We start from the raw sequence: 144,179 nt of genomic DNA on the forward strand, positions 1-144,179 counted from the left end.
TCCCCCAAAGAATACAGTACTCTATAAGTAGCTCTTAATCTTTCCTTGCAACATCCATAAGACAAAAAAAAACCTTTTTACAGAAAGACATCAGGTTTAACTTCTCTACTGAGACTTGTACCACTTTGAAAGCTTCAAATGAGCTGAAGTCAGTCTGTAGCTTGCAGAGAGAGATCCTTACAGCTGCTTACTTTGCCTGCAGCTATCCAGCTCTCAAAACAAAACTAAAACACACCCTGTAGCTGCAAGTCCAAAGCAAAAGTAAACGCTGACAGACAGCCCAGCTCCACCCACACTCTGCATCACTGCAGCTGTCTAATAAACACCCATTTCTTAAAGGTACTCTCACATGACACAACTTTGAATTTCATAGATACTCTGCCAGTAACAGCCACACAGATTTGAGCGCAGAGAGATCCCACATTGTCGAAACTTCACATTATTTTGCATGGTGAATTACGGGGAACCCCTTGGCAGCCCTGCATTATGAAGCAACAGGAGCTGAGCGTGGAAGACGGCATCCTCCTGAGGGGAGCTCGTGTCCTGCAGGACCTCACAGTGGTCACCCAGGGACTTCAAAGATGCAGATGCTGGAAAGGTGGTGGCCAGGGATTGATGGTGGCAGTGAGAGAGTGGTGAAAAGATGCCAGGTGTGTCAAGAACAGCAGAAAGTCCCTCCTTCGGCCTTGCTGCACCCCTGGGAATGGCTGCGGCATCCTTTGGTGCGGTTACACATTGACTTCGCTGGACGTTACATGGAGTCCATTATTGTAGTCGTTGTAGACACCCATTCTAAGTGGCTAGATGGGCACCAGATGACCTCCGCTACCTTGAGAGTCACTATTGATGAATTGCAGTGCTAGTTTAGTACTCATGGTATACCAGAGGTACTGGTTGCAGATAATGCAAGGAATTCTGAGTGCCAACAGGGTAAGAAACCGGACCCCCCCCCCCCCCCCCCCCCCCCGTAGCACCCGTCCTCTAATGGCTTGACATAAGCTGGCGATACAAATATTTAAGTAAAGCATGAGGTAGCAGGCCATGGGCTCTCTGGATGCACAACTGGCAAGGTTCCTTTTTCATTACAGGACCATGCCGCATGTCACGATACAGGTAGCACCAGCAGAGCTGCTGATGGGCCGACACCTCTGAACTCACTTGTATCTGACTTTCCCCAAGTCCGCGCATTAAGATCGAATTAAAACAGAATAGTCAGAAGAAATATCAAGACCACATGGCGCCTGGCAGATGTTCCTAACGGGTGCGCTGTATATGTCCGGAATGCCCATTGACTCCCTGGGATCATGTTGGAGAAGACAGGCCCATATCGGAGACGGTCAGAACCCGAGGTAAGACTGTACATAAACATGTCGACCACCTGAAAGGCAGAGAGCATCTCGGAGGAAGCTGTGCCAGGAACGCTGATACCGCCACCGCCTATTGGACCACTCCATAGCCAAGGAGTGCAACCCACCATGGTCCAAGGTCCAGGCCGTCAGGACCATGATGACTCCGGCTCAGCGATGGACATCAAAGTATTCGTATTGATAGACGACTTTGTGTCTGGAGCTGAACTCCGTCGGTTATCTCGGTAAAGGCGATCGGCAAACTGCTAAACGCCACCCAACCACGATCCACAGCTGCCAGAAGTACAACCGCGTGCAAAGTGGCGAAGAAGGTTTCTTCAGGTGGTTACTGAAGGGGAGCATTTGAACTTGGGAAGGGGAGGGGTGTAATACCCCTCACGAGGTCGATGGGGATACCCTAATTGATCTCCCCATGGGACTTGTGCGTTATGAATTAGTGGGCGGAGGCCTGCCCAGCAGGGGCTTGTGTAAAGGCCGGCCTGGACAGGGACCGGCACATGGCTTGTCCCGAATGGGAGTAATATTGTGTGTGTATTTACTGCCTTAGGGCAGATTCTTCTGATGGTGAATAAACCAGTGTTCACCCTACTATTCAGCTTCCTGCGTCTTTATGGTTTACTGGTTCATAGTATCAGAATTGTAAAAGGTTATCTTTAATGATAGCTACTGAGTATGTGAGCCTAAGGATCTATGCCACAGTGAAGTCACCCATAGGTAGATGGGTGAGTAACATCTCAGAGTAGCTGGAGCTGAGTCTGCGAGCACGATTTTCCAGCCTATCCTGCTGGCAGGATTCTCCCATCTGGCCAGTCAATGCCCTGCGGCAGGTTCCCCAGCGGTGGGGTGGGCTGTTGGATAATCTATGCATGATGCTGTAGATTTCAGCAGGACCAGAAGACCAATGGCTGACTGCATCCGGTGTGGAAAAATCTGCTGGAGGAGGGAAGAGACTGGAAAGTCTCGGTCTTGGTCTTATTTAATCTGTGTAAATAGTTAACCCGTAAATAATTGTGTTTTGAACCAAGACTCCCGCAAGATCTCTTCTGGAGTAAGAAGCTAACAAATCCCAGGATCCAATCGCGATAACAGATGGTGCAGCAGTGACTACATCCACAGAGAAACAGAAGAAAATGGTGGGAAAGCCTCCAGTGAAACCCCTCAGCTGTGAACTGAGTGGGTGGAGACTTCGCCAACCCATCAGAAACACTATAACAAGGGTAACCCAGCGACTGGTTAGACAGAGCAGAGCAAGAAAAGACAACCTCAATTTCCGGGTGAGAAATGGCTACTACCTTGCCCTGACCAGAATCATTTCAAAATGTTCAGGGCCACAGACCAGCTGACCAATGTCAATTGGCAAAGATATTTTACCCAATATCACAACACCTCAGGCCTCATGAGTAAAGAAAACAATGATCATGTTCGCACTTTGTTATATGTTGTTCGGAGCACAGCAGGCAACATGTTCACCGGACATGGGGGATGAACAAAGAGACAGCCTCCTACAAAGGTGTCTTTGGAGAATTTGACTCATACTTCAGTCTTTGTAAAGTATTATCATTGGGAGGATAAACATAATAAACATAGTCAAAAACAGAGTGACAGGTTGACTCATTCGTCAAATTGGACCTCCTAGTCAAACATTAGCCAAACAGGGCAGCACGGTAGCATTGTGGATAGCACAATTGCTTCACAGCTCCAGGGTCCCAGGTTCGATTCCGGCTTGGGTCACTGTCTGTGCGGAGTCTGCACATCCTCCCCGTGTGTGCATGGGTTTCGTCCGGGTGCTCCGGTTTCCTCCCACAGTCCAAAGATGTGCAGGTTAGGTGGATTGGCTATGGTAAATTGCCCTTAGTGTCCAAAATTGCCCTTAGTGTTGAGTGAGGTTGCTGGGTTATGGGGATAGGGCGAAGGTGTTGACCTTGGGTAGCGTGCTCTTTCCAAGAGCTGGTGCAGACTCGATGGGCCGAATGGCCTCCTTCTGCACTGTAAATTCTATTAAAATGTTTTTTTTTAAAATTATGAGTATGAGAACAGTTGAAAATGACATCATCAGAGATGGAACAGTCAGTGGAGTTCTAGATGTGAATCTATCTGACTCCTTGCAATCTGAGGAAAATTTAAATTGAAGTAAAGTCATGCAGTTAGCCAGACAGACTAAAGAGAAGAGGCAGGATAAGGGTTTTGTCAGACATATGAGGGGAGACTTCTGGTGGCGGCCATGGAGTGAGTGGTCGCACATTTGGTGGCTCCCGCTCAAGGGGGATTTTTTCGGGCTGCTCCTGCCCGAAGGGCGTAGTACTTGAGGGCAAAAGGTAAAGGAGGGCCTGGGGAAGGTAATACTCCTCTGGTGTGGCTGGTGGATGGAATCATGGACTAGGAGTGGTGCTGGGAAGAAAGAGCAGCTGGAGCAGGAGAGGCTTTGTGGTACGCCACAGGAAAAGATGCCCGAGGATCAGGGAGGGCTGTGCTGCCCACCCAGTGGTCGACGGAGCGGTTGGTAGTGTTCCTGAACAATAGGTTCCTGCAGCAGAGGAAAGAGGCCCTGGAAGACTTAGACAAGATGGTGGGATCGAGCGGGTTGAGCAGAAGTTGGAGCCCCAGGGCCTGGCGATCAGAAAGTGGAAGAGGCAGTGGGGGAGCACAAGGAGCGGTTGGCCTTGTTGGTGGTGGAGGTAGGATTGATGCGGGAGAGCCAGAGAGGCTGAGGAAGAAGGTGGAGGATCGGGAGAATCGCTCCAGGAGGCAGAATGTAAAGATTGTTGGGATTTCTGAAGAGATTGAAAGTGCGAAGGCCACGGTGGATGTGGCAAGGATTCTAGAGAGATTGATGGGGGAGGGAGCCTTCGATCGGCCTCTGGAGGTGGACCGAGCACACGGCGCTGAGGTGGAGGCCGCATGTGGCCGAGCCGCCGAGGGGATGGAGCTGCGGTTGCACTGCTTTCTGGACGGGAGGAGATCCTTCGGTGGGCGAGGCAAACCAGGAAATGTACCTGGGAAGGGAACGAGCCGAGTGTGTATCTGGACCTGGGTGCGGAGCTGGCAAAGAGGAGAGCTGGGTTCAATCGGATTGAGGCTGCCCTGTTTGAGAAGGGAGTGAGATTTAGGGTGTTATACTCGGCCGGCCTGTGGGTGACTTTCCAGAAACGGGAGCTTTATTTTGACACGCCAGAGGAGGCGATGGAATTTATGAGGGACAATGGACTGGGAGGAGTGTGAGGACATTGAACTTTGGAGGAGTTTTGTGTGCTTTGTAAAGTGTTTAGGGATGGGTATTCTGGGGCAGGACTTGGCGAGGGAGCAGTGATGGTGAGTGCCTTTTGTTACTCTTCAGGGGTCGATGGTTCTGATGGTTGGGGGAGGGGAATTGGAGGGAGGAAGGGAGGGGCCACCATGCTAACTGGGTGAGCTAGTTAACAGGAGTGAAGTGGGGGTTGTCAGGAGGAAGGCGGGGAGGGGAATAGTTTTTTGTTTGAGAGTGGGGAGAGGAGGAGGGGAGATTTGCTGACATGGGTGTGGTTGGTGTGGCGCAATTGGGAAGGGACCGATGGCAGTGGACATCTGGGGGTGGGTCTGGAGGGTCACATGACTCGGGCTTGGGGCTGGCTCAAAAACGGATATGGCTGACCAATGACTGATTAACTACTTACTTACCTTGCAGGTCAGCTGTTTAGTTCGGGAGAGAGAGCCGGGACCTTAGAAACAGCGCGGGAATTTGAAAAAGCGCGGGAGCTGCGAGGCAGAGGGGACCGTTTAAAAGGTCGCTGCCTGGGTGAGTGTTTAAGGTGGGAACAGGAAGTCGACCCGCGGACGTCTGGGAAGACCCTCACCAATAAATTCTGGTGGAGAGGAAACCCGAGACACTACACGTGTAGTGTCTCCCACCCGCCCTCCTCCTCTAACCTAATAATAAAACCCATTGGTGTGAGGTAAGTACCATATTTTATTATTGTTATTAATATTTTTTTAATATAAAAAATTTAATTTAGTTGTTACCAGATCTTGGTAGAAAGTTAGAGGGATGGCAGGGAAGGGAGTGCAATGTTCCTCCTGCAGGATGTTTGAGGTGAGGGATGCCGTTAGTGTCCCTGCTGATTTTACCTGCAGGAAGTGCTGCCATCTCCATCTCCTCCAAGACCGAGTTAGGGAACTGGAGCTGGAGTTGGAAGAACTTCGGATCATTCGGGAGGCAGAGGGGGTCATAGATAACAGCTTCAGGGAATTAGTTACACCAAAGATTGGAGATAGATGGGTAACTGTAAGAGGGACTGGGAAAAAGCAGTCAGTGCAGGGATCCCCTGCGGTCGTTCCCCTGAGAAACAAGTATACCGCTTTGGATACTTGTGGGGGGGGTACTTACCAGGGGTAAGCCATGGGGTACGGGCCTCTGGCACGGAGTCTGTCCCTGTTGCTCAGAAGGGAAGGGGGAAGAGGAGCAGAGCATTAGTAATTGAGGACTCGATAGTCAGGGGCACAGATAGGAGATTTTGTGGGAGCGTGAGAGACTCACGTTTGGTATGTTGCCTCCCAGGTGCAAGGGTACGTGATATCTCGGATCGTGTTTTCCGGGTCCTTAAGGGGGAGGGGGAGCAGCCCCAAGTCGTGGTCCACATTGGCACTAACGACATAGGTAGGAAAGGGGACAAGGATGTCAGGCAGGCTTTCAGGGAGCTAGGATGGAAGCTCAGAACTAGAACAAACAGAGTTGTTATCTCTGGGTTGTTGCCCGTGCCACGTGATAGTGAGATGAGGAATAGGGAGAGAGAGCAATTAAACACGTGGCTACAGGGATGGTGCAGGCGGGAGGGATTCAGATTTCTGGATAACTGGGGCTCTTTCTGGGGAAGGTGGGACCTCTACAGACAGGATTGTCTACATCTGAACCTGAGGGGCACAAATAACCTGGGGGGGGAGATTTGTTAGTGCTCTTTGGGGGGGTTTAAACTAATGCAGCAGGGGCATGGGAACCTGGATTGTAGTTTTAGGGTAAGGGAGAATGAGCGTATAGAGGTCAGGAGCACAGATTTGACGTCGCAGGAGGGGGCCAGTGTTCAGGTAGGTGGTTTGAAGTGTGTCTACTTCAATGCCAGGAGTATACGAAATAAGGTAGGGGAACTGGCAGCATGGGTTGGTACCTGGGACTTCGATGTTGTGGCCATTTCGGAGACATGGATAGAGCAGAGACAGGAATGGATGTTGCAGGTTCCGGGGTTTAGGTGTTTTAGTAAGCTCAGAGAAGGAGGCAAAAGAGGGGGAGGTGTGGCGCTGCTAGTCAAGAGCAGTATTACGGTGGCGGAGAGGATGCTAGATGGGGACTCATCTTCCGAGGTAGTATGGGCTGAGGTTAGAAACATGAAAGGAGAGGTCACACTGTTGGGAGTCTTCTATAGGCCTCCAAATAGTTCTAGGGATGTAGAGGAAAGGATGGCGACGATGATCCTGGATATGAGCGAAAGTAACAGGGTAGTTATTATGGGAGACTTTAACTTTCCAAATATTGACTGGAAAAGATATAGTTCGAGTACATTTGATGGGTCGTTTTTTGTACAGTGTGTGCAGGAGGGTTTCCTGACACAGTTTGTTGACAGGCCAACAAGAGGCGAGGCCACATTGGATTTGGTTTTGGGTAATGAACCAGGCCAGGTGTTGGATTTGGAGGTAGGTGAGCACTTTGGGGACAGTGACCACAATTCGGTGACGTTTACGTTAAGGATGGAAAGGGATAAGTATACACCGCAGGGCAAGAGTTATAGCTGGGGGAAGGGAAATTATTATGCCATTAGACGTGACTTGGGGGGGATAAGGTGGAGAAGTAGGCTGCAAGTGTTGGACACACTGGATAAGTGGAGCTTGTTCAAGGATCAGCTACTGCGTGTTCTTGATAAGTATGTACCGGTCAGGCAGGGAGGAAGGTGCCGAGCGAGGGAACCGTGGTTTACCAAAGAAGTGGAATCTCTTGTTAAGAGGAAGAAGGAGGCCTATGTGAAGATGAGGTGTGAAGTTTCAGTTGGGGCGATGGATAGTTACAAGGTAGCGAGGAAGGATCTAAAGAGAGAGCTAAGACGAGCAAGGAGGGGACATGAGAAGTATTTGGCAGGAAGGATCAAGGAAAACCCAAAAGCTTTCTATAGGTATGTCAGGAATAAGCGAATGACTAGGGAAAGAGTAGGACCAGTCAAGGACAGGGATGGGAAGTTGTGTGTAGAGTCTGAAGAGATAGACGAGATACTAAATGAATATTTTTCGTCAGTATTCACTCAGGAAAAAGACAATGTTGTGGAGGAGAATGCTGAGCTCCAGGTAAATAGATTAGATGGCATTGAGGTACGTAGGGAAGAGGTGTTGGCAATTCTGGACAGGCTGAAAATGGATAAGTCCCCGGGACCTGATGGGATTTATCCTAGGATTCTCTGGGAGGCCAGGGAAGAGATTGCTGGACCATTGGCTTTGATTTTTATGTCATCATTGGCTACAGGAATAGTGCCAGAGGACTGGAGGATAGCAAATGTGGTCCCTTTGTTCAAAAAGGGGGGCAGAGACAACCCCGGCAACTATAGACCGGTGAGCCTCACGTCTGTAGTGGGTAAAGTCTTGGAGGGGATTATAAGAGACAAGATTTATAATCATCTAGATAGGAATAATATGATCAGGGATAGTCAGCATGGCTTTGTGAAGGGTAGGTCATGCCTCACAAATCTTATCGAGTTCTTTGAGAAGGTGACTGAACAGGTAGACAAGGGTAGAGCAGTTGATGTGGTGTATATGGATTTCAGCAAAGCGTTTGATAAGGTTCCCCACGGTAGGCTATTGCAGAAAATACGGAGGCTGGGGATTGAGGGTGATTTAGAGATGTGGATCAGAAATTGGCTAGCTGAAAGAAGACAGAGGGTGGTGGTTGATGGGAAATGTTCAGAATGGAGTTCAGTCACAAGTGGAGTACCACAAGGATCTGTTCTGGAGCCGTTGCTGTTTGTCATTTTTATCAATGACCTCGAGGAAGGCGCAGAAGGGTGGGTGAGTAAATTTGCAGACGATACCAAAGTCGGTGGTGTTGTCGATAGTGTGGAAGGATGTAGCAGGTTACAGAGGGATATAGATAAGCTGCAGAGCTGGGCTGAGAGGTGGCAAATGGAGTTTAATGTAGAGAAGTGTGAGGTGATTCACTTTGGAAGGAATAACAGGAATGTGGAATATTTGGCTCATGGTAAAGTACTTGAAAGTGTGGATGAGCAGAGGGATCTAGGTGTCCATGTACATAGATCCCTGAAAGTTGCCAGCCAGGTTGATAGGGTGGTGAAGAAGGCCTATGGAGTGTTGGCCTTTATTGGTAGAGGGATTGAGTTCCGGAGTCAGGAGGTCATGTTGCAGCTGTACAGAACTCTGGTACGGCCGCATTTGGAGTATTGCGTACAGTTCTGGTCACCGCATTATAGGAAGGACGTGGAGGCTTTGGAGCGGGTGCAGAGGAGATTTACCAGGATGTTGCCTGGTATGGAGGGAAAATCTCATGAGGAAAGGCTGATGGACTTGAGGTTGTTTTCGTTGGAGAGAAGAAGGTTAAGAGGAGACTTAATAGAGGCATACAAAATGATCAGGGGGTTGGATAGGGTGGACAGTGAGAGCCTTCTCCCGCGGATGGAAATGGCTGGCACGAGGGGACATAGCTTTAAACTGAGGGGTAATAGATATAGGACAGAGGTCAGAGGTAGGTTCTTTATGCAAAGAGTAGTGAGGCCGTGGAATGCCCTACCTGCTACAGTAGTGAACTCGCCAACATTGAGGGCATTTAAAAGTTTATTGGATAAACATATGGATGATAATGGTATAGTGTAGGTTAGATGGCTTTTGTTTCGGTGCAACATCGTGGGCTGAAGGGCCTGTACTGCGCTGTATTGTTCTATGTTCTATGTTCTATAACAGTGGGAGGGGGTGAGAGCCCCCCGACCAGGCTAGTCACGTGGAACGTAAGAGGGTTGAATGGGTCAGTTAAACGGTCGCATGTGTTCACCCAAGGAGTTTGAAGGCAGAAGTGACTTATTTGCAGGAAACGCACCTGACGTTGGGAGTTCAGATGAGGCTGAGAAAGGGATGGGTGGAGCAGGTGTTCCATTCGGGGCTGGACACGAAGGCGAGGGGGACGGTGTTTGTTAATAAGCGGGTTGTGTTCGAGGTAGGGAGCATTGTGTCCGATCCGGGGGATACGTGATGGTTTGTTGGAGGGGATGCCGATGGTTCCGTTAAATGTTTATGCCACGAATTGAGACAACATAGATTTTATGAGGCGGGTGTTGGGAAAGATTCCGGATTTGGATTTGAATTGGTTGATTATGGGGGGTGATTTCAATATGTTCATAGATCCGAGCTTGGACCAGTTGAGACCCAAGTCATCAAAGGTTTTGTCAGTGGCGAGCGAGCTGAGGGGGTTTAAGGAGCGCATGGGGGGGGGGGGGGGGGGGGTTCTTTTCTTCCGAGGTTTGGGAGGCCGAGGGCGAAGGAGTTTTCGTCCTTCTCCCCTGTGCACTGGGTGTACTCCCGGATTGATTTTTTTTGTGTTGGACAAGGCGTTGCTGGCGAGTGTGGCCGGCGCGCAGTATTCAACAATTGTTGTTCTGACCATGTGCCGCATTGGGCTGATTTGAGGGTGTCTCGTGGGGAGACCCAGCGGCCTCCCTGGAGGCTGGATGTGGGGCTGCTGGCGCATGAGGAGGTGTGTGAGGGGCGACGGCTGTCATTCGTGGCTTCGTGGGGCTAAACGACACGGGGGAGGTCACGGCCGCCACACTGTGGGAGGCTGTCGCTAGTGGGGGGGGGGGGGGAAGTTTACATCAATTTGGGCGCATAGGGAGAAGGTGGAGGGGGAGGAGAGGGCAAGGTTGGTGGATGAGGTTTTGAGGATGGTCAGGAGATACTCCGAGGTGCCGGAGGCAGAGTTGTTGAAGGAGAGGCAGAGGTTCCAGATGGAGTTTCTGTTAGTTTCTATGGGAAAGGCAGTGGGGCAGCTGCAGAGGGGCAGGGTATGAGTACTTTGCCCCTCTGACCCTCCACAGGATGTTGGCCCATCAGAGAAAGCAGACAGTGCCGAGGGAGATCGGCAGGGTGAGGGATGATAAGGGTAAGGTGGTGATGAACCCGGAGGGGGTGAATAGCGAGTTTGAGGCCTTTTAATAGGAGGCTCTACGAGTCGGAGCCCCCGACCGGGGAGAAGGGGGCGCTGCGGTGCCTGGATGGGTTGGAGTTTTCTAAAGTGGAGATGGGGCTGGTTCAGGGGCTAGGGGCCACAATTTGGCTGAGGGAGGTGATGGAGTATGGGGAAGGTGCAGGCAGGGAAGGCCTCAGGGCCGGACAGGTTCCCAGTCGAGTTTTATAAAATGTTTGGTGTGGACCAGGGGCCATTGCTGGTGAGGGTGTATAATGAAGCGAGGGAGAGGGTGTAACTCCCCATTACATTGTCGCAGTCTTCCACCTCCCTGATTTTGAAGAGGGATAAGTATCCAGAGCAGCATGAGTCATAACGCCTGATATCATTATTGAATGTGGATGCCAAGTTATTGGCGAAGATGTTGGCCTCATGCATTGAGGACTGTGTGCTGGGGGTGATAGGCCAGGATTAGGTTTTGTGAAGGGAAGGCAGCTGTCAGCGAATGTGAGGAGGCTACTCAATGTAATCATGATGCCGGAGGTTGTGATGGCGATGGAAGCGGAGAAGACATTTGACTGGGTGGAGTGGGCGTATCCGCTCGAGTTGTTGGGGCGGTTCGCGTTCGGACAGGGATTTATGGACAGGGACCAATTGCTGAACCAAGTGAGTTTGGGGTACTTCGGGCTACATCGTGGGACGGGGCAGTGGTGCCCGCTGTCCCCATTGCTGTTAGCCTTGGTAATGGAGCTGCTGGCAGTAGTGCTTAGGGCTTCGAGGGACTGGAGGGATTGAGGGGGGGAAGGGGGATTGGAGGGAGTGCCAAACACATGGTCTCGTCATATGCTGATGACCTGTTGTTAAATATTTTGGACCCGGTGGGCAGCATTGGAGGCATCATGGTGATCCTGGGGGAATTTAGCCGTTTTTTGTGATACAAATTGAATTGGGAAAGAGCGAGATGTTCCCGATTGAGGCCAGAGGGCAGGAAAGGAGGCTAGGGGAATTGCCGTTTCGGGTGGTGGGGGTGAGTTTCAGGTATTTGAGTATCCAGGTGGCGCAAAGTTGGGCGCAGTTGCATGAACTGAACTTGGCTCGGCTGATGGACTGAATGAAGGCCGACTTTAGGAGGTGGGATGTGCTGCCGCTGTCGCTGGCAGGGCAGGTGCAGACAGTGAAAATAACAGTGCTGCTGAAGTTTTTGTTTGTATTCCAGAACTTCCCAACCTTTATTCCCACTTTGTTTCTTGGGAAGGTATATGGGCTGATATCTGGGTTTGTGTGGGCGGGGAGGACCACACGGGGGAGAGGGGTGGTTGGGACTGGCATTGCTGAATATGATGAACTATTATTGGGCTGTGAACATTGCTATGGTGAGGAAATGGGCTGTGGGGGAGGGGTCAGTGTGGGGGCGGGTGAAGATGGCATCGTGTAGGGGCACATGTTTGACGGCTTTGTTGTTGGCGCCTTTACCTAGTCGGCCAGGTACTCCGTGAGGCCAGTGGTGGTGGCAGCGCAAAGTGTGTGGGGGCAGTGAAGGCAGCATTTGGGACTGGAGGGTGCCTCAGTGTGGACACCAGTTTGTAATAACCATAGGTTTGCGTCAGCGGGGCTGGATGCGAGATTTGGGGGTGGCGGCAGGCAAGGATTGTGCGCTCCAACGACTTGTTTATAGAGGGCAAATTTGCAGGGCTGTAGGAAGTGTATGAATTGCCCAGGGGGGATGGCTTCAGATACCTGCAGGTTTGGGACTTTGTAAGGAGAGAGGTGCTGTCCTTTCCTGGTCTGGCGTTCCAGAATCTCCGTGCATACAAGACAGAAGGACCAACCTGCTAAAGGAACCTCCATTCAAGAAATTCCAGCCTTTGATGAGCAGGAAAGTACCTTCCTGGGAGATATAAAGGAGTGCTGGCGAGATGTAAATGGGCACCTGACTGAATTGAAGCTGTCATGGGAGCTGGTGTCTCAGGTTATCTGATAGATCTTCATGGTTGTGTCAAGTGACACTGCATTAGTTCCCTATTCAAATCCAGAGCCAAAGGAGATGAAGTTAAATGTTCAGCTAGAGATGACACTAAAATATAATTCCCTGATATGTTGGACACAATCGAACAGAAAAGCTTCAAAGTGCCATGTGACAGATTTTGCTGGGAGTTCCTCCCCGGCTCTGTCGGCGAGTTCCCGCTATCTAATCACACTTAGTCACTTTTGTGGGCCCTGGGAAGTTTCTCACAGGTCAAGCCGACACTGAGAATTATTTTCAACACTGGGGAGCTGACCGGCTCCTCAGAGATCAGACTGCCATTTTGAAAGGGTGCCCCAATCTCTAAGTGGGCTTGAGAGTCCCCAACACACCCCACTCATGGGCAGTTACCCGCCCCCGCCCCCCCCCCCCTCACACACACACACATTGGCATTACCCCACATGTGATGCCGCTCTGCTATTGGGTCAATGTGGACCCTTCCTTTTCAGGTCTTCCCACGCCCCCTTTCATGTCACCCAACCAACCCTCCGGAGACCCCCATCCTTCATACACTCCCTCCAACTTCCTTTCATGGGCATGGTCTCCCTCAGCCCTCTCCATTGGCAGTGGCATCATGGCACCTAGACACTGGCACCCTGGCAGTACTCCAGCCAGCTTGGCAGTACCACCCAGACACCTTGGCAGTACTAGGTGACAGTGCCCATGTGCCAGTGGGAGGGCCACTGAGCCACCTTGCCTGTCCCTGACTACCCAAAGGCCACAGACAGCATTGGAGACGCCCACTTTCCACTCCGCTTGGTACACCTTTGAGTGGACCAGTACTAAACAGCACCCGGCTGGGGTCTCCTTGGGGAGGCCGGTAAATGCCGGGAGCCAGATCGTGACGCCTCATGATTTCTGTGTATTTCTCACAAGGCATACGGGCTGTCAGGGAGCCCGGGGGAGGCCTCTCCCGGCAGCTACTGGCCACATCCTTCTCCTGTTCAGGCGCGTTGCCCAATTGAACTTCCTTGAGCAGAAAGGCTGTACAACTCAAAACCTGTTTCTGAATATTGGTGAGGTCATTGCAAAAACACGAAAATGAATTTAGAAAGGAATTCCCCACACTTTTCACAGGCTTAGTTAAGCTGTAGCACTGGAAAGGCCCTGGGGATTTCCAGTGAATGTCTCCGTATCACAGAGTGAGGATTTCATGCTGATCTTTCTCACCATGTCTCATTTCCCAGTTTGAACTCCCTCTCCTTCCCTGTTCTCTCTCTGTCCCTGACCTGCCCCCACTTTCTGCTTATTCTCCACCTCTCTCCTCTTCCTGACTAATATTCCCTGGAATTTTCCCTGTGTTAAACAGATTTGATTTTCTCTCCCATTCTCCACATTCAAACACACAAACTTTACCAAACAGAATATTTCAAACACACCAATCAGGCTGCCCTGTGTCATTTCATCATGTGTTACTGGGTAGATTAGATTGGAACAGGTTAGTTTTCTGGGACTCTGAGCACACAACCTGCTTCACAATGTCAGTGTGAGAGCGGAGAAAAAAAGTTACATTTCTGTAACGCCTTGCTCATCCACAGTATATTCCAAAATAGCTTTACAGCCAATTTAAATACTGTTAAAGTTGTAATGTTAGAGGCCTCACACCCTGCTTGCGCTCAACAAGGTCCCACAGACCGGTGTGATAACTATAGCCTGTTTCTGTGCTGGGACACTGGGAAACATCCACCACGCTTTGAATAATCGAATGGGATTTCTGATGTCCACCTGACAGGGTGCGGAAAGGTTGGTTTGGAGTTCAATCAAAAGTCTGCATTTTCAGCAATGCAGTGCTGCCCTGGTACAGTACTGGCAGCTCATTACATGATGTGCTCAAAGTCCTGGAAACATGTACAATCCACTGACTCAAACACAAGATGGGCGACACGGTGGCACAGTGGTTCGCACTGCTGCGTCACAGCTCCAGGGACCTGTGTTCAAGTCGGGACTGGGGTGATTGTATGGAGTTTGCAGTTTCTCCCCGTGTCTTCGTGGGTTTCCTCCGGGTGCTCCGGTTTCCTCCCACAGTCCAAAGATGTGCAGGTGGGCTGGCCATGCTAAATTGCCCTTTGTGTCCAAAAAAAAGGTTAGGTGGGGTTCTGTGTTATGGGGATAGGGTGGAAGGGTGTGCTTAAGTAAGGTGCTCTTTCCAAGGGCCGGTGCAGACTCGATGGGCTGAATGGCCACCTGCACTGTAAATTCTATGATTGTAAAAAACCCTCCCTCTGATCCCCACAGGTTCTGTACATTTGCGGGGATCACCCCCGCTCCAGTCTCTCTCAGGGTTTGGAGTTACCACGTACAGGAAACTGAACTGGGCTATCCATATAAATGCTCGGCAAGAGCAAGTCAAAGGTTAGGAATTATGCAGTAAGTAACTTGCATCCTTTTCAAAAATTAATTCCTGGAATGAGACTGTCGTTGGCCGGGCAAACATTTATTGCCCATCCTTAACTGAACTGAGTGATTTGGTTGTCCATTTCAGAGGACATTGTCGTGGGTCTGGAGACACATTAAGGCCAGACCACATCAGGATGGCAGATTTAATTCCTAAAGGGCATGAGTGAACCAGATGGGTTTTTACAACAATCGACAATAATTCCAGACTTTTATAAAATTGAATTCAACTTCCACCATTTGCTGTGGTGGGTTTCAAACCCAGGACCCTGAACATTTCTGGATTATCAATCCAGTGACAATATCACTAAGCCACTGCCTCCCCAAAGCCTGTCCACCACCTGCAAAGCACAAGTCAGGAGTGTGATGGAATACTCTCCACTTGCCTGCATGAGTGTAGCTCCAACAACACTCAAGAAGCTCAACATCATCCAAGACAAAGAACCCACTTAATTGACACCTCATTCACTCTTCCCAACATCAGCGAACAGTAGCAGCCGTGTCTACCACACTAGATGCACTGCAGGAACTGACTAAGTCTCCTTCAATAGCATTTTCCAAACTCGTGACGTCTACCACCTAAAGAGGGACAAGGGCAGCAGATACATGGGAACACTATCCCCTGGAAGTTCCCTTCCAAGCCAGTCACCATCCTGATTTGGAAATATATTGGCTGTTCCTTCATTGTCACTGGGTCAAACTGACGGGGCAGCAATTTGCTTGATTGGATTTGGCTTGTTCCTTGTGTACAGGACATACCTGGGCAATTTTCCACATTGCCGGGTAGATGCCAGTGTTGTAGCTGTACTGGAACAGCTTGGCTAAGCGTCAGTACTATTGCCAGAATATTGTCAGGGCCCATCAGTCGACTCTCCATCATCAGCAAAGTGATGGAAGGAGTCTCCAACAGTGCTAACAAGCGGCACTTACTTAGCAATAACTTGTTCACTGATGCTAGGTTTGGGTTCTGCCAGGGTCACTCAGGTATTTTTTCTTATTTATTTGTAGCCTTTGCAGTATCCAGTGCCTTCACCATTTCTTGATATCACATGGAGTGAATTGAATCAGCTGAAGACAGACATCTATGATTCTGGGAACCTCTGGAGGAAACTGAGATGGATCATCCACTCAGCACTCCTGGCTGAAGATTGTTGTGAATGCCTCACAGCCTCAGCCGTATCTTTTGCACTGATATGCTGGGTGCCTCTGGCATTGAGAATGGGAATATTTGTGGAGCCTCTGTAGGAATCTATAATTGATGGGATCTTAACCTGTCGATCTACGCCAAGTTTGGGGGAAGCTTAGTTGATGAATCAAAGTCCTGGCGAAATACGACAAGTTGTAAGATTTGTAATATTTCTGGACTTTGCCAAGTTGTTCGATTCCTTGTATTATTCGACTGTGTAAAGTTGAAGGAATTTATATTATCTCTACTATTCGGTTATCAGTAGCACTTTGCGAATACTGGAACTCAGCAGAAATTTCAGGTAAAATTTCTCAGGTGCCAAAAAGAATTGTTTTATTTGTAGTCGCTTGATTACAATTTGAAAGTCATTTAAAAGGCAATTCGTAGACAATTCAAAACTTTCAGAGAATTACAGACATTGGGCGTCATTCTCCGACCCCCCGCCGGGTCGAAGAATGGCCGTTGGCCGCCGTGAATCCCGCTCCCGCCGGTTGCCGAAGTCTCCGGTACCGGAGATTGGGCGGGGGCGGAATTCGGGCCGCGCCGGTTGGCGGGTCCCCGCTCGATTCTCCGGCCCGGATTGGCCGAAGTCCCGCCAATAAAATGCCTGTCCTGCCGGCGTAAATTAGAGTAGCTATTTACCGGCGGGACAAGGCGGCATGGGCGGGCTCCGGGGGGGGGGGGGGCGCGGGGCGATCTGACCCCGGGGGGTGCCCCCACGGTGGCCTGGCCCGCGATCGGGGCCCACCGATCCGCGGGCGGGCCTGTGCCATGGGGGCAATCTTTCGCTTCCGCCTCCGCAACGGTCTCCACCATGGCGGAGGCGAAAGAGACTCTCCCCACTGCGCATGTGCGGGAAACTGTCAGCGGCCGCTGACGCTCCCACGCATGCGCCGCCCCGAGATGTCATTTCCGCGCCAGCTGGCGGGGCAACAAAGGCCGTTTCCGCCAGCTGGCGGGGCAGAAATCCCTCCGGCGCGGGCCTAGCCCCTCAATGTTGGGGCTCGGCCCCCAAAGATGCGGAGCATTCCACACCTTTGGGGCGGCGCGATGCCTGTCTGATTGGCGCCGTTTTGGGCGCCAGTCGGCGGACATCGCGCCGTTTGGGGAGAATTTCGCCCACTATCTTTTTTGCTTAGGCAGACAGCTCGAAAGTAACTTTTAAACGGTCAAAGTCTGGCAATGAAACATGAAAAGAGAGAGAGAGAGCTAATCTTCAGCTAAACTCAAAGTCAAAAGTGCACTCCATCACTGACACAGACTGACAGAACCCCCAAAAGACATATCTAAAATGGAGACTAATGAGGACAAAACTGACTAACTAACAGAAAGACAACATAACACAAAGACACTACAGAAAGACTCACTGACAGAATCAAAGACAGAAATTAAGGACAGACAATACACAAGACAACACCCCAAAGACAACACCCTAAAATGGCAGGCGGAAACTTTTCATTTGTACACTTTCATATCTGTCCTAAGTCATCTAATCACACCCCAATATAATCCTAATTGGTTTGGGTTAGACTCAAACACATTTGATTTGATGGCAAGCCGTCCATCTTCAATGTGCAACATCAGCTTTTTAATTGTTTCATGTCTACATGTTATGGAATGTGATATTCTGCTAATCTTTACCAGCAATAGACTGGTTGTAAGCTGGCTTGGCTAATGTAACAATTGAGACTTCATATCGAGAAAGATTGAGTGAAATATATATGATTCAATGCTCTTACAAACTGCATTGGACTCCTGCCACCTCGTTGCCATGGAACTCAGTCCTTGTCCTTGACAATTAGCACAAGCAGTGTCAAATTGTCTTGCAACTGTGCTGTTATAATCTGTAATGGAATTTTATGCTGTTTCATGTATCATATTGAAGTCCTGAATTTATGTGTGCTGAAATTCTCATTTTTAAAATGAGTACTAAAACAGCTATCTTTTACCTCTACTAGTTGTATTCGAAATACCTGGCTTCTACAGTCGGCCCTTTGATAATCGAAAAATTAAGTGAGATATATCAGAAAAGGTTAAATACATCATTAATGCGATAGGATAGGTAAAAGCGCAAAGAATCATTGCAGTTTTAAACAATAAAATGGACACTTAAAATACAACAGGCATTTCAAAATATTTATTATAATTAATAAATTAATCAAATTTGACCCTACTGATTCAGTATTAATAAATTATACAATGTTAATAATACAGTCAAAATAATTATTATAATTAATAAATTAATCAAATTTGATCACATTGGTATGTTACGTAATGATGAATACAGCTACACAGGAGAATAGGATTATTCTTATTGTGGACATTTCAGTGTGTCCAAACCACCCACAAATTTTATCCCAGAGAGAGATAAATTGGGGTGGATCAAGTTTTTGATTTCTTTTTGGATAAGTAATGCCAAATCTTTAACTTCTTTCGAGTTATCTGGAATGAAAGTGCAACACTCTGCACCAATCAGGGCGCAGGTGCCACCTTTTTCAGCTAGCACATAGTCAAGTGCCATTCGATTTTGTAATACTACAGTTAACATTTTACAGATCTTAACATTGATATACTGATTGAAAATTGATATCATGATTACATAATTCAGCAATAAACAATTAATAATAACTTCATGTATACAAATAAAATGATTATACAATAAATCACAATTGACATCCTCTGGATTATACACAAAAGCTTGTTGAAAGTGTTAATTTTCTTAGAGACAAAAAAAAGGCGTATAGCTTGGAATGATGCCATTCGCATCTTTAAACTTTTTTTGTCACTCAAATGGACTGGGAGTAAAAGTTGGATTGCTGCCAAATTCCCGTTATCAAATGTCTTTGAACGATCTGTTCTTTTGGCTTTTAATCAAAGATTGTTGTTTTTTTTTAAACCAGCTTCCACATTGTTTGAAGTTTTAATTTCCAGGCTAATTCCAAACATTTATTTTAAAATACCAAATACAATAACTTATTAAATATATAACTGAACCAATCTTTTGCTGTATCTTGATTTTCTGTAGATGAATTTGTAGATTCTGTTAAAGGAAACACAGCTAACAAGATATGTTAATTTCTTTAAATTAATAAAGCAATGTTCAGAATAATGACAGTTTTCTTAAATTGACAGTTCTTGGCAACTTTTTAGCGATACATTGAGGGTTCTTTAGCTGCTTTGATGGCAGCCATTCTGTTCTGAGTAAGTTCTCTTTTTCGTTTGAAAATTTTCTGTCCCAAGTAAACATATTTCTGGGCAATTTGTGCTTTGTGAAAGCTAGCTTTGTGACTATTAGTACTGAGGTGGTTCAAGACCACCCGTAAGTCTTTGTTATGATCATCTTTATTGATGGAGGTTATCAGAACATCATCTTCATATTGGATAATGGTGGAAGGCCGAACAGGCAGTTGCCTGAGATGATTCTGTAAAGCCATGTGGTAAACAGTTGGGCTATTATGATACTGTTGTTGATTAACTGTAAAAGCAAACCATGGTTGTAGTTGCTTAGCCAGTGTTGCTGACCAGAAGCCAAACTGGGTGTGCCTTGTTGGTACGTGTTACATGGTTGACCACGAGGTGGAAATGTACAGCTGGTGAGTCAGTTTCAGCGGGAGCATTGCGGAAGGAGGTTGCTGGGAGGTAAGTCAACCTTTAAAAGCACTTGTCTTTGCAGGGGCAGGCCAGTCGATTTCGGCGTGAGAACAGCTGGTGAGTCAGTTTCAGCGGGAGCATTGCGGAAGGAGGTTGCTGGGAGGTAAGTCAACCTTTAAAAGCACTTCTCTTTGCAGGGGCAGGCCAGTCGATTTCGGCGTGAGAACAGCTGGTGAGTCAGTTTCAGCGGGAGCATTGCGGAAGGAGGTTGCTGGGAGGTAAGTCAACCTTTAAAAGCACTTGTCTTTGCAGGGGCAGGCCAGTCGATTTCGGCGTGAGAACAGCTGGTGAGTCAGTTTCAGCGGGAGCATTGCGGAAGGAGGTTGCTGGGAGGTAAGTCAACCTTTAAAAGCACTTGTCTTTGCAGGGGCAGGCCAGTCGATTTCGGCGGCGTGAGAGCAGCTGGTAAGTCAGTTTCAGTGGGAGCATTGCGGAAGGAGGTTGCTGGGAGGTAAGTCAACCTTTAAAAGCACTTCTCTTTGCAGGGGCAGGCCAGTCGATTTCGGCGGGAGTGGAGCTGGCTGGTTAGTCAATTTCAGCAGGAGCTGAGAATTTTTCTTTTTTTTTTAAATTAGTTTTTTAGGCGGGAACAGGAAGTCGACCCGCGGACGTCTGGGAAGACCCTCACCAATAAATTCTGGTGGAGAGGAAACCCGAGACACTACACGTGTAGTGTCTCCCACCCACCCTCCTCCTCTAACCTAATAATAAAACCCATTGGTCTGAGGTAAGTACCATATTTTATTATATTATTATTATTTTTTATAAAAATTTAATTTAGTTGTTAGCCAGATCTTGGTAGAAAGTTAGAGGAATGGCAGAGAAGGGAGTGCAATGTTCCTCCTGCAGGATGTTTGAGGTGAGGGATGCAGTTAGTGTCCCTGCTGATTTTACCTGCAGGAAGTGCTGCCATCTCCAGCTCCTCCAAGACCGAGTTAGGGAACTGGAGCTGGAGTTGGAAGAACTTCGGATCATTCGGGAGGCAGAAGGGGTCATAGATAGCAGCTTCAGGGAATTAGTTACACCAAAGATTGGAGATAGGTGGGTAACTGTAAGAGGGACTGGGAAAAAGCAGTCAGTGCAGGGATCCCCTGCGGTCGTTCCCCTGAGAAACAAGTATACCGCTTTGGATACTTGTGGGGGGGGGGACTTACCAGGGGTAAGCCATGGGGTACGGGCCTCTGGCACGGAGTCTGTCCCTGTTGCTCAGAAGGGAAGGGGGGAGAGGAGCAGAGCATTAGTAATTGGGGACTCTATAGTCAGGGGCACAGATAGGAGATTTTGTGTGAGCGTGAGAGACTCACGTTTGATATGTTGCCTCCCAGGTGCAAGGGTACGTGATGTCTCGGATCGTGTTTTCCGGGTCCTTAGGGGGGAGGGGGAGCAGCCCCAAGTCGTGGTCCACATTGGCACTAACGACATAGGTAGGAAAGGGGACAAGGATGTCAGGCAGGCTTTCAGGGAGCTAGGATGGAAGCTCAGAACTAGAACAAACAGAGTTGTTATGTCTGGGTTGTTGCCCGTGCCACGTGATAGTGAGATGAGGAATAGTGAGAGAGAGCATTTAAACACGTGGCTACAGGGATGGTGCAGGCGGGAGGGATTCAGATTTCTGGATAACTGGGGCTCTTTCTGGGGAAGGTGGGACCTCTACAGACAGGATGGTCTACATCTGAACCTGAGGGGCACAAATATCCTGGGGGGGAGATTTGTTAGTGCTCTTTGGGGGGGTTTAAACTAATGCAGCAGGGGCATGGGAACCTGGATTGTAGTTTTAGGGTAAGGGAGAATGAGAGTATAGAGGTCAGGAGCACAGATTTGACGTCGCAGGAGGGGGCCAGTGTTCAGGTAGGTGGTTTGAAGTGTGTCTACTTCAATGCCAGGAGTATACGAAACAAGGTAGGGGAACTGGCAGCATGGGTTGGTACCTGGGACTTCGATGTTGTGGCCATTTCGGAGACATGGATAGAGCAGGGACAGGAATGGATGTTGCAGGTTCCGGGGTTTAGGTGTTTTAGTAAGCTCAGAGAAGGAGGCAAAAGAGGGGGAGGTGTGGCGCTGCTAGTCAAGAGCAGTATTACGGTGGCGGAGGGGATGCTAGATGGGGACTCTTCTTCCGAGGTAGTATGGGCTGAAGTTAGAAACAGGAAAGGAGAGGTCACCCTGTTGGGAGTTTTTTATAGGCCTCCTAATAGTTCTAGGGATGTAGAGGAAACGATGGCGAAGATGATTCTGGACAAGAGCGAAAGTAACAGGGTAGTTATTATGGGAGACTTTAACTTTCCAAATATTGACTGGAAAAGATATAGTTCGAGTACAATACATGGGTCGTTTTTTGTACAGTGTGTGCAGGAGGGTTTCCTGAAACAATATGTTGACAGGCCAACAAGAGGCGAGGCCACGTTTGATTTGGTTTTGGGTAATGAACCAGGCCAGGTGTTGGATTTGGAGGTAGGAGAGCACTTTGGGGACAGTGACCACAATTCGGTGACGTTTACGTTAATGATGGAAAGGGATAAGTATACACCGCAGGGCAAGAGTTATAGCTGGGGGAAGGGCAATTATGATGCCATTAGACGTGACTTGGGGGGGATAAGGTGGAAAAGTAGGCTGCAAGTGTTGGGCACACTGGATAAGTGGGGCTTGTTCAAGGATCAGCTACTGCGTGTTCTTGATAAGTATGTACCGGTCAGACAGGGAGGAAGGCGTCGAGCGAGGGAACCGTGGTTTACCAAGGAAGTGGAATCTCTTGTTAAGAGGAAGAAGGAGGCCTATGTGAAGATGAAGTGTGAAGTTTCGGTTGGGGCGATGGATAGTTACAAGGTAGCGAGGAAGGATCTAAAGAGAGAGCTAAGACGAGCAAGGAGGGGACATGAGAAGTATTTGGCAGGAAGGATCAAGGAAAACCCAAAAGCTTTCTATAGGTATGTCAGGAATAAGCGAATGACTAGGGAAAGAGTAGGACCAGTCAAGGACAGGGATGGGAAATTGTGTGTGGAGTCTGAAGATATAGGCGAGATACTAAATGAATATTTTTCGTCAGTATTCACTCAGGAAAAAGATAATGTTGTGGAGCAGAATGCTGAGCCCCAGGCTAATAGAATAGATGGCATTGAGGTACGTAGGGAAGAGGTGTTGGCAATTCTGGACAGGCTGAAAATAGATAAGTCCCCGGGACCTGATGGGATTTATCCTAGGATTCTCTGGGAGGCCAGGGAAGAGATTGCTGGACCTTTAGCTTTGATTTTTATGTCATCATTGGCTACAGGAATAGTGCCAGAGGACTGGAGGACAGCAAATGTGGTCCCTTTGTTCAAAAAGGGGAGCAGAGACAACCCCGGCAACTATAGACCGGTGAGCCTCACGTCTGTAGTGGGTAAAGTCTTGGAGGGGATTATAAGAGACAAGATTTATAATCATCTAGATAGGAATAATATGATCAGGGATAGTCAGCTTGGCTTTGTGAAGGGTAGGTCATGCCTCACAAACCTTATTGAGTTCTTTGACAAGGTGACTGAACAGGTAGACGAGGGTAGAGCAGTTGATGTGGTGTATATGGATTTCAGCAAAGCGTTTGATAAGGTTCCCCACGGTAGGCTATTGCAAAAAATACGGAGGCTGGGGATTGAGGGTGATTTAGAGATGTGGATCAGAAATTGGCTAGCTGAAAGAAGACAGAGGGTGGTGGTTGATGGGAAATGTTCAGAATGGGACTTCCGGGTGCGGCGATGACCAGCTGAGTCGCACGTTTCGGCAGCTCCCTGTGAAACGGACTTTTGGGCTCTTGATAGGAGCCCCAACGGCAATTTTAACGGCTGAAAACACCGTGCGGTAAACCAGAAGGGTGTTCCCCCTGGACACGGATGGAAAAAGGAGAGGAAAGTGGCCGGATTGCAGCGGATCCTTTGGAACAACGGCAAGGAAGGCAAGCAGAAACCAAGATGGCGTCGGAAGGTGGCAGTTTCATATGGGGCCCTGAACAACAAGAGTTTTTGAAACGCTGCGTGGAGGAGATAAAAAAGGAAATGAAGAAAGAGTTGTTGGCCCCGATATTACAGGCGATTGAAGGGCTGAAAGAGGAACAAAAGACCCAGGAGCAGGAGCTTCGGGTCGTGAAGGCGAAAGCAGCTGAGAATGAAAACGATATACAGGGCCTGGTGGTGAAGTCGGAGATACAGGAGGCACACCAGAAACGATCTGTGGAGAGGTTGGAGGCACTGGAAAATAACGCAAGGAGGAACAACTTGAGGATTCTTGGCCTTCCTGAAGGTGTGGAGGGGGCGGACGTCGGGGCATATGTGAGCACGATGCTGCACTCGTTAATGGGAGTGGAGGCCCCGACGGGTCCGTTGGAGGTGGAGGGAGCATACCGAGTTATGGTGCGAGGACCGAGAGCAGGAGAAGCTCCCAGAGCCATAGTGGTGAGATTTCTCCGTTTTAAGGATAGAGAAATGGTCCTTAGATGGGCGAAGAAAACTCGGTGTAGTAAATGGGAGAACGCGGTGATCCGCGTCTATCAAGATTGGAGTGCGGAGGTGGCGAGAAGGAGGGCGAGCTTTAATCGGGCCAAAGCGGTACTTCACAAAAAAAAGATAAAGTTTGGAATGCTGCAACCGGCAAGACTGTGGGTCACATATCAAGGGAGGCACCACTACTTTGAGACGGCGGATGAAGCGTGGACTTTTATTGTAGAAGAAAAATTGGAATGATTGGACTACGAAAATGAACGTTTGGACAAAGTGGTGGGACGAGTGGGGGGGGGGGGGCGAAGAGGGATTGTATTGTATGATTAATCCTGCGGTATGGTAACTTTTCTTTCTCCCACAGGTGGTGATGGGGGGAGGTGGGGAGGGAGAGGAGATGGGGCGTTGGCCATGGGAGGCGGGGCCGAGGGAGAGGCGCGGGCTTGGTTCCCGCGCTATGATAATTATGGCGGGAATAGAGAAGCAGGAAGGAGGGGGCACCGCACGGGGCGAGCCGTGATCACGGGGGGAAGCCGAGGTCAGCCAGAGTTTGCTGACTTCTGGGAGCAACATGGGGGGAGTAATTACGCTAGCGGGGGGTCTAGCGGGGGGGGGGGGGGAGGGGGGAATTACTGGGTTGCTGCTGCTGGGGAAAGGGGGGAGTGGGTGCGGGAAAGGATGGGCGGGGGGGCACCGTCTGGGAGAAATACAGCCGCGTGGGAACTGGGCGAGAAGCTGGAAAAAGATGATGGCTAACCGGCAAGGGGGGGGGGGGGGAAGCCCCCCAACTCGGCTGATCACGTGGAACGTGAGGGGACTTAACGGGCCGATAAAGAGGGCACGAGTACTCGCACACCTTAAGAAACTTAAAGCAGATGTGGTCATGTTACAGGAAACGCACCTGAAACTGATAGATCAGGTTAGGTTGCGCAAAGGATGGGTAGGGCAGGTGTTCCATTCGGGGCTGGATGCGAAAAACAGGGGGGTGGCTATATTAGTGGGGAAGCGGGTAATGTTCGAGGCAAAGACTATAGTGGCGGATAACGGGGGCAGATACGTGATGGTGAGTGGCAAATTACAGGGAGAGATGGTGGTGTTGGTAAACGTGTATGCCCCGAATTGGGACGATGCCAATTTTATGAGGCGAATGCTAGGACGCATCCCAGACCTAGAGACCGGAAAGCTGATAATGGGGGGAGACTTTAACACGGTGTTGGAACCAAGGCTGGATAGGTCGAAGTCCAGGACTGGTAGGAGGCCGGCAGCAGCCAAGGTGCTTAAGGATTTTATGGAGCAGATGGGAGGGGTGGACCCGTGGAGATTCAGTAGACCTAGGAGTAAGGAGTTCTCGTTTTTCTCCTATGTCCATAAAGTCTATTCACGCATAGACTTTTTTGTGTTGGGTAGGGCATTGATCCCGAGGGTGAGGGGAACGGAATATACGGCTATAGCCATTTCGGATCATGCCCCACACTGGGTAGACTTGGAGATAGGGGAGGAAACAAGAGGGCGTCCACCCTGGAGAATGGATATGGGACTAATGGCGGATGAGGGGGTGTGCTTAAGGGTGAGGGGATGCATTGAAAAGTACTTGGAACTCAATGACAATGGGGAGGTTCAGGTGGGAGTGGTCTGGGAGGCGTTGAAGGCGGTGGTTAGGGGGGAGCTGATATCAATAAGGACACATAAAGGGAAGCAGGAGAGTAAGGAACGGGAGCGGTTGTTGCAAGAACTTTTGAGGGTGGACAGACAGTATGCGGAAGCACCGGAGGAGGGACTGTATAGGGAAAGGCAAAGGCTGCATGTGGAATTTGACTTGCTGACCACAGGCACTGCAGAGGCACAATGGAGGAAGGCGCAGGGTGTACAGTATGAATATGGAGAGAAGGCGAGCAGATTGCTGGCACACCAATTGAGGAAAAGGGGAGCAGCGAGGGAAATAGGGGGGGTGAGAGACGAAGATGGAGAGACGGAGCGGGGAGCGGAGAGAGTGAATGAAGTGTTCAAGACATTTTATAAAAAATTGTATGAAGCTCAACCCCCGGATGGGAGGGAGAGAATGATGGAGTTTTTGGATCGGCTGGAAATTCCCAAGGTGGAAGAGCAGGAAAGGATGGGATTGGGAGCACAGATCACGGTAGAAGAAGTGGTGAAAGGAATTAGGAACATGCAGACGGGAAAGGCCCCGGGACCGGACGGATTCCCAGTTGAATTTTACAGAAAATATTTGGACTTGCTCGCCCCGCTACTGACGAGGACCTTCAACGAGGCAAAGGAAAGGGGACAACTGCCCCCGACTATGTCAGAAGCAACGATATCGCTTCTTTTAAAGAAGGAAAAGGATCCGCTACAATGCGGGTCCTACAGACCAATCTCCCTCCTCAATGTAGATGCCAAGGTCTTGGCCAAGGTAATGGCAATGAGAATAGAGGAATGTGTCCCGGGGGTGGTTCATGAAGACCAAACTGGGTTTGTGAAGGGGAGACAGCTGAACACGAACATACGGAGGTTGTTAGGCGTAATGATGATGGCCCCACCAGAGGGTGAAACGGAGATAGTAGTGGCGATGGATGCCGAGAAAGCATTTGATAGAGTGGAGTGGGATTATCTGTGGGAGGTGTTGAGGAGATTTGGGTTCGGAGAGGGGTATGTTAGATGGGTGCAGCTGTTGTATAGGGCCCCAGTGGCGAGTGTGGTCACGAATGGACGGGGATCGGCATATTTTCGGCTCCACAGAGGGACAAGGCAGGGATGTCCTCTGTCCCCATTACTGTTTGCACTGGCGATTGAGCCCCTGGCGATAGCGCTGAGAGGTTCCAAGGGATGGAGGGGAATACTTAGGGGAGGAGAAGAACACCGGGTATCTTTATATGCGGATGATCTGCTACTATATGTGGCGGATCCAGCGGAGGGGATGCCAGAAATAATGCGGATACTTGGGGAGTTTGGGGATTTTTCAGGGTATAAATTGAACATGGGAAAGAGTGAGCTGTTTGTGGTGCATCCAGGGGAGCAGAGTAGAGAAATAGAAGACCTACCGTTGAGGAAGGTAACAAGAGACTTTCGTTACCTGGGGATCCAGATAGCTAAGAATTGGGGCACATTGCACAGGCTAAATTTGACGCGGTTGGTGGAACAGATGGAGGAAGATTTCAAGAGATGGGACATGGTAGCATTGTCAATGGCAGGGAGGGTGCAGGCAGTTAAGATGGTGGTCCTCCCGAGATTCCTTTTTGTGTTTCAGTGTCTCCCGGTGGTGATCACGAAGGCTTTTTTCAAAAGGATAGAAAAGAGTATTATGGGTTTTGTTTGGGCCGGGAAGACTCCGAGAGTGAGGAAGGGATTCTTACAGCGTAGTAGGGATAGGGGGGGGCTGGCACTACCGAGCCTAAGTGAGTATTATTGGGCCGCTAATATTTCAATGGTGAGTAAGTGGATGGGAGAGGAGGAAGGAGCGGCGTGGAAGAGATTAGAGAGGGCGTCCTGTAGGGGGACCAGCCTGCAGGCTATGGTGACAGCCCCATTGCCGTTCTCACCAAGGAACTATACCACGAGTCCGGTGGTGGTAGCTACACTGAAGATTTGGGGACAGTGGAGACGACATAGGGGAAAGACCGGAGCACTGGGGGGGTCCCCGATAAGAAACAACCATAGGTTTGCCCCGGGGGGAATGGATGGGGGATATGGAATGTGGCAAAGAGCAGGTATAACGCAATTGAAAGATCTATTTGTGGATGGGAAGTTTGCGAGTCTGGGAGCGCTGACCGAGAAATATGGGTTGCCCCAAGGGAATGCATTCAGGTACATGCAATTGAGGGCTTTTGCGAGGCAGCAGGTGAGGGAATTCCCGCAGCTCCCGACACAAGAGGTGCAGGACAGAGTCATCTCAAAGAAATGGGTGGGGGACGGTAAGGTGTCGGATATATATAGGGAATTGAGAGACGAAGGGGAGACTATGATGGACGAACTAAAAGGGAAATGGGAAGAAGAGCTAGGGGAGGAGATTGAGGAGGGGATGTGGGCAGATGCCCTAAACAGGGTAAACTCGTCGTCCTCGTGCGCCAGGCTAAGCCTGATTCAGTTTAAGGTATTACACAGGGCACATATGACTGGAACACGGCTCAGTAAATTTTTTGGGGTGGAGGATAGGTGTGCGAGGTGCTCGAGAAGCCCAGCGAATCATACCCATATGTTTTGGTCATGCCCGGCACTACAGGGGTTTTGGATGGGGGTGACAAAGGTGCTTTCGAAAGTAGTAGGAGTCCAGGTCGAACCAAGCTGGGGGTTGGCTATATTTGGGGTTGCACAAGAGCCGGGAGTGCAGGAGGCGAAAGAGGCCGATGTTTTGGCCTTTGCGTCCCTAGTAGCCCGGCGCAGAATATTGCTAATGTGGAAAGAAGCCAAGCCCCCGGGGGTGGAGACCTGGATAAATGATATGGCGGGGTTCATAAAGTTAGAGCGGATTAAGTTCGTCCTAAGGGGGTCGGCTCAAGGGTTTACAAGGCGGTGGCAACCGTTCGTCGAATATCTTGCGGAAAGATAGATAGGGGAGAACAAAGAAGGCAGCAGCAGCAGCCCAGAACTTGGGGGGTGGGGGGTGGGGGGGGGGGGGGGGGGGGGTGTGGCCTGAGACAAGGCAGTTGCCAATTAGGGCTAGTTTTTATTTTTGTTATTTAATATTTATTTATTTGTTGTTGTTTTCTTTTGTTCTTGTTTAAATAAAAAAGGTCATTATTATCTGTATTGTTATAATGTTGTGTAAAGGATGCACAATGTACTGTGTTGGTTGACCAAAAATTTTCAATAAAATATTATTTAAAAAAAAAAGGAAATGTTCAGAATGGAGTACAGTCACAAGTGGAGTACCACAAGGATCTGTTCTGGGGCCGTTGCTGTTTGTCATTTTTATCAATGACCTAGAGGAAGGCGCAGAAGGGTGGGTGAGTAAATTTGCAGACGATACTAAAGTCGGTGGTGTTGTCGATAGTGTGGAAGGATGTAGCAGGTTACAGAGGGATATAGATAAGCTGCAGAGCTGGGCTGAGAGGTGGCAAATGGAGTTTAATGTAGAGAAGTGTGAGGTGATTCACTTTGGAAGGAATAACAGGAATGCGGAATATTTAGCTAATGGTAAAGTTCTTGAAAGTGTGGATGAGCAGAGGGATCTAGGTGTCCATGTACATAGATCCTTGAAAGTTGCCACCCAGGTTGATAGGGTTGTGAAGAAGGCCTATGGAGTGTTGGCCTTTATTGGTAGAGGGATTGAGTTCCGGAGTCGGGAGGTCATGTTGCAGCTGTACAGAACTCTGGTACGGCCGCATTTGGAGTATTGCGTACAGTTCTGGTCACCGCATTATAGGAAGGACGTGGGGGCTTTGGAGCGGGTGCAGAGGAGATTTACCAGGATGTTGCCTGGTATGGAGGGAAAATCTTATGAGGAAAGGCTGATGGACTTGAGGTTGTTTTCGTTGGAGAGAAGAAGGTTAAGAGGAGACTTAATAGAGGCATACAAAATGATCAGGGGGTTGGATAGGGTGGACAGTGAGAGCCTTCTCCCGCGGATGGATATGGCTGGCACGAAGGGACATAACTTTAAACTGAGGGGTAATAGATATAGGACAGAGGTCAGAGGTAGGTTCTTTACGCAAAGAGTAGTGAGGCCGTGGAATGCCCTACCTGCTACAGTAGTGAACTCGCCAACATTGAGGGCATTTAAAAGTTTATTGGATAAACATATGGATGATAATGGCATAGTGTAGGTTAGATGGCTTTTGTTTCGGTGCAACATCGTGGGCCGAAGGGCCTGTACTGCGCTGAATTTTCTATGTTCTATGTTCTATGTTCTATGTAGTGAACATTGTCTACTTCATTATCATCTCTTGAATCCATCCGTTGTTTTGGATAGCATTTTGCCATCCAGTGTCCTACAGAAAAGACATTTTGGTATTTCCTTACGTGATTTTAATGGAGCAAGGGTACATGTTTGTTCTAGCGCTGGTGGTGAAATTGTAGTTACTGCTGATATTCCTGCAGGTGCTGCAACAGCCGCCGCTGGAGCAGCAGGTAACATGGGCTGGATTTGAACACTATCTTCGTCTGATTAATCTGACAAAGGAACTGATTTATTTTTAACAATTGATCCCGGCTGTGCAATTGCCGATTGTGCCACTAGGTGGGGTGCTTGGGCTGCTTTCTGAGTTTGTTCAATTTTCTGCACAGAAAGCCTGTTTGTCAAAGAATTGCAGTGTTCAGTTACGTTGTTTATATCTCTCTCTAAAACACATCTTTCTTTCATTAACTTGCAATTTTCAAGTTCAATTCGCTCAGTTTTTAATTGCAATTGTCGGTATTTTGACTCCACCTCAAATACTTGATTTTGGAATTCTGCTATTTGAAAAGATAACTGCTGGAGTTCAGAGGTTTTGTTTTGCAAATCTGTTTTAATTTCATCATAATGCTCAAGTTTGGATTTTGCAACTCGCAAATCTGTTTTAATTTCATCATAATGCTCAAGTTTGGATTTTGCATCTTGCAATTCTTCAACAACTGCAATTAGTTGGTTTTTAGTGGACCTATATTCCTCATCACTTTGCTCAGTATTTAATTGCAACTGTTGGTATTTTGACTCCACTTTAAATACTTGATTTTGGAATTCTGCTATTTGAAAAGATAACTGCTGGAGTTCAGAGGTTTTGTTTTGCAAATCTGTTTTAATTTCATCATAATGCTCAAGTTTGGATTTTGCAACTCGCAAATCTGTTTTAATTTCATCATAATGCTCAAGTTTGGATTTTGCATCTTGCAATTCTTCAACAACTGCAATTAGTTGGTCTTTAGTGGACTGAAGCTGGTGATCACTTTTATTTTTAATAATGATCTTTTGCTGACTGTGTATCTGTCCCGTAATTACCAGGGACCATTTTACACGTTCTGCACCGTGTAATCGTGTGAATTTTCCCCATGCTCTCTTGATATTATTGAAGGACCACTGTCCTCTGGGGATATCATACTTTGATTCAATTTTTTTTGAGGTTTCACATAGGTTAAATTGTCTACGAGTGAAAGATCTACAATACCCCAACATACCTTCAACAGAAACATTTGGTATTCCAGTACCCCCCTTGGATGTAGTGGGGAGTAATTTTCTGCCTGCTAAAGGCTCTGAATCTACACTTTGATTTGATTTTAGTCCCGTTTTATTTTAGTTACTGCAGTGACTAATCTTCCAGTCACGTCTATGTTAGTCTGAACAACTGGCACTTGATTTATTTAACACAGTCTATAAAAAATGTTCTTTTCAAGGGTCGAAGTACTGATTGATGCGGCTTTAAGACTTTTAATGGGTGAAAAAGATATTTCTTACCCTAGTCTAGCCGTGGGTTCCGGCTGTCTTCTGGGCCTCCTCCGATTATCTCCGAAGCTTCCCAAAGGTTCCGGACCTCCTCCGATTATCTTTGAAGCTTTCCGTCATCACCTGGGCCTCCGAAGGTCGTTCAGTACTCCCTCCCAGCTGCTGACTACGCCAAATGTAGGAATCTATAATTGATGGGATCTTAACTTGCCGAACTACGCCAAGTTTGGGGGAATCTGTAATTTATGGGATCTTAACCTGTCGAACTACGCCAAGTTTGGGGGAAGCTTAGTTGATGAAACAAAGTCCTGGCGCAATACGACAAGTTGTAAGATTTGTAATATTTTTGGACTATGCCAAGTTGTTCAATTCCTTGTATTATTCGACTGTGTAAAGTTGAAGGAATTTATATTATCTCTGCTATTCGGTTACCAGTAGCACTTTGCGAATACTGGGACTCAGCAGAAACTTCAGTTAAAAGTTCTCAGGTGCCAAAAATAATTGTTTTATTTGTAGTCGCTTGATTACAGTTTGAAAGTCATTTAAAAGGCAATTCGTAGACAATTCGAAGCTTTCAGAGAATTACAGACATTATCTTTTTTGCTTAGGCAGACAGCTCGAAAGTAACTTTTAAATGGTCAAAGTCTGGCAATGAAACATGAAAAGAGAGAGAGAGAGCTAATCTTCAGCTAAACTCAAAGTCAAAAGTGCACTCCATCACTGACACAGACTGACAGACTGACAGAACCCCCAAAATACATCTCTAAAATGGAGACTATTAAGGACAAAACTGACTAAACTAACAGAAAGACAACACAACACAAAGACACTACAGAAAGACTCACTGACAGAATCAAACACAGAAATTAAGGACAGACAATACACAAGACAACACTCCAAAGACAACACCCTAAAATGGCGGGCGGAAACTTTTCAGTTGTACACTTTCATATCTGTCTTAAGTCATCTAATCACACCCCAATATAATCCTAATTGGTTTGAGTTAGACTCAAACACATTTGATTTGATGGCAAGCCGTCCATCTTCAATGTGCAACATCAGCTTTTTAATAGTTTCATGTCTACATGTTCTGCAATGTGATATTCTGCTAATCTTTACCAGCAATAAACTGGTTGTAAGCTGGCTTGGCTAATGTAACAATTGAGACTTCATATCGAGAAAGATTGAGTAAAATATATATGATTCAATGCTCTTACAAACTGCATTGGACTCCTGCCACCTCGTTGCCATGGAACTCAGTCCTTGTCCTTGACAATTAGCACAATAGTGTCAAATTGTCTTGCAACTGTGCTGTTATAATCTATAATGGAATTTTATGCTGTTTCATGTATCATATTGAAGTCCTGAATTTATGTGTGCTGAAATTCTCATTTTTAAAATGAGTACTTAAACAGCTATCTTTTACCTATACTAGTTGTATTCGAAATACCTGGCTTCTACAGCCTCCTCCTCCAATTATTTTTTTAATTGTCCACCTCCATTGAAGACTGGATGTGACAGGATTGCAGAGCTTAAATCTGATCCGTTGGTTGTGGGATTTCTTAGCTCTGTCTGTTACTTGCTGCTTATGTTGTTTGGCACACAATTAGTCCTGTGTTGCAGCTTCACCAGGTTGACACCTCATTTTTTGGGATGCTTGGTGTTGCTCCTGGCATGCCCTCCTGCACTCTTCACTGAACCAGGGAAGATGGCGCATATGTTGTGCCATGAGGTTGCAGATTGTGCTGAATACAATTCTGCTGCTGTTGATGACCCACAGCGCCTCATGGATGTCCAGTCTTGAGTTGCGAGACCTGTTCGAAATCTATCCCATTTAGAGAGCTTTACAGGGTTGACAGGGCTTGGTTTTCTGTTGCTTCTGGTCTCTCCAGTTTCATCCTAAATCAATGTTTCTGCACCGGTTTCATACAACTGAGTGGCTAGCTAGGTCAATTCAAGAGTCAACCATATTGATGTGGGTCTGGAGTCACATATAGGCCCGAACAGATAAGAAGGGCTGTTTTCCTTCCCATAGGACATTAGTGAACCAGATTTATTTTTTAAAACAATAATCGATAATAGTTTCATGGCCACTATTTAATCCCAGATTCATTTGATTGAATTGAATTTTCACAAGCTGCCATGGATTTGAAACAGTGTCCCCTGAGCATTAGCATGGGCCTCTGGAACACAGGTCCAGTGACATTACCGTGTCATTACGTGATGCATAGTCACTTTATCGGATCTCTTCCTGTCCACTGCGTCTGATCACAGCCACAACCCTCTGAGTTGTCAGTGTATAAAAATCTGAGTGTCAGTAAGAGCACACTCTGACAGGGCGGCCTCCAGTTTTAGAATAGTTGTACAAATTTATAAAGCTGTCTCATAAACAACATGAGGAATATGAAATTGACAGACTGCACTGGAATTTATCTAAGTCCGTATATGTGGATCTTTCAGCCCGTACAGCTTCATCAACAGTGACTTTACTGCCCTCAAAGTTTACCATTTAGGCCACCATCCAGTTTGCCAAATAGTTGCACTGGCCCTGGGGATTTCCAGTGAGTGTCTCTCTTTCAGAGTGAGGGTTTAGTGCCGATCTTTCTCGCCCTGTCTCATTTCCCAGTTTGACACTTGGACTCTCTCCCCTCTGTTCTCTCTCTGTCCCTAACCTGCCCCTATTTTCTGTTTATTCTCCACCACTCTCTGGGATTTTCCAATCAGCTTCTTCCTGACTAATATTTCCTGGAATTCCCCCTGTGTTAAACACATTTGATTTCACTCCCTTTCTGTCCATTCTCCACATTCAAATACAGTCCAGATATTTCAAACACACCAATCAGGCTGCCCTGTGTCTTTTCATCATGTGTTACTGGGTAGATTAGATTGGAACAGGTTAGTTATATTCTGGGGCTCTGACTACACAACCTGCTTCACAATGTCAGAGTATTAGAGCGGAGACAGAAAGAGTTATATTGCTGTAGCGCCTTTCTCAACCACAGTATATTCCAAAGAACTTTACAGCCACTGAAATACTCTTAAATGTTGTTATGTTAGAATCCTCACAGCCTGTTAGTGCACAGCAAGATCCCACAGGTAGCCAAGTGATAGTAACTATAACCTGTTTTTGATATGTTGATTGGAGGTAAATCGATATTGAACAGGAGAGTGGTGATAACTCCCATGTTCTTTTTTTATTTTTTGGTTATTTTTTTATAAATTTGGAATACCCAATTATTTTTTTCCGACTAAAAAGCAATTTAGCGTAGCCAATCTACCTACCCTGCACATCGTTTTGGGTTGTGGGAGTAAGACCCATTCAGTCATGGGGAGAATGTGCAAACTCCACACGGACAGTGACTCGGGGCCAGGATTGAACCTGGGTCCTCAGCGCCGTGAGGCAGCAGTGCTAACCACCGTGCCGCCTCCCATGTTCTTACTTGTCTGAAGTCTTCATGTTCATGACAGGGCAATGGAAACATTGAATTTAACATCTCAATTGAAAGTCAGCATCTGCAACAATGCAATGCTGCCTTTGTCCTGTAGTGTCAGGTCATAGAATTCCCACAATACAGGAGGCTAATTGGCTCTTCGAGTCCTCACTGACCCTCTGAAAGAGTACACTACGTAGACCCCTGCCCTACCTCCGTAACTCCACCTGACCTTTGGACACTAAGAGGCAATTAGGCATGGCCAATCCACCTAACCTGCACACCTGTGGACTATGGGAGGAAATCGGAGCACCCAAAGGAAACCCACACAGATATGGGGAGATGTGCAAACTCCACATAGACTGTCACTGTGGAAGGGAAATTAACATAAACCAACTTGGAAGCATGCTGGGAAATGCTTGACTATAGTTCAACACTGCTTTTTAACGAAAATAAGTAGGTCAGGTAACACAAACGAAATACTGCTTAATATTCTGGTCTCGGCCTTATTATGATAACACATTGTCCTCTGAAAGATAACAAAATGTGTACTCGAGTTAATTTTAGCCATGGGCAAGAACATACGTACTACGTATTTCATTTTGCGTACTTTCCAAGGTCTATTTAATATAAACATGCCTGTTTACTTCAAGCTGTTATTTCAGACTATAAAGATATGCTTCCTTCAATCGAAGCTCAGAGTGCGGTGCCTTGGCTTTGCAGCTGAAACACTCTCTCTCCACAAGTATATTTGTGTAAATAAATTTCCTTAAATCGAACCTCGAGGAATTTGTCTTTATTATGATTTCCACGACAGTCACCCAAGGTCAGACTTGAACCTGCGTCGCTGGTGCTATGAGGCAGTAGTGCCTCATAGCACCAGTGCCTCCCAAATTATAAACTCAAGGCTATCAAAGATGATTGAAGCCACAAACCTCTGACTCAGATGCATGACTGCTACCCACAGAAGCACAGCTAAGGGACCACTATTTGTCCAACCAGCTCTTTACTACTGTATCCAGTCTAAACGCGAGCCCATGGTTACTCTCCCACACTCTTTAATATCCTACTCAGTCTCCTAATACCAATCTATCACTTGAAAACTAATCTCATTGCCCCACTCTCTCTCAATTCCAAATTAATCCCACATCTTGCACTCGTTCCATTGCTCTCTATAAGTTTGTGAAGTCGCTTTTATAAATGTGATAACATTTGAAATGAAAATCGCTTATTGTCACAAGTAGGCTTCAATGAAGTTACTGTGAAAAGCCCCTAGTCGCCACATTCCGGTGCCTGTTCGGGGAGGCTGTTATAATCATTTTGTATAATTGTGGTATTTTCCTGCTTTAATATTTCCCACCTAAATGCTGCCCAATGACTACTTTATTCAAAAACACAAGTTCAGTTTCCAGCTGTAACTGATAACATCCTGCTCTCCAAGAGCACCGCCTCTCTCAACCCCTCTTGCTTCTCTCCAAACCAGCATTTTAATTGTCCTACATCCAGTACTCAATGAACAGAAATTTCCTCCAATTCATTATTTGGTAGATCAAAATCATTGGTGGGATTTTCCAGCCCTTCCAGCCAGTGGGATCTTCGGTCCCTGGGTTCCCCTTCAGTGGGGTGCGCGAGCAACTCAAATAGTCACTGATTTTGGCAAGAGCGGAATAGCACACCGGTCACCAATGGCAAGCTGCCTCTGCCAGAGGAAAACCTGCTGCAAAGGGGAGCTTGAAAATCCCGGCCATTGTGGTTAGCCCCCTCTATAAACATTGCTTCCTATACCAACTCCAGCCTTCTCACTGACAACTCATAGAATCCTTACGGTGCAGAACAGGCCATTCGACACGTCAAGTCTTCATCAACCTTCTGAAAGAGTACCCTACCTAGGCCCACTCCCCCACCCACCCCATTTCACTATCCTACCCTGCACAGGCCTGAGCACTAAGGGGCAATGCAGCATGACCTATCCACATAACCTGCACATCTTTGGGCATTAAGGGGTAATTGATCATGGCCAATCTACCTAACCTGCACATTTGGACTGTGGGTGGGAACCAGAGAACTTGGAGGAAACCGTCGGAGACACGGATGAGAAAGTGCAAACTCCACACAGTCACTCAAAGCCGGAATTGAACCCAGATCCCTGGCACTATGAGGCAGCAATGCTAACCATTGTCTGTGGTTATCTAAACTGTCGGAGGCTGAACCAGACTGTTCATAACCTTGGTGTCACATGTGCAGTGGTACCGGGTAAAGGCAGGTGAATTGCACGAAGCCATGATGCTCGTTTGGAGAGTTGGTGCTGACATGATGGGCCAAATGGCTTCATTCTGCACTGTAACAATTCTGTGATCACTAAGACCACCTAATTCCACCTCTCCAATGTGTCCTGACTTCACTCCTGTCTCAGGTCATCTGCTGCTGACACCCTCACTCCTGCCTTCATGCCTCTAGACTTGACTATTCCAACACACTTCTGTCTGCTCTCCCACATTCCCGTACCAGCCTCCCCGAACAGGCGCCGGAATGTGGCGACTAGGGGCTTTTCACAGTAACTTCATTTGAAGCCTACTTGTGACAATAAGCGATTTTCATTTCATTTTCATTTCACATTCTACTCTCTGTAAACTTGAGGTTGTCCAAAATTCTCACATGATCCATCTGTTGCCTGATTTACTCACGGTTAAGCAAAGCCTTCAGTTTAAAATTATTACATGAGCTTTCTAATCTCTCTGAGGCCTCTCCCCTCCTTTTCTCTGTAGTTTCCTCCAGACCCACAGCCCTGTCAGATCACTGCACTTCTAATTCTGTTTCCTGAGCAGCCCCAATTTTAACCACTCAATATGATTAGTGAGCAGGGCGTTACTGGAAAAGGGTAAAGGATGAGAGGACACAGATTTAAAGTGATTCACAAAACAAGGCACCATTGGCTGTGCCTTCAGCTGCCTGAGCTCCAACCTCTGCAATTCCCTCCCTAAATGTTTCCACCTCCCTGGAACATGATTGTTAAGACCTACTTTTGCGACCAAGCCTTCTGTAGCTCAATGTCAAATTTTGTTAACATACCTGTGAAGCATCTTGGGACAATTTATTGCTTGAAAGGAGTTACATGTTATATGGGACTGTCTAAGCCTGAATGTAATCCGGTCCGGTCTAACTGTGATAAATACTTACCACAGAAATCCTTAGTCAAGTTATTGCTTAACCGTGAAACAGTGCAGGTCAGTGAACAAAGGGAAGATAGGGGAGCGGAACACGACATGCATAGATTTGGATGACTTCAGGTGTACAAAGGGTAGAATGTTATAGAGCAGCCAGGAGTGTTGGAATAGTTGAACCCAGAGGTAACAGCAGGAGCCAAGTTTCAGCAGCAGATGAGCTGAGGTGGACAATGTTGTGGAGGTGGATATGGGTGGCGTTTCTGACGTCACGCATATGCAACCTTTGTGATTAGGCCCTCACAATCTCTGTGCTCCTGGCTTCTCATTGGTTAGAAAATATTATAATTTGTGGGCCACATTTGCCCAAGTTGCCACTTTTTCTCACCAAGCAACTTCCTACACCATGACTGTGCAGTGGAACTTGGTGTTTTGCATGAGCGTGTTTGGAGAAGTTAAGAAAGTTTGGGATGGGTGCAGCAGTGGAACAAACACGGGGTGTACAACAATGAGCAAAGGTTCAAGGCGTGAACCATTGCATCAACTGGGAGGGCTGCCAACTCCAAGCTGGTTCTCCAGGTGAAGTGGCTGTGCTATTGTTTCAGAAGCTGGAAGAATACTCAGAAGCTGGAAGAATACCAGGTGACGGCAGGGTAGCTTTTCTGTTTGCTTGATCTGTTCTTTTGTATTGTAGCTCTAGGTTTCTTTCTGGCAAAGCTTTTACTTAATTAATTTGGATTCTCAGCAGCATATTCTTTAAAGCCTGACCGCCTCACCCCTTCAAACAGCCCCTCCACTCACCCCATTACTTTTGTGTTGAACGTGACCGTTAATAGACATCAATATATTTTCAGGGACTATCTTTCAATTGTGGATATGCTGCCTCTGGTTCATGTCAGCCATGACACATTCTGACCAGCTGCTGTGTGAGACAGGGTGTGCCCATGATGTTCAATCTTGGAAACCCCCCACCCCCGTCTCTGCTTCCCTTGTTCAAAGCTATTTGCAATTTTATACTGTATTGACCCACTGACTTCATTTATTGCTCGTTCATAAAACGTCTGAATCAGTTCTCACCGTGAGGTTCACATCCCAAAGCATTAGTCGAGGATCAACAGTAGGGGATACCAGAAAGGGGGAAAATACATTTTAGTCAATTGTCAGTGGTTTTAAACAGGTTGTTTCAATTTTTATTGTGTATTATTACTTTATGTATCACTTTCTGCTCATTCTTTGTGATCTTAACTGTCTTTTTTAAATCTGTAAAGCCCAAGTTTGCAGGTTTTTGAATGCAAATTGTTTCTACAATGTTTCGTTGAACAACCAGTATAAACAAAAAATGTATTTTAATGCTTTACCCAATTACCCATATCTCAAAACACTTGACAGCTAATGAAATAATTTTTGAAATTTAGTCACTGTTGTAATGTAGGAAATGTGGCCGCCAATATGAGCATAGCAAGCTCCCTACATAGCCGTCCCTAATTGCCTTTGAACTGAGTGGCTTGCTGGGCCGTTTCTGAGGGAATTTCAGAGTCACATTGCTGTGGGTCTGGAGTCACATGTAGGCCAGACTAGGAAAGGACAGCAGGTTTCTTTCCCTAAATGTCCTGTGTGGCATATAAGGAAAGTAGGAAGGAACTTAAGCAAGGAGTCAGGAGGGCTAGAAGGGGTCATGAAAAGTCATTGGCAAATAGGGTTAAGGAAAATCCCAAGGCTTTTTACACGTACATAAAAAGCAAGAGGGTAGCCAGGGAAAGGGTTGGCCCACTGAAGGATCGGCAAGGGAATCTATGTGTGGAGCCAGAGGAAATGGGCGAGGTACTAAATGAATACTTTGCATCAGTATTCACCAAAGAGAAGGAATTGGTATATGTTGAGTCTGGAGAAGGGGGTGTAGATAGCCTGGGTCACATTGTGATCCAAAAAGACGAGGTGTTGGGTGTCTTAAAAAATATTAAGGTAGATAAGTCCCCAGGGCCTGATGGGATCTACCCCAGAATACTGAAGGAGGCTGGAGAGGAAATTGCTGAGGCCTTGACAGAAATCTTTGGATCCTCGCTGTCTTCAGGGGATGTCCCGGAGGACTGGAGAATAGCCAATGTTGTTCCTCTGTTTAAGAAGGGTAGCAAGGATAATCCCGGGAACTACAGGCCGGTGAGCCTTACTTCAGTGGTAGGGAAATTACTGGAGAGAATTCTTCGAGACAGGATCTACTCCCATTTGGAAGCAAATGGACGTATTAGTGAGAGGCAGCACGGTTTTGTGAAGGGGAGGTCGTGTCTCACTAACTTGATAGAGTTTTTCGAGGAGGTCACTAAGATGATTGATGCAGGTAGGGCAGTGGATGTTGTCTACATGGACTTCAGTAAGGCCTTTGACAAGGTCCCTCATGGTAGACTAGTACAAAAGGTGAAGTCACACGGGATCAGGGGTGAGCTGGCAAGGTGGATTCAGAACTGGCTAGGCCATAGAAGGCAGAGGGTAGCAATGGAGGGATGCTTTTCTAATTGGAGGGCTGTGACCAGTGGTGTTCCACAGGGATCAGTGCTGGGACCTTTGCTGTTTGTAGTATATATAAATGATTTGGAGGAAAATGTAACTGGTCTGATTAGTAAGTTTGCAGACGACACAAAGGTTGGTGGAATTGCGGATAGCGATGAGGACTGTCTGAGGATACAGCAGGATTTAGATTGTCTGGAGACTTGGGCGGAGAGATGGCAGATGGAGTTTAATCCGGACAAATGTGAGGTAATGCATTTTGGAAGGGCTAATGCAGGTAGGGAATATACAGTGAATGGTAGAACCCTCAAGAGTATTGAAAGTCAAAGAGATCTAGGAGTACAGGTCCACAGGTCATTGAAAGGGGCAACACAGGTGGAGAAGGTAGTCAAGAAGGCATACGGCATGCTTGCCTTCATTGGACGGGGCATTGAGTATAAGAATTGGCAAGTCATGTTGCAGCTGTATAGAACCTTAGTTAGGCCACACTTGGAGTATAGTGTTCAATTCTGGTCGCCACACTACCAGAAGGATGTGGAGGCTTTAGAGAGGGTGCAGAAGAGATTTACCAGAATGTTGCCTGGTATGGAGGGCATAAGCTATGAGGAGCGATTGAATAAACTCGGTTTGTTCTCTCTGGAACGAAGGAGGTTGAGGGGCGACCTGATAGAGGTCTACAAAATTATGAGGGGCATAGACAGAGTGGATAGTCAGAGGCTTTTCCCCAGGGTAGAGGGGTCAATTACTAGGGGGCATAGGTTTAAGGTGAGAGGGGCAAGGTTTAGAGTAGATGTACGAGGCAAGTTTTTTACGCAGAGGGTAGTGGGTGCCTGGAACTCGCTACCGGAGGAGGTAGTGGAAGCAGGGACGATAGGGACATTTAAGGGGCATCTTGACAAATATATGAATAGGATGGGAATAGAAGGATACGGACCCAGGAAGTGTAGAAGATTGTAGTTTAGTCGGGCAGTATGGTCGGCGCGGGCTTGGAGGGCCGAAGGGCCTGTTCCTGTGCTGTACATTTCTTTGTTCTTTGTTCTTTGTAAAGAACATTAGTGAACTAGAAGCGTTTTTAAAACAATTGACAACGGTTTCATGGTCGGCATTAAGCTTTTAATTCTTGATTTTTATTGTCGAATTCAAATTCGTAGCCGGGTTCCCAGAGCATTACCCTGGGTCTCTGGATTATTAGTTCAGTGATAATACCGCTGAACCATCACCTCTCCTTTTGTGATGGTGACTGAGGTCGAACTCCCCTGTCTTTGCAATAGTTTAGGATGTGAATACTTTTGTGCAGGTACACGGGGGGGGGCGATTCTCCCAAATGGAGCCCAAGTGTTCGCCCCGTCATGAAAGCCGTCGCGTTTCACAACGGCGTGAACCGGGCCCGGGTATGACCTATTCTGTCCCCCACAGGGGGCCAGCTGGAGTGGTTCACGTCGCTTCAGCCTCCCTTCCTGGCACCAAATGGGCACCGTGCCAACCCGCGCATGCGCAGTTGGGCCGTGCCAACCTGCGCATGCGCGGGGGGACTTCTTCTGCGCGCTGGCCCCGACGCAACATGGTGTCGGTGTTCAGGTGCCAGCCACGCAGGAAAGTAGGCCCGGGGGGGGGGGGGAGGAGGAGAGGCCAGCCCGCTGATTGGTGGGCCCCGATCGCGGGCCAGACCCCATCAGAGGCCCCCCCCGGGGACGGAGACCCCCCCCCCATCCCCCCCACTGGCCGCCCCCCGGCCCTTCGCGCAGAGTTGCCGCCGGCAGCGACCAGAGCTGAACGGCGCTGGCGGGAGTCTGTCGTATCTGCGCGGCCGCTTGGCCCATCCGGGCCGGAGAATCGGCGCCCCTGCCGATTCCAGCGGCCCGCGCCGCGTCAGACGCGGCGGCGCAAATGGCGCCGATTCTCCGCACCTCGGAGCGTCGGGGCGCGGTTGCGCCGATTCTCCGGCCCGGCGCGAGAATCGCCCCAAAGTTTCTGGAGAGAGTAAACATCGACATTTTACCATCTTACTGTGAACTAAGAAAACTGTAATTGCATACTCCAATGATGTTTATAGAAGCATTATATTTATTTTAAATTCACAAAGAGGAGGGCACTTTAAGAAATCGAAAATTGAAAATCATTCACTCCCCTTCCTGAGACAGTGAAATTATTTGGTAACTATTCCATTGCTGGTCTTGGTTTCGATTTGATTGAAGAGATATCTTCTTCAGCTCATTGTGCCTCTGCAGCATACCTGTGGTGCAGATCACCAACATCCTCCTGAGACACTTTGATCCACCCATTTTCTCTCATGTGGTACACTGTGAAACAAAACAAGGCACAGTTATTTCTCAGACTACAAAAGCAACAAATTTCAGTCCTGCAACTTTAGTTTCATGACAAACTCACAAAAAGGAACTTGCTGTGCAAGTGAGCACAGGTGTCATTTCAGGAATTAACATTGGTGGGAGGATCGAAAGCCAGTGGGCCGCAGAATCGCCGGGGGGGGGGGCCCAGCAACCGGCGCGGCGCGATTCCCACCCCCGCCGAATATCCGGTACCGGAGAATTTGGCAACCGGCAGGGGCGGGATTCACGCCAGCCCCCGGCAATTCTCCGACCCGGCGGGGGGTCGGAGAATCCCGCCCCAGGGGTCACCCAATTTGTGGAGCCCAAACTGAAGGACCGCCCAAAAGAGCGCGAAAACCCCCAAGTATAAGAAGAATAGTCCGCCACATATTCGTCCCATCTTGGACCTGGTACGGCGGTCACGGCCATCTCCGGGGCGGGATTCTCTGACCCCCCCCCGGAGAATTGCCGGGGGCTGGTGTGAATCCCGCCCCTGCCGGTTGCCAAATTCTCCGGCACCGGATATTCGGCGGGGGTGGGAATCGCGCCGCGCCGGTTGCTGGGCCCCCCCCCGGCGATTCTCCGGCCCACTGGCTTTCGATCCTCCCACCAATGTTAATTCCTGAAATGACCAATGGAAGGATGCTTTTCTAATTGGAGGGCTGTGACCACAGGGCTCAGTGCTGGGACCTTTGCTCTTTGTAGTATATATAAATGATTTGGAGGAAAATGTAACTGGTCTGATTAGTAAGTTTGCAGACGACACAAAGGTTGGTGGAATTGCGGATAGCGATGAGGACTGTCAGAGGATACAGCAGGATTTAGATTGTTTGGAGACTTGGGCGGAGAGATGGCAGATGGAGTTTAATCCGGACAAATGTGAGGTAATGCATTTTGGAAGGTCTAATGCAGGTAGGGAATATACAGTGAATAGTAGAACCCTCAAGAGTATTAAAAGTCAAAGAGATCTAGGAGTACAGGTCCACAGGTCATTGAAAGGGGCAACACAGGTGGAGAAGGTAGTCAAGAAGGCATACGGCATGCTTGCCTTCATTGGCCGGGGCATTGAGTATAAGAATTAGCAAGTCATGTTGCAGCTGTATAGAACCTTAGTTAGGCCACACTTGGAGTATAGTGTTCAATTCTGGTCACCACACTACCAGAAGGATGTGGAGGCTTTAGAGCGGGTGCAGAAGAGATTTACCAGAATGTTGCCTGGTATGGAGGGCATGAACTATGAGGAGCGGTTGAATAAACTTGGTTTGTTCTCACTGGAACGAAGGAGGTTGAGGGGAGACCTGATAGAGGTCTACAAAATTATGAGGGGCATAGACAGAGTGGATAGTCAGAGGCTTTTCCCCAGGGTAGAGGGGTCAATTACTAGGGGGCATAGGTTTAAGGTGAGAGGGGCAAGGTTTAGAGTAGATGTACGAGGCAAGTTTTTTACACAGAGGGTAGTGGGTGCCTGGAACACGCTACCGGAGGAGGTGGTGGAAGCAGGGACGATAGGGACATTTAAGGGGCATCTTGACAAATACATGAATAGGATGGGAATAGAGGGATACGGACCCAGGAAGTGTAGAAGATTGTAGTTTAGTCGGGCAGCATGGTCGGCACGGGCTTGGAGGGCCGAAGGGCCTGTTCCTGTGCTGTACATTTCTTTGTTCTTTGTTGTTCTTTGTCCAATTGCAGCAACACCAGAAGCAAGTCCAAGTTCAACGCTCACTACCAGACGGATGAGCCTAGCTGAGAAGATCTCGAGAAAATCCAGAATTGAACAGCGGCCAGTGTTTCTCTGACCTAAGCCGGGTACCCGAAGTTAAGTACAGGTTGTCTTTGTTGATAGGTGTAGTTAACTAGTAGTGTTTATGTTGCATGACTAATTGTGTGTAAATAAAGTACCCTTGACCTTGAACTAATTAACTGGTGTTTGGCTCTTTGATCGATAGCCGGTTGAACCTTGTAGTGGTATCATTAGAACATAGAACATTACAGCGCAGTACAGGCCCTTCGGCCCTCGATGTTGCGCCGACCTGTGAAACCACTCTCAAGCCCATCTACACTATTCCCTTATCGTCCTTATGTCTATCCAATGACCATTTGAATGCCCTTAGTGTTGGCGAGTCTACCACTGTTGCAGGCAGGGCATTCCACACCCTTACTACTCTCTGAGTAAAGAACCTACCTCTGGCATCTGTCTTATATCTATCTCCCCTCAATTTAAAGCTATGTCCCCTCGTGCTAAATATCACATCCGAGGAAAAAGGCTCTCACTGTCCACCCTATCCAATCCTCTGATCATCTTGTATGCCTCAATTAAGTCACCTCTTAACCTTCTTCTAAAAACAGCCTCAAGTCCTCAGCCTTTCCTCATAAGATCTTCCCTCCATACCAGGCAACATTCTGGTAAATCTCCTCTGCACCCTTTCCAATGCTTCCACATCCTTCCTATAATGCGGCGACCAGAATGCACGCAATACTCCAAATGCGGCCGCACCAGAGTTTTGTAAAGCTGCAACATGACCTCATGGTTCCGAAACTCAATCCCTCTACCAATAAAAACTAACACACCGTACGCCTTCTTAACAACACTCTCAACCTGGGTGGCAACTTTCAGGGATCTATGTACATGGACACCGAGATCTCTCTGCTCATCCACACTGCCAGGAATCTTACCATTAGCCCAGTACACTGTCTTCCTGTTATTCCTTCCAAAATGAATCACCTCACACTTTTCTGCATTAAACTCCATTTGCCACCTCTCAGCCCAGCCCTGCAGCTGTGTCCCTCTGTAACTTGTAACATCCTTCCGCACTGTCCACAACTCCACCGACTTTAGTGTCATCTGCAAATTTACTCACCCATCCTTCCATGCCCTCCTCCAGGTCATTTATAAAAATGACAAACAGCAGTGGCCCCAAAACAGATCCTTGTGGTACACCAGTCTGAACATTTCCCATCAACCACCATCCTTTGTCTTCTTCCAGCTAGCCAATTTCTGATCCAAACTGCTAAATCACCCTGAATCCCATGGTATTTTCTGCAGTAGCCTACCGTGGGGAACCTTATCAAATGCTTTACTGAAATCCATTTACATCACATCAACTGCTTTACCCTCATCCACCTGTTTGGTCACCTTCTCAAAGAACTCAACAAGGTTTGTGAGGCACGAACTACCCTTCACAAAACCGTGTTGACTATCTCTAATCAAACTATTCCTTTCCAGATGATTATACACCCTATCTCTTATAAACCTTTCCAAGATTTTGCCCACAGCAGAAGTAAGGCTCACTGGTCTATAGTTACCGGGGTTGTCTCTACTCCCCTTCTTGAACAGGGGACAACATTTGCTATCCTCCAGTCTTCTGGCACTATTCCTGTAGACAAAGATGACTTAAAGATCAAAGCCAAAGGCTCAGCAATCTCCTCCCTAGCTTCCCAGAGAATCCTAGGATAAATCCCATCCGGCCCATCGATACCTGGCGACTCTAAGCATTAGAATACATAACATAGAAAGAAGTGCAAACTCACTGATTGCCATAATTGAAACAGAGACACAGAAAAGACAGAGTAAAAGAGTAAGAGAAGAAAAGCACAACAAATCCCACCCCCAACTCCTCTCCCACTTGACCTTAACCCCTTCCAAGATGCAACGTCTTCCTATAATATCCACCCGTAAATTCCTGAGGTGCTTCCTTCTTCCATCCCCCAGTGTCAAAACCATTTCCAACAATGAGGATGGCAGCGCTACCGGAAACGACAGGAAAACCTTCCCCGCAAAGTCTCCCACCTGAAGATATCTAAAGCTTTTTGTCCGTGAAACCCAAAGTTTCTGACAGCTCCTCCAGGCTCGGGAACCCCCCCCTCCAGAAACAAGTCCCCATGCCCTCTACCCCCTTGAAACTTGCCATTCAGTCTTGCCGGCTCAAATATATGCTTGTCACAAATCGGTGCCCATTTCCACATCCTTCCGAATTTAAATTGATGCCAAATTTTCAAAGTTACAACCACTACTGGGTTACCTGGATACTTCCCTGGGGAGAACGGCAGTGTCCACAACTTCGTCCCCCTATAGGTTCCCAACTCCATCCTCACCCACACTGCCTCCTGGTCCCCAAACCAACCCAACACCTTCTCCAATACTAGTGGATCAAGCTTGGCAACGCCAGGCCTCCCGACTGCCCGTCCCTCTGCCGGACCGTTCGCTGAATCCTAGCTACCTTACTTGCCCAAATTAAGGATGAAAGTAGACTTTCCACCCCTGCAAAAAAAACGGTAGCCATTGGAATAGGAACAGAAACCATGGCAAAATGTTTATCTTCACGGACTGCACCGGCCTGTCAAGGTCAGAGTGAGGCTATCCCATCTCTGTAGGTCAGCCTTAACCCTACCCACCAGACTTGTAAGTTTAACTTATGAAACTGAGCCCAATCCTTCATCAAACTTCTCTGTTCCTTCATCAAAACATTCAACTTGATTAATCAAACAGGATTCGTCTTTTACAAATTTGTGCTGACTCTCTTTAATTAACTCAAACCTCTCCAAACCCCTTGGAAGGTGGTCGTGCATTTTTAAGTAGTTTGTTCTGCCTCAATTTAAATTTCAAAATCCAGTTTGTTGAAACCTGGAAAATTAAATTTTCAAAACCTTTGAGCACACTTACTATTCACATGCTAGGAGAGGTTGAGGTTCCTTTTTATGTCAACTGTCATTCTATCCTCAGGTTGTCCCTTTGCCAGCTTATTTTCCTCTTCACTTCCCCTGTCACCTTCATTATGTTTGACCTGGTTCTTGTTTGAAGAATTCATCTGACCTGAGTCACAACCCCTTTATTTTTGTTTCATTATATTCTTAAACTACCTCATCATCCAAGGAGCGCCGCCTTTGGTACCCCCTGGCTTTCTTGTTGGAATGTATCGAGCCTGTACCTGAAACACTTCTTCATTAAAGATCATTCATTGTTCCTTTACACATTTTCCTGTTAAAGTTCGGTTCCATTTTTCCTTAGCTCGATCCACTCTGATCCCATTGAGGTTCACCCTCTTCCCATGTAGAAGTTTGACTTTAGATTTTTCTAATCTAAACCTTATGATATGATGATCATTCTTATCCACGTTTCCCCACAGACATTCTCTCAGACCATATTTGGGTCATTAAAATCTCCCAATATCACCACTCCACAGTTGTTGCATATCTCAGGTTTCCCAGCAGATTTGCTCCTATTTCTCTCTCACTAGTTGGAGACTGTTAGAATACCCTGAGCACTGTGAGCAGTCCATTTTTTTGCTTCTCAGCTGTAACCAATAGGATTCTGTCTTTGCACCCTCTTTCTAATACCACACTGCCTTTCCTAACGGTAGCATAGTGGGTAGTACTGTTGCTTCTCAGGGCCAGGGTCCCAGGTTTGATTCCCAGCTTGGGTCACTGTCTGTGTGGAGTCTGCATGTTCGCCCCGTGTCTGTGTGGGTTTCCTCCGGGTGCTCCGGTTTCCTCCCACAAGTCCCGAAAGACGTGCTGTTAGGTAATTTGGACATTCTGAATTATCCCTCTGTGTACCCGAACAGGCGCCAGAATGTGGCGACGAGGGGCTTTTCATAGTAACTTCATTGCAGTGTTAATGTAAGCCTACTTGTGACAATAATAAAGATTATTATTATTATTATTTTATAAATTCAGAGTACCCAATTCATTTTTTTTTCCAATTAAGGTGCAGTTTAGCTTGGCCAATCCACCTAGCCTGCACATCTTTTGGGATGTGGGGAAACCCACGCAAACACGGGGAAAATGTGCAAACTCCACACGGACAGTGACCCAGAGTCGGGATCGAACCTGGGACCTCGGCGCCATGAGGCATCAGAGCTAACCCACTGTGCCACCGTGCTGCCCTATAAAGATTATTATTACTCAATACTGCAAACTCCACTTCCCCTTTTCTCCTTCCCTATCTTCTCTGAACACACCATAATCTTCTCCATTAAGCTCCCAGTCCTCACCACTTTTTATGGCATGTTTATGTTATTGGCACTGCATCACATTCCCAGATCGCTATTTGTACTTGGAGCTCACCAACCTTATTCAGCACACTTTGGCAGTTTGTGTACGTAATTTGTAATCCTGGGTGCGATTTTCCACACGCCCATCCCGCAGCAGAGTCAGTTCGGCTTGGCCACCAGCGGTGTCTTTCAGTCCCGCCGATGTCTACAGCATTTTACGTGGCGCGCCCGTCCTGTTGCTGGGGAGACCGCCGCAGAGGGTCAGCTTTGGCAGGACCAGAGGATCCCGCTGGTGGGAAAGGCCAGACAGTCCGGCATCCTATCTTTCTATCCCTGATAGTCCTCCTTAGACTGCTCCCATCTATTATAGAACAACTTCTCCAGTACTGTCCTGCACTCCCAGTTTGTGCCTCACCTCTACTTCTATCTGCTCATCAGCTGCAATTTATTTTTAACTTCCCCAACCAGACGTTCTCCTAGCTGTACAATTCCATTATTCAATTTAGAGTTCACTGTATGATAATGTAATTCAGAAATATACTGCTCACTGTTAACTGTGCCTCCAGAATAAGCATCCCGATGGGTGGCATGGTAAATAGCACGCTGGGCCAGATTATAAGCCTCCTTCACTGTCAGATCATATTTATATCCGCTGTCCATAACACCATATGCGTATCCATAGCCTGATCCAGTGGAAAACATGCTACCAGAAAGTCTCACTCCATTCTCATCCACATAGTAAAGGCCTGGACCCTGGAAAACAAATGGAGAATAAAATTACTATCAGGTGACTTTCAACTGCTGCTCAACCAATGACCCAGTTGATCCTGGAATCAGCAGCTTTAGGCCAGCATTCCTGTGGAGGACACGTTTATTTGAAAATAAAGATTTATATTTGTGAAGTAAAACATCAGCTGGACAGGCAAATGAGAGTAAATGAAAATACAAACTAGGAGCCCCTCGGGTCTGCTCCGCAATTTGATCAGGGTTGATCTGATTGTAACCTCAATCCCAAATTCCTGTCTACCCCCGATAACCTTTCACCCCCTTCATAATCAAGAATCTATCCAGCTCTGCCTTAAAAATATTCAGAGATTCTGCTTCCACCGCCTTTTGAGGCAGAGAGCTCCAGAGACCCACCACCCTCAGAGAGAAAAATTCTCTTTATCTTCGTTATATATGATCAATCCCTTATTTTTAATCTGTGAACCCTAGTTCTAGATTATCCCACAAGAGGAAATATCCTGTCCACATCCAGCCTGTCAAATATCCCTCAGGATCGTAAAGGTTTCAATCAAGTCACCTCTTAGTCTTCTAAGCTCTAGTGGATATAAACCTAACCTCTCCAACCGTCCTTCATCAGACAACCCACCCATTTCTGGTATTAGTCTAGTTTGAACTGCTTCAAAGGTATTTACATCTTTCCTTAAAAGAGGGAACCAGTATTGTGCTCAATGCTCCAGATGTGGTCACATCAATGGTCTTTCCCTCTGAGAATATGGAGAAAGAGCATGTGAGTGAAATTCATCTAACGAAGAGCTGGCACTGGTATGATTGTCTCAGAAGACCAGAAGATTGAAGAGTTCTGCTGGAGATGGCGGCCATTTCCATTGTATTTCAGAGAGTTGGTCACTGTTAGAGGGGGTGGGGGAGGGAGGGTATAAAAAGGGGGGGGAGGGACGAATTTGTGTGTTGGGGGGGGGTATTATTCCTTGGATTGAAGGGTTGTTTTGGGGCTTCTTGTTGTTTGCGTCCAGTTAAGAGTTATTGTTTGGAACATCCAGTGGCGGATGTGAGCAGAGGACATGCACCAGGAGACACTCTGACCCGACTCGCAAAGTGCATCGTAGGCAGCGCTAGCTGGGAAAAAATTTAAACTGAAGACGAGGAGAAACATACAGCAGCTTAATAGGCCCAAAATTAACATAAAGAGAGGGGGCAGCCAAATGTGCTCCTCAGACTCTGAGACTTTGTTGGAGTCGTCAAATGGTGGCAGCAGTGGGCTCCTACCCCCCTCCACCCCCCCCCCCCTCCCCCAGGTGACCGCGTGGCCATCAGTTGAAGACATCAGCTGCATTGTGACGGCTGAGTTGAAAAAGCATCTTAGGGACCTGGCCGGAGAAATAAAAAGGCCAGTGGATGAGTCCCTAAGTCAAATCTCGAGCAAGTTGGAGGGGATGGATAAAAAAATGGAAGTGTGGGGTAATATGGTCCAGACTATGGAGGTGGTCGTCATCGATCACAGTGAGCGGATCACAGAGCTGGGAAAACTGTGCTCGGTTCTGGATGTGAATAAGTTTCTGAAGAATAAAGTAAACTCCCACATAATTCATCGCCAGCATGTTATTTAAAATGGTGCTGAAGTCCCACCCGGAGCTAGAGCGGGCTCATCGTGTACTGCCACCAAGACCTTGTGCAGAGGAACCCCTCGAGCAATGACCTGAAGGTTCCATAACTTCAAAGAAAAAGAGCAGGTCCCGTGATGGGCCAGGAAGCAACATGATGTTAAATGGGGGGGGGTGTGGGGGGGCACAAAATCCGGCTTTACCAGGACATTAGCGCTGAATTAACAAAGAAAAGAGCAGCATTTAATGGGGCAAAATCTGCCCTATTCAAGAAAGGTATTCTGTTTGGGCTACATTTCCCAGCCCGTCTTCGAGTTTCGGTCGAGGGACTCCCAATACAAGGCAAACACCTTTGTTAAGAAGCTGGGTTTGAATTCTGTGTAAATCTCTCTCTTTGTAGCTTATAGGTTAAATTGCTGTATGTTCGGAAGTTATATCATTGTTGTTTATTTGGCTGATTTACACTGTTCTTACTGTTGAAGTGTTCCCGTTTTTTTCTCATTATGCTAGTCTAATATTTTTTGTTCTTATAGTGCGATTGTTACCAGGGAATCATTATAAGTGAAATTTTTGTTTTTGAATAATGTTAATGAGGTTTCTTAACTTTTATCAGGGTCGGTTGGAGAGCTGTAGCTAGAAATGGGCCGAGAGAAAGGAAGTCGTAAGTGTGGGTATTCTGCAGCTCCCACACACAAATATTTGTCAAGGGGAGCTTAGATTTTAGTGTGAGAGTGTTTAGGTTTTATATAAATTTGATGTCTTTGTTGGGGATTGCAGGGTTAGGGGTGGATAGGAAAAGTGAGGGGGGCATGGTTGGTAGTCTGATGTTGAAAAATGAAATGAAAATCGCTTATTGTCACAAGTAGGCTTCAAATGAAGTTACTGTGAAAAGCCCCTAGTCGCCACATTACGGCGCCTGTTCGGGGAGGCTGTTACGGGAATCGAACCGTGCTGCTGGCCTGCCTTGGTCTGCTTTCAAAGCCAGCGATTTAGCCCTGTGCTAAACAGCCCCTGCTGTCCACTAATTTGTACTTGACCAGTGTTAGGACCGGAACAGACCTCTGTGCTGGTGGGGTCTCCTCGCCAAAGCGTTATGAAGTTTCTTGCCTGCTGAATTCTGGATATAATGGCTGATCATAGTGGGAGAGGCGGCCGAGGTTCTTCTCTCCGCCTTATAACCTGGAATGTGAGGGGTTTCAATGGACCAGTGAAGCAGGCAAGGATTTTTGCCTTGAAAGGACTGGTCCGGGGTGTTGTGTTCCTACAGGGGACCCACTTGCGGGTGAAGGACCAGATGAGACTTTGCAAAAATTGGGTGGGACAAATCTTTCACTCAGGCTTTAATGGTTGGGCCAGAGGCATGGCAATATTAATCCACAGAAAAATACAATTTACTCCTTCCCAGATTATGGATGGTCCCTATGCTCGCTACATTATTGTCTGTGGTTCACTGGGGAACACTCTGGATATTTTGGTGAATAGTTATGCCCCCAATTGGGACAACCTGAGCTTCATAGAATCATAGAATCATAGAAGTTTACAGCATGGAAACAGGCCCTTCGGCCCAACCAGTCCATGCCGCCCAGTTTTTTACCATTAAGCTAGTCCCAGTTGCCCACACTTGGCCCATAACCCTCTATACCCATCTTACCCATGTAACCATCTAAATGCTTTTTGAAAGACACAATTGTACCCGCTTCTACTACTACCTCTGGCAGCCCATTCCAGACACTCACTACCCTCTGAGTGAAGAAATTGCCCCTCTGGGCCCTTCTGAATCTCTCCCCTCTCACCTTAAACCTATGCCCTCTAGTTTTAGACTCCCCTACCTTTGGGAAAAGATGTTGACTATCTACCTTATCTATGCCCCTCATTATTTTATAGACCTCTATAAGATCACCCCTAAGCCTCCTACGCTCCAGGGAAAAAAGTCCCAGTCTATCCAGCCTCTCCTTATAACTCAAACCATCAAGTCCCGGCAACATCCTAGTAAATCTTTTCTGCACTCTTTCTAGTTTAATAATATCCTTTCTATAATAGGGTGACCAGAACTGCACACAGTATTCCAAGTGTGGCCATACCAATGTCTTGTACAACTTCAACAAGACGTCCCAACTCCTATATTCAATGTTCTGACCAATGAAACCAAGCATGCCGAATGCCTTCTTCACCACCCTGTCCACCTGCGACTCCACCTTCAAGGAGCTATGAACCTGTACTCCTAGATCTCTTTGTTCTATAACTCTCCCCAACGCCATACCATTAACTGAGTAGGTCCTGGCCTGATTCGATCTGCCAAAATGCATCACCTCACATTTATCTAAATTAAACTCCATCTGCCATTCGTCGGCCCACTGGCCTAATTGATCAAGATCCCGTTGCAATCCTAGATAACCTTCTTCACTATCCACTGTGCCACCAATCTTGGTGTCATCTGCAAACTTACTAACCATGCCTCCTAAATTCTCATCCAAATCATTAATATAAATCACAAATAACAGTGGACCCAGCACCGATCCCTGAGGCACACCACTGGTCACAGGCCTCCAGTTTGAAAAACAACCCTCTACAACCACCCTCTGTCTTCTGTCGTCCAGCCAATTTTGAATCCAATTGGCAACCTCACCCTGGATCCCGTGAGCTTTAACCTTCTGCAACAACCTACCATGCGGTACCTTGTCAAAGGCTTTGCTAAAGTCCATGTAGACAACGTCTACTGCACTACCCTCATCTACCTTCTTGGTCACTCCCTCAAAAAACTCAATCAAATTTGTGAGACATGATTTTCCACGCACAAAGCCATGCTGACTGCCCCGAATCAGTCCTTGCCTCTCTAAATGCTTGTAGATCCTGTCTCTCAGAATACCTTCTAGCAACTTACCTACTACAGACGTTAGGCTCACCGGTCTGTAGTTCCCAGGCTTTTCCCTGCTGCCCTTCTTAAACAAGGGCACAACATTCGCCACTCTCCAATCTTCAGGCACCTCACCTGTGGCTGCCGATGATTCAAATATCTCGGTTAGGGGACCCGCAATTTCCTCCCTAGCCTCCCACAACATCCTGGGATACATTTCATCAGGTCCCGGGGATTTATCTACCTTGATGCGCTTTAAGACTTCCAGCACCTCCTCCTCTGTAATATGCACACTTCTCAAGACATCACTATTTATTTCCCTTAGTTTCCTAACATCCATGCCTTTCTCCACCGTGAATACCGATGAGAAATATTCATTCAGGATCTCACCCAACTCTTGTGGCTCTGCACATAGATGCCCTTGTTGATCCTTAAGAGGCCCTACTCTGTCCCTAGTTACTCTTTTCCCCTTTATGTATCTGTAGAATCTCTTTCGATTCTCCCTTGCATTATTTGCCAAAGCAATTTCATGTCCCCTTTTTGCCCTCCTGATTTCCCTCTTAACTCTATTTCGACAATCTCTATACTCTTCAAGGGATCCACTTGATCCCAGTTGCTTATGTACGTCATATGCCTCCTTCTTCTTTTTGACCAGAGTCTCAATATCTCGAGTCATCCAGGGTTCCCTACTTCTACCAGCATTGCCCTTCACTCTAAAGGGAATGTGCTTACCCTGCACACTGGTTAACACATTTTTAAAAGCCTCCCATTTACCAGCCGTCCCTTTGTCTGCCAATAGTCTCCCCCAATCTACCTCTGCAAGTTCCTGTCTGATACCATCAAAATTGGCCTTGCCCCAATTAAGAATTTTAACTCTTGGGCCAGACCTATCATTCTCCATAGCTATCTTAAAACTAATGGAATTATGGTCACTTGTCCCAAAGTGATCCCTCACTAGCACTTCTATCACTTGCCCTTCCTTATTTCCCAAGACGAGGTCAAGTTTTGCCCCCTCTCTAGTCGGTCCATCCACATACTGAATGAGAAATTCCTCCTGAATACACTCAACAAATTTCCCTCCATCCAAGCCCCTAATGCTATGGCTGTCCCAGTCAATGTTGGGAAAGTTAAAGTCCCCTACTACTACCACCCTATTATTCTTGCAGCTATCTGTAATCTCCTTACATATTTGCTCCTCAATTTCCCGCTGACTATTTGGGGGCCTGTAGTACAGTCCTACCAAGGTGATCTCTCCCTTCTTATTTTTCAGTTCCACCCATATAGACTCAGTGGGCGAACCCTCGGATATATCCCCTCTAAGTACTGCCGTGATGTTCTCCCTAATCAAAAACGCCACTCCCCCTCCTCTCTTACCTCCTGTTCTATCCTTTCTATAGCATCTGTACCCCGGAACATTGAGCTGCCAGTCCTGCCCCTCCCTTAGCCATGTTTCAGTCATAGCTATAATATCCCAGTCCCATGTGCCCGTCCATGCCCTGAGTTCATCCGCTTTGCCCGTCAGGCCCCTTGCATTGAAATAAATGCAGTTTAATGTAGACCTTCCTTGCTCTCTGCCCTGCTTTCTCTGGTCATGCTTTACACACTCTCCCTTCCTGCCTTTTGTTTCTGTCCCCACTGACTTCCTACATCGGTTCCCATCCCCCTGGCACATTAGTTTAAACCCTCCCCAACTGCACTAGCAAACACCCCCCCGAGAACATTGGTTCCGGTCCCACCCAGATGCAGACCGTCCGATTTGTACAGGTCCCACCTCCCCCAGAACCGGTCCCAATGTCCCAGGAATTTGAAACCCTCCCTCTTGCACCATCTCTCAAGCCACGTATTCATCCTAGCTATCCTGTCATTCCTACTCTGACTATCACGTGGCACTGGTAGCAATCCTGAGATTACTACCTTTGAGGTCCTACTTTTTAGTTTAACTCCTAACTCCCTAAATTCAGCTTGTAGGACCTCATCCCGTTTTTTACCTATATCGTTGGTGCCTATATGCACCACGACAGCTGGCTGTTCACCCTCCCCCTCCAGAATGCCCTGCAGCCGCTCCGAGACATCCTTGACCCTTGCACCAGGGAGGCAACATACCAACCTGGATTCTCGTTTGCGTCCGCAGAAACGCCTGTCTATTCCCCTTACAATTGAATCCCCTATCACTATAGCTCTGCCACTCTTTTTCCCGCCCTTCTGTGCAGCAGAGCCAGCCACGGTGCCATGAACCTGGCTGCTGCCACCTTCCCCTGGTGAGCCATCTCCCCCAACAGTTTCCAAAACGGTAAATCTGTTTTGGAGGGAGATGACCGCAGGGGATCCCTGCACTGCCTTCCTACTCTTCCTCTGTCTGTTGGTCACCCTTTCCCGATCTGCCTCAGTAATTTTAATGGATTCCCTGATGGACGCTCTCCCCGATTCAGACTCACATCGGACTATTCTGGGAGGAGATTTTTTAAAAATTCCAATTAAGAGGCAATGTAGCGTGGCCAATCCACCTAACCTGCAAATGTTTGGGTCGTAGGGGTGAGACCCATTCAGACACGGGGAGATGTGCAAACTCCACACGGACAGTGACCCGGGGCCGGAATCGAACCAGGTCCTTGGCGCCTTGAGGCAGCAGTGCTAACCACTGCGCCACCATGCCTTCCTTTCTGGGCGGCGATTTAAATTGTGTCTTGGACCCTAAACCTTGTTAAGAGGAAGAAGGAAGCCTATGTGAAGATGAAGTGTGAAGTTTCGGTTGGGGCGATGGATAGTTACAAGGTAGCGAGGAAGGATCTAAAGAGAGAGCTAAGACGAGCAAGGAGGGGACATGAGAAGTATTTGGCAGGAAGGATCAAGGAAAACCCAAAAGCTTTCTATAAGTATGTCAGGAATAAGCGAATGACTAGGGAAAGAGTAGGACCAGTCAAGGACAGGGATGGGAAATTGTGTGTGGAGTCTGAAGAGATAGGCGAGATACTAAATGAATATTTTTCGTCAGTATTCACTCAGGAAAAAGATAATGTTGTGGAGGAAAATGCTGAGCTCCAGGCTAATAGAATAGATGGCATTGAGGTACGTAGGGAAGAGGTGTTGGCAATTCTGGACAGGCTGAAAATGGATAAGTCCCCGGGACCTGATGGGATTTATCCTAGGATTCTCTGGGAGGCCAGGGAAGAGATTGCTGGACCTTTGGCTTTGATTTTTATGTCATCATTGGCTACAGGAAAAGTGCCAGAGGACTGGAGGACAGCAAATGTGGTCCCTTTGTTCAAAAAGGGGAGCAGAGACAACCCCGGCAACTATAGACCGGTGAGCCTCACGTCTGTAGTGGGTAAAGTCTTGGAGGGGATTATAAGAGACAAGATTTATAATCATCTAGATAGGAATAATATGATCAGGAATAGTCAGCATGGCTTTGTGAAGGGTAGGTCATGCCTCACAAACCTTATTGAGTTCTTTGAGAAGGTGACTGAACAGGTAGACGAGGGTAGAGCAGTTGATGTGGTGTATATGGATTTCAGCAAAGCGTTTGATAAGGTTCCCCACGGTAGGCTATTGCAAAAAATACGGAGGCTGGGGATTGAGGGTGATTTAGAGATGTGGATCAGAAATTGGCTAGCTGAAAGAAGACAGAGGGTGGTGGTTGATGGGAAATGTTCAGAATGGAGTACAGTCACAAGTGGAGTACCACAAGGATCTGTTCTGGGGCCGTTGCTGTTTGTCATTTTTATCAATGACCTAGAGGAAGGCGCAGAAGGGTGGGTGAGTAAATTTGCAGACGATACTAAAGTCGGTGGTGTTGTCGATAGTGTGGAAGGATGTAGCAGGTTACAGAGGGATATAGATAAGCTGCAGAGCTGGGCTGAGAGGTGGCAAATGGAGTTTAATGTAGAGAAGTGTGAGGTGATTCACTTTGGAAGGAATAACAGGAATGCGGAATATTTGGCTAATGGTAAAGTTCTTGAAAGTGTGGATGAGCAGAGGGATCTAAGTGTTCATGTACATAGATCCCTGAAAGTTGCCACCCAGGTTGATAGGGTTGTGAAGAAGGCCTATGGAGTGTTGGCCTTTATTGGTAGAGGGATTGAGTTCCGGAGTCGGGAGGTCATGTTGCAGCTGTACAGAACTCTGGTACGGCCGCATTTGGAGTATTGCGTACAGTTCTGGTCACCGCATTATAGGAAGGACGTGGAGGCATTGGAGCGGGTGCAGAGGAGATTTACCAGGATGTTGCCTGGTATGGAGGGAAAATCTTATGAGGAAAGGCTGATGGACTTGAGGTTGTTTTCGTTGGAGAGAAGAAGGTTAAGAGGAGACTTAATAGGCATACAAAATGATCAGGGGGTTGGATAGGGTGGACAGTGAGAGCCTTCTCCCGCGGATGGATATGGCTGGCACGAGGGGACATAACTTTAAACTGAGGGGTAATAGATATAGGACAGAGGTAGGTTCTTTACGCAAAGAGTAGTGAGGCCGTGGAATGCCCTACCTGCTACAGTAGTGAACTCGCCAACATTGAGGGCATTTAAAAGTTTATTGGATAAACATATGGATGATAATGGCATAGTGTAGGTTAGATGGCTTTTGTTTTGGTGCAACATCGTGGGCCGAAGGGCCTGTACTGCGCTGTATTGTTCTATGTTCTATGTTCTAAACTGGACTGCTCCATGTCCAAATCCTGGCCCCAAACTGGAATGTCTGGGACATTGACATTTTTCATGGCTGGGATTGGAGGGGTTGATCCGTGGCGTTTTCTGCATCCAATCAGTAAAAAATGTTCTTTTGTTTTTGCATGTTCACTGCGCCTACTCCCGAATTGATTTTTTTGTTGTTGACAAGTCCTTCCTCCCCTCATTGAGAACAGCTGCATACTCAGCAATTGTCATTTCAGTCCATGTCCCTCATTTTGTTGAATTTTGCTTTGATTTTGGCCCTCCTGAGCGCACACCCTGGAGACTAGATACCACCTTATTGTCTAATGACAAATTTTGTGAGTAATTGTCTGCTGCTGTAACAGACTTTATCAAATTCAACAAAACAGAGTTAATCTCTCAGCCGACATTATGGGAAACCCTAAAGGCCGTCAAAGGGGTAAATTAACTCATATAAAGCTCACATTGTGAAAAAGGAGAGTGAGGAATGACAAAGGCTGATGGACTCCATCTTGGAAGTTGACCACCAATATTCTGCTGCCCCCAACGCTGGAATTACTGATTCACAGAAATGTTGCAACTGCAATTTGAATTGATGACCACGAACAAAGCGGTGCATCGGTTACGATGTTCTCGGGGCACCTTGTATGATCATGGGGAGAAGGCAGCCTTCTTCTTGCGCATCTACCCAAGAAGCAGGCAGCCTCCCGAGAAATCCTTCCGATTCGGAGCAAAGAAGGTAATCTAGTCTCAGCCCCTCTCCAGGTAAATGTGGCTTTCAGTACGTTTCACCATGAGCTACTGAGTCAGAGCCTCCTCCAGATATGTAAGACATGTTGAGGGTTTTTAGATAGTTTACACATCCCGACTATTGAGGAAGTCAGGAAACGGGAGCTGGAATCCCCCTTAAGCCCAGAAGAAATAGAGAAATGTATCGGTTGGCTGCAATCTGACAAAGCCCGGCATCCTGATGGCCTCCCACCTGAATTTTACAAGAGGCTCTCAGAGCAACTATAACCTTTCATTTTGGACATGCTCAATGATTCACTGTCTTAGGGGATCATTACCCCCGTCCTTCGTCCAAGCCACAATCTCGGTGTTGCTGAAAGATGGTAAGGAGTGTGGGTCATACTGACCCATTTCACTCCTTAACATGAATGTTAAGATAATGGGGAGAGTCCTGGCAACCCGGATGGAGTCATGTCTTCCAGGTATAATTTCAGAGGATCAAACGGGCGTTATCACAGGTAGACACAGTTATCGGCCAATGTCCGACCTCTCTTGAACATTGTCCTATCAACCTAATCTGCTCAGAAACCTGAAGTTATGGTAGGTGGGATTTACCGAGCAACCCGCCCCGTGTTTTTTTGGCGGCGGAGGCGGCCCGCCAGCAGGACTTTCTAGTCCAGCTATTGTCAACGGGATTTCCCATTGACTGCACCTCTCGTCGTCAGGAAACCTGTGTGCCATCGGTGGGACCGGAAGATCCCACCGGCGTGAACAGCCGGTAAATTCCACCCAGTATCTTTGGATGCAGAAAAGGTGTTTGATAGGGTGGAGTGAAACTACCGATTTGAGATTTTGAATAGATTCGATTTTGGCCCCAAATTCTCCTCCTGGGTTGTTTGATGTACAATTCCCCTAAAACCAACATCTGAACAGATAGGACCGCCTCCGAATACTTTTCATTAGGCAGGGGCACTAGACAGGGCTGTCCTCATTCTTCACCGCTCTTCGCAATGGCCATTGAACATCTGCTGATAGAGTTGAGGTCGTCAGCGAGATGGAGGGGACGACACTGAGAGGGGGAGGAGCACTGGATTTCACTGTATGCAGGTGACCTACTTTTATATATTACGGCTCTGGTCTCCTCAATAGAAAACACCATGAAGATATTCACGAGATTTGGAACATTCTCAGGCTATAAATTAGACATCAGTAAAGTGAGTGTTTCCCAGTGAACTCAATGGCCAGAGGGGCTCAGCTTGGTTTGCAGCCGGTACCCCTCTTGTCCTTTAATTTTCAATATCTGGGAACTGCGTGGCCCATAACTGGGACTGACTCCACAAACTGAACTTTTCAAAACTCGTCAGCAAGATCAAAATGGCCTTACAGAGGGAGGACAACCTCCCCCTGACTCCAGCAGGCAGGATCCAAACTGTTAAGATGAATGTGATGCCTAGGTTTTGTTCTTATTTCAAAGTAGCCCCATTTTTCTATCCAAAGCATTTTTACTACGGTCAACAAATTAATATCGGCATTTGTCTGGGCAGATAAGAGTCCCAGTGTCAGCAGCGCTCTGCTTCAGAGAGGCAGAGGGTCGGAAGGCTCGGTCTCCCCGAATCTCCTGTTTTACTATGGGCTGCCAACATGCAGGAAATCCGACAATGACTGATCCAAAATCAAAATGGAGTAGATTAAAGGGATGGCCTTGTGCCACAGCCTCCTCCCCACACACTATAATTACCGCAGTGCTGACTTTCTCCCTGGTAGGCCTTTCCTCTAAACCTTGGTGACTTCATCGCTCAGGATATGGAAGCAGTTTCGGCAGCAGTTCAATCTCCTCACTTGCCCCGATACGTGACAACCACCTCTTCGTGCCCTCGGGCTTGGATCCATCGTTCGGGTTCCGGAGAACGGGTACACTTTGGGGATTTATTCCTAGATGGAAGCTTTGCCAGCCTCGAAAAACTCTCAGACAGATACAATCAGTTCCAACCTTTCCCATTTTTTTCAAATTCGGGATTTCTCATGAAAGTTTTTTTCATCCTTCCCCACGGGCTCCCCCTTCTTCCCTGTTGGAAATGGTATTGACCTTGGCAGGGCAGGGGAGGGGGTCAAATTCAAATCTGAACAGCCACATTCCATCTTCGGCTCCTGCCTCTTTGAATTGAGTATATGAGAAATGGGTGGAGAAACTAGGCTCTGTGCTTACTGAGGAGGTTTGAAGTCCTCGACAGGGTGTATTCCACTTGCCAGACTGAGTTTCATAGAATCACAGAATTTACAGTGCAGAAGGAGGCCATTCGGCTCATCGAGTCTGCCTTGGAAAGAGCACCCTACTTAAGCCCACAACTCCACCCTGTCCCCGTAACCCCATCTAACCTTTTTTGGACACTAAGGGCTATTTAGCATGGCCAATCCGCCTAACATGCACATCTTTGGACCGTGGGAGGAAACCGGAGCACCCGGAGGAAACCCACGCAGACACTGGGTAGAATGTGCAGACTCCGCACACATAGTGACCTAAACGGGGAATCGAACCTGGGACCCTGGAGCTGCAAAGCAACTGTGCTAACCACTGTGCTACCGTGCTGCCCAGTTCAAAGTACTACATAGAATGCGCTGGACGAAGGCAAAGATGAGTGGATTCTTTCAAGACGTGGAGAACAAGTATAACTGCTGTTCACTTACAAGGCCTAACCACACGCATGCGTTCTGGTCTTGTTCTAAGCTTGCTGGATACTGGGCCTCCTTTTTTGACACAATATCCAAGATTTTTCAGACAATCTTAGAATCATGCCTGCTGGTTGCAATATTTGGCTTTTAAAATTGTGAAACAGGCACCATGGCTGTTGAAGGAGAGAGAGGAGGTAGGAGAGTGGAGGCGTGACCATGGGCTGCCGGTCCTGACAGGGGGTGTGTGGGAGGGGGGGGTGACAGTGGGGACCAGGCGACGGTGCATGAGGCCGGGGCGACCCCCCCAAGGGACCGGGGTGTCCAGGCACCTTTGCTGCAGCCTGAAAGGCAGCCACCTTGCAGCACTGACAACTCACCGTGGCCCATGTTTGTGCAGAGTGCCACTGGCCATTTGGGTGCCACCACACCCCAGCCCCTACCCTCCACCTCACCCCTCCAAACTTCCGGCACCCGACGTCAGGGCATCACGCAGTACACCCGAGGGCAACACCCACGTAACCCCGATAGGGGGGGTGCCGGACAGGGACTGAAGAGCGTACTGCTGGTATGGGTAGAGGCAGCCACCAGTACCCCTGGCAGCAGGGGCAGGTGCCAGGGCCAGAGGTCTGTACGGTGCCAGGCATCGACGGGGTCAGGGGTGTGGGGAAAAGGACATGCGGGGCAGGGTCTGCTGTGCCAATCGGGGCCACCATGTAGACTGTTGGACCTGGTGGGGCACAGGGGTATGCACTAGGTTAACAGAGGCAGAGTAAACATATCTGCCAGATCATGGCGCACCTGGCACTGCGGGGGCAATGGGGGAAAGCACCACCCGGTGGCCGATAAGGTGATGGTCGCACTGAAAATCTGTGCCACAGGGTTCTTCAGGCGTCGATTGGGGACTGTCTGGGATCTCACAGAGCTCGGTGCACAGATGATTCCGCTTCAGCACGGAGGCCCTGCATGCCTGGTCAGCACAACAGATCGACTTCAATGTGGACTGAGCTCACCAGGATGCCTGGGCAGTGCGTTTTACTGCCATCGGCGAGATGCCCCAGGTCCAAGGGGTTGATCGATGGGATGCATGTCCCCCTACGAGCATCTGCAGATGACATGCAGGTCTTCACAAACTGAAAGGGGATACACTCAATGAATATGCAGCTGGTGCGTGACCATGTGACGCGCATCATACACGTCTGCACCCAATACCCGGCCAGTGTGCACTATGCCTTCATCCTGCCACACCCAACAGTTCCTGGCCTCTTCAAGCCCACGCCACGGCAGAGGGGCTGGTTGCTGGGTGACAGGGGTCATCCGCTGCATCTGTGGCTGACAATTATCCGGAGACCACAGACCGACGCAGAGACCCACTACAACGATGCCCATGCAGCGACCAGGGGCGTGATCGAGCTATGCTTCAGCATCCTGAAGATGCGGTTCATTTGCCTGGACCGCTCTGGAGGGGCCCTCAAGTATAGCGCTGGGAGGGTCGCCCGCATTGTGGTGGCCTGTTGCGTCCTCCACATCATCACGCAGTAGAGGGACGACGTGCTGGAGGAGGAGGATGAATGTCAGTCCTTGTCTGACAAGCAAGATGCTGAGAAGGGCGAGGATATGGCGCCCAGGCAGGCACGGGAGCCTGCACAAGATGTGCACCTGGGCTGGCGTGCTCGAAACACCTCCAGGTTCACCGACTCGGGGGCCTGGCCAGCAGCATGGGCCATCAGCAGCAGCAGAATTGTATTCAACCGCAATCTGCAACCTCATGTCCCAGCACTGTGGAGGGTTGTTTTTCAAACTGGAGGCCTGTGACCAGCGGAGTGCCTCAGGTATCGGTGCTGGGTCCACTGTTATTTGTTATACATATTAATGATTTGGATGAGAATGTAGGAGACATGGTAAGTAAGTTGGCAGCTGACACCAAGATTGGAGGCATAGTGGACAGTGAAGAACGTTGTATACGATTGCAACAGGATCTTGAGCAATTGGGCCAGTGGGCCAATGAATGGCAGATGGAGTTTAATTTGGTTAAATGTGAGGTGATGCATTTTGGTCGATCAAGTCAGGGCAGGACCTACTCAGTTAATGGCAGGGAGTTGGGGAGAGTTACAGAACAAAACGATCTAGGAGTACAGGTTCATAGCTCCTTGAAGGTTGAGTCGCAGGTAGACAGGGTGGTAAAGAAGGCATTCGGCATGCTTGGTTTTGTTGGTCAGAACATTGAATACAGGAGTTGGAACATCTTGTTGAAGTTGTACAACACATTGGTAAGAACACACTTGGAATACTGTGTGCAGTTCTGGTCACCCTATTATAGAAAGGATATTGTTAAACTAGAAAAAGTGCAGAAGAGATTTACGAGGATGTTACCAGGACTTGATGGTTTGAGTTATAAGGAGAGGCTGGATAGACTGGGACTTTTTTCCCTGGAGCGTAGGAGGCTGAGGGGTGACCTTATAGAGGTCTATAAAATAATGAGGAGTATAGATAATGTAGATAGTCAACATCTTTTCCCAAAGGTGACGAATGTGATATAAAATAGTTACTTTAGAGATATTAGTTACTGTAATGTAGAGATAGGCCAGTCTCATCCTGGTGAGTTCACAGACAAAGGATTTCAGACCGCATGGAAAAGCAAGGAGGAGGTGTGTCCACCAAAGGAGGAGAAAAGGATGCTGGGTAATAGGGGCCAGAGGAAGGGATTGGAAGTGAGCCAATTAGAGTGTATGGATAGGTCAGGAGGGGTATAGGATGACCTATGGGAAACTTGATGCCAGTTGTGTGAGTAGTAGAGATCCCTTTGTCCTACAGACTCACTTGATTCCGGAGGTGTACGAAGCAAGATGTGCTTTGTACTTGCTGTGAATTGAGAAAGACTTGCAAGTCAAATAAAATAACTAATGCTGTACCTGCAAATCCATCTCGACTTTTATTGAGGTCAGACTGACGGGTAAAGAAATTTGGGATTTGCCATGGTTGAGGAGTCTAGAACTAGAGGGCATAGATTTAAGGTGAGAGGGAAGAGATACAAAAGGGTCCAGAGGGGCAATGTTTTCATACAGAGGGTGGTGAACATCTGGAATGAGCTGCCAGAGGTAGTGGTAGAGGCGGGTACAATTTTTTCCTTTAAAAAACATTGCGACAGTTACATGGGCAGGGTGGGTAGAGAGTGAGATGGGCCAAATGCGAGCAAGTGGGACTAGCTTCGTGATAGGAACTGGGCGTTATTGACAAACTGGGCTGAAGGGCCTGTTTCCATGCTGTAAACATCTATGACTCTATATTCCCCACTCTGTCATTAGCGATAGATAACATAGTTTTATGAAGGGGAGGTCATGCCTCACTGATGTGATCGAGTTTTTTGAGGAAGTGACGAAGATGATTGATGAGGGGAGGGAGGTGGATGTTTTTTACATGGACTTCAGTAAAGCCTTTGACAAGATGCCTCATGGCAGATTGGTACAAAAGGTGAAGTCACACAGGTTCAGAGGTGAGGTGGTAAGATGGATACAGAACTGGCTCGGTCACAGAAGGGTAGCAGTAGAAGGGTGTTTTTTTCTGAATGGAAGGTTGTGACTAGTGGTGTTCCACAGGGATCTGTGCTTGGACCTCTGTTGTTTGTGGAGTACATAAACGATTTGGAGGAAAATGTAGCTGGTCTGATTAGTAAGTTTGCGGATGACACTTGGTTGGTGGAGTGGCAGATAGTGTTGAGGATTGTCGGAGGATACAGCAGGACATAGATAGGTTGGAAACTTGGGCAGAGAAATGGCAAATGGAGTTTAATCCAGACAAATCTGAGATAATGCATTTTGGTAGGTCTAACATAGAGGAGAAATATACTGTAAATGACAAAACTCTTAGGAATATAGAAAGTCAGAGAGATCTGGGCACGCAGGTCCACAGATCTTTGAAACTGGCAACACAAGTGGACAAGGTCGTCAAGAAAGCATACGGAATGCTTGAGCGGGGCATCGAGTATAAAAACTGGCAAGTTGTGCTACAATTGAATAGAACTTTGATAAGGAATATTGTGCACAATTCTGGTCGCCACACTACCAGAAGGATGTGGAGGCTTTGGAGAGGGTGCAGAGGAGGTTTACCAGGATGTTGCCTGGTTTGGAGGGTGTCAGCTATCCGGAGAGGCTGAATAGACTTGCACTGGTTTCATTAGAACAATGGAGGTTGAGGGGTGACCTGATGAGAGTTCTACAAGATTATGAGGGGCATGGATAGAGTGGATGGAAGGCACTCTTTCCCAGGGTGGAGGGGTCAGTCACGAGAGGGTATAGGTTTAAGGCCCGTGGGACAAAGTTTAGAGGAGATGTGCGAGGCAGGTTTTTTACAGAGAGAGTGGTGAGTGCCTGGAACGCCTTCCCAGGGAGGTTGTGAAAGCTCATTAACGACGTTCAAAAGGCATCTTGACAAATACATGGATAGGATGGTTATAGAGGGACACGGCACAAGGAAGTGCTGAGGGTTTTGGCAAAGGTTAGTATCATGACCGGTACAGGCTTGGAGGGCCGAAGGGCATGGACCTGTGCTGTATTGTTCTTTGTTCTAACTCCTCACTTCCCCTTCACTCTCTCATCGCTCCCGACTCCCTCAATTCCTCCAACCCTCACTCCCTCCATCCCTCACTCACCTTCTCATCCCAGCCACAGACCATGGTTCCCATTGACAGTCCCATGCCTCTATATTCTGCAACCATGTTCGCCAATAGTTTGGAGGCAGCCGACACTGAAATACGTTTCTTATTCCGCAGTTTATAAATCCTGGAAAATATGACCATCAGAACATTACTGCAAACACTGAGCAGATATGTACTTGTGACATTAATCTTTACATTATTCTTGACATTAGCAGCCTATGGTCATCTGGGTCTATGGCGACTTTACTTACTTCATTATTCTATCATGTGTGTGCATGTGTGACTGTCCATGTACAATTACTGACCTGGAATATTTAATCATTATCAATAATTTGAACAAATTAAACTCTTAGTATTGTTTTTACTCTGAGATTTCCCAATAATTGAACGGTTGATGTTCTAATGATTTTATTACCTGCACTGTTTGGCCAGCATTCTCTCCCAGTACACACAGTCCGCAGCACTGCCAGACATTGTTCCCAGCAGGTAAGGGTTAATCTCAATCACCTTCTTGAACGCCTGGGTGCCTAAACAAAACAGTACAATTATATTTTTAACATTCTGTAGGTGCTTTAAATTACTGTGTATCATAGAATTTACAGTGCAGAAGGAGGCTATTCGGCCCATCGAGTCTGCACCTCCACCCTAGCCCCATAACCCAGTAATCCCACCCAACAATAAGGGCAATTTTGGACACTGAGGGCAATTTATCATGGCCAATCCACCTAACCTGCACATCTTTGGACTGTGGGAGGAAACCGGAGCACCCGGAGGAAACCCACGCACACACTGGGAGGACGTGCAGACTCCGCACAGACAGCGACCCAAGCCGGAATCGAACCTGGGACCCTGGAGCTGTGAAGCAATTGTGCTATCCACAATGCTACCGTGCTGTATTGTCATGTGAGAGTCCCTTTAAGAAATGGGTGTTTATCAAGTAGCTGTAGTGGGTGTACCTTTAAGAAATGGGTGTTTATCAAATAGCTGCAGTGATGTCAGAGTGTGGATGGAACTGGGTTTTGGTCTGTGTCTTTTTACTTTCACTTTGAGAAAAAAGCCGGTGTGTGTCTGTGTTTTAGTTTCATTTTCAGAGTTGGAGCTGCATCCAGCCAAACAAGGTGTGATTTTGATCTCTCTCTGCATATAAAGAATGTCTTCAGATCACTTGCTAATTTAAAAGTGATAACTGCTCTCAGCAGAGAATTAAAAACCTGCTGACTTTATTAAAGAGGGTATTTGTCGTATGGATGTTGCGAGGAAAAATTAAGGGTTACTATAGAGTACTGTATTCTTTGGGGAGAGTATTTGAGTTGATAGTTGCTAAGGTGTTTACTGTGTGTTATAAAATGTTATCTGCATTCATAGAATAAACATTGTTTTGCTTTAAAAGTACTTTAGATCTCTGTTGCATCACACCTGTAAAGTGGGCCCTTGTGCTCCCCATAACCAAAATCTATTAAAGGTTGTGGGGCAGGTGAACTCCATGATACACTTTGGTGTTCTCTAAACCCTGGCCCATAACAGTATGCATCAATGAAGAGTGCAGGAGAACATGCCAGGAGCAACACCAGGCATACCCAAAAAGGTGTCAACCTGGTGAAGCTACAACACAGGACTACTTGTGTGCCAAACAACATAAGCAGCAAGTGATAAACAGAGCTAAACGATTCCACAACCAATGCAACAGATCTAAGTCGTGAATGGTGGTGGACTATTAAACAACTCACTGGACGAGGAGGCTCAACAAATATCCCCATCCTCAATGATGGAGGAGTCCAGCATATACGAGCAAAAGACAAGGCTGAGGCATTCGCAAAAATCTTCAGCCAAAAGTGCCGAGTGGATGATCCATCTCGGTCTCCTCCAAAAGTCCCCAGCATCGCAGATGTCAGTCTTCGGCCAATACGATTCACACCACGTGATATCAATAAACGGCTGAAGGTACCAGATACTGCAAAGGGGATGGGTCCTGATAATATTCCGGCAATAGTGCTGAAGACTTGTGCTCTAGAACTTGCTCACCCCTAGCCAAGCTGTTCCAATGCAGCTACAACACTGGCATCTAGCCGGCAATGTGGAAAATTACCCAGATGTGTCCTGTACACAAGAAACAGGATAAATCCAACCCAGCCAATTACCACCCTATCACTCTACTCTCAATCATCAGCAAAGTGATGGAAGGAGTCATCAACAGTGCTATAAAGTGGCACTTACTGAGCAATAATCTGCTCACGGACGCTCAATTTGGGTTCCGCCAGGGTCACTCAGCTCTTGACCTCATTACAGCCTTGGTTCAAACATGGACAAAAAAGCTGAATGCCAGAGTGAGGTGAGAGTGACTGCCCTTGACATCAAGGCAGCATTTGACTCAGTAGAACAAAGAACAAAGAAAATGACAGCACAGGAACAGGCCCTTTGGCCCTCCCAGCCTGTGCCGATCCAGATCCTTTATCTAAACCTGTCGCCTATTTTCCAAGGATCTACTTCCCTCTGTTCCCCGCCCATTCATATATCTGTCTAGATGCATCTTAAATGATGCTATCGTGCCCACCTCTACCACCTCCGCTGGCAAAGGGTTCCAGGCACCCACCACCCTCCGCGTAAAAAACATTCCACGCACATCTCCCTTAAACTCTCCCCCTCTCACCTTGAAATCGTGATCCCCTTGTAATTGACACCCCCACTCTTGGAAAAAGCTTGTTGCTATTCACCCTGTCCATACCTCTCATAATTTTGTAGACCTCAATCAGGTCCCCCCTCAACCTCCGTCTTTCCAACGAAAACAATCCTAATCTACTCAGCCTTTCTTCATAGCTAGCACCCTCCATACCAGGCAACATCCTGGTGAACCTCCTCTGCACCCTCTCTAAAACATCCGCATTCTTCTGGTAATGTGGCGACCAGAACTGCACGCAGTATTCCAAATGTGGCCTAACCAAAGTCCTATACAACTGTAACATGACCTGCCGACTCTTGTACTCAATACCCCGTTCGATGAAGGCAAGCATGCTGTATGCCTTCTTGACCACTCTATCGACCTGCTTTGCCACCTTCAGAGTACAATGGACCTGAACTCCCAGGTCTCTCTGTACATTTTCGCCAGAATTCTTCCATTGATCGTATAGTCCGCTCTTGAATTGGATCTTCCAAAATGCATCACCTCGCATTTACCTGGATTGAACTCCATCTGCCATTTCTCTGCCCAACCCCCCAATCTATCTATATTTTGCTGTATTCTCTGACAGTACCCTCGCTTTCTGCAACTCCATCAATCTTCGCATAATCTGCAAACTTGCTAATCAGAAGGGTATCAAGGAGCCTTAGCTAAACTGGGGTCAATGGGAATTGGGGGAAAACTCTCTGCTGGTTGGAGTCATACCTGACACAAAGGAAGATGGTTTTGGTGGTTGGAGTTTAATCATCTCAGCTCCAGGACATCACTGCAGGAGTTCCACAGGATAGTGTCCTTGGCCCAATCATCTTCAGATGCTTCATCAATGACCTGCCTTCCATCATAACGTCAGAAGTGGGGATGTTTGCGGATGACTGCACAATGTTCAGCAGTATTCGCGACTCCTCAGATAATGAAGCAGTCAGTGTCCAAATGCAGTAAAACCTAAACAATACCAAGGCCTGGGCTGACAAATGGCAAGTTACAAGCTGTTGGGGAGAGTTTAAACTAATGTGGCAGGGGGATGGGAACCGATGCAAGAAGTTGGAAGGTAGTAAAACAGGGACACAAAAAAAAGGCAGTAAGGGGGAAAGTGTAAGGCAGAGAAGCCATAGTCAAAAATAAAAAAGGACGACAGTACAAGATACAGTGACTGAGGGGAGTTAAGTGAATAGGACCAAGAATACTAAAAGAATAAAATGGAAAGAAAAAACATTAATGGTAAGCGACACGGCAAGTTGTTACATGAAGATATGGGTTCAACGACAAGGAAAATTAGGAGAAAGGTTAAGAGGGAATATAACTTTGGAGAGGTTACTGATTGAGGTGTAAAGATTCAGAACAGAGGTAAAAAAGCCAACATAAGTGTACTTTACCTGAATGCTCGTAGTATTCGGAATAAGGTAAATGAGTTGATGGCGCAAATCAACGTGAATGATTATGATTTAGTGGCCATTACTGAAACATGGTTAAAGGATGGTCACTGCTGGGAGTTAAATATCCGAGGGTATCAAACTATTCGGAAGGACAGAGTGGATGGTAAGGGAGGTGGTGTAGCTCTGTTATTTAAGGATGACATCCGGGCAATAGTAAGAGATGACATCGGTACTATGGAGGGTAAGGTTGAATCCATTTGGGTGGAAATCAGGAATAGTAAGGTGAAAAAGTCACTGATAGGAGTCGTCTACAGGGCACCAAATAGTAAGATTATGGTGGGGCAGGCAACAAACAAAGAAATAACTGAGGCATGTAGAAATGGTACAGCAGTTATCATGGGGGATTTTAATCTATATGTTGATTGGTTTAACCAGGTCGGTCAAGGTAGCCTTGAGGAGGAGTTTAGAGAATGTATCCGCGATAGTTTCCTAGAACAGTATGTAATGGAACCTACGAGGGAACAAGCGGTCCTAGATCTGGTCCTATGTAATGAGACAGGATTGATTCAGGATCTCATAGTTAGGGATCCTCTCGGAAGGAGCGATCACAATATGGTGGAATTTAAAATACAGATGGAGGGTGAAAAGGTAAAATCAAACACTAGTGTTATGTGCTTAAACAAAGGATATTACAATGGGATGAGAGAAGAACTAGCTAAGGCAGACTGGGAGCAAAGACTTTATGGTGAAACAGTTGAGGAACAGTGGAGAACCTTCCAAGCGATTTTTCACAGTGCTCAGCAAAGGTTTATACCAATAAAAAGGAAGGACGGTAGAAAGAGGGAAAATCGACCGTGGATATCTAAGGAAATAGGGGAGAGTATCAAATTGAAGGAAAAAGCATACATAGTAGCAAAGATTAGTGGGAGACTAGAGGACTGGGAAATCTTTAGGGGGCAACAGAAAGCTACTAAAAAAGCTATAAAGAAGAGTAAGATAGATGATGAGAGTAAACTTGCTCAGAATATAAAAACAGATAGTAAAAGTTTCTACAAATACATAAAACAAAAAAGAGTGGCTAAGGTAAATATTGGTCCTTTAGAGGATGAGAAGGGAGATTTAATAATGGGAGATGAGGAACTGAACAGGTTTTTTGGGTCGGTCTTCACAGTGGAAGACATAAATAACATGCCAGTGACTGATGGAAATAAGGTTATGACGGGTGAGGAGCTTGAGAGAATTGTTATCACTAGGGAGGTAGTGATAAGCAAGCTAATGGGGCTAAAGGTAGACAAGTCTCCTGGCCCTGATGGAATGCATCCCAGAGTGCTAAAAGAGATGGCTTGGGAAATTGCAAATGCACTAGTGATAATTTACCAAAATTCACTGGACTCTGGAGTGGTCCCGGCGGATTGGAAATTAGCAAACGTGACACCACTGTTTAAAAAAGGAGGTAGGCAGAAAGCGGGTAATTATAGGCCAGTGAGCTTAACTTCGGTAGTAGGGAAGATGTTGGAATCTATCATCAAGGAAGAAATAGCGAGGCATCTGGAAGGTATTTGTCCCATTGGGCAGACGCAGCATGGGTTCATAAAGGGCAGGTCGTGCCTAACTAAATTAGTTGAATTTTTTGAGGACATTACCAGTGCGGTAGATAACGGGGAGCCAATGGATGTGGTATATCTGGATTTCCAGAAAGCCTTTGACAAGGTGCCACACAAAAGGTTGCTGCATAAGATAAAGATGCATGGCATTAAGGGGAAAGTAGTAGCATGGATAGAGGATTGGTTAATTAATAGAAAGCAAAGAGTGGGATTAATGGGTGTTTCTCTGGTTGGCAATCAGTAGCTAGTGGTGTCCCTCAGGGATCAGTGTTGGGCCCACAATTGTTCACAATTTACATAGATGATTTGGAGTTGGGGACCAAGGGCAATGTGTCCAGGTTTGCAGACGACACTAAGATGAGTGGTAAAGCAAAAAGTGCAGAGGATACTGGAAGTCTGCAGAGGGATTTGGATAGGCTAAGTGAATGGGCTAGGGCCTGGCAGATGGAATACAATGTTGACAAATGTGAGGTTATCCATTTTGGTAGGAATAACAGCAAAAGGGATTATTATTTAACTGATAAAATATTAAAACATGCTGCTGTGCAGAGAGACATGGGTGTGCTAATGCATGAGTCACAAAAAGTTGGTTTACAGGTGCAACAGGTGTTTAAGAAGGCAAATGGAATTTTGTCCCTCATTGCTGGAGGGATGGAGTTTAAGACTAGGGAGGTTATGCTGCAATTGTATAAGGTGTTAGTGAGGCCACACCTGGAGTATTGTGTTCAGTTTTGGTCTCCTTACTTGAGAAAGGACATACTGGCACTGGAGGGTGTGCAGAGGAGATTCACTAGGTTAATCCCAGAGCTGAAGGGGTTGGATTACGAGGAGAGGTTGAGTAGACTGGGACTGTACTCGCTGGAATTTAGAAGGATGAGGGGGGATCTTATAGAAACATATAAGATTATGAAGGGAATAGATAGGATAGATGCGGGCAGGTTGTTTCCACTGGCGGGTGAAAGCAGAACTAGGGGGCATAGTCTCAAAATAAGGGGAAGCAGATTTAGGACTGAGTTTAGGAGGAACTTCTTCACCCAAACGGTTGTGAATCTATGGAATTCCTTGCCCAGTGAAGCAGTAGAGGCTCCTTCATTAAATGTTTTTAAGATAAAGATAGATAGTTTTTGGAAGAATAAAGGGATTAAGGGTTATGGTGTTCGGGCCGTAAAGTGGAGCTGAGTCCACAAAAGATCAGCCATGATCTCATTGAATGGTGGAGCAGGCTCGAGGGGCCAGATGGCCTACTCCTGCTCCTAGTTCTTATGTTCTAAGTTACACTCGCGTCACACAAGTATCAGGTAATGACATTCAATGGCTTTACTATCGCTGAATCCCCTACAATCAACATTGATCGGAAACAGAATTGGACTAGCCATATTAATACTGTGGCTACCAGGGCAGGTCAAAGGCTAGGAATCCTGCGGACAGTAACTAACCTCCTGACCCCCTACAGACTGTCAGCCTTCTACAAGGCACAAGTCAGGAGTGAAATGGAATACTCTCCACTTGCCTGGATGAGTGCAGCTCGAACAGCACTCAAGAAGCTCGACACCATCCAAGACAAAACAGCCCGCTTGATTGCTCCTCCTTCCGCAAACATTCAAACCCTCCACCACCAACAAACTTGGCAGCACGTGTACCATCTACAAGATGCAGAAACTCACCAAGGCCAGCACCTTCCAAATCCATGACCACTACCATCTAGAAGGACAAGAGCAGCAGGTACCTGGGAACTCCTCCAAGTCACTCAGCACCCTAATTTGGAAATATGTCACCGTTCCTACACTGTCGCTGGAGCAACATCCTGGAACTCCCTCCTGAACAGCACAGTGGGTGTACCTACACATCAAGGACTGCAGCGGTTTCAGAGGGCAACTCACCACCACCTTCTGAAGGACAACTAGGGATGGGCAATAAATGCTGGCCTAACCAGCGACACCCACATCCTGTCAATGAATATTTAAAAATCTGTGTGTCCAGACATATATGCATGTGTACGTACACATATGTCTGTCTGCATAGGGGCCAGTTTAGCTCAGTCAGCTGGACAGCTGGTTTGTAATGTAGAGCGAGACCAACAAGTGGGTTTAATTCCCGCACTGGCTGTGGTTATTCATGAAGGCCCGCCTTCTCAACCTTTCTCCTTGCCTGAGGTATGGTGACCCTCAGGTTAAATCACCACCAGTCATATCTCCTGGTCATCTGAGAATCTGGTGATTTTACTTACTTTATTATTCTATCATCATGTGTGTATGTGTGGCTGCTCATCTATATATCTGTATCTGTGTCAATGTACATGTCTATCTCTGTCCCTGTCTATATGAACATAGAACATAGAACAATACAGCGCAGTACAGGCCCTTCGGCCCACGATGTTGCACCGAAACAAAAGCCATCTAACCTACACTATGCCATTATCATCCATATGTTTATCCAATAAACTTTTAAATGCCCTCAATGTTGGCGAGTTCACTACTGTAGCAGGTAGGGCATTCCACGGCCTCACTACTCTTTGCGTAAAGAACCTACCTCTGTCCTATATCTATTACCCCTCAGTTTAAAGCTATGTCCCCTCGTGCCAGCCATATCCATCCGCGGGAGAAGGCTCTCACTGTCCACCCTATCCAACCCCCTGATCATTTTGTATGCCTCTATTAAGTCTCCTCTTAACCTTCTTCTCTCCAACGAAAACAACCTCAAGTCCATCAGCCTTTCCTCATAAGATTTTCCCTCCATACCAGGCAACATCCTGGTAAATCTCCTCTGCACCCGCTCCAAAGCCTCCACGTCCTTCCTATAATGCGGTGACCAGAACTGTACGCAATACTCCAAATGCGGCCGTACCAGAGTTCTGTACAGCTGCAACATGACCTCCCGAATGCGGAATATTTGGCTAATGGTAAAGTTCTTGAAAGTGTGGATGAGCAGAGGGATCTATGTACATGGACACCTAGATCCCTCTGCTCATCCACACTTTCAAGAACTTTACCATTAGCCAAATATTCCGCATTCCTGTTATTCCTTCCAAAGTGAATCACCTCACACTTCTCTACATTAAACTCCATTTGCCACCTCTCAGCCCAGCTCTGCAGCTTATCTATATCCCTCTGTAACCTGCTACATCCTTCCACACTATCGACAACACCACTGACTTTAGTATCGTCTGCAAATTTACTCACCCACCCTTCTGCGCCTTCCTCTAGGTCATTGATAAAAATGACAAACAGCAACGGCCCCAGAACAGAGCCTTGTGGTACTCCACTTGTGACTGTACTCCATTCTGAACATTTCCCATCAACCACCACCCTCTGTCTTCTTTCAGCTAGCCAATTTCTGATCCACATCTCTAAATCACCCTCAATCCCCAGCCTCCGTATTTTTTGCAATAGCCTACCGTGGAGAACCTTATCAAACGCTTTGCTGAAATCCATATACACCACATCAACTGCTCTACCCTCGTCTACCTGTTCAGTCACCTTCTCAAAGAACTCAATAAGGTTTGTGAGGCATGACCTACCCTTCACAAAGCCATGCTGACTATCCCTGATCATATTATTCCTATCTATATGATTATAAATCTTGTCTCTTATAATCCCCTCCAAGACTTTACCCACTACAGACGTGAGGCTCACCGGTCTATAGTTACCGGGGTTGTCTCTGCTCCCCTTTTTGAACAAAGGGACCACATTTGCTGTCCTCCAGTCCTCTGGCACTATTCCTGTAGCCAATGATGACATAAAATCAAAGCCAAAGGTCCAGCAATCTCTTCCCTGGCCTCCCAGAGAATCTTAGGATAAATCCCATCAGGTCCCGGGGACTTATCTATTTTCAGCCTGTCCAGAATTGCCAACACCTCTTCCCTACGTACCTCAATGCCATCTATTCTATTAGCCTGGGGCTCAGCATTCTCCTCCACAACATTATCTTTTTCCTGAGTGAATACTGACGAAAAATATTCATTTAGTATCTCGCCTATCTCTTCAGACTCCACACACAATTTCCCATCCCTGTCCTTGACTGGTCCTACTCTTTCCCTAGTCATTCGCTTATTCCTGGCATACCTATAGAAAGCTTTTGGGTTTTCCTTGATCCTTCCTGCCAAATACTTCTCATGTCCCCTCCTTGCTCGTCTTAGCTCTCTCTTTAGATCCTTCCTCGCTACCTTGTAACTATCCATCGCCCCAACCGAAACTTCACACCTCATCTTCACATAGGCCTCCTTCTTCCTCTTAACAAGAGATTCCACTTCCTTGGTAAACCACGGTTCCCTTGGATGCCTTATTTGTACATACTTCACTTTCTGTTTTTTATCCAGCATGGAACCTAACCTATAAAAGTTGTGCTTGCATTCGCTTTCTTTACAGCACAGACACTGTGGGCTGAATGGCCTTTTTCTTTGCTGCAATTTTTCTCTGCTTCTATGGTTTATCTTCTCATTGCATTGGCAATATGGATGACTGTTATATTCTTGCCTTGATCAGCATGTGCGGCTGAGGTTTGGAGGGCTGGGGGAAATCCCATGGTAGGCGGTTGGGTCGGGGGGCTGGGAATATCCTGGGAGTTGATTCATCAAGGGATCGATGTTCTGGAATGTGGAGGTTGTCCAGTGCAGGGCTTGGTCTGGGTGTTTAAAGTACTTACAAAGAACAGTCTCTTCGGCCCTCCAAGCCTGTACCGGTCATGATACCAACCTTTGCCAAAACCCTCAGCACTTCCTTGTGCCATATCCCTGCATACCCATCCTATGCATTTGTTTGTCAAGATGCCTTTTTTAAAAAATATGTTTTTTATTTAAAACAGATTTGTAACATTTACAGAGAAAAAAGGCCATATACAAAAGCCTTAACATATTGAAAACGAACAGTGGGAGAGAATAAACATATTAATAAAGCACTTCCCCAACTAGCTCTATTTACCCATGCCCCACGTGCTCAACTAACCTAATGTGGCTCTAACCCCCCCACCCCCACCCCCACTTACCCTCCCCCCCGGGTGCTGCTGCTGTCGGTTTCCTTTGCTATTCCCTGCAAGCGACTATCTCCCCCGGGGATTTCTGATCCCTCCCCCCCCGCCTCCCCCCTTACCCTCTTAAATCTTCTCTGGTCTCCCTCCCGGCTGCCCCCCCCCCCCCTCCCGACCCCCCCGAGGCCTGCCCTGCCAGGTCCGCCCCGCGCTTGGCCCTAGCCCGCCCCTTCTCCTACTCTCCCTGGTGCCCCCCGACCTACGCTAACTACGTTGACATCTGCCCTTAGCGCCTGGCTGTTTCCGCCCGAATGCTCGGGCCCTCCCCCCCACACCCCAAAGACCCATTAACGCCCCCCCCCCCCCCCCCCCCACCCCCCCGTTGCAAGCTCCCAAACTCGCCCTAAGCAGTGCGCCCTCCAGGCCCCGTTCTCTATCCAGGCTGAATACAATCTTAAATAAAACATTACAGTGCAGGATAATTTAACGGACCACCGCCACACAACAGCTCTGTGAGCCCAGAGTCCTTTAGTTCAAGTCCAGCTTCTTCCTTTAATAAAAGTCCATTCCTAGTCAAAACAAGTTAGGTTAACAGACCGCCGCCACTGTAGAGCACTGAAACACAAACCAAATGTCCATTAGTTCAAGTCCAGCTTCCTCTCTTTAATAAAGGCCCAAACCTGTTCAGGTGTCTCGAAGTAGTAATGAAGTTCCTCAAACGTCACCCAAAGCTTCGCAGGATACAGCATTCCAAATCTCACCTGCTTTTTGTAGAGGGCTGCCTTTACCTTGATGAATCCTGCACGCCTCTTGGCCAGCTCCGCTCCCAAGTCCTGGTAGATGCGCACCTCGCAGTTCTCCCATCTGCTGCTCCTCTCCGCCTTGGCCCATCGCAGCACACGATCCCTGTCGGCAAGCCGGTGAAAGCGAACCACCAAGGCCCTCGGTCGGTCACCCGTCCTGGGCTTCCTTGCGCCCCATCCAACTCCAGGGGTCGAGGGAAGGCCTCCGGTCCCATCAGCGCCCCGAGCATACCCATCACGTATGCGCCCGCATCCGATCCCTCACAGCCCTCGGGGAGGCCCACGATCCTCAGGTTCTGCCTCCTGGTTCTGTTCCCCAGCTCTTCAAGCTGCTCCTGCATCCCCCTCTGGCGGGCGTTCAGCTCCTCTACCTCATGCTCCAGCTCCTTTACTGTGTCCGCCTGGGTGGAGAGCTTCACCTCAACCTCCCTGAGCGCCTTCTCTTGGACCGCCTGCGCCTTGACCATTCGATCCATCACCGCCCTCATCGGGTCCAACGTGTCCCTCTTCAAGTCGGCGAAGCAGCTCCGGAAAAACTCCATCTGCTGCTCCCTTGGCCAGTGAGCCTCCGCTCCCTGTTCCCCGCTGGCCGCCATGCTTCGCCGCCCGGCCAGAGGTCCCCGCTGCTCCTGCTTCGAACTTCGCCGCTCCACTCGACCACTTCTGGTCCGACTGTCCATACCCCGGGAGGAAAACCTCTTCTTTTCGTCTCCTCCACCGATTCAGGCCGCCAGGTCCCGAAGAAATCCTGCAAAACAGGTCCGTTTGCCCATCGCGGGCGGGAGCGATCCGACCTGCGACCTGCTTCCTCGAGGGCGCCACCGGAAGCTGTCAAGATGCCTTTTGAACGAGACTTCCGGGTGCGGCGATGACCAGCTAAGTCACACGTTTCGGCACCTCCCGTTTTAACGGACTTTTGGGCTCTTATCGGGAGCCCCAACGGCAATTTTCGAAGGCTAAACCCATTGTGCGGCGATATAGAAGGGAGTCCCCCCGGATGTGAATGGATAGAGGAGATAATAGTGGCCAGATTGCAGAGGATCCTCTGGAGCAGCGGCAAAGAAGGGAAGCGAGAAGCAAGATGGCGGCGGAGGGAGGCCAATTGGTATGGGGCCTGGAACAGCAGGAGTTCCTTCGGCGATGTGTGGAGGAGCTCAAGAAGGAGGTGCTGGCGCCGATGCTGCAGGCGATCGAGGGGTTAAAGGAGGCGCAGAAGACCCAAGAGATGGAGCTTCGTGGAGTGAAGGCAAAGGCTGCCGAAAATGAGGACGAGATACAGGGCTTGGTGGTGAAGACGGAGATGCACGAGGCACTACACAAGAGGTGTATGGAGAGGCTGGAAGCCCTGGAGAATAGCTCGAGGAGGAAGAACCTAAGAGTCTTGGGTCTTCCCGAAGGTGCAGAGGGAGCGGACGTCGGGGCGTATGTGAGCACGATGCTTCATTCCTTAATGGGAGCTGAGGCCCCGACGGGCCCCCTGGAAGTGGAGGGAGCGTATCGAGTCCTCGCGAGAAGACCAAAGGCAGGAGAAATACGTCGAGCCATAGTGGTGAGGTTCCACCGTTACAAAGACAGGGAGATGGTCCTGAGATGGGCGAAAAAGACACGGAGCAGCAGGTGGGAGAACGCGGTGATCCGCGTGTATCAGGATTGGAGTGCGGAGGTGGCGAGAAGGAGGGCGAGTTTCAATCGGGCCAAGGCGGTGCTCCACAAGAGGAAAGTGAAATTTGGAATGTTGCAGCCGGCAAGACTGTGGGTTACGCACCAGGGAAAACACCACTACTTTGAGACGGCAGAAGAGGCGTGGACATTTATTCAAGAGGAGAAGTTGGACTAGATTGGAGAAAGAACCTTTGTAATGAAGTAGTGGGGTGGTTGCAAGGGACTGGGAATCGGATGGGGAAAATTTTCTTTCCCCTCGAAGGGGGGGGGGGGGACATGAAGAAATGTGGGCGCCGGTGGGGAAGGGGAGGGAGAAGGAGAGAGGGAGCTGCGCCATTAGGGGCGGGGCCGAGAGGGAAGCACGGGCTTTGTTCCCGCGCTATGGAAACTGTGGCAGGAAAAGGGGGTGCAGGAAGGAGGGGGCCTCACATAATGGGAGGCTAAGGATAAACGGGGGAAGCCGAGGTCAGCCAGAGTTTGCTGACTTCCGGAAGCAACATGGGGGGAGCAACTAAGCTAGAGAGGGATCTAGCAGGGGGGGGGGGGTTAACTGGGTTGCTGCTGCTAAGGGGAAGGGGGAGCTGCTACGGGATGGGATGGTTGGGACGGGAGGGCGCCGTCGGGGGGATAAGTGGGTGCGTGGGAACCGGGTGAGGAGCTGGTCTAAAAAAGGGGATGGCTAGTCGATGAGGGGGGGGGGTAAAGAGCCCCCCAACCCGGTTGATCACGTGGAACGTGAGAGGGTTGAACGGGCCGATTAAGAGGGCAAGGGTACTTGCGCACCTAAAGAAGCTAAAGGCAGATGTGGTCATGCTTCAAGAGACAAAGAACAAAGAACAAAGAACAAAGAAATGTACAGCACAGGAACAGGCCCTTCGGCCCTCCAAGCCCGTGCCGACCATACTGCCCGACTAAACTACAATCTTCTACACTTCCTGGGTCCGTATCCTTCTATTCCCATCCTATTCATATATTTGTCAAGATGCCCCTTAAATGTCCCTATCGTCCCTGCCTCCACCACCTCCTCCGGTAGTGAGTTCCAGGCACCCACTACCCTCTGCGTAAAAAACTTGCCTCGTACATCTACTCTAAACTTTGCCCCTCTCACCTTAAACCTATGCCCCCTAGTAATTGACCCCTCTACCCTGGGGAAAAGCCTCTGACTATCCACTCTGTCTATGCCCCTCATAATTTTGTATACCTCTATCAGGTCGCCCCTCAACCTCCTTCGTTCCAGTGAGAACAAACCGAGTTTATTCAATCGCTCCTCATAGCTTATGCCCTCCATACCAGGCAACATTCTGGTAAATCTCTTCTGCACCCTCTCTAAAGCCTCCACATCCTTCTGGTAGTGTGGCGACCAGAATTGAACACTATACTCCAAGTGTGGCCTAACTAAGGTTCTATACAGCTGCAACATGACTTGCCAATTCTTATACTCAATGCCCCGGCCAATGAAGGCAAGCATGCCGTATGCCTTCTTGACTACCTTCTCCACCTGTGTAGCCCCTTTCAGTGATCTGTGGACCTGTACTCCTAGATCTCTTTGACTTTCAATACTCTTGAGGGTTCTACCATTCACTGTATATTCCCTACCTGCATTAGCCCTTCCAAAATGCATTACCTCACATTTGTCCAGGTTAAACTCCATCTGCCATCTCTCCGCCCAAGTCTCCAGACAATCTAAATCCTGCTGTATCCTCAGACAGTCCTCATCGCTATCCGCAATTCCACCAACCTTTGTGTCGTCTGCAAACTTACTAATCAGACCAGTTACATTTTCCTCCAAATCATTTATATATACTACAAAGAGCAAAGGTCCCAGCACTGATCCCTGTGGAACACCACTGGTCACAGCCCTCCAACTAGAAAAGCATCCCTCCATTGCTACCCTCTGCCTTCTATGGCCTAGCCAGTTCTGTATCCACCTTGCCAGTTCACCCCTGATCCCGTGTGACTTCACCTTTTGTACTAGTCTACCATGAGGGACCTTGTCAAAGGCCTTACTGAAGTCCATATAGACAACATCTACTGCCCTACCTGCATCAATCATCTTAGTGACCTCCTCGAAAAACTCTATCAAGTTAGTGAGACACGACCTCCCCTTCACAAAACCGTGCTGCCTCTCACTAACTCACGCATCTGAAACTGGCGGATCAGGTCAGATTACGAAAAGGATGGGTGGGACAAGTATTCCACTCGGGCGTGGATGCGAAAAATAGAGGGGTGGCAATACTGGTGGGGAAACGGGTATTGTTTGAGGCGAAGACCATAGTGGCGGACAGTGGGGGTAGATACGTGATGGTGAGTGGCAGATTGCAAGGTGAGGCGGTGGTGCTGGTGAATGTATATGCCCCGAACTGGGATGACGCGAACTTCATGAAGCGTATGCTGGGGCGTATCCCGGATCTGGAGGTGGGAAAGTTGGTAATGGGGGGAGACTTCAACACGGTGCTAGACCCAGGGCTGGACCGGTCCAGATCTAGGACCGTGAGGAGGCCGGCAGCGGCCAAGGTGCTTAAGGACTTCATGGAGCAGATGGGAGGAGTGGATCCCTGGAGATTTACTAGGCCAAGGAGTAAAGAGTTCTCCTTCTTCTCCCATGTCCATAAAGTGTATTCTCGGATAGACTTCTTTGTCCTGGGAAGGGCGCTGATCCCGAAGGTGGCAGGGACGGAGTACTCGGCTATAGCCATTTCAGATCATGCCCCACATTGGGTAGATCTGGAAGTAGGAGAGGAAAAGGAACAGCACCCACTCTGGAGATTAGATATGGGATTGTTGGCAGACGAGGGGGTATGTGTAAGGGTAAGGAGATGTATTGAAAGGTACCTAGAGATCAATGATGATGGAGAGGTCCAGGTGGGAGTGGTCTGGGAGGCGCTGAAGGCGGTGGTCAGAGGGGAACTGATCTCCATAAGGGCCCATAAGGGGAAACAAGAGAATAAAGAAAGGGAGAGATTGTTGAGGGAGATTTTGAGGGTGGATAGGCAATATGCGGAGGCTCCAGATGAAGGGCTACACAGGGAAAGACGAAGATTGCATACGGAATTTGATTTGTTGACCACGGGCAAGGCGGAGGCACAATGGAAGAAGGCACAGGGAGTACAGTATGAGTACGGAGAGAAGGCGAGCCGATTGCTGGCCAACAACTTAGGAAGAGGGGGCGGCGAGGGAGATTGGAGGGGTTAGGGACGAGGAGGGTAAGATGGAATGGGGAGCGGAGAGGGTGAACGGGGTGTTTAAGGCATTTTACGAGAGGCTATATAAGGCTCAACCCCCGGAAGGGAAGGAGGGAATGATGCACTTCCTAGATCAGTTGGAGTTCCCGAAGGTTGAGGAGCAGGAGAGGACAGGACTGGGAGCGCAGATTGAGGTGGAGGAGGTGGTAAAAGGAATTGGGAGCATGCAGGCAGGGAAGGCCCCGGGACCGGATGGGTTCCCGGTGGAATTCTATAGGAAATACGTGGACCTGCTGGCCCCACTTCTGACGAGAACCTTTAATGAGGCTAGGGAGAGGGGGACACTACCCCCGACGATGTCGGAGGCGACGATATCGCTGATCTTGAAAAGCAGCGGGTCATACAGGCCTATTTCCCTCTTGAATGTAGATGCCAAGCTTTTGGCCAAGGTGATGGCGACGAGGATAGAGGATTGTGTCCCAGGGGTGGTTCATGAGGATCAAACGGGGTTTGTTAAGGGGAGACAATTGAATACTAACATACGGAGGCTGTTGGGGGTGATGATGATGCCCCCACCGGAGGGGGAGGCGGAGATAGTGGTGGCGATGGATGCAGAGAAAGCATTTGACAGAGTGGAGTGGGACTACCTGTGGGAAGTGTTGAGGAGATTTGGATTTGGAGAGGGGTTCATTGGATGGGTTCAGCTCCTATCTCGAGCCCCGGTGGCAAGTGTGACTACAAATAGGCAACGATCTGACCACCTCCGACTATACAGGGGTACAAGACAGGGATGTCCCCTGTCCCCGTTACTGTTCGCGTTGGCAATTGAGCCATTGGCCATAGCGCTGAGGGGGTCTAGGAAGTGGAGGGGGGTACTTAGAAGAGGAGAAGAACATCGGGTGTCATTATACACGGATGATTTGTTGTTGTATGTCGCGGACCCAGTGGAGGGGATGCCTGAGATAATGCAGACACTCAGGGAGTTTGGGGAATTTTCAGGATATAAATTGAATATGGGGAAGAGTGAACTGTTTGTGATGCACCCCGGGGAACAGGGCAGGGGAATAGATGATTTGCCGTTGAGGAGAGTAACAAGGGATTTTCGGTATCTAGGGATCCAGATGGCCAGGAACTGGGGAACCTTGCATAAGCTTAACTTGGCACGACTGGTAGAGCAGATGGAAGAGGACTTTAGGAGGTGGGACATGGTGCCCCTGTCATTGGCGGGCAGGGTGCAGGCGGTTAAAATGGTGGTCCTTCCGCGGTTTCTTTTTGTGTTCCAGTGCCTCCCTGTGATGATTACCAAGGCCTTTTTCAAGAAAGTGGATAAGAGTATTATGAGCTTTGTGTGGGCTGGAAAGACCCCAAGAGTGAAGAGGGGGTTTCTGCAGCGCAGCAGGGACACTGGCGAGTCTAAGTGATTATTATTGGGCCGCCAACGTGTCAATGATATGCAAGTGGATGAGGGAAGGGGAGGGAGCGGCGTGGAAAAGACTGGAGATGGCGTCCTGTAGGGGAACCAGCCTAAAAGCATTGGCGACGGCGCCTTTACCGTTCTCCCCGAAAAAATACACCACAAGCCCAGTGGTGGTGGCAACACTGAAAATTTGGGGGCAGTGGAGACGACATAAGGGAGTGACGGGTGCCTCGGTGTGGTCCCCGATAAGGAACAACCACAGGTTCGTCCCGGGAAGGATAGATGGGGGATTTAAATCTTGGCAGCGAGCAGGAATTGCGAAATTGAAGGACTTGTTCTTAGACGGGACGTTCGCGAGTCTGGGAGCACTGACAGAAAAATATGGGTTGCCACCTGGGAACGCATTTCGCTTTATGCAAGTGAGGGCATTTGCGAGGCAACAGGTGAGGGAATTCCCGCAGCTCCCAGCGCAAGAGATCCAGGACAGAGTGATTTTGGGGGCATGGGTGGGTGATGGTAGGGTGTCAGATATATATAGGGAAATGAGAGACGAGGGGGAGACGATGGTAGAGCAGCTGAAGGGAAAATGGGAAGAAGAGCTAAGGGAAGAGATTGAGGAGGGGCTGTGGGCAGATGCCCTAAGTAGGGTAAACTCTTCGTCCTCGTGCGCCAGGCTCAGCCTGATACAATTCAAGGTTCTACACAGGGCGCATATGACTGGAGCAAGGCTAAGTAGATTTTTTGAGTGGAGGATAGGTGCGGGAGATGCGCGGGAAGCCCGGCGAACCACACCCACATGTTTTGGTCATGTCCGGTACTGCATGGGTTCTGGGTGGGTGTGGCGAATGTGATATCAAAGGTGGTGGGGGCCCGGTTCGAACGAGGCTGGGGGTTAGCTATATTCGGGGTTGCAGATGAGCCAGGAGTGCAGGGTGAACCACACCCACATGTTTTGGCCTTTGCATCCCTAGTAGCCCGGCGAAGGATATTACTTATGTGGAAAGAAGCTAAACCCCCGGGCGTGGAGGCCTGGATAAACGACATGGCAGGGTTTATAAAATTGGAGCGGATAAAGTACGCACTAAGAGGTTCGGCTCAAGGGTTCACCAGGCGGTGCCAACCGTTCCTCGACTATCTCGCAGAGCGATAAGGGAAAATAGGAAAGGCAGCAGCAGCAACCCAGGGGGTGCGGGGGGGAGGGGAGGACTCATTCGGGTCCTCAGGGGTTTTACACATGTGTTTATATATTAGTTATTTATATCGGATTTTGTGAAGTTATCATTTTAGTTATTAGTTATTATTTCTGTTGTTTTTTAAAAATTTGTTGTTGGCAGTTGCAGATTAGCTAGCATATTATTTATTTAAAAAACGGTCATTACATATATTATTTTAAAGTTGTAAAATGGAAAATTTTGCTTTGTCTTTGTTTGACCGAAAAACTTGAATAAAACATATATTTTTTAAAAAGATGCCTTTTGAACATCGTTAATGTATCTGCTTTCACAACTTCCCCTGGCAATGCATTCCAGGCACTCACCACCCTCTGCATTAAATTCCTGCCCCCCACATCTCCTCTAAACCTTGCCCCACAAACCTTAAACCTCTGCCCCCTGGTGACTGACCACTCCACACTGGGAAAGAGGGCCTGCCCATCCACTCTATCCATGCCCCTCATAATCTTGTCGACCTCTCAGGTCACCCCTCAACCTCCGTCATTCTAATGAAAACAGTCTGAGTCTATTCAGCCTCTCCGCACAGCTGACACCCTCCAGACCAGACAACATGCTGGTAAACTTCCTCTGCACCCTCTCCAAAGCCTCCACATCCTTCTGGCAGTGTGGAGACCAGAATTGTGCGCATATTCCAAGTGCAGCCTTACCAAGGTTCTATACGCTGAAGTTATTATTGAGTTTTTTTCCTTCTAACTCTTTCAAAATTAACTATTACGTGCTTCCAGCTGGGTCCCCAACCTTCCCCTCCCCTTTTCTTCCTGACTTCCCCCTCCCCTTCTAGTCATCTTCAGTTCCTATATCTTGTTCCTTCCAACTGGCAGAACAGTCTGAAGTAAGTGATTTAAATCACTTCCAGCCTAGCGTAGTTGTCCAGAGGAAGGTAGCACTTCTGGACAATTGCCAGGTAAACCTTTACATGAAAACTTCTTACAGGGATTCCGTAGCGCATCATTGGGGAACCCTCCTGACCAAATCCAGCACTAGGGAGCCAGGAAGTTACAAGCCAATGAATGATTATTTTAACTCCATAACTTGTAAAATGAAAGGATGATAGCTGACTTAGCTAAATATGGACATTAATTTTAATTTGAATAACGTCTTTTTAGACCAGAACTGTAAACATGAACAAGTGCCAGGTGTAAGCGTTTTAGTCCCACTCTGTATATTATCTGTTTATTATACACAGTATAATATGCTGTGGTTCAGTTGGTACCACACTTGCCTCTGAGTCGAAAGGTTGTGCGTTCAAATCTCACTCCAGGACTTTGGAAGAATCTAGGTTGACTCTCTGGTGCAGTACGGAGGGAGAGCCGCGCTGTCAGAGGTACTTCCTCAGATGACAAATCCAGGCCCTGTCTGGCTCACCAATGGACATAAAGATCTCGTAGCCACTATTTTGAGGAAGAGTGGGAGGGTTATTTCCTGTGTTCTGGCCAATATGTATCCCTCAGTCAACATCATAAAGTTAAAAACAGACTATTCGCTCATTGTCACATGGCTGTTGGTGGGATCTTGCTGCGATATCATGGATATCATAGAATTTACAGTGCAGAAGGAGGCCATTCGGCCCATTGAGTCTGCACTAGCTCTTGGAAAGAGCACCCTACCCAAGGTCAACACCTCCACCCTATCCCCATAACCCAGTAACCCCACCCAACACTCAGGGCAATCTGCCACCTTTCCTGCATTACAACAGCGACCACACCTCAAAAGCACTCTAATGGCTGCAAAACATTTCAAGATGTCTGGTAGCTGTGAAAGGTGATATATAAATGCAAATCTTCCTTTCGATACCCGAGGTGTCACACTGCACCCACCATAAATCCATGGAGAGAAAGGGTTAGCCCTCAGCTGTTCTCCAGATTTTGGTTTTGGACGAAGTGACCGGTGGGCTCTGTCTATTTCTGGTGAGTTGGGGAAGCTATCGCTTCACACCAGATTGCCCAGTATTTGGACCATATATTCTGTGGGGTTCCTGCCTTCGATTCCCTCTGACAGACCCACAATCCCGAGGTTTTGGTGCTTCGATCGGTTTTCCTGATCCTCAATCTTTCTTTTCAGCCTCCCCAGCATTGCGATTAACTTTGATATTTCCTTTTCCAGTGCGGCGATCCAATTGCTCTGGGCTGTTGAGGCATTGTGTAGCTCCTTTATGGTGCTTTCCTGGGCTTCCAATCGCCTCTCCGCCTCGTCTAGGACCATCTTCATGGTTGCTTCCACCACCGCCACCCTGACCACAGCCTGGATTTCGGTTTTCATCTCCTCTCTATGTCCTCTCAGTTCTCTTGAAAGGAACATCCTGCAGCCAACCCCTGGCGAGGAAGGCTCCTTGTGCGGCGGGTCAGTCCTTCTCGCTCTGGTGAGGCCCGAGCTTCATCACCTCGTGCGTCAGCCGGCTCAGCCATTTGCTTCTCCTGGCTTGTTCCTCTTCTTGTTTCTACACAGTCTCTGGAGTGACTGTTATGCGGCATCTTCTTACGCACTGATGTTGATCGAGGTGCGGGGATATCTTTTTCCTTGTATTAGTGAGCTATTATGGACAAAATAACCTATTTTCAGGTTCGTAGGAGAGCCACCTGATGTGCAACTACTCAGCACATCCCCATCATCGGAAGTCCATTATAGGGGCATTTAACAGAAATGAAACAGAGTCCTGTGTCAAGCGCGTGCAGCCAGGTGTTTCCAGGTGCTTGCGGCATCAAGACCCCACTATCAAATGGGAATTTACTTAATTTTGGGGCCTCAGCGAGGAACGAGCTCCGTTCGCCAGTGCAGGAAGAGATCCAATCTCTAGACTGCTCACCATGGCCTCCGAACCCCCCCAAACACATCTATAAGGGAGTCATTGAGGCCCCGCACCCCACCCCATAAGGGCAGGGCACCCCTCTGGGCCCGATCTCCAGCGTGGGCAAAATGCCACCTTGCACCTTGGCACTGCCAACCTGGAACCCTGACAGGGTGACATCCTGGAATTGCCATGGTGCCCAGGTGGCATCGAGAGTGCCAGGGTACCTACCCTTCCCAGAGTCTGACTACCCAGGTGCCTCCGATCACCTGGAAGATCCCAAGTGCCGGTACGCCTGGTCCCTGTTTGTGGAGGTGCTAACTGGCACTTGCTTGGGGTCTCCGAGGCACGGGGATTAAATCCCATGCCTTGAGTAACTCCAGCGAGTGCATAATAAGTGCTTGCTGCAGTACTTTAATATGTAAATTTGCCAATCTGGATCCAACCCACAAATCCAAGTCATTAATATATATTAAAGCAATGATCGTCGTACTGACCTCTGGGGAACACCATCCCATAGGTGGACATTTCACATTTTGAGACTGCGGAAGCTAGCAGGAAAACACACCCCATCCTCCAGCCCTGATCTCATTCATTATGCACCCTGGTATTCCACACTGTATTCCATAGTGGGGCAGGTTGGGGTGTAGTCCACTGTTGTATCTGGGCGCCATATTGAAAAGACACCCAACACTACTGACCTACTGTTGCAGAAAAAAGGTCGGCCTTCTGGAAATGAAGATGGATCTCCGGGAACACTCTGAGCTTGGCAGATGAACTCCTTCCAGGACACCGAGTCTGCAAGGTCCACCTGTAGATGCTTCTCCAACCCAGGTGATGGTCCGGGCTTGCGGGCGGCCTCCTTCAGAACTCCAGAGGCAATCCCAGGCATTGTTCAGGTGAGTTCCAACAGCTGTATATGTTTCACACCAGGGTTGTGGAGAATCTGGTGTGGGGGGTGTTATAATATACACCAGCATATCATGGTGCAGACACACACTGATGGACACACAGTGGGACCAATCAACATACACAACACCGCAGCCAATCACCAGTGAGAGCACACGCACTATAAAGACAGAGGACATCAGAGTTCCCGCTCATTCGAGTAGCAGCTAGCTAGGAACACAGAGCCCACAGCCTGCAACACAGACATTCACCATGTGCTGAGTGCATCAACTGGTTAGGACAAGGCGCGAGAGTTGAAAATCTTTAGTTAAAGTTGGTATCGTATTTACCCACAGTTCAAGTATGTTTAAATAGTTAACCTTTTAAATAAAATAGTGTTGCACTACTTCAAGTGTTGGTGACCTGTATGTGATCCAGAACACCCAACACATCATGATACCAGGAGTGGTTGCATACTTGCACTCCTTAGACCTATCTGCAAGTGAACTGCCTTCCACCAGCATTCCATCATTATGCAACATGGACATCAGCCCGCCGCCGCCGCTCCGCATCGCCGGCAACCTCGGGGCCAACTGGAAGATTTTCCAGCTCTACCTCGAAGCCACAGACAGGGAGGGCGCCTCGGACACCAGAAAGATTGCTCTTCTCCTCTCCACGGCCGGGGACCATGCCATAATTGGGGACTCTATAGTCAGGGGCACAGATAGGAGATTTTGTGGGAGCGTGAGAGACTCACGTTTGGTATGTTGCCTCCCAGGTGCAAGGGTACGTGATGTCTCGGATCGTGTTTTCCGGGTCCTTAGGGGGGAGGGGGAGCAGCCCCAAGTCGTGGTCCACATTGGCACCAACGACATAGGTAGGAAAGGGGACAAGGATGTCAGGCAGGCTTTCAGGGAGCTAGGATGGAAGCTCAGAACTAGAACAAACAGAGTTGTTATCTCTGGGTTGTTGCCCGTGCCACGTGATAGTGAGATGAGGAATAGGGAGAGAGAGCATTTAAACACGTGGCTACAGGGATGGTGCAGGCGGGAGGGTTTCAGATTTTTGGATAACTGGGGCTCTTTCTGGGGAAGGTGGGACCTCTACAGACATGATGGTCTACATCTGAACCTAAGGGGCACAAATATCCTGGGGGGGAGTTTTGTTAGTGCTCTTTGGGGGGGTTTAAACTAATGCAGCAGGGGCATGGGAACCTGGATTGTAGTTTTAGGGTAAGGGAGAATGAGAGTATAGAGGTCAGGAGCACAGATTTGACGTCGCAGGAGGGGGCTAGCGTTCAGGTAGGTGGTTTGAAGTGTGTCTACTTCAATGCCAGGAGTATACGAAACAAGGTAGGGGAACTGGCAGCGTGGGTTGGTACCTGGGACTTCGATGTTGTGGCCATTTCGGAGACATGGATAGAGCAGGGACAGGAATGGATGTTGCAGGTTCCGGGGTTTAGGTGTTTTAGTAAGCTCAGAGAAGGAGGCAAAAGAGGGGGAGGTGTGGCGCTGCTAGTCAAGAGCAGTATTACGGTGGCGGAGAGGATGCTAGATGGGGACTCTTCTTCCGAGGTAGTATTGGCTGAAGTTAGAAACAGGAAAGGAGAGGTCACCCTGTTGGGAGTTTTTTATAGGCCTCCTAATAGTTCTAGGGATGTAGAGGAAAGGATGGCGAAGATGATTCTGGATATGAGCGAAAGTAACAGGGTAGTTATTATGGGAGACTTTAACTTTCCAAATATTGACTGGAAAATATATAGTTCGAGTACAATAGATGGGTCGTTTTTTGTACAGTGTGTGCAGGAGGGTTTCCTGAAACAATATGTTGACAGGCCAACAAGAGGCGAGGCCACGTTGGATTTGGTTTTGGGTAATGAACCAGGCCAGGTGTTGGATTTGGAGGTAGGAGAGCACTTTGGGGACAGTGACCACAATTCGGTGACGTTTACGTTAATGATGGAAAGGGATAAGTATACACCGCAGGGCAAGAGTTATAGCTGGGGGAAGGGCAATTATGATGCCATTAGACGGGACTTGGGGGGGATAAGGTGGAGAAGTAGGCTGCAAGTGTTGGGCACACTGGATAAGTGGGGCTTGTTCAAGGATCAGCTACTGCGTGTTCTTGATAAGTATGTACCGGTCAGACAGGGAGGAAGGCGTCGAGCGAGGGAACCGTGGTTTACCAAGGAAGTGGAATCTCTTGTTAAGAGGAAGAAGAAGGCCTATGTGAAGATGAAGTGTGAAGTTTCGGTTGGGGCGATGGATAGTTACAAGGTAGCGAGGAAGGATCTAAAGAGAGAGCTAAGACGAGCAAGGAGGGGACATGAGAAGTATTTGGCAGGAAGGATCAAGGAAAACCCAAAAGCTTTCTATAGGTATGTCAGGAATAAGCGAATGACTAGGGAAAGAGTAGGACCAGTCAAGGACAGGGATGGGAAATTGTGTGTGGAGTCTGAAGAGATAGGCGAGATACTAAATGAATATTTTTCGTCAGTATTCACTCAGGAAAAAGATAATGTCGTGGAGGAGAATGCTGAGCCCCAGGCTAATAGAATAGATGGCATTGAGGTACGTAGGGAAGAGGTGTTGGCAATTCTGGACAGGCTGAAAATAGATAAGTCCCCGGGACCTGATGGGATTTATCCTAGGATTCTATGGGAGGCCAGGGAAGAGATTGCTGGACCTTTGGCTTTGATTTTTATGTCATCATTGGCTACAGGAATAGTGCCAGAGGACTGGAGGACAGCAAATGTGGTCCCTTTGTTCAAAAAGGGGAGCAGAGACAACCCCGGCAACTATAGACCGGTGAGCCTCACGTCTGTAGTGGGTAAAGTCTTGGAGGGGATTATAAGAGACAAGATTTATAATCATCTAGATAGGAATAATATGATCAGGGATAGTCAGCATGGCTTTGTGAAGGGTAGGTCATGCCTCACAAACCTTATCGAGTTCTTTGAGAAGGTGACTGAACAGGTAGACGAGGGTAGAGCAGTTGATGTGGTGTATATGGATTTCAGCAAAGCGTTTGATAAGGTTCCCCACGGTAGGCTATTGCAGAAAATACGGAGGCTGGGGATTGAGGGTGATTTAGAGATGTGGATCAGAAATTGGCTAGCTGAAAGAAGACAGAGGGTGGTGGTTGATGGGAAATGTTCAGAATGGAGTTCAGTTACAAGTGGAGTACCACAAGGATCTGTTCTGGGGCCGTTGCTGTTTGTCATTTTTATCAATGACCTAGAGGAAGGCGCAGAAGGGTGGGTGAGTAAATTTGCAGACGATACTAAAGTCGGTGGTGTTGTCGATAGTGTGGAAGGAAGTAGCAGGTTACAGAGGGATATAGATAAGCTGCAGTGCTGGGCTGAGAGGTGGCAAATGGAGTTTAATGTAGAGAAGTGTGAGGTGATTCACTTTGGAAGGAAAAACAGGAATGTGGAATATTTGGCTAATGGAAAACTTCTTGAAAGTGTGGATGAGCAGAGGGATTTACCATTTCCGCGATGCGAGGAAGTGGGTACGCATCAAGCTGCGTGAATCGGTTTATGGTCTGGCTATAATCCACGACCATCCGTTTCTTCTCCCCGGACCGGACTACCACCACTTGCGCTCTCAAAGGGCTGTTGCTAGCCTCGATGACCCCCTCTCCCAGTAAACGCTGGACCTCTGACTTGATAAAAGCCATAGGTGTCCATGTACATAGATCCCTGAAAGTTGCCACCTAGGTTGATAGGGTTGTGAAGAAGGCCTATGGAGTGTTGGCCTTTATTGGTAGAGGAATTGAGTTCCGGAGTCGGGAGGTCATGTTGCAGCTGTACAGAACTCTGGTACGGCCGCATTTGGAGTATTGCGTACAGTTCTGGTCACCGCATTATAGGAAGGACGTGGAGGCTTTGGAGCGGGTGCAGAGGAGATTTACCAGGATGTTGACTGGTATGGAGGGAAAATCTTATGAGGAAAGGCTGATGGACTTGAGATTGTTTTCGTTGGAGAGAAGAAGGTTAAGAGGAGACTTAATAGAGGCATACAAAATGATCAGGGGGTTGGATAGGGTGGACAGTGAGAGCCTTCTCCCGCGGATGGAAATGGCTGGCACGAGGGGACATAACTTTAAACTGAGGGGTAATAGATATAGGACAGAGGTCAGAGGTAGGTTCTTTACGCAAAGAGTAGTGAGGCCGTGGAATGCCCTACCTGCTACAGTAGTGAACTCGCCAACATTGAGGGCATTTAAAAGTTTATTGGATAAACATATGGATGATAATGGCATAGTGTAGGTTAGATGGCTTTTGTTTCGGTGTAACATCGTGGGCCGAAGGGCCTGTACTGCGCTGTATCGTTCTATGTTCTATATCTTGGGCACTGTAGCGCAGGCTCCTGGTGGCGACGGGCTTACAGTCAGGAGTGAGGTTAGCGAATAGCGAGGGGGGTGCGACTTTCAGTGTCGCAAGGCAGCACACCGTGAGGGGGGGCAAGGGTCCGCCGAACTTCAGTGTCAGGCTTCGGTGGCTGCACTGGAAATCCAGTCCGATATAAAATTTGAAACGGGTGTATTTGGCACCCTGGATCGAGAGATCCGCGATACAGTACCCCGTGATTTGTACCGAGTGGGACCCAGATGCGAGGGCTATGGTTTGGGATGTGGGATGGGTGCGTAGGGAGCAGCGCCTTACCGTTTCAGGGTGGATAAAGCTCTCCGTGCTCCCGGAGTCGAAGAGGCATGCAGTGTCGTGCCCGTTGACCTGGACCTGCATCTGGAGTTCTGCAGGTGTTTTGGCCGAGTTTGATCGAGGGTGATCGCACCCAGTCGTGGGTAGTCGGAGGCGTCAGCCGAATCGGACTCGTAAAATGGCCGCTGCCGCTGGCTGCGCGTGTCAGGTCGAGAAGATGGCCGGCGACAAGATGGCCGCTCCCATGATTCGCACGAGGCTGATGACGTGTCAGAAGAGGGCGTGTCAGGTCGGTGCGCAGCATTGCGAGACCTGCGGGCCTGAGAGCCTGATTTTCGGACCGGCTGTTCTTTGTTTTTCTGGCCCCTGGGTCTGGCCAGGCAGACCCTCGCAAAGTGCCCTTTCTTCCCGCAGTCGCTGCAGATCGCGGAGCGGGCTGGGCAGCGTGGGCATGGGGGCTGGCCCTGCCCGCAGAAGTAGCATAGTGTGCCCTCATGGTGAGCGGGTCGCCGCGTGGCGCAGGCCTGTAATACGGTTGAGTCTGAGGAAGTCCGGGGGGGGGGCTGGCAGAGTCCGCGGGGTACGTACCCAAGTTATGTTGGGCCACCTCCAGCGAGGAGGCGAGCGTTAGCGTCTCCTGGAGGTCTTTTGCCCCGTTTTTGAGCAGCCGCTGCCGGATGTAGGTCGAGCGGATGCCGGACACGAAAGCATCCCTGATGTGCAGGTTCATGTGGACTTCCCCTGTCACATCCTGATGGTCACAGTCCCTGGCAAGCGTGGTGAGTTTTTCAACAAACTCGTCGAGCGATTCCCCCGAGCGCTGCCGGCAAGTAGAGAGCAGATGCCGGGCGTGCACCTCATTGACGGGTTCGACAAACCGCTTGCGGAGCAACTCAATCGCCGCATCATAAGTCGTCGCCTTTTCGAGCGTGGCGGAGATTCTGTGACTCACCCGGGCGTGGAGTAGACGCAGCTTGCGTGGCCCCAGGATGGGAATCTCTGCGGAGTCCAGGTAGGCCTCGAAGCACCGCAGCCAGTATTTTAAAATTTCCTTTGCCTCCGGCGTTCGTGCTTCCAGATTGAGCTTCTCTGGTTTTAGGCCTGCGTCCATCCTGAATCTAGTTTAGTCTAATAAATTGAGGTACCCTCAATAATGACGCTTAGAGATTAAACTGTAAAGAAGGCTTTATTAGACTAATAACTATGCTACAGCTAGAGACGAGAGCTGACTGCTACACAGACCATGAGGCAGCCCTTTATGTATGGCTCCCAGATGGGCGGAGCCAGAGGCGGAGTCCCCAGGGTTCCAAGCCCGGTCTTAAAGGGGACATCACCTTACATGATGATAAGGCAGTAACCGTTCATCACACTGTGAAAATCCCCTAGTCGCCACATTCTGGTGGGTACACAGAGCGAGAATTCAGAATGTCCAATTCACCTAACGGCATGTCTTTCGGGACTTGTGGGAGGAAACCGGAGCACCCGGAGGAAACCCAAACATGCAGTGACCCAAGCCAGGAATCGAACCTGGAACCCTGGAGCTGTGAAGCAACAGTGGTACCTACTGTGCTATCGTGCCACACATAGCAAAGGTGCAAACTCCACACAGTCACCCAAGGCCAGAATTGAACCCGGGTCCCTGGCGTTGTAACGCAGCAGTGCTAACTACTGTGCCACCATGCGGCCCGAGGTTACAAAGGGAACAAAAATAGGTTAAGTGAGTGGGAAAAGATCTGGCAAATTGAGTGTAATGTGGGCAAATGTGAAATGGTCCATTTTGGCAGGAAGGATAAAAAAGTAGCTTATTATCTAAATGGTGAGAGTTTGCGAGCTTTGAGATGTCTTATCTATACTCATTAATGGGATGTGGGCCTCACTAGCTGGGCCATCATTTATTACCCACCCTTAATTGCCCCTGAACTGAGTGGCTTGCAAGACCATTTTGGAGGGTAGTTCAGCATTGACCATATTACTACATAATAAGGACAGCAGGTTCCCTTTCATATACAACATTCAAATTTCACCATCTGCCATGGTGGGATTCAAGCCTAGATCCCCAGAGCCCTGGGCTTCTGGATTATTTGTCCAGTGACAATACCACAACACCACCACCTCCCAATTGATGCAGAGGGATCTGGGTGTCCCAGTGCATAAATCACAAAAGGCTGGTATGCAGATACAGCAAGTAATTAGGACAGTTAATAGATGTTATTATTTATTGTGAGGGAAATTGAACATAAAAGTAGGGAGGTTATGCTTCAATTGTCCAGGGCATTGATGCGACCACATCTGGAGTATTGTGTACAGTTTTGGTTTCCTTATTTAAGGAAAGATGTAAATGTGGCAGAAACAGTTCAGAGAAGGTTTTCAAGACTAATATCAGGAACAGGTGGGTTATCTTAAGAAGATGTGATGGACACGTTTAGTTTGTATCCACTTTGATTTGATCCAAACCTTTAACATCCTGACGGGTCTTGACAGGGTGGCTGTGGAGAAGTTGTTTCCTCTTGGGGAGAATCTAGAACTAGGGGGTCACTGTTTAAAAATAAGGGGTTGATAATTTAAGACAGAGATCATAGATGAGGAGAATTTTTCTTTCTCTCAGAGTTGTGAGTCTCTGGAACTCTCTCCCCAAAAGTCGGTAGAAGCAAAATCTCTGAATATTTTTAAGGCAGAGCGAAATAGATTCCTGATTGATACGGGGGTGAAAGTTATTGAGAGGGGGGGGTTAGGAATGTGGGGTTGAGGTTACAATCAGATCAACCATGATCTTATTGAATGGCAGAGGAGCCTCGGGGGGCCGAATCGCCTACTCCTTTGTTGGTACGAGCAGCCGGTCAGTTCACTGATATGTCCAGTTTGTCAAAATGGCTGGACATTCACCCCATAATGTTCCTCCTCTGGTGAACCAAGATGCACAAGATTGAAATGAAAGGCATCTCTGTTATCTCGGATTACTGCCCAAAAGGAATGGTCCTGCTCGGAAATAGTTGTTTGAAGTTTACTATCTCTACATGTCTGAAGGCAGACAGAATAGTCAGAACTCTCTTATCCCCAGTTTGTGAAATAGGCTATATCGACTTCTGTCATCTTCTATGGGAGATTCTGTTCCTTAGAAAATATGTAAGAAAATTAACCCATGAGCCATGAGGAAAATCGATTATTGATCTTGCTAATCGTATCCTGGAGTGGGGATTGATGACATAATGCTTGGACTCGTGGGGGAATGGAGCCATGGAAGATCTAACTACTTACTGATGTAGGAGCCTGCAGATGCTCTGGAATCCACAGCGACCATCACCCCATGTTGAAACTTAAAGGCCAGAGTGGTTGTCCCATGATGGAGTTTGATCTGGACTTCGTCATCACCATCAGTGTACAGTTTAAGAAATTTCACTGGCTGTGAAAAGATTCACACGTAAGAAATATTTAGTGTTATGACGAGAACATTTAAATGGATAAAGCCAAGAGCTGAATCTCTTATCGGAACAATTCATCCCAAGTTGATCAAAGATTGCAGAACCTCAACTGCAAGTTACATCCAACTCAAACTGAGACCCTGCAATCTTTTGAGCTAGTTTAAAAACATTAACCAAAATCTGGCCACATCCATGAAACTGGCCATTCCCCGCCCCGCCTCACAGCAAATCCACACCTTGATGTGTTTTTGTTCATTGTGCCAGTTGGCAAGCCTTCGAGGGGGCTGTACACATTTCTTTCCAAGAACACATTGCCACCTTTTGAAAACTTATGAATATAATGTTTTCTTGATTTAGTGAGAAACAGACTGGCAAACAATTCAGTGTAGTCATTTTTAGGTATTGGAAATTTGCTTCCAAGCTGTGAACCAGACACAATAATAAAATGCTTGTTTTTGTGATAAACTCATTTTTCGCTCTCTCTCGCATACTATTCTGCTTCTTTCTCACACACTCACAGCCTGTCTCTCTCTCTCTCTCCCACATACACACATACATTCCATAAGACTATAAGACATAGGAGCAAATTCACCAGCGATTGCAGGAAAGACTCACTAGGCCTCAAGGAGGCACGGGCCCTCGCTGCCTCGCTCGATGTGGCATCACAGAACACCCGCGCCTACGCCCCCGACCGCGCGGCAGCCCCTTGGGCACTGTGGACCCCCGCCGTGACCGACCACCCGGCACCCCCCCACCTGTGCTGCCAGAGCGCCAGACGACCCGGGGGGGGCCCCGCTGCTACTTTTGCGGTCAAACGAAACACCCCCGGCTGCGCTGCCCAGCCCGCTCAGCCCTCTGCAAAGGGTGCGGCAAAAAGGGGCACTTTGCAGCGGTGTGCCAGGCCCGGGGGGTCGCCACAATCTCCAGGGGAGAACCAGGACCCCAAACTCAACCCCCCCCCCCCCCCCCCCCCCCCCCCCCCCCCAACGATCCATGTGCGGCCAACGGGTGCCGCCATCTTGGGTTCCGGACTCCATGCGGGAGGGATGAGCGCTGCCATTTTGTGCTCCCCCGGCCACGTGCGATCAATGGGCGGCGCCATCTTGGGTCCCGGACTCCATGCGGGAGGGAGGGGCGCTGCATCTCGGGTCCCGGACTCCATGCGGGAAGGTTGGGAGCCGCCACCTTTTCCACCCCCGACCCTGTGCGACCCGTGGACGCCGCCATCTTGGCTGACGGCTAAGGACCCTGGGATGGACGGCCCCACGGGGCCTGAGGAAATCGCCCCGATGCAGCAACTGCGACTGGCTTCGGTGACCCTGGACCAGTCGCGGCCCCGAACGCTCCAAACGGCAACAACGACGGCACTCATAAACGGGTACGAGACGCCCTGCCTGATCGACTCTGGGAGCACGGAGAGTTTTATACACCCCGATACGGTAAGGCGCTGTTCCCTTCCAATCCACCCGAGTAATCAAAAGATTTTCCTGGCAGCAGGATCCCATTCCGTAGAGATCAAAGGGTTCTGCATCGCGAACCTCATGGTGCAGGGGAGGGAGTTCAAGAACTGCCGGCTTTACGTCCTCCCCCACCTCTGCGCTGCCACACTCCTGGGGTTGGATTTTCAGTGCAACCTCCAGAGTTTAACGTTTCAATTCAGTGGCTCTATACCCCCACTCACTATCTGTGGCCTCGCGACCCTCAAGGTCGACCTGCCTTCCCTGTTTGCGAACCTCACCCCGGATTGCAAACCCGTCGCCACTAGGAGCAGACAGTACAGCGCCCAGGACCGAACCTTTATCCGGTCAGAAGTCCAGCAGCTGCTGAGGGAAGGCCAGCAATGGTCCCTGGAGAGCTCAGGTGGTAGTTGTAAAGACCGGGGAGAAGCAGAGGATGGTCGTAGACTATAGTCAGACCATCAATAGGTACACGCAGCTGGATGCGTACCCTCGCCCCCGCATATCCGACATGGTCAATCGGATTGCACAGTACAAGGTCTTTTCCACGATGTACCTTAAGTCCGCCTATCACCAGCTCCCCATCCGCCCGAGCGGCCGCAAATACACTGCCTTTGAAGCAGATGGGCGGCTCTATCACTTTTTAAGGGTTCCATTCGGCGTCACTAATGGAGTCTCGGTCTTCCAACGGGAGATGGACCGAATGGTTGACCCGTACGGTTTGCGGGCCACGTTTCCGTACCTCGATAACGTCACCATCTGCGGCCACGACCAGCAGGACCACGACGCCAACCTCCGCAAATTCCTCCAGACCGCAAACGCCCTGAATCTCACATACAACAGGGAAAAATGAGTATTTAGCACCGACCGTCTCGCCATTCTCGGCTACGTAGTGCGAAATGGAGTTATAGGCCCCGACCCTGAACGCATGCGCCCCCTCATGGAGTTCCCCCTCCCTCACTGTTCCAAGGCCCTGAAAAGCTGCCTGGGCTTTTTCTCTTATTACGCCCAATGGGTCCCCCACGACGCGGACAAGGCCCGTCCACTAATTCAGTCCACTGTCTTTCCCCTGTCGACAGAGGCCCGCCAGGCCTTCAGCCGCATCAAAGCGGATATCGTAAAGGCCACGATGCACGCGATCAACGAATCCCTCCCCTTCCAAGTCGAGAGCAACGCGTCCGACGTAGCTCTGATGGCCACCCTCAAACAAGCGGGCAGACCCGTGGCCTTTTTTTCACGCACCCTCCACGCTTCCGAAATCCTCCATTCCTCAGTGGAAAAGGAGGCCCAGGCCATAGTAGAAGCTGTGCGATATTGGAGGCATTACCTGGCTGGTAGGAGATTCACTCTCCTCACTGACCAACAGTCGGTTGCCTTCATGTTCGATAATGCACAGAGGGGCAAGATCAAGAACAATCAGATCTTGCGGTGGAGCATCGAACTCTCCACCTATAACTATGAGATCTTGTAGCGTCCTGGTCGGCTGAACGAGCCTTCCGATGCCCTATCCCGCGGCACATGTGCCAACGCACAAGTGGACCGTCTCCGAACACTCCACGAGGACCTCTGCCACCCGGGGGTCACTCGGTTCTATCACTTCGTAAAGACCCGCAACCTGCCCTACTCCATCGAGGAGGTCAGAACAGCTACCAGGGACTGCCAAATCTGTGCAGAGTGCAAGCCGCACGTCTACAGGCCAGATAGAGCACACCTGATAAAGGCTTCCCGTCCCTTTGAGCGCCTCAGTCTGGACTTCAAAGGCCCCCTCCCCTCCACCGACCGCAACACGTACTTCTTGAACGTGGTTGACGAGTACTCCCGGTTCCCATTCGCCATCCCCTGCCCCGACATGACCGCGGCCACGGTCATTAAAGCCCTCTGCACCATCTTTACACTGTTCGGTTTCCCCGCCAACATACATAGTGATAGGGGGTCCTCCTTCATGAGCGACGAACTGCATCAATTCCTGCTCAGCAAGGGCATTGCCTCGAGCAGGACGACCAGTTACAACCTCCGGGGGAACGGTCAGGTAGAGAGGGAGAACGGAACGGTCTGGAAGACCGTCCTGCTGGCCCTACGGTCCAGAAGTCTCCCAGTTTCCCGTTGGCAGGAAGTCCTCCCGGACGCGCTCCACTCCATCTGGTCGCTGCTTTGTACCACTACAAATCAAACGCCTCACGAGCGCCTCCTTGTCTTCCCGAGAACGTCCTCCTCCGGAACGTCACTCCCGACCTGGCTGGCAGCCCCGGGACCCATCCTGCTCTGAAAACATGTGTGGGCGCACAGATCGGACCCGTTGGTCGAGAGGGTTCATCTCCTCCACGCGAACCCTCAATACGCCTACGTGGCGTACCCCGACGGCCGACAGGACATGGTCTCCCTGCGGGACCTGGCGCCCGCCAGAGCTCCACACACCCCCCCAACACCAATCACCCCCTCCCTCCCACCAGCGCGCCCCACAGCCGCCCCCTTCCCGGGTGAATCGGCCCTTCCCTCGGCCCCGCCTAGGGGTAGTGAAGCAGGAAGAGACATCACTACGCTCCCAGAGACAACGGTGCCCGAGCCAGCACCTGCATCACCGCCGGGGCTGAGACGATCAGCGAGGATGACCAGGGCACCCATTCGACTCATCAAATCATTATAACAAAGCAAGAAATGCCTCTGTACATAATTCAGTTGCCCAGTAAAAGTGGCATTGTAAATAGTACTGGTAGTTTGATATCGATGCAAAGCCGCTGTGTTCGTGGCATCCCAGGTACCGACTCTGTAAACCCCGACCACCATACGGCCCACTATCCCCGCTGGGTTCTTTTTTAACAAGGGGCGAATGTGGTGGTATGCATTAGGAGTATTACGGTACCCTGTGATGCCGAGAGGCTATTGGTGGATAGACGCCGGGTCCCAATTGGATCAGCCGCCTACTGGCTCCACCCAGTAAGGCGGAGTATAAGAGCCCGGGTTCTCCCAGCAGCCGCATTCTGTAACTGTGCTACTGGGGAACCAGTCTGTGTAATAAAGCCATCGATTGACTCCATCTCATCTCGTCTCGTGAGTGATTGATTGTGCTACAGGACGTAAGTGGGGAAACCGAACAGGGTGACGATGCTGTGCTGGGCCTTAATGACAGTGGCCGCGGTCATGTCGGGACATGGGACGTCAAAGGGGAAAGGGGAGTACTCGTCAACGACGTTGAGAAAGTACACGTTGCGGTCAGTGGAGGGGAGGGGCCCTTTGAAATCGACGCTGAGGCGCTCAAAGGGGTGGGAGGCCTTCACCAGGCGGGCCTTGTCTGGCCGATAGAAGTGCGGTTTGCACTCTGCGCAGACTTGGCAGTCCCTGGTCATGGCTCTGACCTCCTCGGTGGAGTAGGGCAGGTTGGGGGCCTTGATCAAGTGGAGAAGTCGGGTGACCCCCCGGGTGACAGAGGTCATTGTGGATGGCCCGAAGTCGGTCACCTTACGCGCTGGCGCATGTGCCATGGGACAGGGCATCTGGGGGCTTGTTGAGCTTCCCAGGACGATACACGATATCGTAATTATAGGTGGAGAGTTCGATTCTCCACCTCAAGATCTTAACATTTTTGATCTTGCCCCGCTGTGTGTTGTTGAACATAAAGGCTACCGACCATTGGTCGGTGATGAGAGTGAACCTCCTACCAGCCAGGTAGTGCCTCTAATGCCACACAGCTTCCACAATGGCTTGAGCTTCCTTTTCGATAGAGTGTCGAATCCCGGAGGCGTTGAGGGTACGGGAAAAGGCCACAGGCCTGCCTGCCTGGTTAAGGGTAGCAGCCAGGGCAACGTCTGACGCATCGCTCTCCACCTGGAAGGGGATGGACTCATCCACTCATGTGCATCGCGGCCTTGGTAATGTCTGCCTTGATGCGGCTGAAGGCCTGGCGGGCCTCAGTCGTCAGGGGAAAGATGGTGGCTTTGATAAGTGGCGGGCTTTGTCTGCATAGTTGGGGACCCACTGGGCATAATATGAGAAGAACCCCAGGCATCTTTTCAGGGCCTTGGGGCAGTGGGGAAAGGGGAGTTGCAGGAGGGGGCGCATGCGGTCGGGATCGGGCCCGAGAACTCCGTTTTCCACGACATAGCCCAGGATGGCTAGTTGGGTTGTGCGGAAAACGCATTTCTCCTTGTTGTAGGTGAGATTAAGGGCTTGGGCGGTTTGAAGGAACTTCTGAAGGTTGGCGTCGTGGTCCTGCTGATCATGGCCGCAAATGGTGAAATTATCCAAGTACGGAAATGTAGCTCGCAGCCCATTCTGGTCAACCATTCGGTCCATCGTTCTTTGGAAGACCGAGACCCCATTGGTGACGCGGAAGGGGACCCTGAGGAAGTGGAAGAGGCGGCCGTCTGCCTCAAAGGCAGTGTATTGGCGGTCTTCCGGGCAGATCGGAAGCTGGTGGTACGTGGAATTCAGATCTATCATGGAGAAAACCCGGTAGTATGCAATCTGATTCACCATGTCCGCTATGCGGGACTGGGGTACGCATCGAGTTGCGTGTATCGATTTATGATCTGGCTGTAGTCTCCAACCATCCGGTTCTTTTCCCCGGTCCTGACGACCACCACTTGGGCTCTCCAGGGGCTATTGCTGCTTCGATGACCCCCTCCCTTAAGAGCCGCTGGACCTCCAACTTGATAAAAGTCCTGTCCTGGGCACTGTACCGCCTGCTCCTGGTGGCGACGGGTTTACAGTCGGAGGTGAGGTTCGCGAAGAGCGAGGGAGGGGTGACCTGAAAGGTCGCGAGACTACATATGGTGAGAGGGGGTAGGGGTCCGCCGAACTTCAGGGTCAGGCTTCGGAGGTTGCACTGGAAATCCAGTCCTAACAAGAAAGGAGTGCCGAGATGGGGAAGGACATAGAGTTTAAAATTGGCGTATGATGCACGATCAATTACAATCAAAGACGAAGTAGTAACATAACTGAAGGCTTTAATCGACTAGAACTGTTCCCCAGCAGCTTCGGTACAGAAATGAGGGCTGCTGGGACGGCACCGGTTCTTATACCCCGCCTGTCAGGGCGGAGCTACGTACCAAACAGCCAATGGTAAACTCCTCGGTTTAACCAATGGTCTTCAGCCTCTCGGGTACTGCAATACTGTAATAACTGATAATATCACATTCACCCCCTGTTAAAAAAAAGTGTCCGGTGGGGGTGGTGGCCAGTGATAACAATCTCATCTAACATGGTATGATCAGATATGGAGGTACCGTGATACGAGTTGTCGAGAATATTTACAATCGTGGAAGAAATGTTTTTAAGATAAAGATAGATAGTTTTTTGAAGAATAAAGGGATTAAGGGTTATGGTGTTCGGGCCGGAAAGTGGAGCTGAGTCCACAAAAGATCAGCCATGATCTCATTGAATGGTGGAGCAGGCTCGAGGGGCCAGATGGCCTACTCCTGCTCCTAGTTCTTATGTTCTTATGTAAATCTACATGCAGTGTTCGTTTACAGTTAAAGTTACAGTGAAGCAATCAGTCGGCCGGGTGGCCTGGTCGTCCTCCTGGATCGTCTGAGCTTCGGTGGTGATTCTGGTGGGGGTCCGGGCATCTGCGACTCCGGGAGTGTGGCTTCGGCCTCCATGGCAGCTTTGTCACCCCTAGGCGGCGCTGGTGGGGCAAACGGTTGACACGAGAGGGGGCGCCTGTAGGGGGCATCGGAGGGTGGGAGGGCCTAGGCAGGAGCGGCGGGAGGACTGACCCTCCTGTGTAGTGCTGCGGAGGGGGGTGTGTGTGGGGGTAATGGTTCGGGTGCACGTGGGGTTCCGGCGGGCGCCAGGTCCCGAAGGGAGACTGTATCTTGCCGGCCGTCTGGGAACGCCACGTAGGCGTACTGGGGGTTGGCGTGCAGCAGGTGGACCCTCTCGACCAACGGGTCCGATTTGTGCGCCCGCATGTGCTTCTGAAGCAGGATGGGTCCGGGTGTCGCTAGCCAGGTAGGGAGCGAGGTCCCGGAGGAGGACTTCCTGGGGAAGACAAGGAGACGTTCATGAGGTGTCTGGTTGGTAGTTGTACAGAGCAGAGACCGGATGGCATGGAGGGCCACCGGGAGGACTTCCTGCCAGCGGGAGACTGGGAGATTCCTGGTTCATAGGGCCAGTAGAACGGTCTTCCAGACTGTTCCGTTCTCCCTCTCTACCTGGCTATTTCCCCGGGAGTTGTAACTGGTCGCCCTGCTTGAGGCAATGCCCCTGTTGAACAGGAATTGACGCAGTTCGTCGCTCATAAAGGAGGACCCCCTATCACTGTGTATGTACGCGGGGAAACCGAACAGTGTAACGATACCCTGGAGGGCCTTGATGACGGTGGTTGCGGTCATGTCTGGGCAGGGGATGGCGAATGGGAACCGGGAGTACTCGTCAATCACGTTCAGGAAATACGTGTTGTGGTCGGTGGAGGGGAGGGGGCCTTTGAAATCCATGCTGAGGCGTTCAAAGGGACGGGAAGCCTTTATCAGGTGCGCCCTCTCTGGCCAGTAGAAGTGCGGTTTGCACTCCGCGCAGATTTGGCAGTCCCTGGTGACTGTTCTGACCTCCTCGATGGAGTAGGGCAGGTTGCGGGTCTTAATGAAGTGGAAAAACCGAGTGACCCCCGGGTGGCAGAGGTCCTCGTGGAGGGCTCGGAGGAGGTCCACTTGTGCATTGGCACATGTGCCGCAGGACAGGGCATCAGGAGGCTCGTTTAGCTTCCCCGGACGGTACAAGATCTCGTAGTTGTGGGTGGAGAGTTCGATCCTCCACCGCAAGATCTTGTCGTTTTTCATCTTGCCCCGCTGTGCATTATCGAACATGAACGCCACCGACCGTTGGTCAGTGAGGAGAGTGAATCTCCTGCCGGCCAGATAATGCCTCCAATGTCGCACAGCTTCTACTATGGCTTGTGCCTCTTTTTCGACCGATGAATGGCGAATTTCGGGAGCACGGAGGGTACGGGAGAAGAAGGCCACGGGTCTCCCCGCTTGGTTGAGGGTGGCCGCCAGAGCTACGTCAGACGCATCGCCGATGGCGCGCATCGTGGCCTTTGCAATGTCTGCTTTGATGCGGCAGAAGGCCTGGCGGGCCTCCGTCGACAGGGGGAAGGTTGTGGGCTGGATTTGGGGTCGAGCTTTGTCTGCGTAGTTAGAGACCCACTGGGAGTAATAGCTGAAAAACCCGAGGCAGCGCTTCAGGGCCTTGGGGCAGTGAGGGAGGAGGAACTCCATAAGGGGGCGCATGCATTCAGGGTTGGGGCGTATAACTCCATTTCGCACCACATAGCCGAGGATGGCTAGGCGGTCGGTGCTAAATACGCACTTATCCTTACTATACGTTAAGTTAAGGATCTTTGCGGTCTGGCAAAATTTTCGGAGGTTGGTGTCGTGGTCCTGCTGGTCATGGCCGCAGATGGTGACATTATCGAGATACGTAAACATTGCGCGTAAGCCATACTGGTCAGCCATTCGGTCCATCTCTCGCTGGAAGCCCGAGACCCCATTAGTGACACCAAAGGGAACCCTTAAAAATTGATAGAGCCGCCCATCTGCTTTGAAGGCTGTGTATTTGCGGTCACTAGTACGGAGGGGTAGCTGATGGTAGGCAGACTTGAGATCCACCGTGGAGAAGACCTTGTATTGCGCGTTCCTGTTTACCAGGTCGGATATGCGGGGGAGAGGGTACGCGTCCAGCTGCGTAAACCTGTTGATGGTCTGACTGTAGTCAATGACCATCCTATGTTTCTCCCCGGTCTTTACCACCACTACTTGAGCTCTCCAGGGGCTGTTGCTAGCTTCAATGACACCTTCCCTCAGTAGCCTTTGGACCTCTGACCTGATGAAGATCCGGTCCTGGGCACTGTACCGTCTGCTCCTGGTGGCGACGGGTTTGCAATCCGGGGTGAGATTCGAAAACAGGGAAGGCGGGTCGACCTTAAGAGTCGCGAGGCCGTAGACAGTAAGGGGGGGGTATAGGGCCGCCGAATTTAAAGGTCAGGCTTTGCAAGTTACATTGGGAGGTGCGGCAGGACATAAAGGCGGAAATTTCCTGCCTTGGACACTGAGGTTTGCTAGGCAGAACCCCTGGGCCGCTGCGCGGTCGGGCGCATAGGACTGCGCGATTCTGGAGGCAACCTCCATGGACCCTGCCAGGGCCCGTGCCTCTCTAAGTCCCAGGGTGTCCTTTTCCAAGAGTCTTTGGCGGATCTCTGAGGAGCTCATACCTGCTACGAAGGCATCCCGGATTAAAAGGGCAGCACGGTAGCATTGCGGATAGCACAATTGCTTCACAGCTCCAGGGTCCCAGGTTCGATTCCGGCTTGGGTCACTGTCTGTGCGGAGTCTGCACATCCTCCCCGTGTCTGCGTGGGTTTCCTCCGGGTGCTCCGGTTTCCTCCCACAGTCCAAAGATGTGCAGGTTAGGTGGATTGGCCATGATAAATTGCTCTTCGTGTCCAAAATTGCCCTTAGTGTTGGGTGGGGTTACTGGGTGGAGGCGTTGACCTTGGATAGGGTGCTCTTTCCAAGAGCCGGTGCAGACTCGATGGGCCGAATGGCCTCCTTCTGCACTGTAAATTCTATAATTTCTATGATTTCAACTATGATTTATCTCCACTGAGTGTGACCCGGAGGCCAGGGAGATTCTCTGGTTTACAGGGTGGGTTACAAGTGAACAGTGCCTTACCGTGTCGGGGTGTATAAAGCTTTCCGTGCTCCCAGAGTCGATCAGGCAGGACATCTCGTGGCCGTTGATGAACACCGTCGTTGTTGCTGTTGCGAGTGTCCGAGGTTGATTTTGGTCCAGAGTCACCGAGGCCAGATGAAGCAGTTGCGGGTTTTGATCGGGCAGCGTGTAGTCGGCCATGCTGGGGGCCTGGGGCCCCATCCAAGATTCCGTCTCCCATGGGTCGCCCATGGTGGTCGGGGATGGACAAAATGGCGGCGGGAATGGACAAAATGGCGGCGCCCATCCGTCCAGCATGGTGTCCGGGGGGCAAGATGGCCACGCCCGTGGGTCGCACGTGGCCCTAGGATAGGGGGGTGGCGGTGAGTGCTGGCCGCCTGGGGCCCGAAGGGAAGGTTGCCGCGGCGGTCCGGAGTTGCTGGAGACCGCGGCCACGGCTCGTGCCTGGCAGACCCCCACAAAGTGGCCCTTCTTGCCGCACCCTTTGCAGGTGGCGGTGTGGGCCGGGCAGCGCTGGCGGGGATGCTTCGCCTGCCCGCAGAAGAAACAGTGGGGCCCGACGGAGTTAGCGGGCCGTCTTATGGCGCAGGCCTGCAGGGGCAGGGGGAAGGTCTGTGGGGCTGCCGCTGTGGGATGCCACGCAGCCCAGTGGGCCGCTGCGCGGTCGGGCGCATAGGACTGCGCGATTCTGGAGGCAACCTCCATGGACCCTGCCAGGGCCCGTGCCTCTCTCAGTCCCAGGGTGTCCTTTTCCAAGAGTCTTTGGCGGATCTCTGAGGAGCTCATACCTGCTACGAAGGCATCCCGGATTAAAAGTTCCGTGTGCTCGCTCCCCGAAACTTGCGGGCAGCCACAGTTTCTGCCCAGCACCAGTAGCGCACGGTAGAACTCCTCCAACGATTCCCCGGGGCTTTGCCATCTCGTTGCAAGCATGTGACGTGCGTAGGCCTGATTTACAGGGCGGCTATAATGTCCTTTCAGCAGTTCGATCGCAGCATCATAGTCCTCCGCCTCCTCGATGAGGGTGAAGATCCCAGGGCTTACCCTTGAGTGCAGGAGATGCAGTTTCTATTGTCCTGAGGGGGTGCCTCCGGCCGTCTCGAGGTAGCCTTTAAAGCACGCCAGCCAGTGCTTAAATTTCGCCGCCGAGTTCTCCGCGTGGGGGCTGAGTTGTAGACACTCCGGTTTGATTCGGAGATTCATCCTTTCAGATTAAATTGATGCACGATCAATTACAACCAAAGACAAAGTAGTAACATAACTGAAGGCTTTAATCAACTAGAACTGTTCCCCAGCAGCTTCGGTACAGAAATGAGGGCTGCTGGGACGGCACCGGTTCTTATACCCCGCCTGTCAGGGCGGAGCTACGTACCAAACAGCCAATGGTAAACTCCTCGGTTTAACCAATGGTCTTCAGCCTCTCGGGTACTGCAATACTGTAATACCTGATAATACCACAGCGAACTCGGCACCTTGTATCGCGAGGTTCGCGACACAGTACCCCTGGATCTGCACTGAATGTGATCTGGAAGCAAGGGAGATTGGTTGGGATGCGGGGGAAATCTGGAGGGAGCAGCGCCTTACCGTGTCCGGATGGATGAAGCTCTCTGTGCTCCCGGAGTCAAACAGACAGGGCGTTTCGTGCCCATTGACCCGGACAGTCATCATGGAGTTCTTGAGGTGCTTGGGTCGTGACTGGTCGAGAGTGACAGCGCCGGGCTGTGGGTATCCGGCGTGGTCGTGCTAGCGAGGTGGTCCCAAGGTGGTGGCCAAGATGGCGGCCCCCGTCGGTCGCACGTGTCGGGCGGCGTTGAAGATGGCAGAATCACGGATAGCATGAGGCAGATGACGTGTCAGAAGGGGGCGTTACAGGCAGGCACGCAGCCTCGCTGCAGGGTCTCCGGGCCTCTGAGTCTGTGAGTCGGGCCTGAGGTTTTGGAACTTTGGGTCGGGCCAAGCAGACTTTGGCAAAATGTCCTTTCTTGCTTCAGTCGCTGCAGGTCGCCGAGCTGGGCAACGCTGCCCTGGGTGCTGGTTCTGACCGCAGAAATAGCAGGACGGCCCCCCGGGTTGGGCGGGCTGCCGCGCGGCACAGGTCTGGGACACCCTCGGGTCGGGTGATGGTCGCGCCTCCGGCGCCCACGAGGAAATCGCGTGGTCGGAGGGGAAAGCATTTAGGCTCTGGAAGGCGACCTCTAACGAGGTGGATAGTTTTACCGTCTTTTCTAGGTCGAGGGCGCCCTTTTCGAGCAGGAGTTGTCTGACATAGCTGGACTGGACTCCAGCCACATAGGTGTCCCGGATGGCGAGTTCCATGTGCTGCGAGGCCGTGACGTCCTTGTAGTTACAGTTTCGAGCGAGTACTCTCAGGTCGTGTAGATATTCCTCCAGCGATTCCCCGGGGCGTTGACGACGTGTGGTGAGGAGATGCCGCGCGAACACTTCGTTCACCGGCCTCACGTAATGTCTTTTCAGGATCGCGACGGTGTCTGCGTACGTGGTCGCATCCTCGATTAGTAAAAAGATTCTGTGGCTCACCCGGGCGTTGAGGAAACTCAGCTTGTGTGCCTCGGTGATGGTTGCGAGGAGGAGGCGAGGTAGGCCTCAAAGCAGCGGAGCCAATGTGAGAAGATTCCTTTTGCTTCAGCTGCCTGTAGGTCGAGTTCCAGTCGGTCAGGTATGAGGGCGGCTTCCATTGCGATATCTTAGCTTATTAAACTGATGCGACCATCAATCCACACGAGACGATTAGTAGAAGTGAACAGTGGTTTTAATAAGCTAGATCTGTGCCTGCCTGCGACTGCTCTGCACTGAGTGCCGCCTACAGGCTGCAGGTTTATATACCACCCCCGAGGGGGCGGAGACACAGGCGGAGCCCACAGGGGCATAGCCATAATACAGTACAATACAGTGGTGAATTGCAGTAGCAATACGTTCACCACACTCTCTCACTCACACTTCTCTCTCACAGTCCTGTCAGTCTATCATTCATTCACATTTCTCTCTCCAACACAGTGCTGTCTCTCACATTTCTCCATCTCAGATATAGAGTCCAGTCTCTCTCTCTCTCTCTCACATTTCTCTCTCTCAGACACAGTCCTGTCTCTCACATTTCTCTCTCTCAGACACAGTCCTGTCTCTCTCACATTTCTCTCGTTCAGACACAGTCCTGTCTCTCTCACATTTCTCTCTCTCAGACACACATATCGTGTTAGGTACACTGATCTAACACTGGCTGCAACTGGATGCAGCTTAGATCAGAAAGATACAGCTGACCTCGAAGTTAGTTCAATCAGGTTTATTGAACTAATAGCACAGTTCGCACAGTTCTCTGTGAGTTTGACTCTCTGCTAACTTAAGTGTGGTTACTCTGTCTGACTGAACCAGACTAGCTCTTAGCCACGTGGTGGGGGTATGAGATTGTAACAACACCCTTGACTGACTCTCTAGATGTTCATCAGTGGAAAGAGGCAGCGTGTGAGTGCCTCATGTCTTTTATAGTCAGATCCCACCCCCGAGTGTCCTGCCTGCTTATTGGTCATGTCCTGTTCTCTGTGTCCATTAGCTGCTTGTCTGTATATCATTATGTGTGTGTCTGCATATCATGACATATCCCCATTTTTTAATGTCTGGATGACATATGTGAACGTAATTACAAGAATAGGCCAATATTAACATATACACATGCAGTGGATGTGAACATATGTACATGTAAAAACAGCTGTCTAATGCGAGAACACAGAACATAGCAAACAGAACAAATGTTCATAAGTCCAGTCTCTGGCTTGCGTCTGATCCTGGTCGACCGCCGGAGAGGTGGTGGTGGGGCCGACAGCGCCGTGATCGGCGGGATTGAAGCCTGACTGGTGTCCTCGTGAGTTGAGGTATCAGGAGGTGGCAAAACAACAGAAGGAAACGGAGAAGAATGTGGTTGCGGGCAGTCAACTTTGCGCAGTGCCCGTCTGTTTCGTCGCACAACAGAACCATCAGCCAGACGCACAACATACGAGCCTGTCGAACAATGACAGCTGGAGCTGACCAGCCTCCATCAGGGATCTTGACCCGAACAGTGTCTGACGGGGATAACACGGGCAAATTGGTGGCATGAGCATCATAGCCCTGTTTTTGCCGGTCTCGGAGTTGCTGCACCTTCTGCAGCACCGGGAGGTGATCCAGGTTGGGCACGTGTATGGCTGGAAGTGTCGTTCGCAGGTCCCTGTTCATCAGAGTTGAGCCGGCGAAATGCCAGTGGACAGTGGAGTCGCCCTGTACGCAAGCAGCGCAAGGTGAATGTCAGATGCAGAATCCATGGCCTTGCAGAGAGCTGCTTCACTATGTGCACCCCTTTCTCAACTTTTCTGTTTGACTGCGGATAGTGTGGGCTGGAAGTGACATGTTTGAACTGATACGACTGGGCAAACATAGACCATTCATGGCTGCTGAAGCACGGGCCATTGTCACTCATGACAGTGAGTGGGATGCCATGCCTAGAGAACGTCTCCTTACAGGCCTTGATGACGGTCTGAGATGTGAGGTCTGAGAGCTTCACGACTTCAGGGTAATTGGAAAAGTAATCAATGATTAACACATAATCATGACCATTTGCATGAAAGAGGTCGATGCCAACCTTGGATCACGGAGAGGTTTCAATTTCATGCTGCTGAAGTGTCTCCTTACTCTGCGCTGGCTGGAAGTGTTGACAAGTCGCACAGTTAAGGACCATGTTCGAGATGTCCTGGCTGATCCCGGGCCAGTAGACAGCCTGCCTGGCTCTGCGTCTGCACTTTTCCACACCCAGGTGGCCCTCATGTATTTGACGGAGCACCAAGCTCTGGAGACTGTGTGGAATTACAATCCGGTCCAGTTTGAGGAGGATACCATCAACCACCATCAGGTCGTCCTTCACATTGAAAAATTGAGGGCACTGTCCTTTTTGCCAGCCATTGGCGAGGTGTTGCATAACACGCTGCAAGAGGGGGTCTTTGGCTGTCTCCTCACGGATACGAATCACCTTCTCATCAGATGCCGGGAGGGTGCTAGCACACAGCTGCACCTGTGACTCAACCTGTGACTCAATTTGCCGAATGATGTTCAGTGGTTCACTAGGCACAGTGATGGAGCGGGACAGTGTATCGGCAATGATGAACTCCTTGCCAGGCGTGTAGACCAGGTCAAAGTTGTACCTTCTGAGTTTGAGGAGGATGCACTGCAACCAAGGCCGTCATGTCATTCTTATGGATAATGTGGACCACCTGTGATCCTTCTCGACTGTGAATGTCGGCATAGTCGTGAAACTTGAGAATGCCAGTGAGAAGGCCCATGCATTCCTTCTCGATTTGTGCTTACCTTTGTTCGGTGTGCATCATTGCCCTTGATGCGTAGGCAACTGGTGCCCAGGATGAAGTGTTATCGCGTTGCAGCAGGATCGCACCGATGCCATCCTGGCTCGCATCTGTCGAGATTTTCGTTTCCCTGTCTGTGTCGAAAAATGCCAATACGGGTGCAGTGGTGAGCTTGGCTTTCAGCTCCAACCACTCTGCCTGATGGGCCACCTTCCACTCAAAGGCAGTGGACTTCTTCACTAGGTTTCGTAGGGCCGTGGTGTGTGAGGCCAAGTTTGGGATGAACTTGCCCAGAAAATTGACCATGCCCAGGAAGCGCAACACCGCCTTCTTGTCTTCCGGGACCTTCATGGCCGCGATGGCCTTGACCTTGTCTGTGTCGGGGCACACGCCCTGTTGAGAGATCTGATCACTTAAGAACTTGAGTGTCAACATGCCAAAGCAACATTTGGTCCTGTTCAGGTTCAGGCCATTGGCGTGGACAGGGCGGAATAACTGCTGGAGACGGGAAACATGCTCCTCAGGAGTCATGTACCATATGATGACGTCGTCCACGTACACACGAACCCCTTCGATGCCCTCCATCATCTGCTCCATGATGCGATGAAATACCTCCGATGCCGAGACGATGCCGAACGGCAGGGTCATATGCTTGATTTTTAAGAGCTGCTCTCTCAGAGGATCAGAGTGAACTCCAAACACGATTTGGTCTCTGATCATGGAGTCAGCAACATCACCAAAGTTGCAGAACAGCGCTAGCAGGCGGAGGTTAGTTAAGAAGGCATTGAAAGATTCATCTTTACCTTGAAGAAGTTGTTTGAATATGGAGCACTCGAAGATTTCGTTGGTGTCCACTTCACAGTGACTATCGAACTTGTCCAGGGTGGTCTGAAACTTTGTCTCGTCCTGGCCTTCGGTGAAGTTAAATGAGTTGAAGAGTTCGATGGCTTGATCACCCGCTGTTGAGAGGAGAAGCGCGATCTTTCTTGCATCAGATGCACCCTCGAGGTCTGAGGCTTCGATGGACAGCAGAAAAGTTTGCTTGAATGTCCGCCAATTGGCATTGAGATCGCCAGAGGTCCTGAGCTGGTGAGGAGCCTGAATCTTCTCCATGGTGCCGGGATACATTTGCTGGTTGTCACAGAATGGACTGAGGTAGCCACCTTAAATTAGTAGTCTCCTGGTATCATGTCGTGTTAGGTACACTGGTCTAACACTGGCTGCAACTGGATGCAGCTTAGATCAGAAAGATACTCCAGACCTTGAAGTTAGTTCAATCAGGTTTATTGAACGAATAGCGCAGTTAGCACAGTTCTCTGTGAGTTCGACTCTCTGCTAACTTAAGTGTGGTTACTCTGTCTGACTAAACCAGTCTAGCTCTTAGCCACGTGGTGGGGTGATGCGCAATCAATTACTCTCAAGACAAAGGTGATTCATAACTGAGACTTTCATCTGCTAGAACTCAACCCCAGCAGCTTCGATACAGAAAGTGAAGGCTGCTGGGTCGGCACTGGTTCTTATACTCCGCCTCACAGGGCGGAGCTACATACATCAGCCAATGGTAGACTCCTGGGTCTAACCAATGGTCATCCACCTCTCAGGTACCACAATACCTGGTACTACCACATGGGGGTGTGAGATTGTAACAACACCCTTGACTGACTCTCTAGATGTTCATCAGTGGAAAGAGGCGGAGTGTGGGTGCCTCGTGTCTTTTATAGTCAGATCCCACCCCTGAGTGTCCTGCCTGCTTATTGGTCCTGTTCTCTGTGTCCATTAGCTGCTTGTCTGTATATCATTGTGTGTCTGCATATCATGACTGCACAGCCCTGTCTCTCACATTTCTCGCTGTCTCCTCGCTCACTCACATTTCTCTCTCCCTCAGACACAATCCTGTCTCTCTCACACTCACTTATATTTCTCTCTCAGACACACAGCCCTGTCTCTCTCTCTCTCTCTTCAAGAAGGCAGTGAGTGCACTCACTCACTCACTCCTCTCTCCCTCGGACACAATCCTGTCTCTCTCACTCACTCTCATTTCTCTCTCACTCACATTTCTCTCCCTCAGACACAGTCCTGTCTCCCTCACTCGCATTTCTGAGTCTCCCTCAGATACAGAGTCCTCTTTCTATCACACATTTCTCTCTCACACAACCCTGTCCTTCACACACACATTTCTCTCTCTGACTCACAGTCGTGTCTCTGACACTCTCTCACAGTTCTCTCGTCTTCCGACACACAGTCATCCTCTCTCACACACAGACTTTGAGATTATATGTGTCTGTCACTGTCTTTCTCACTCTGCGTCTGCTCAATCCTCCTGTTTTTCTGCTTTACAGTTTTTAGTTCAGAAAACGAGTGTGATGTTGAACAAACCGGAACCAATTCAAACATTAGCAGAATGAAACTCCAATTACTCACATCCAAACCCCGCGGCACGGATATTTCCCCGTTCCTGGCACCGAAAGCAAAGCCATGTCCCTGATCCAGAAACTGCTCCTTTTCTCCGAAAAGGAATCCAGCCGGATCCCAGTCCTGAAACCTGCAAACATCCATCAGCGCCATGTCCAGAGAGAGACGGAGAGGGAGAGAGCTTCTTCACCAAACCCGGAAAGTGGAACCGAAAGTAACTTCAGATCACCCGAAACTCAACAGCAACCCGCCCCCATCACATGGGGGAGGGGGGGGGGGGGGGGGGAAACATTGGGATTGGGGGCTGTACGAGGTTAATTTGGGAATGAACAATGATAGAGGTCCACATTGGGATTGGGGATTGAGGGGATTCACATTGGGAATGGGGATTGAGGGGATTCACATTGGGATTGGGGATTGAGGGGATGCACATTGGGATTTGGGATTCAGGCAGGGGATTCACATTGGCATTGGGGATTGAGGGGATTCACATTGGGGTTGGGGATTCAGGGGATTCACATTGGGATAGTGGATTCAGGGGATTCACATTGGGATTGGGGATTGCGGGGATTCACATTGGGATCGGGGACTGAAGATTCACATTGGGATTGGGGACTGAGGGGATTCACATTGGGATTGAGGATTTAGGAGATTCACATTGGGATTGTGGATTGAGGGGATTCACATTGGGATTGGGGACTGAGGGGATTCACATTGGGATTGGGGACTGAGGGGATTCACATTGGGAATGGGGACTGGGCGGGGTCACATTGGGATTGGGGAATGAGGGTATTCACATTGGGATTGGGGGCTGATGGGTTTCACATTGGGATTGGGGACTGAGGGGATTCACATTGGGATTGGGGACTGAGAGGATTCAGATTGGGATTGGGGACTGAGGGGATTCACATTGGGATTGGGGATTGAGGGGATTCACATTGGGATTGGGGACTGAGGGGATTCACATTGAGAATCGGGACTGTGGGGATTCCAATTGGGATTGGTGATTGAGGGGATTCACATTGGGATTGGGGACTGAGGAGATTCACATTGGGATTGGGGACTGAGGAATTCACATTGGGAATGGGGATTGAGGAGATTCGTATTGGGATTGGGGATTGAGGGGATTCACATTGGGATTGGGGGCTGAGGGGGATTCACATTGAGATTGGGGACTGAGGGGGATTCACCTTGGGATAGGGGATTCAGGGGATTCACATTGGGATTGTGGATTCAGGGGATTCACATTGGGATTGGGGATTGCGGGGATTCACATTGGGACTGGGGATTGCGGGGATTCACATTGGGATCGGGGACTGAGTAGATTCACATTGGGATTGGGGACAGAGGGGATTCACATTGGGATTAGGGACTGAGGGGATTCACATGGGTTGTGGATTGAGGGGATTCACATTGGGATTGTGGATTGAGGGGATTCACATTGGGATTGGGGACTGAGGGGATTCACATTGGGATTGGGGATTGAGGGGATTCACATTGGGAATGGGGATTCAGGGGATTCACAGGGATTGGGGATTAGGGGATTCACATTGGGATTGGGGACTAAGGGGATTCACATTGGGATTAGGAACTGGGAATAGTCACATTGGGATTGGGGACTGAGGGTATTCACATTGGAATTGCGGACTGATGGGTTTCACATTGGGATTGCGGATTGAGGGGATTCACATTGGGATTGAGGACTGAGGGGATTCACATTGGGATTGGGGATTCAGGGGATTCACCTTGGGATTGTGGATTCAGGGGATTCACATTAGGATTGGGGGTTGCGGGGATTCACATTGGGATCGGGGACTGAGGAGATTCACATTGGGATTGGGGACTGATGGGATTCACATTGGGATTGGGGACTGAGGGGATTCACATTGGGATTGTGGATTGAGGGGATTCACATTGGGATTGGGGACTGAGGGGATTCACATTGGGATTGGGAACTGATGGGATTTACATTGGGAATGGGGATTCAGGGGGTTCACATGGATTGGGGATTAGGGGATTCACATTGGGATTGGGGACTGAGGGGATTCACATTGGGATTGGGGATTTAGGAGATTCACATTGGGATTGTGGATTGAGGGGATTCACATTGGGATTGGGGACTGAGAGGTTTCACATTGGGATTGGGAACTGAGGGGATTCACATTGGGAATGGGGATTCAGGGGATTCACATGGACTGGGGATTAGGGGATTCACATTGGGATTGGGGACTGAGGGGATTCACATTGGGATTGGGGACTGGGAAGGGTCACATTGGGATTGGGGACTGAGGGTATTCTCATTGGGATTGCGGACTGATGGGTTTCACATTGGGATTGGGGACTGAGGGGATTCACATTGGGATTGGGGACAGGGGGTATTCACATTGGGATTCGGGACTGAGGGGATTCACATTGGGATTGGGGACTGAGGGGATTCTCATTGAGAATCGGGACTGTGGAGGATTCCAATTGGGATTGGGGATTGAGGGGTTTCACATTGGGACTGGGGACTGAGGGGATTCACATGAGAATTGGGGGCTGAGGGATTCACATTGGGAATGGGGATTGAGGGGATTCACTTGGGGATTGAGGGGTTTCACATTGGGATTGTGGACTGAGGGGGATTCACATTGGGATTGGGGATTTAGGGGATTCACATTGGGATTGGGGATTGAGGGACTTCACATTGGGAATGGGGACTGATGGGATTCACATTAGGATTGGGGACTGAGGGGATTCACATTGGGATTGGGGATTGAGGCGATTCACATTGGGATAGGGGACTGAGGAGATTCACATTGGGATTGCGACTGAGAGGATTCACATTGTGATTGGGGACTGAGGGGATTCACATTGGGATTGGGGATTCAGGGGATTCACATTGGGATTGGGGATACAGGGGATTCACATTTGGATTGGGGATTGCGGGGATTCAGCTTGGGATCGGCGACTGAGGAGATTCACATTCGGATTGGGGACTGAGGGGATTCACATTGGGATTGGGGACTGAGTGGATTCACATTGGGATTGTGGATTGAGCAGATTCACATTGAGATTGGGGATTGAGGGGATTCACATTGGGAATGGGGATTCAGAAGATTCACATGGATTGGGGATTGGGGGATTCACATTGGGATTGGGGACTGAGGGTATTCACATTGGGATTGGGGGCTGATGGGTTTCACATTGGGATTGGGGACTGAGGGGATGCACATTGGGATTGGGGACTGAGGGATTCACATTGGGATTGGGGACTGAGGGGATTCACATTGGGATCGGGGACTGAGTAGATTCACATTGGGATTGGGGACAGAGGGGATTCACATGGGTTGTGGATTGAGGGGATTCACACTGGGATTGTGGATTGAGGGGATTCACATTGGGATTGGGGACTGAGGGGATTCACATTGGGATTGGGGATTGAGGGGATTCACATTGGGAATGGGGATTCAGGGGATTCACAGGGATTGGGGATTAGGGGATTCACATTGGGATTGGGGACTAAGGGGATTCACATTGGGATTAGGAACTGGGAATGGTCACATTGAGATTGGGGACTGAGGGTATTCACATTGGAATTGCGGACTGATGGGTTTCACATTGGGATTGGGGATTCAGGGGATTCACCTTGGGATTGTGGATTCAGGGGATTCACATTAGGATTGGGGGTTGCGGGGATTCACATTGGGATCGGGGACAGAGGAGATTCACATTGGGATTGGGGACTGATGGGATTCACATTGGGATTGGGGACTGAGGGGATTCACATTGGGATTGTGGATTGAGGGGGTTCACATTGGGATTGGGGACTGAGGGGATTCACATTGGGATTGGGAACTGATGGGATTCACATTGGGAATGGGGATTCAGGGGATTCACATGGATTGGGGATTAGGGGATTCACATTGGGATTGGGGACTGAGGGGATTCACATTGGGATTGGGGATTTAGGAGATTCACATTGGGATTGTGGATTGAGGGGATTCACATTGGGATTGGGGACTGAGAGGTTTCACATTGGGATTGGGAACTGAGGGGATTCACATTGGGAATGGGGATTCAGGGGATTCACATGGACTGGGGATTAGGGGATTCACATTGGGATTGGGGACTGAGGGGATTCACATTGGGATTGGGGACTGGGAAGGGTCACATTGGGATTGGGGACTGAGGGTATTCTCATTGGGATTGCGGACTGATGGGTTTCACATTGGGATTGGGGACTGAGGGGATTCACATTGGGATTGGGGACAGGGGGTATTCACATTGGGATTGGGGACTGAGGGGATCCACATTGGGATTGGGGACTGAGGGGATTCTCATTGAGAATCGGGACTGTGGAGGATTCCAATTGGGATTGGGGATTGAGGGGTTTCACATTGGGACTGGGGACTGAGGGGATTCACATGAGAATTGGGGGCTGAGGGATTCACATTGGGAATGGGGATTGAGGGGATTCACTTGGGGATTGAGGGGTTTCACATTGGGATTGTGGACTGAGGGGGATTCACATTGGGATTGGGGATTTAGGGGATTCACATTGGGATTGGGGATTGAGGGACTTCACATTGGGAATGGGGACTGATGGGATTCACATTAGGATTGGGGACTGAGGGGATTCACATTGGGATTGGGGATTGAGGCGATTCACATTGGGATAGGGGACTGAGGAGATTCACATTGGGATTTGGGATTGTGGCGGGGGATTCACATTGTGATTGCGGATTGAGGGGATTCACATTGGGATTGTGGATTGACGAGATTCACAGTGGGATTGCGACTGAGAGGATTCACATTGTGATTGGGGACTGAGGGGATTCACATTGGGATTGGGGATACAGGGGATTCACATTGGGATTGGGGATACAAGGGATTCACATTTGGATTGGGGATTGCGGGGATTCAGCTTGGGATCGGCGACTGAGGAGATTCACATTCGGATTGGGGACTGAGGGGATTCACATTGGGATTGGGGACTGAGGGGATTCACATTGGGATTGTGGATTGAGCAGATTCACATTGAGATTGGGGATTGAGGGGATTCACATTGGGAATGGGGATTCAGAGGATTCACATGGATTGGGGATTGGGGGATTCACATTGGGATTGGGGACTGAGGGTATTCACATTGGGATTGGGGGCTGATGGGTTTCACATTGGGATTGGGGACTGAGGGGATGCACATTGGGATTGGGGACTGAGGGATTCACATTGGGATTGGGGACTGAGGGGATTCACATTGAGATTGGGGATAGAGGGGATTCACATTAGGATTGAGGACTGAGGGGATTCACATTGAGAAGCGGGACTGTGGGGATTCCAATTGGGATTGGTGATTGAGGGGATTCACATTGGGATTGGGGACTGAGGAATTCACATTGGGAATTGGGAATGAGGAGATTCAGATTGGGATTGGGGGTTGAGGGGATTCACATTGGGATTGGGTGCTGAGGGGGATTCACATTGAGATTGGGGACTGAGGGGGATTCACCTTGGGATTGGGGATTGAGGGGATTCACATTGGGATTGGGGATTGAGGGGATTATCATTGGGTAGGGGACTGATGGGATTCACATTGGGATTGGGGACTGAGGGGATTCACATTGGGAATGGGGACTGAGGGGGTTCACATTGGGATTGGGGATTGAGGCGATTCACATTGGGATTGGGGACTGAGGGGATTCACATTGGGATTGGGGATTGAGGCGATTCACATGCGGATTTGGGATTGAGGCGGTGGATTCACATTGGGATTGGGGATTGAGGGGATTCACATTGGGAATGGGGATTCAGGGGATTCACATGGATTGGGGATTATGGGTTTCACATTGGGATTGGGGACTGAGGGGATTCACATTGGGATTGGGGACTGAGGGGATTCACATTGGGATTGGGGACTGAGGGGATTCACATTGGGATTGGGGACTGAGGGGATTCACATTGGGATTGGGGACTGAGGGATTCACATTGAGAATCATGGCTGTGGAGGATTCCAATTGGGATTGGGGATTGAGGGGATTCACATTGGGATTGTGGATTGATGGGATTCACATTGGGATTGAGGACTGAGTGGATTCACATTGGGATTGGGGACTGAGGGGATTCACATTGGGAATGGGGTTTCAGGGGATTCACAGGGATTGGGGATTAGGGGATTCACATTGGGATTGGGGATTGAGGGGATTCACATTGGGATTGGGGACTGGGAAGGGTCACATTGCGATTGGGGACTGAGGGTATTCACATTGGGATCGCGGACTGATGGGTTTCACATTGGGATTGGGCATTGAGGTGATTCACATTGGGATTGAGGACTGAGGGGATTCACATTGGGTTTGGGGATTGAGGCGGGGGATTCTCATTGGGATTGGGGATTGAGGGGATTCACATTGGGAATGGGGATTGAGGCGATTCACATTGGGATTGGGGATTGAGGCGATTCACATTGCGATTTGGGATTGAGGCGGGGAATTCACATTGGGATTGGGGATTGTGGGGATTCACATTGGGATTGGGGATTCAAGGGATTCACATTGGGATTGTGGATTCAGGGGTTTCACATTGGGATTGGAGATTGCGGGGATTCACATTGGGATCGGGGACTGAGGAGATTCACATTGGGATTGGGGACTGAAGGGATTCACATTGGGATTGGGGACTGAGGGGATTCACATTGGGATTGTGGATTGAGGGGATTCACATTGGGATTGGGGACTGGGAGGATTCACATTGGGATTGGGAAGTGAGGGGATTCACATTGGGGATTCAGGGGATTCACATGGATTGGGGATTAGGGGATTCATATTGGGATTGGGGACTGAGGGGATTGACATTGGGATTGCGGACTGATGGGTTTCACATTGGGATTGGGGACTGAGGGGATTCACATTGGGATTGAGGACTGAGGGGATTCGCATTGGGACTGGGGATTGAGGCGGGGGATTCACATTGGGATTGGAGATTGAGGGGATTCACATTGGGAATGGGGACTGAGGGGGTTCACATTGGGATTGGGGATTGAGGCGATTCACATTGGGATTGGGGACTGAGGGGATTCACATTGGGATTGGGGATTGAGGCGATTCACATGCGGATTTGGGATTGAGGCGGGGGATTCACATTGGGATTGGGGATTGAGGGGATTCACCTTGGGATTGGGGATTCAGGGGATTCACATGGATTGGGAATTATGGGTTTCACATTGGGATTGGGGACTGAGGGGATTCACATTGGGATTGGGGACTGAGGGGATTCACATTGGGATTGGGGACTGAGGGGATTCACATTGAGAATCATGGCTGTGGAGGATTCCAATTGGGATTGGGGATTGAGGGAATTGACATTGGGATTGTGGGTTGATGGGATTCACATTGGGATTGGGGACTGAGGGGATTCACATTGGGAATGGGGTTTCAGGGGATTCACAGGGATTGGGGGTTAGGGGATTCACATTGGGATTGGGGACTGGGAAGGGTCACATTGCGATTGGGGACTGAGGGTATTCACATTGGGATCGTGGACTGATGGGTTTCACATTGGGATTGGGGATTGAGGTGATTCACATTGGGATTGAGGACTGAGGGGATTCACATTGGGTTTGGGGATTGAGGCGGGGGATTCTCATTGGGATTGGGGATTGAGGGGATTCACATTGGGAATGGGGATTGAGGCGATTCACATTGGGATTGGGGATTGAGGCGATTCACATTGCGATTTGGGATTGAGGCGGGGAATTCACATTGGGATTGGGGATTGTGGGGATTCACATTGGGATTGGGGATTCAAGGGATTCACATTGGGATTGTGGATTCAGGGGTTTCACATTGGGATTGGAGATTGCGGGGATTCACATTGGGATCGGGGACTGAGGAGATTCAGATTGGTATTGGGGACCGAGGGGATTCACATTGGGATTGGGGACTGAGGGGATTCACATTGGGATTGTGGATTGAGGGGATTCACATTGGGATTGGGGACTGGGAGGATTCACATTGGGATTGGGAAGTGAGGGGATTCACATTGGGGATTCAGGGGATTCACATGGATTGGGGATTAGGGGATTCACAGTGGGATTGGGGACTGAGGGGATTCACATTGGGATTGCGGACTGATGGGTTTCACATTGGGATTGGGGACTGAGGGGATTCACATTGGGATTGAGGACTGAGCGGATTCACATTGGGACTGGGGATTGAGGCGGAGGATTCATATTGGGATTGGGGATTGAGGGGATTCTCATTGGGAATGGGGACTGAGGGGGTTCACATTGGGATTGGGGATTGAGGCGATTCACATTGGGATTGGGGACTGAGGGGGATTCACATTGGGATTGGGGATTGAGGCGATTCACATGCGGATTTGGGATTGAGGCGGGGGATTCACATTGGGATTGGGGATTGAGGGGATTCACATTGGGATTGGGGATTCAGGGGATTCACATTAGGATTGTGGATTCAGGGGTTTCACTTTAGGATTGGGGATTGCGGGGATTCACATTGGGATCGGGGACTGAGGAGATTCACATTGGGATTGGGGACTGAGGGGATTCAAATTGCGATTGGGGACTGAGGGGATTCACATTGGGATTGTGGATTGAGGGGATTCACATTGGGATTGGGGACTGAGGGGATTCACATTGGGATTGGGAACTGAGGGCATTCACATTGGGAATGGGGATTCAGGGGATTCACAAGGATTGGGGATTAGGGGATTCACATTGGGGTTGCGGACTGAGGGGATTCACATTGGGATTGGGGACTGGGAAGTGTCACTTTGGGATTGGGTACTGAGGGAATTCATATTGGGATTGGAGACAGAGGGGATTCACATTGGCATTTGGGGCTGAGGGGATTCACATTGAGAATCGGGACTGTTGGGGATTACAATTCGGATTGGGGATTGAGGGGATTCACATTGGAATTGGGGACTGAGGGGATTCACATTGGGATTGTGGACTGAGGGGATTCACATTAGGATTGGGGACTGAGGGGATTCACATTGGGATTGGGGACTGAGGGATTCACTTTGGGAATGGGGATTGTGGGGATTCACATTGGGATTGGGGATTGAGGGGATTCACATTGGGAATGGGAATTGAGGAGATTCATATTGAGATTGGGGATTGACGGGATTCACATTGGGATTGGGGACTGAGGGGGATTTACCTTGGGATTGGGGATTGAGGTGTTTCACATTGGGATTGGGGATTGAGGGGATTATCATTGGGAATGGGGACTGATGGGACTCACATTGGGATTGGGGACTGAGGGGATTCACATTGGGATTGGGGATTGAGGCGATTCACATTGGGATTGGGGATTGAGGAGACTCTCATTGGGATTTGGAATTGAGGCGGGGGATTCACATTGGGATTGGGGATTGAGGGGATTCACATTGGGATTGGGGATTCGGGGGATTCACATTGGGATTGGGGACTGAGTGGATACACATTGGGATTGGGGACTGAGGGGATTCACATTGGGAATCGGGTTTCTGGCGATTCACAGGGATTGGAGATTAGGGTATTCACATTGGGATTGGGGACTGAGGGGATTCACATTGGGATTGGGGACTGGGAAGGGTCACATTGCGATTGGGGACTGAGGGTATTCGCATTGGGATTGCGGACTGATCGGTTTCACATTGAGATTGGGGATTGAGGTGATTCACATTGGGATTGAGGACTGAGGGGATTCACATTTGGTTTGGGGATTGAGGCGGTGGATTCACATTGGGATTGGGGATTGAGGGGATTCACATTGGGAATGGGGACTGAGGGGATTCACATTGGCATTGGGGATTGAGGCGATTCACATTGGGATTGGGGATTGAGGCGATTCACTTTTGGATTTGGGTTTGAGGCGGGGGATTCACATTGGGATTGGGGATTGTGGGGATTCACATTGGGATTGGGGACTGAGTAGATTCACATTGGGATTGGGGACTGAGGGGATTCACATTGGGAATGGGGTTTCAGGGGATTCACAGGGATGGGGATTAGGGGATTCACATTGTGTTTGGGGACTGGGAAGGGTCACATTGCGATTGGGGACTGAGGGTATTCACATTGGGATCGCGGACTGATGGGTTTCACATTGGGATTGGGCATTGAGGTGATTCACATTGGGATTGAGGACTGAGGGGATTCACATTGGGTTTGGGGATTGAGGCGGGGGATTCTCATTGGGATTGGGGATTGAGGGGATTCACATTGGGAATGGGGATTGAGGCGATTCACATTGGGATTGGGGATTGAGGCGATTCACATTGCGATTTGGGATTGAGGCGGGGAATTCACATTGGGATTGGGGATTGTGGGGATTCACATTGTGATTGGGGATTCAAGGGATTCACATTGGGATTGTGGATTCAGGGGTTTCACATTGGGATTGGAGATTGCGGGGATTCACATTGGGATCGGGGACTGAGGATATTCAGATTGGTATTGGGGACCGAGGGGATTCACATTGGGATTGAGGACTGAGGGGATTCACATTGGGATTGTGGATTGAGGGGATTCACATTGGGATTGGGGACTGGGAGGATTCACATTGGGATTGGGAAGTGAGGGGATTCACATTGGGGATTCAGGGGATTCACATGGATTGGGGATTAGGGGATTCACAGTGGGATTGGGGACTGAGGGGATTCACATTGGGATTGCGGACTGATGGGTTTCACATTGGGATTGGGGACTGAGGGGATTCACATTGGGATTGAGGACTGAGCGGATTCACATTGGGACTGGGGATTGAGGCGGAGGATTCATATTGGGATTGGGGATTGAGGGGATTCTCATTGGGAATGGGGACTGAGGGGGTTCACATTGGGATTGGGGATTGAGGCGATTCATATTGGGATTGGGGACTGAGGGGGATTCACATTGGGATTGGGGATTGAGGCGATTCACATGCGGATTTGGGATTGAGGCGGGGGATTCACATTGGGATTGGGGATTGAGGGGATTCACATTGGGATTGGGGATTCAGGGGATTCACATTAGGATTGTGGATTCAGGGGTTTCACTTTAGGATTGGGGATTGCGGGGATTCACATTGGGATCGGGGACTGAGGAGATTCACATTGGGATTGGGGACTGAGGGGATTCACATTGCGATTGGGGACTGAGGGGATTCACATTGGGATTGTGGATTGAGGGGATTCACATTGGGATTGGGGACTGAGGGGATTCACATTGGGATTGGGAACTGAGGGCATTCACATTGGGAATGGGGATTCAGGGGATTCACAAGGATTGGGGATTAGGGGATTCACATTGGGGTTGCGGACTGAGGGGATTCACATTGGGATTGGGGACTGGGAAGTGTCACTTTGGGATTGGGAACTGAGGGAATTCATATTGGGATTGGAGACAGAGGGGATTCACATTGGCATTTGGGGCTGAGGGGATTCACATTGAGAATCGGGACTGTTGGGGATTACAATTCGGATTGGGGATTGAGGGGATTCACATTGGAATTGGGGACTGAGGGGATTCACATTGGGATTGTGGACTGAGGGGATTCACATTAGGATTGGGGACTGAGGGGATTCACATTGGGATTGGGGACTGAGGGATTCACTTTGGGAATGGGGATTGTGGGGATTCACATTGGGATTGGGGATTGAGGGGATTCACATTGGGAATGGGAATTGAGGAGATTCATATTGAGATTGGGGATTGACGGGATTCACATTGGGATTGGGGACTGAGGGGGATTTACCTTGGGATTGGGGATTGAGGTGTTTCACATTGGGATTGGGGATTGAGGGGATTATCATTGGGAATGGGGACTGATGGGACTCACATTAGGATTGGGGACTGAGGGGATTCACATTGGGATTGGGGATTGAGGCGATTCACATTGGGATTGGGGATTGAGGAGACTCTCATTGGGATTTGGAATTGAGGCGGGGGATTCACATTGGGATTGGGGATTGAGGGGATTCACATTGGGATTGGGGATTCGGGGGATTCACATTGGGATTGGGGACTGAGTGGATACACATTGGGATTGGGGACTGAGGGGATTCACATTGGGAATCGGGTTTCAGGGGATTCACAGGGATTGGAGATTAGGGTATTCACATTGGGATTGGGGACTGAGGGGATTCACATTGGGATTGGGGACTGGGAAGGGTCACATTGCGATTGGGGACTGAGGGTATTCGCATTGGGATTGCGGACTGATCGGTTTCACATTGAGATTGGGGATTGAGGTGATTCACATTGGGATTGAGGACTGAGGGGATTCACATTTGGTTTGGGGATTGAGGCGGTGGATTCACATTGGGATTGGGGATTGAGGGGATTCACATTGGGAATGGGGACTGAGGGGATTCACATTGGCATTGGGGATTGAGGCGATTCACATTGGGATTGGGGATTGAGGCGATTCACTTTTGGATTTGGGTTTGAGGCGGGGGATTCACATTGGGATTGGGGATTGTGGGGATTCACATTGGGATTGGGGACTGAGTGGATTCACATTGGGATTGGGGACTGAGGGGATTCACATTGGGAATGGGGTTTCAGGGGATTCACAGGGATGGGGATTAGGGGATTCACATTGTGTTTGGGGACTGGGAAGGGTCACATTGCGATTGGGGACTGAGGGTATTCACATTGGGATCGCGGACTGATGGGTTTCACATTGGGATTGGGCATTGAGGTGATTCACATTGGGATTGAGGACTGAGGGGATTCACATTGGGTTTGGGGATTGAGGCGGGGGATTCTCATTGGGACTGGGGATTGAGGGGATACACATTGGGAATGGGGATTGAGGCGATTCACATTGGGATTGGGTATTGAGGCGATTCACATTGCGATTTGGGATTGAGGCGGTGAATTCACATTGGGATTAGGGATTGTGGGGATTCACATTGGGATTGGGGATTCAAGGGATTCACATTGGGATTGTGGATTCAGGGGTTTCACATTGGGATTGGAGATTGCGGGGATTCACATTGGGATCGGGGACTGCGGAGATTCACATTGGGATTGGGGACTGAGGGGATTCACATTGGGATTGGGGACTGAGGGGATTCACATTGGGATTGTGGATTGAGGGGATTCACATTGGGATTGGGGACTGGGAGGATTCACATTGGGATTGGGAAGTGAGGGGATTCACATTGGGGATTCAGGGGAATCACATGGATTGGGGATTGGGGGATTCACATTGGGATTGGGGACTGAGGGTATTCACATTGGGATTGGGGGCTGATTGGTTTCACATTGGGATTGGGGACTGAGGGGATGCACATTGGGATTGGGGACTGAGGGATTCACATTGGGATTGGGGACTGAGGGGATTCACATTGAGATTGGGGATAGAGGGGATTCACATTAGGATTGAGGACTGAGGGGATTCACATTGAGAAGCGGGACTGTGGGGATTCCAATTGGGATTGGTGATTGAGGGGATTCACATTGGGATTGGGGACTGAGGAATTCACATTGGGAATTGGGAATGAGGAGATTCAGATTGGGATTGGGGGTTGAGGGGATTCACATTGGGATTGGGTGCTGAGGGGGATTCACATTGAGATTGGGGACTGAGGGGGATTCACCTTGGGATTGGGGATTGAGGGGATTCACATTGGGATTGGGGATTGAGGGGATTATCATTGGGTAGGGGACTGATGGGATTCACATTGGGATTGGGGACTGAGGGGATTCACATTGGGAATGGGGACTGAGGGGGTTCACATTGGGATTGGGGATTGAGGCGATTCACATTGGGATTGGGGACTGAGGGGATTCACATTGGGATTGGTGATTGAGGCGATTCACATGCGGATTTGGGATTGAGGCGGTGGATTCACATTGGGATTGGGGATTGAGGGGATTCACATTGGGAATGGGGATTCAGGGGATTCACATGGATTGGGGATTATGGGTTTCACATTGGGATTGGGGACTGAGGGGATTCACATTGGGATTGGGGACTGAGGGGATTCAGATTGGGATTGGGGACTGAGGGGATTCACATTGGGATTGGGGACTGAGGGGATTCACATTGGGATTGGGGACTGAGGGATTCACATTGAGAATCATGGCTGTGGAGGATTCCAATTGGGATTGGGGATTGAGGGGATTCACATTGGGATTGTGGATTGATGGGATTCACATTGGGATTGGGTGCTGAGGGGGATTCACATTGAGATTGGGGACTGAGGGGGATTCACCTTGGGATTGGGGATTGAGGGGATTCACATTGGGATTGGGGATTGAGGGGATTATCATTGGGTAGGGGACTGATGGGATTCACATTGGGATTGGGGACTGAGGGGATTCACATTGGGAATGGGGACTGAGGGGGTTCACATTGGGATTGGGGATTGAGGCGATTCACATTGGGATTGGGGACTGAGGGGATTCACATTGGGATTGGTGATTGAGGCGATTCACATGCGGATTTGGGATTGAGGCGGTGGATTCACATTGGGATTGGGGATTGAGGGGATTCACATTGGGAATGGGGATTCAGGGGATTCACATGGATTGGGGATTATGGGTTTCACATTGGGATTGGGGACTGAGGGGATTCACATTGGGATTGGGGACTGAGGGGATTCAGATTGGGATTGGGGACTGAGGGGATTCACATTGGGATTGGGGACTGAGGGGATTCACATTGGGATTGGGGACTGAGGGATTCACATTGAGAATCATGGCTGTGGAGGATTCCAATTGGGATTGGGGATTGAGGGGATTCACATTGGGATTGTGGATTGATGGGATTCACATTGGGATTGGGGACGGGGTGGATTCACATTGGGATTGGGGACTGAGGGGACTCACATTGGGAATGGGGTTTCAGGGGATTCACAGGGATTGGGGATTAGGGGATTCACATTGGGATTGGGGATTGAGGGGATTCACATTGGGATTGGGGACTGGGAAGGGTCACATTGCGATTGGGGACTGAGGGTATTCACATTGGGATCGCGGACTGATGGGTTTCACATTGGGATTGGGGATTGAGGTGATTCACATTGGGATTGAGGACTGAGGGGATTCAAATTGGGTTTGGGGATTGAGGCGGGGGATTCTCATTGGGATTGGGGATTGAGGGGATTCACATTGGGAATGGGGATTGAGGCGATTCACATTGGGATTGGGGATTGAGGCGATTCACATTGCGATTTGGGATTGAGGCGGGGAATTCACATTGGGATTGGGGATTGTGGGGATTCACATTGGGATTGGGGATTCAGGGGATTCACATTGGGATTGTGGATTCAGGGGATTCACTTTAGGATTGGGGATTGCGGGGATTCACATTGGGATCGGGGACTGAGGAGATTCACATTGGGATTGGGGACTGAGGGGATTCACATTGCGATTGGGGACTGAGGGGATTCACATTGGGATTGTGGATTGAGGGGATTCACATTGGGATTGGGGACTGAGGGGATTCACATTGGGATTGGGAACTGAGGGCATTCACATTGGGAATGGGGATTCAGGGGATTCACAAGGATTGGGGATTAGGGGATTCACATTGGGGTTGCGGACTGAGGGGATTCACATTGGGATTGGGGACTGGGAAGTGTCACTTTGGGATTGGGTACTGAGGGAATTCATATTGGGATTGGAGACAGAGGGGATTCACATTGGCATTTGGGGCTGAGGGGATTCACATTGAGAATCGGGACTGTTGGGGATTACAATTCGGATTGGGGATTGAGGGGATTCACATTGGAATTGGGGACTGAGGGGATTCACATTGGGATTGTGGACTGAGGGGATTCACATTAGGATTGGGGACTGAGGGGATTCACATTGGGATTGGGGACTGAGGGATTCACTTTGGGAATGGGGATTGTGGGGATTCACATTGGGATTGGGGATTGAGGGGATTCACATTGGGAATGGGAATTGAGGAGATTCATATTGAGATTGGGGATTGACGGGATTCACATTGGGATTGGGGACTGAGGGGGATTTACCTTGGGATTGGGGATTGAGGTGTTTCACATTGGGATTGGGGATTGAGGGGATTATCATTGGGAATGGGGACTGATGGGACTCACATTAGGATTGGGGACTGAGGGGATTCACATTGGGATTGGGGATTGAGGCGATTCACATTGGGATTGGGGATTGAGGAGACTCTCATTGGGATTTGGAATTGAGGCGGGGGATTCACATTGGGATTGGGGATTGAGGGGATTCACATTGGGATTGGGGATTCGGGGGATTCACATTGGGATTGGGGACTGAGTGGATACACATTGGGATTGGGGACTGAGGGGATTCACATTGGGAATCGGGTTTCTGGCGATTCACAGGGATTGGAGATTAGGGTATTCACATTGGGATTGGGGACTGAGGGGATTCACATTGGGATTGGGGACTGGGAAGGGTCACATTGCGATTGGGGACTGAGGGTATTCGCATTGGGATTGCGGACTGATCGGTTTCACATTGAGATTGGGGATTGAGGTGATTCACATTGGGATTGAGGACTGAGGGGATTCACATTTGGTTTGGGGATTGAGGCGGTGGATTCACATTGGGATTGGGGATTGAGGGGATTCACATTGGGAATGGGGACTGAGGGGATTCACATTGGCATTGGGGATTGAGGCGATTCACATTGGGATTGGGGATTGAGGCGATTCACTTTTGGATTTGGGTTTGAGGCGGGGGATTCACATTGGGATTGGGGATTGTGGGGATTCACATTGGGATTGGGGACTGAGTAGATTCACATTGGGATTGGGGACTGAGGGGATTCACATTGGGAATGGGGTTTCAGGGGATTCACAGGGATGGGGATTAGGGGATTCACATTGTGTTTGGGGACTGGGAAGGGTCACATTGCGATTGGGGACTGAGGGTATTCACATTGGGATCGCGGACTGATGGGTTTCACATTGGGATTGGGCATTGAGGTGATTCACATTGGGATTGAGGACTGAGGGGATTCACATTGGGTTTGGGGATTGAGGCGGGGGATTCTCATTGGGATTGGGGATTGAGGGGATTCACATTGGGAATGGGGATTGAGGCGATTCACATTGGGATTGGGGATTGAGGCGATTCACATTGCGATTTGGGATTGAGGCGGGGAATTCACATTGGGATTGGGGATTGTGGGGATTCACATTGTGATTGGGGATTCAAGGGATTCACATTGGGATTGTGGATTCAGGGGTTTCACATTGGGATTGGAGATTGCGGGGATTCACATTGGGATCGGGGACTGAGGATATTCAGATTGGTATTGGGGACCGAGGGGATTCACATTGGGATTGGGGACTGAGGGGATTCACATTGGGATTGTGGATTGAGGGGATTCACATTGGGATTGGGGACTGGGAGGATTCACATTGGGATTGGGAAGTGAGGGGATTCACATTGGGGATTCAGGGGATTCACATGGATTGGGGATTAGGGGATTCACAGTGGGATTGGGGACTGAGGGGATTCACATTGGGATTGCGGACTGATGGGTTTCACATTGGGATTGGGGACTGAGGGGATTCACATTGGGATTGAGGACTGAGCGGATTCACATTGGGACTGGGGATTGAGGCGGAGGATTCATATTGGGATTGGGGATTGAGGGGATTCTCATTGGGAATGGGGACTGAGGGGGTTCACATTGGGATTGGGGATTGAGGCGATTCATATTGGGATTGGGGACTGAGGGGGATTCACATTGGGATTGGGGATTGAGGCGATTCACATGCGGATTTGGGATTGAGGCGGGGGATTCACATTGGGATTGGGGATTGAGGGGATTCACATTGGGATTGGGGATTCAGGGGATTCACATTAGGATTGTGGATTCAGGGGTTTCACTTTAGGATTGGGGATTGCGGGGATTCACATTGGGATCGGGGACTGAGGAGATTCACATTGGGATTGGGGACTGAGGGGATTCACATTGCGATTGGGGACTGAGGGGATTCACATTGGGATTGTGGATTGAGGGGATTCACATTGGGATTGGGGACTGAGGGGATTCACATTGGGATTGGGGACTGAGGGCATTCACATTGGGAATGGGGATTCAGGGGATTCACAAGGATTGGGGATTAGGGGATTCACATTGGGGTTGCGGACTGAGGGGATTCACATTGGGATTGGGGACTGGGAAGTGTCACTTTGGGATTGGGAACTGAGGGAATTCATATTGGGATTGGAGACAGAGGGGATTCACATTGGCATTTGGGGCTGAGGGGATTCACATTGAGAATCGGGACTGTTGGGGATTACAATTCGGATTGGGGATTGAGGGGATTCACATTGGAATTGGGGACTGAGGGGATTCACATTGGGATTGTGGACTGAGGGGATTCACATTAGGATTGGGGACTGAGGGGATTCACATTGGGATTGGGGACTGAGGGATTCACTTTGGGAATGGGGATTGTGGGGATTCACATTGGGATTGGGGATTGAGGGGATTCACATTGGGAATGGGAATTGAGGAGATTCATATTGAGATTGGGGATTGACGGGATTCACATTGGGATTGGGGACTGAGGGGGATTTACCTTGGGATTGGGGATTGAGGTGTTTCACATTGGGATTGGGGATTGAGGGGATTATCATTGGGAATGGGGACTGATGGGACTCACATTAGGATTGGGGACTGAGGGGATTCACATTGGGATTGGGGATTGAGGCGATTCACATTGGGATTGGGGATTGAGGAGACTCTCATTGGGATTTGGAATTGAGGCGGGGGATTCACATTGGGATTGGGGATTGAGGGGATTCACATTGGGATTGGGGATTCGGGGGATTCACATTGGGATTGGGGACTGAGTGGATACACATTGGGATTGGGGACTGAGGGGATTCACATTGGGAATCGGGTTTCAGGGGATTCACAGGGATTGGAGATTAGGGTATTCACATTGGGATTGGGGACTGAGGGGATTCACATTGGGATTGGGGACTGGGAAGGGTCACATTGCGATTGGGGACTGAGGGTATTCGCATTGGGATTGCGGACTGATCGGTTTCACATTGAGATTGGGGATTGAGGTGATTCACATTGGGATTGAGGACTGAGGGGATTCACATTTGGTTTGGGGATTGAGGCGGTGGATTCACATTGGGATTGGGGATTGAGGGGATTCACATTGGGAATGGGGACTGAGGGGATTCACATTGGCATTGGGGATTGAGGCGATTCACATTGGGATTGGGGATTGAGGCGATTCACTTTTGGATTTGGGTTTGAGGCGGGGGATTCACATTGGGATTGGGGATTGTGGGGATTCACATTGGGATTGGGGACTGAGTGGATTCACATTGGGATTGGGGACTGAGGGGATTCACATTGGGAATGGGGTTTCAGGGGATTCACAGGGATGGGGATTAGGGGATTCACATTGTGTTTGGGGACTGGGAAGGGTCACATTGCGATTGGGGACTGAGGGTATTCACATTGGGATCGCGGACTGATGGGTTTCACATTGGGATTGGGCATTGAGGTGATTCACATTGGGATTGAGGACTGAGGGGATTCACATTGGGTTTGGGGATTGAGGCGGGGGATTCTCATTGGGACTGGGGATTGAGGGGATACACATTGGGAATGGGGATTGAGGCGATTCACATTGGGATTGGGGATTGAGGCGATTCACATTGCGATTTGGGATTGAGGCGGTGAATTCACATTGGGATTAGGGATTGTGGGGATTCACATTGGGATTGGGGATTCAAGGGATTCACATTGGGATTGTGGATTCAGGGGTTTCACATTGGGATTGGAGATTGCGGGGATTCACATTGGGATCGGGGACTGCGGAGATTCACATTGGGATTGGGGACTGAGGGGATTCACATTGGGATTGGGGACTGAGGGGATTCACATTGGGATTGTGGATTGAGGGGATTCACATTGGGATTGGGGACTGGGAGGATTCACATTGGGATTGGGAAGTGAGGGGATTCACATTGGGGATTCAGGGGAATCACATGGATTGGGGATTGGGGGATTCACATTGGGATTGGGGACTGAGGGTATTCACATTGGGATTGGGGGCTGATTGGTTTCACATTGGGATTGGGGACTGAGGGGATGCACATTGGGATTGGGGACTGAGGGATTCACATTGGGATTGGGGACTGAGGGGATTCACATTGAGATTGGGGATAGAGGGGATTCACATTAGGATTGAGGACTGAGGGGATTCACATTGAGAAGCGGGACTGTGGGGATTCCAATTGGGATTGGTGATTGAGGGGATTCACATTGGGATTGGGGACTGAGGAATTCACATTGGGAATTGGGAATGAGGAGATTCAGATTGGGATTGGGGGTTGAGGGGATTCACATTGGGATTGGGTGCTGAGGGGGATTCACATTGAGATTGGGGACTGAGGGGGATTCACCTTGGGATTGGGGATTGAGGGGATTCACATTGGGATTGGGGATTGAGGGGATTATCATTGGGTAGGGGACTGATGGGATTCACATTGGGATTGGGGACTGAGGGGATTCACATTGGGAATGGGGACTGAGGGGGTTCACATTGGGATTGGGGATTGAGGCGATTCACATTGGGATTGGGGACTGAGGGGATTCACATTGGGATTGGTGATTGAGGCGATTCACATGCGGATTTGGGATTGAGGCGGTGGATTCACATTGGGATTGGGGATTGAGGGGATTCACATTGGGAATGGGGATTCAGGGGATTCACATGGATTGGGGATTATGGGTTTCACATTGGGATTGGGGACTGAGGGGATTCACATTGGGATTGGGGACTGAGGGGATTCAGATTGGGATTGGGGACTGAGGGGATTCACATTGGGATTGGGGACTGAGGGGATTCACATTGGGATTGGGGACTGAGGGATTCACATTGAGAATCATGGCTGTGGAGGATTCCAATTGGGATTGGGGATTGAGGGGATTCACATTGGGATTGTGGATTGATGGGATTCACATTGGGATTGGGGACGGGGTGGATTCACATTGGGATTGGGGACTGAGGGGACTCACATTGGGAATGGGGTTTCAGGGGATTCACAGGGATTGGGGATTAGGGGATTCACATTGGGATTGGGGATTGAGGGGATTCACATTGGGATTGGGGACTGGGAAGGGTCACATTGCGATTGGGGACTGAGGGTATTCACATTGGGATCGCGGACTGATGGGTTTCACATTGGGATTGGGGATTGAGGTGATTCACATTGGGATTGAGGACTGAGGGGATTCAAATTGGGTTTGGGGATTGAGGCGGGGGATTCTCATTGGGATTGGGGATTGAGGGGATTCACATTGGGAATGGGGATTGAGGCGATTCACATTGGGATTGGGGATTGAGGCGATTCACATTGCGATTTGGGATTGAGGCGGGGAATTCACATTGGGATTGGGGATTGTGGGGATTCACATTGGGATTGGGGATTCAGGGGATTCACATTGGGATTGTGGATTCAGGGGATTCACTTTAGGATTGGGGATTGCGGGGATTCACATTGGGATCGGGGACTGAGGAGATTCACATTGGGCTTGGGGACTGAGGGGATTCACATTGCGATTGGGGACTGAGGGGATTCACATTGGGATTGTGGATTGAGGGGATTCACATTGGGATTGGGGACTGAGGGGATTCACATTGGGATTGGGAACTGAGGGCATTCACATTGGGAATGGGGATTCAGGGGATTCACAAGGATTGGGGATTAGGGGTTTCACATTGGGGTTGCGGACTGAGGGGATTCACATTGGGATTGGGGACTGGGAAGTGTCACTTTGGGATTGGGTACTGAGGGAATTCATATTGGGATTGGAGACAGAGGGGATTCACATTGGCATTTGGGGCTGAGGGGATTCACATTGAGAATCGGGACTGTTGGGGATTACAATTCGGATTGGGGATTGAGGGGATTCACATTGGAATTGGGGACTGAGGGGATTCACATTGGGATTGTGGACTGAGGGGATTCACATTAGGATTGGGGACTGAGGGGATTCACATTGGGATTGGGGACTGAGGGATTCACTTTGGGAATGGGGATTGTGGGGATTCACATTGGGATTGGGGATTGAGGGGATTCACATTGGGAATGGGAATTGAGGAGATTCATATTGAGATTGGGGATTGACGGGATTCACATTGGGATTGGGGACTGAGGGGGATTTACCTTGGGATTGGGGATTGAGGTGTTTCACACTGGGATTGGGGATTGAGGGGATTATCATTGGGAATGGGGACTGATGGGACTCACATTAGGATTGGGGACTGAGGGGATTCACATTGGGATTGGGGATTGAGGCGATTCACATTGGGATTGGGGATTGAGGAGACTCTCATTGGGATTTGGAATTGAGGCGGGGGATTCACATTGGGATTGGGGATTGAGGGGATTCACATTGGGATTGGGGATTCGGGGGATTCACATTGGGATTGGGGACTGAGTGGATACACATTGGGATTGGGGACTGAGGGGATTCACATTGGGAATCGGGTTTCTGGCGATTCACAGGGATTGGAGATTAGGGTATTCACATTGGGATTGGGGACTGAGGGGATTCACATTGGGATTGGGGACTGGGAAGGGTCACATTGCGATTGGGGACTGAGGGTATTCGCATTGGGATTGCGGACTGATCGGTTTCACATTGAGATTGGGGATTGAGGTGATTCACATTGGGATTGAGGACTGAGGGGATTCACATTTGGTTTGGGGATTGAGGCGGTGGATTCACATTGGGATTGGGGATTGAGGGGATTCACATTGGGAATGGGGACTGAGGGGATTCACATTGGCATTGGGGATTGAGGCGATTCACATTGGGATTGGGGATTGAGGCGATTCACTTTTGGATTTGGGTTTGAGGCGGGGGATTCACATTGGGATTGGGGATTGTGGGGATTCACATTGGGATTGGGGACTGAGTGGATTCACATTGGGATTGGGGACTGAGGGGATTCACATTGGGAATGGGGTTTCAGGGGATTCACAGGGATGGGGATTAGGGGATTCACATTGTGTTTGGGGACTGGGAAGGGTCACATTGCGATTGGGGACTGAGGGTATTCACATTGGGATCGCGGACTGATGGGTTTCACATTGGGATTGGGCATTGAGGTGATTCACATTGGGATTGAGGACTGAGGGGATTCACATTGGGTTTGGGGATTGAGGCGGGGGATTCTCATTGGGACTGGGGATTGAGGGGATACACATTGGGAATGGGGATTGAGGCGATTCACATTGGGATTGGGGATTGAGGCGATTCACATTGCGATTTGGGATTGAGGCGGTGAATTCACATTGGGATTAGGGATTGTGGGGATTCACATTGGGATTGGGGATTCAAGGGATTCACATTGGGATTGTGGATTCAGGGGTTTCACATTGGGATTGGAGATTGCGGGGATTCACATTGGGATCGGGGACTGCGGAGATTCACATTGGGATTGGGGACTGAGGGGATTCACATTGGGATTGGGGACTGAGGGGATTCACATTGGGATTGTGGATTGAGGGGATTCACATTGGGATTGGGGACTGGGAGGATTCACATTGGGATTGGGAAGTGAGGGGATTCACATTGGGGATTCAGGGGAATCACATGGATTGGGGATTGGGGGATTCACATTGGGATTGGGGACTGAGGGTATTCACATTGGGATTGGGGGCTGATTGGTTTCACATTGGGATTGGGGACTGAGGGGATGCACATTGGGATTGGGGACTGAGGGATTCACATTGGGATTGGGGACTGAGGGGATTCACATTGAGATTGGGGATAGAGGGGATTCACATTAGGATTGAGGACTGAGGGGATTCACATTGAGAAGCGGGACTGTGGGGATTCCAATTGGGATTGGTGATTGAGGGGATTCACATTGGGATTGGGGACTGAGGAATTCACATTGGGAATTGGGAATGAGGAGATTCAGATTGGGATTGGGGGTTGAGGGGATTCACATTGGGATTGGGTGCTGAGGGGGATTCACATTGAGATTGGGGACTGAGGGGGATTCACCTTGGGATTGGGGATTGAGGGGATTCACATTGGGATTGGGGATTGAGGGGATTATCATTGGGTAGGGGACTGATGGGATTCACATTGGGATTGGGGACTGAGGGGATTCACATTGGGAATGGGGACTGAGGGGGTTCACATTGGGATTGGGGATTGAGGCGATTCACATTGGGATTGGGGACTGAGGGGATTCACATTGGGATTGGGGATTGAGGCGATTCACATGCGGATTTGGGATTGAGGCGGTGGATTCACATTGGGATTGGGGATTGAGGGGATTCACATTGGGAATGGGGATTCAGGGGATTCACATGGATTGGGGATTATGGGTTTCACATTGGGATTGGGGACTGAGGGGATTCACATTGGGATTGGGGACTGAGGGGATTCAGATTGGGATTGGGGACTGAGGGGATTCACATTGGGATTGGGGACTGAGGGGATTCACATTGGGATTGGGGACTGAGGGATTCACATTGAGAATCATGGCTGTGGAGGATTCCAATTGGGATTGGGGATTGAGGGGATTCACATTGGGATTGTGGATTGATGGGATTCACATTGGGATTGGGGACGGGGTGGATTCACATTGGGATTGGGGACTGAGGGGACTCACATTGGGAATGGGGTTTCAGGGGATTCACAGGGATTGGGGATTAGGGGATTCACATTGGGATTGGGGATTGAGGGGATTCACATTGGGATTGGGGACTGGGAAGGGTCACATTGCGATTGGGGACTGAGGGTATTCACATTGGGATCGCGGACTGATGGGTTTCACATTGGGATTGGGGATTGAGGTGATTCACATTGGGATTGAGGACTGAGGGGATTCACATTGGGTTTGGGGATTGAGGCGGGGGATTCTCATTGGGATTGGGGATTGAGGGGATTCACATTGGGAATGGGGATTGAGGCGATTCACATTGGGATTGGGGATTGAGGCGATTCACATTGCGATTTGGGATTGAGGCGGGGAATTCACATTGGGATTGGGGATTGTGGGGATTCACATTGGGATTGGGGATTCAAGGGATTCACATTGGGATTGTGGATTCAGGGGTTTCACATTGGGATTGGAGATTGCGGGGATTCACATTGGGATCGGGGACTGAGGAGATTCACATTGGGATTGGGGACTGAAGGGATTCACATTGGGATTGGGGACTGAGGGGATTCACATTGGGATTGTGGATTGAGGGGATTCACATTGGGATTGGGGACTGGGAGGATTCACATTGGGATTGGGAAGTGAGGGGATTCACATTGGGGATTCAGGGGATTCACATGGATTGGGGATTAGGGGATTCATATTGGGATTGGGGACTGAGGGGATTCACATTGGGATTGCGGACTGATGGGTTTCACATTGGGATTGGGGACTGAGGGGATTCATTTGGGATTGAGGACTGAGGGGATTCGCATTGGGACTGGGGATTGAGGCGGGGGATTCACATTGGGATTGGGGATTGAGGGGATTCACATTGGGAATGGGGACTGAGGGGGTTCACATTGGGATTGGGGATTGAGGCGATTCACATTGGGATTGGGGACTGAGGGGATTCACATTGGGATTGGGGATTGAGGCGATTCACATGCGGATTTGGGATTGAGGCGGGGGATTCACATTGGGATTGGGGATTGAGGGGATTCACCTTGGGATTGGGGATTCAGGGGATTCACATGGATTGGGGATTATGGGTTTCACATTGGGATTGGGGACTGAGGGGATTCACATTGGGATTGGGGACTGAGGGGATTCACATTGGGATTGGGGACTGAGGGGATTCACATTGAGAATCATGGCTGTGGAGGATTCCAATTGGGATTGGGGATTGAGGGAATTGACATTGGGATTGTGGGTTGATGGGATTCACATTGGGATTGGGGACTGAGGGGATTCACATTGGGAATGGGGTTTCAGGGAATTCACAGGGATTGGGGATTAGGGGATTCACATTGGGATTGGGGACTGGGGGGATTCACATTGGGAATCGGGTTTCAGGGGATTCACAGGGATTGGAGATTAGGGTATTCACATTGGGATTGGGGACTGAGGGGATTCACATTGGGATTGGGGACTGGGAAGGGTCACATTGCGATTGGGGACTGAGGGTATTCGCATTGGGATTGCGGACTGATCGGTTTCACATTGAGATTGGGGATTGAGGTGATTCACATTGGGATTGAGGACTGAGGGGATTCACATTTGGTTTGGGGATTGAGGCGGTGGATTCACATTGGGATTGGGGATTGAGGGGATTCACATTGGGAATGGGGACTGAGGGGATTCACATTGGCATTGGGGATTGAGGCGATTCACATTGGGATTGGGGATTGAGGCGATTCACTTTTGGATTTGGGTTTGAGGCGGGGGATTCACATTGGGATTGGGGATTGTGGGGATTCATATTGGGATTGGAGACTGAGTGGATTCACATTGGGATTGGGGACTGAGGGGATTCACATTGGGAATGGGGTTTCAGGGGATTCACAGGGATGGGGATTAGGGGATTCACATTGTGTTTGGGGACTGGGAAGGGTCACATTGCGATTGGGGACTGAGGGTATTCACATTGGGATCGCGGACTGATGGGTTTCACATTGGGATTGGGCATTGAGGTGATTCACATTGGGATTGAGGACTGAGGGGATTCACATTGGGTTTGGGGATTGAGGCGGGGGATTCTCATTGGGACTGGGGATTGAGGGGATACACATTGGGAATGGGGATTGAGGCGATTCACATTGGGATTGGGGATTGAGGCGATTCACATTGCGATTTGGGATTGAGGCGGTGAATTCACATTGGGATTAGGGATTGTGGGGATTCACATTGGGATTGGGGATTCAAGGGATTCACATTGGGATTGTGGATTCAGGGGTTTCACATTGGGATTGGAGATTGCGGGGATTCACATTGGGATCGGGGACTGCGGAGATTCACATTGGGATTGGGGACTGAGGGGATTCACATTGGGATTGGGGACTGAGGGGATTCACATTGGGATTGTGGATTGAGGGGATTCACATTGGGATTGGGGACTGGGAGGATTCACATTGGGATTGGGAAGTGAGGGGATTCACATTGGGGATTCAGGGGAATCACATGGATTGGGGATTGGGGGATTCACATTGGGATTGGGGACTGAGGGTATTCACATTGGGATTGGGGGCTGATTGGTTTCACATTGGGATTGGGGACTGAGGGGATGCACATTGGGATTGGGGACTGAGGGATTCACATTGGGATTGGGGACTGAGGGGATTCACATTGAGATTGGGGATAGAGGGGATTCACATTAGGAGTGAGGACTGAGGGGATTCACATTGAGAAGCGGGACTGTGGGGATTCCAATTGGGATTGGTGATTGAGGGGATTCACATTGGGATTGGGGACTGAGGAATTCACATTGGGAATTGGGAATGAGGAGATTCAGATTGGGATTGGGGGTTGAGGGGATTCACATTGGGATTGGGTGCTGAGGGGAATTCACATTGAGATTGGGGACTGAGGGGGATTCACCTTGGGATTGGGAGTTGAGGGGATTCACATTGGGATTGGGGATTGAGGGGATTATCATTGGGTAGGGGACTGATGGGATTCACATTGGGATTGGGGACTGAGGGGATTCACATTGGGAATGGGGACTGAGGGGGTTCACATTGGGATTGGGGATTGAGGCGATTCACATTGGGATTGGGGACTGAGGGGATTCACATTGGGATTGGGGATTGAGGCGATTCACATGCGGATTTGGGATTGAGGCGGTGGATTCACATTGGGATTGGGGATTGAGGGGATTCACATTGGGAATGGGGATTCAGGGGATTCACATGGATTGGGGATTATGGGTTTCACATTGGGATTGGGGACTGAGGGGATTCACATTGGGATTGGGGACTGAGGGGATTCAGATTGGGATTGGGGACTGAGGGGATTCACATTGGGATTGGGGACTGAGGGGATTCACATTGGGATTGGGGACTGAGGGATTCACATTGAGAATCATGGCTGTGGAGGATTCCAATTGGGATTGGGGATTGAGGGGATTCACATTGGGATTGTGGATTGATGGGATTCACATTGGGATTGGGGACGGGGTGGATTCACATTGGGATTGGGGACTGAGGGGACTCACATTGGGAATGGGGTTTCAGGGGATTCACAGGGATTGGGGATTAGGGGATTCACATTGGGATTGGGGATTGAGGGGATTCACATTGGGATTGGGGACTGGGAAGCGTCACATTGCGATTGGGGACTGAGGGTATTCACATTGGGATCGCGGACTGATGGGTTTCACATTGGGATTGGGGATTGAGGTGATTCACATTGGGATTGAGGACTGAGGGGATTCACATTGCGATTTGGGATTGAGGCGGTGAATTCACATTGGGATTAGGGATTGTGGGGATTCACATTGGGATTGGGGATTCAAGGGATTCAAATTGGGATTGTGGATTCAGGGGTTTCACATTGGGATTGGAGATTGCGGGGATTCACATTGGGATCGGGGACTGAGGAGATTCACATTGGGATTGGGGACTGAGGGGATTCACATTGGGATTGGGGACTGAGGGGATTCACATTGGGATTGTGGATTGAGGGGATTCACATTGGGATTGGGGACTGGGAGGATTCACATTGGGATTGGGAAGTGAGGGGATTCACATTGGGGATTCAGGGGAATCACATGGATTGGGGATTAGGGGATTCACATTGGGATTGGGGACTGAGGGGATTCACATTGGGATTGTGG

General features: G+C 49.4%; 1 protein-coding gene across 2 annotated transcripts; it reads right to left on the bottom strand.

The window, feature by feature from the left end:
* Positions 1 to 42,712: 42,712 nt before the first annotated feature.
* On the bottom strand, positions 42,713 to 115,613 carry LOC140390085 (proteasome subunit beta type-8-like). Of its 2 annotated transcripts, XM_072474983.1 has the most exons (7): positions 115,436 to 115,613; positions 97,385 to 97,529; positions 67,297 to 67,408; positions 66,876 to 67,005; positions 63,241 to 63,360; positions 49,535 to 49,739; positions 42,713 to 42,966 (listed from the first exon to the last, which is right to left on the bottom strand). In XM_072474983.1, exons 1-7 carry the CDS (start codon positions 115,577 to 115,579, stop codon positions 42,878 to 42,880), a joined length of 945 nt encoding a protein of 314 aa, XP_072331084.1. In that variant the 5' UTR covers positions 115,580 to 115,613; the 3' UTR covers positions 42,713 to 42,877. The 2 variants fall into 2 exon arrangements, with proteins under 2 accessions (XP_072331084.1, XP_072331085.1); XM_072474984.1 differs by lacking the exon at positions 63,241 to 63,360 and having other exon boundaries at positions 115,436 to 115,609.
* Between the last annotated feature and the right edge of the window lie 28,566 nt (positions 115,614 to 144,179).

This window comes from Scyliorhinus torazame, chromosome 14, assembly GCF_047496885.1.
Source record: "Scyliorhinus torazame isolate Kashiwa2021f chromosome 14, sScyTor2.1, whole genome shotgun sequence".
NCBI lineage: Eukaryota > Metazoa > Chordata > Chondrichthyes > Carcharhiniformes > Scyliorhinidae > Scyliorhinus > Scyliorhinus torazame.

Excerpts from the sequence above, each read along its gene's own strand:
- LOC140390085 (XM_072474983.1), bottom strand. The coding sequence starts at position 115,579 with ATGGCGCTGATGGATGTTTGCAGGTTTCAGGACTGGGATCCGGCTGGA. Across the intron at positions 67,409-97,384 it reads ATCTGCAGGCTCCTACATCA|GCACCCAGGCGTTCAAGAAG; the intron begins GTAAGTAGTTAG and ends TGTTTTGTTTAG. Across the intron at positions 67,006-67,296 it reads ATGCTGGCCAAACAGTGCAG|GATTTATAAACTGCGGAATA; the intron begins GTAATAAAATCA and ends CATATTTTCCAG.